The sequence below is a fragment of the Eubalaena glacialis genome, chromosome 9, assembly GCF_028564815.1.
Source record: "Eubalaena glacialis isolate mEubGla1 chromosome 9, mEubGla1.1.hap2.+ XY, whole genome shotgun sequence".
Lineage (NCBI taxonomy): Eukaryota > Metazoa > Chordata > Mammalia > Artiodactyla > Balaenidae > Eubalaena > Eubalaena glacialis.
The window spans coordinates 66,085,553-66,220,707 of record NC_083724.1 but is presented as its reverse complement, the minus strand read 5'-3'; the positions used below and the strand labels follow the sequence as shown (position 1 = coordinate 66,220,707).

Sequence of the window (135,155 nt, the reverse complement as noted above, 5' to 3'; positions counted from 1 at the left end):
ACAAAGCTCTGTGTGCGGTCTTGGGGTAGCGGATGTGGGGAGTAAGATGTCAGGCTGGAGAAGTAAGCAGAACCCAGATCACAGAGGGCCGTCTAGGTCATACGTAGTTTACCAAGCAACAGAGCTAAATGAAGGATGTTGAGCAGAAAAGTTTTAATAATTAAACAATTAATCAGACTGTTATCAAATACTTCGAGGTTTTCTGTGTTTTTCTAGTAGTTACAAGGTAAATTCTTTGTTGTCTTGTTTGCCTAACATGCTACTACTTAGGAAAGCTGTACAGAAAGATGCTGTCTAGCCCACTTTTGGCCTCGAGTCACAATTCTCATCTCATTCTTTCTCTTGAGATACTATTCGATCCATCACCCCCACTCTTCCAAAACAGCTTTCACAGTCAATAATGACCTCATTACCAAATCCCAGGCTCCTTGAGTTCGCTGACACTTTGATCACCCTCAGATTTCTCTCCAGCATAGGTGAGACTCAGGGTTTAGGCAGCTCTCTGACCTTTTTGCTGCTGCTCAGGAAACCATTATCACCTTGCCCCTTAAGGGTATACTTTCTCAGTTTTGCCCTCAACCTTCACCATTTACCATAGTAGCTTTCTTGGTGATGTCATCCATTCCTGCAAGTGTGAACTCTGGGTCCACAACTTTCAATTCTTTATGTCTACCTCACATACCATAATATCATAAGCTGAGCTCTGATCTTGAATTTTTAACTCTCATTTGAACAGTGTCATTTTAATGTCTGTCAGTATTGAGTTCAATATATCTAAAACTTAATGATCTTTCTCAGCTTCTCACTGGAGCCCCACAAACTGCTCTACCTATTTATAAAACTTATAATCTCAGACAACCAAACAAAAAAAACTTAGAGAATCTTTTTTCTCTCTCAGGCTCTCAATTCCTTCATCTGAGAATTACTAAATCCTACTTACTTTGTCTCCTGTGGTCTTTCTATGCCTCCCACTAATCATCTTCATTTATTTGTTTCCTTATTGTTTCATATCCAGACACCTGTAATCAGGACCTTTGCTGTGGCTGACGCAAGTCACCCACCTCCTCCTTCTGTGCAAATTCTCAACATTTTTACAAGTTGACAACTAACATCTAGGGCATTTTTAAACGGGGAAATATGAGAGGAGAAGATCAAAAAATAGAAAAAAATCAAAAGCAGGCCTAAGGGCACATGTGCACCTTTCTGACACTAAGGGAGTGTTATGAGCTGATTGTGTACATGTGAGCCGCAGGGTTTTTTAACACCAGATGAGCCACATCCTTTTGACCCTAGTAACCTCTCCCAGAAGGTTCAAACACCAGGTGCTTGATTATTACGCTGCTTTGGTATCAGTTGTTAGAACTGCGAGCCCTGCCATAATTGTTGTTCTTGGTGGCTCTGGTTCTTTGCTCCTTCAATCCCCATACTATGTGCTATAACGGAAATGATCCTTCTGAAGCGTAACTCTGATTACGTTACCCTTCATTAATTCTTTTAATGGCTCCTCAGTCCTTACTGGATAAAACCCGTACTTTTCCTCCATCCATCAAGGGCCTTTATTCTTGTCCCTACCTGCCTTTCCAGCCTTACCTTCTCTTATCACACAATAAATCTTCCCTCTCATTCACATCAGCAACAGAAAACACAAATAAATGTAATAAGAGGTAGATATGGACTTATATTAAAAGTTTTAAGATATATAGGCTAATATAAAAGATAACATTATTTATTAAACATATGTGCCAAGCACTATGCTAAGTGGTTTCACATGTATTCTAATTTTTTTCAAAAAAGCATACGTCTTTATCCTTTGTTCCGATAATAAATACATGGTCAATTAAGTCAGGGCAATTTTAAAAGTAAAATTCTCCCCCAAGTCCTACCTTCCCAGTCTAGATTTAAAAACTGTTAGGAATGTATTATATTTCTAATATAACATTTTGATGCATAAATAAATACGTTTTAAAGAAGAAACATTTATTCATTTGTTTCTATATTTACGCAAGTGTGCATACACATAATAGTAGCAGACACTGCTTTTCCATTTCCTACACCATCCTTGCTGAAAACCTTAATTTGTTTGCAGCAGTAATAGGTAGAACTTCAGGAGATGAATGGTCTGATCTATCCTATTTCCTCCTGCTCGCTACTGGCTCTCCAAAGCTCCCTGGTAGCTAGGGTTGGCTGTGTTACCAGTTCTGAACAATGAAATGTAAGGGCACGCCTACGGAGGTGAGAATAAAAAGAGCCTTGATCCTCCATGACACTCCGTAGTTTCTGATCCATTCCTGGACTTCCTTCTGACCAAAACAATTAATGGTCTTAGAATTCAAGTCTGTGCTAGTCATGTTTTCTGTTACTTGAAGCCAGTGGTGTGCTGATTTCCTTGATGTATACTAAATACTGCCACTGTGGCTAATTTCAAGCAACCAACATGCAGTCTCTTGACTGCAGAGTTCCGAAGAAATATGTACATTTGGCTCTCAAGAGTCCTGTGGGAGCCAGCTCCAGCACATCACTGCTATTGATAGGTAGGTAGGTAGATAGATTTTTTTTTTTTTAACTTAACATTACAGCTTTAATACATTTCTATGTTAATATGAAAAAATATACCTTTTTATGGCTGTATTGTAATCCATTTTATGAATGCCCATAATTTATCCCATCATTTAGGTTGTTTCTGCTTTGTTTCTTTACTAAAAAAATAAAAATAAAGCACTGTCTCCAAAGGTATACTTTGCATATTTGTCTTTTTTTTTTTTTGGCCGCGCCGTGCGGCATGTGGGATCTTAGTTCCCCAACCAGGGATCAAACCCACGCCCCCTGCAGTGGAAGCGTGGAGTCTTAACCACTGGACCGCCAGGGAAGTCCCATATATTTGTCTTTTTAAAGTCATAATATAAATACCTAGAATAGGAATTTATGGATAAAAGGATAAGCGTTGAAAACCAAAACCGATATAATTACCTTTCCCTATGTTAAATACAGTAAGTCCCCTACATACGAACCTTTGAACCTTCAAGTTTCAAACTTTCAAAGATGCAAACGTGCATCTGGTTCCAACAAGGAACCAGAACCTGTGCCATCAATGTCAGGTGTGAGAGAAATTGCAGCTTGCGCTCCATCTCCTATTGCTGATGATCCTTCAGCTCTGCCATCTCCCACCTCCCGTCCCTCCTCCAGTCAGTAACTCTTCTTGCCTGTTCACTCGATGCCAGCCCCTGTATGCCAGCTGTTGTACTGTACTACTGTACTTTTCAAGGTACTGTACTGTATGATTAAAAATGTTTTCTTTATTTTTTGTGTTTTTTTATGTATTATTTGTGTGAAAAGTATTATAAACCTATTACAGTACAGTACTATATAGCCGATTGTGTTAGTTGGGTACCTAGGCTAACTTTGTTGAACTTACAAACAAATTGGGCTTACGAATGCGCTCTTGGAATGGAACTCATTCATGTGTAGGGGACTTACTATAATAGTGGGACTAGACATACTTTCCTGTACTTTTGTTAGACAATTCTGGGACCAAAAAAAATAACCTTGTTGCTTGCTCCAGTTGACACTTTTTCCTGGAAGATAAGGCTGTGAACTTACTAAACAGATTGCTTATGAAGGCTAATAGTTTATTTACCAAGAAATTATTCAAAACCATTGCCTTGCTGTGCCCACCAATCTAAGGCTGTTGTATCATAAACTCTGCCTGATCCCAAACATTTCCCTGACTTGCTTCTCTCCCTAAAAATATTCAGCCCAAGCCCTAAAACCCTAAAAATAACTGGCCCTAATTTTTCATTTTGAGTCACTACTAAGGCTCAGTCAAGGTAGTGTTCTTCCTTACTACAGTAAATCTAATAAACTTAACAGTTTTTATGATGAGCTTTTAAGGAGTCAACATTTGATAGCTGTACTTTAATTTTTTATACATAGTACCAGGTTACTTTTCAGAAAGAGTATCAATTTAAAGAAATATCAACATTGTATGAGAGTATCTACTTCTTTCTGCCCTTGCCAGCAGTAGATATTTTTGCGGTATTGAAACGTTTCCAATCTGATAAGCAAAAAGTGATATGCCATTGTTCTAATGTTCTTTTAATTTGCATTTATCTGATTACTGATGAAGTTTAGTAACATCCAGAAATGCCACTTTTATCTTATGTAACTAGATGCATTAAATCACTAATACACCACTACTGCCATCAGAATTTAGAAAGTTTGTACCAAGTCTAAGAATTTAATTCATAACCTTATAATGAATAATTATAAAGCTGCAGCCAAGTCATTGCAGATAAGGTAGCATCCTTTAAAGAAATATAAATTTAAATTAAATATTTAATTTAAACATTGAGCCTATTTATTATTATTCCTGGCCAATCTAAAAAGCACAATTTGAAAGTAGAAATGTTAAGGAGTGGGAGTGAGGGCAATAATGAAAGAAAGGAACCAAAATCAGTTTGTATAACAATGTGAAGTAATTATTCCAATATGACTAGTGGTGTTCTTGCAAATTATGGGCAATAGGAATGTGTTTTTCTTCTGCTTGTAAATTTAAACTAGCATTCTCCAATATTTATCCTTAAGTGATATGAATGATATCTATTTCTAGTCCCATATTTACTCACTCAATAGACTTCCAAAAAAAATAAAGAAGCTATGTGCATTTCTCTCTAGTGGGAAGGTCTGAAAGAGGTCCAGATTTCTTAACCTGCGTGGGACTGCTAGACGGGATTTAATCTCCCAAAGTTCACCCTAGATTTGCCTGTTGAAGCTGTGAGTTTTTGTTCTAGGTGAAATAACTCAAATCTAGAGAACTATACTTGTGGGGAGGAAAATGTCTCCTACAGCGAGACTATCCTCTTTGGTTAGAAGTTAGGATTTCCCAAAAGGAAAAAGGAAGCACTCTGGCCTCAATCTGAAGACTGAGGAGAGAAGAACTGAGGGAGTACATAGTGGACCTCTAAGTTTATAACTTAGTGGGCATCTTTGTCTCCAGCTTTGTAAAAAGGCACATTTAACGTATAGTCTTAAATGTTATAACTCTCACTAGAGAACAGCTTTATAGTTGGAGTTGTAGATGGAAGGAAGGTCCAATTCATGAAGGGAAGCTAGGCCTACCCCCATATTACCCTCTTCTTGCCTTCTGTAGAAGCCCTTGTAGAGATGTCTGCATTGATGAAGGAGGAAAGTGCAGTTAATGAGTTCCAGGTTGTGAGCAACTCAAAGGAACACAGAAGCATTGAGGGGCTCACTGGCAGAGAAGCAGTGGCCAACTCAGAAGCAACTGTGAGACAAACCCCTCCCCTTTTAAAAAAATATACTTGAGAAGGATGACTCTTTAAGAGGACTGAAAGTTTGGGAGATATCTATCTATACATATACTTATAGATAGATATGCTTATAGATATACAGATATGTAAACACATATATCTATATGTCTGCATTTTCTATTCTGATCAATGTGTCTATCTGTCTATGTCCCAATATCACCATGTTTTAATTATTATACCTTTGTAGTACATTTTTAACTTCTAGGCCATCTCATTTTTCAAAATTTTCTATGCATTTAATTAAGATTTGTTAACAAATATTTACTGAACGCTTACTATTTGCTAGATGTTGCAGGTTATGAAAATATAAAAGCAAACAATACACACAAAAATCTCTGCTCTCATGGAGCTTACATTTTAGTGAGGGGACACAGGGAAACCAACATAATCCCTATCAATGAGTTACACCCTCATGAGACCAAGCATGCTTTCTTGTCCCTATGTTAAATAATACTGACACCAAGCAAAAATAATCTATTTGCTCCAGAAAATACCTATTCCTGGAAGATAATGCTGTGTACTAAAAAGTTTATTTATCAAGACCAAAAGCTTTCTCATTAAGACTTGCCTCAAGACCTTCCTCCACACTCTGCCCAACAATTCAACCATCCCAAGGCGTTCCTTGCTAGCAAAACCCTTTAAAACCTCCCTAAAGAAGAGCCTGCCCTAATTTCCTCATTGTGAGTTACTTTGGAGGTGAGTTTAGGTAAGATAAGAAGGAAAGCTAGACACTCAGAGCTTTCAGCATGAGTTCAAAAGTCTTTTTTTAAAATGTTTTATATGTAAATATACAAGTTTACTTATAATTTTTAAAAGTCCATGTAATATTACTGATAAATAGATGATTCTTTGGATATATTAGTCGTAACACCTTTAACTTAAAACAACTTTGTCTTCTCTCTGACTTTCTCACAATAAAAATGTTAGCTAAATATATATGTATTGCATATTTTTTTAATACATGCCTTGGGTTTAGTTTCTCATGATTTAAACCTTTTAAATTTCTACATTAATTCTATGGGTCCAGTAAGTTATTATTTCCATGGATGGTTTAAGATTACAAACATAAGGGAATTCCCTGGGGGCCCAGTGGTTAGGACTCTTTGCTTTCACTACTGTGGGCCCGGGGGTAGGTCCCTGGTCTGGGAACTAGGATCCTGCAGGCCGCGCCATGCAGCCAAAAAAGAAAAAAGATTACAAACATAAAACTGTATTTGGCTAAATGAAATTGCAGTAATGGATATTTTTTTCTTTTTCTTTTTCTTTTTTTGTTTTGGCTGTGCTGGGTCTTTGTTGCTGCGCACAGGCTTTCTCTAGTTGCAGTGAGTGGGGGCTACTCTTCGTTGTGGTGCACGGGCTTCTCATTGCGGTGGCTTCTCTTGTTGTAGAGCATGGGCTGTAGGCACACAGGCTTCAGTAGTTGCAGCATGTGGGCTCAGTAGTTGCAGCATGCGGGCCCCAGAGCACGCAGGCTTCCGTAGTTGCAGTGCGTGGGCTCATTAGTTGCAACACGTGGGCTCTAGCATGCATAGGCTTCAGTAGTTGTGGTGCACGGGCTCAGTAGTTGTGGCTCGGGGGCTCTCAAGCGCAGGCTCAGTAGTTGCGGCACACAGGCTTAGCTACTCTGTGGCATGTGGGATCTTCCCAGACCAGGAATCGAACCTGTGTCCCCTGCATTGGCAGGAAGATTCCCAACCATTGCGCCACCAGGGAAATTCCAGCAATGGATATTTTTAAAGGATATAATCTTATGGTTTCTTACAATACTGTGCGTGATAAGGATTCAATGAGTTAACACAAATTGTAATTTCCAGATTTTTTAGTCAATCTTAAGACCTTAAATTTATATTAAAATAAGTTTGTTAACAAACATACTGTGGTTACTCAAATAATTTTTATGTAAAAAAAGACCACTAAAGATAATTTTAAACTACTCTTGATCCTACTTTTTATATATGGAATGGCTATAGAATAGCAATAGAAAGATGTGCAAATGTTTTTAAATTATTATATACACACATATATAATTCTGCCTACTTAAAATGTATTAAAGTAGTATAATCTATATATCTATACCTATATCCATGCTCAGTGGAAAAAATTAGCAAGATAGTTCTTGGTTTCCTACCTTCTAATTTCTCTTATGTTTTAAAAATCCAAAATTTGTAATAATGAGAATCATTAAATAGAAAGAGGAATATGCAATCAAAACCGTAAATATGGCATGCCTGTTTGTTGTTTAAGGGTATTGTTGCAGTATATAAAGATGTTATATTCAACAACATATATACATTGCTCTGTTAATGCTAAATATATTTTAAAGTTATATTTTAAAGCTAGTTAAAACCATTAATTTAATCATCTATTAGTGTACAGTAAGTCCCCTACATATGAACCTTCAAGTTGTGAACTTTCAAAGATGCGAACACGCATTCCATCAACATCAGGCGTGAGTGAAATTGCAGCTTGCGCTCCATCTCCTATTGCTGATGATCCTTCAGCTCTACCATCTCCCACCTCCCGTCCCTCCTCCATTCAGTAACTCTTCTTGCCTGTTCACTTGATGCCAGCCCGCGTATGCCAGCTGTTGTACTGTACTACTGTACTTTTCAAGGTACTGTACTGTATTAAAAATGTTTTCTTTATTTCTTGTGTTTGCTTGTTTTCTATGTATTATTTGTGTGAAAAGTATTATAAACATATTACAATACAGTACTATATAGCCGACTGTGTTTTTGGGTACCTAGGCTAACTTTGTTGGGACTTAGGGACAAATGGGACTTACGAACGCACTCTCGGAGCAGAACTCGTTCGTGAGTAGGAAACTTACTGTATTTATATATTTGTATGTCTAAGTGCATGCATAAAAAGGCATACAAAGATAAATTCAAAACGTTTATTTAAAATAAGAAAAATAATAAAAGACAAAGTTGAGAGCCTATGTATTCTTTAGTGTTAATTATAATATGGATGGAAAACAAAAAGTAATTAGAATCTGATTTTTTTTTCCCTGTAAAGTAACCTGATTATTTTGGCTCAGATAAATAAAAGTTCTTTTTTATTCCCAAAATAGTCTAATTCTCTAGACTTTTGGCATATTTCTGAATCACTATGACAAGAAGTTAAAAAAGAAGTTAAGTTCAGGAATTCCCTGGCAGTCCAGTGGTTAGGGCTCCACACTTTCACTGCCAAGGGCACGGGTTCAATCCCTGCGGGGAACTAAGATCCCACAAGTTGCGCGGTGTGGCCAAAAAGAAAAGTTAAGTTTCTACTAACATTATTACATATTGTTGTGTATTTCCTATTTATTACCTGTAACTATTTCTTGACTTTGAATAAGATAACTCATGTTTGTATCTTATCTCTTCTGACAACTCTTCTTGATTTTTTCTGTCCCAAATTCAGAATAGTCAGACTGTTAAGCTTTCTTGTAAATCAAAACTTTCTTCAAGTTTACTGGAATAGCAACCAGCACAGCCAAAGACTTATAAAAGAAAAATAGTAAAAATAATTAGGCTTGTTTGACATTCTCCAAATTTTAATCAACTTAAAACAGTTGTGAGAACTCTTTATCAAATTTAGGATAAAAACAAAATTATAAAAAATTTTCAGTAACCAAGAACTTCTTATGCACCCGTCATCAATTTGATATCATTGCTCTGCTCCAAATCTACACTTTTTTGCCCTGATTCATGATACCAGTGCTGGTCCCCACAATCATATCTCTGTGGCCAGCAAATGAAATGTTATGGTTGTTCAGTGGAGTGACACTGCATGGCCACAGCTGCAGGAAGACATTTCTCCTTTAGGCTGTAGATCTCCATTATCATTCTCCAACAGAGGAGCTCCAGCTTTATTCTCAGGCTATTCTTTCTCTTCTTGACGCTACTTTAAATCAGGTCCAGCCAACTTACATCCTCTGGCGGCAGCTGGCCACTTCTACTGACTGATCCAGGCTGCCCATACTCTCCAGCAATGGTGAACCAATTCTACAGACCACTCTAGTGAGTTTCTTCACTCCTGGCAGCCTGAGTGGCTGTGTATGTGGTAGGTATGTCCTCTTTGAAGAGGTCTGAATCTCAGCCTTGGGGGAGTGTTTGGTGAGAGGAGGATCTTCGCCTAGTCTCCAGTTCTTTTATTGCTTATTCCTCCTCAACCTAGAGGTAGGAGCTGCTTTTTTGCACCTGCTATTGTAGATCCCTTAGAGTCTTCTTTTATCTCTATCTCCTATTAGTTAATAATTATTTTTATTAAATTTTCCCTGTTCAAAAAACGGATGTAGTTTCTGTCTCTTGTCTGGTCCCTGACTGACATATCTTAGAAATATACTTTTGATCATGTCCAAAGACTGGTACAATAAACATCTCCAAAAAGTTTTTATTGCTAGGCTATTAAGTTCCAATGTCTCTGTCAATCAGGGACCATGATAATACACTTTGTGATACAAATCAAAAAGCCTTGGAGTCTCCTTTCTTTTCATAATATGCTTCAGTCACTGTAAAAAACAGACACTACAGCAAAACTCTAGAATGTTGATCCTTAGAACCACTTCTTTTAAGCAGAGAGATTTAAGTCATTTAAATTACTGGAAAACTGTACTGACCAAAAATGACAAGATCAGGAGGAGACAGCTTCCACCTAGGACTCTCAGATCAAGAAGATGACTGCACGAAGTAGATAGTTTCCAACCAAGACTTGTGAAATAAGCTCTAAAGTCACATGGAGTTGTAGACTGCCATGTGTCAATAAGCATGATTTTGCACTTTATTTGCCAAGCTATTTTCTTTCCTCTTGGTTGCCTTAAGGTTTTGGATTATTAACTATGATATTTACAAGATCTTTAACCTTAACAATGGTTTTTGCATCCCTAGTCACTCCTTGGTAAAAGTCTAATGCTTGGCTACAATTTTGTTGTGATTTGGCTAAACACAAAATCAAGTAAACTCTTGAGTTTATATTCTCTTTCCTTGGGGTGACATTCATTTTCCTTTTATATTAGTTCCCTATAATAAATTAGTTGATTTCCTGGGTAACTGGATTCAACCACTAAGTGACTTTTTTTCAGAGTAACACAGCAGGTCAGACAGCCAGAAATGCCCTATCATGTTCCCCCTCTAAAGAAAAAACACTTGGGGACTGTGTAATAAATCATTTGACTGGCCTTTGTCCCTAGTTTTTAGGAGATAATCTCTAAACCCTTAAAACTTACTGGGTGATAGGGGAGTCTTTGTTATTCGTGGTGGACTCCTCAGACCAAACCAGACAGTTTATGCTAATGAGGTGACTCAGCTGGGGGCCAGACCAGAAAGACAAACCATGTGATTAGAGGGTTGGGACTGTGAGCCATGTGATATCAGCGTGACCTCTGGGGAAGAAAGAGAGCCTGAAGTTTAAGTTCAACCAGATGCGTAATGATTAAATCAATCGTGCCTAAGTAATGAAACTTCAATAAAAACTCTGGACACTAAAGCTCAGGTGAGCTTCCCTGGTTGGCAATACTCATTGAGTATTTTCACACTTTGAAGCTGGAAAGGTAACACACCCCTCAGGATGATAGGAACTTCATGTTTGAAACTCTCCCTGACTTCATCCTATGTATCTCTTCTTTTGGCTGGTTCTAATTTGTAGCCTTTTGCTATAACAAAACTGTAACCATAAGTGTAGCACTTTTACTAAATTCTGTGAGTCTTTTTAGTGAGTTATCAAACCTGAGGGTGGTCATGGGAAACCCTGAATTTGTAGGCAACTGGTCAAAAGTGAGGGTCACCCTGGGGACCCCCACAATTATGGCTAGTATCTGAAGTGAGAGCAGTTTTATGGAGGACTCTATTCTCAGAATTTTCAGCTTGACAAACTTATTATAGGAAACTTTTGTAGGAGCTAGCCTTTGTAACCAATAGAAATAGAGCTTGGAAAGGGTTTAAAAACAGATGGAGCATATTCAAAGACTATATCACTTTTATTGATCTTATAAGAAAAGAACACTAGTGCACTTAACCCCAAGCTCTTTCCCTTGAACCAACTAATGATCTCTTTATTACAAATATAATTTCCTGACACCTACAATACTTATATAATGTTGAAAAACATTACCATACCATTTGACAACTCCATAGAGATATTATCACAAAAAATATACCATTGGTTGTCCTCTTGCTACTGGTATTAAATTTGTGGCACAAAAACTGACTGCTACTAGCAGATTGAATAGAGATAAGTTATCTTGGTTAATTGATGCCTGCTTTCAAGATAGATTCCAGTATCACCCAGGTTTCATTTTAGCACACAAAATTCCCTTCACAGAAAAAAAAATCTTTAAACAATTTATTCAACAAAGGAAAACTTGGATTTGATTTGAGTTCAAAAAGTTTAAAAACTGAAGATTTGGGGGACTGCCTTCTATACCCAAGGCTTTTCATTTTATGCTTTCCAAGAGGCCTGAAAAGTAGGAGTAATCCTACATGCTTATGGTTCAGAAAATAGTAAAACTAGATAAGATGTCTAAGACTATGGAACTCCTCACCTAAAATTTCATGAGGTTGGACAAACAATGGTTCAAAACAGTCATTAGATGTTATATTGACTTCTTGAAGGAGAGCATGTGCTAAGGGAAATAATGTTGTACTTAGATTTCTGCAGATTTCTCTGGGATCTTTAATATTACTAAAAAGACCTGGAAAAAACAACTATCATGAGACTAAATAATCTGGCTAATACCCAAATCTCTGGTTCTGAGAGCTCTTCATATTTGAAATGGAAACTATTCTATTAACTTAATCTTTATCCAAATTAGGTTAGCATTTGTTTGGGTCACCCTGCTCAAATGCAAAACTCAAGAATCTTAAAGCAGTTGAGCAGTCAGTCTGCCTACTGATGATCTTCTACCAAAAACAAACAAACAAACAAAACAAAACAAGAAAAGTTGACACTTGTAGAAGTTGGAACAACTAATCAGAAATTATACTCAACCACCGCGTATCAAACATGGTGTAGATCCGGTTTATGTCCCCAAATGATAATACTCCTCCACATTAGCCTAGAGAATGATAAAAGAGGGGACTGGGAATTTAAACCAACATAATTCTCAAGTCCCTGTGTTAAATAATAACAAAGCAAAAATATTGGCTTCTGGTTGGGGAATATAACGTGAACTAACTAGTTTATCAAAACTGCTAGCTCATCAAGACTTGCTTCAAAATTCTTGCTTCACTGAGTCCACTGATTCAAAGCTATTATATCATAAACTCTGCTCATCCTCAACCAGTTCCCCAGCTTGCAAGACCTGCCTTTAAATCACCCAGCCCAGGTCCTAAATCTCTATAAATGCCTCTCCCTAATTTCCTCATTTTGAGGCACCGCTTTGACCTTGTCATGGTGATGCTTTCCCTTAAGCAAAAGTAAAATAAATTTAGCTTTTTTGATCAATGTGTTTTCTGTGTACATGTGTGTGTTTTCTGTTAGAAGGGGTCAACAGTTGATATAAGCAATAAACAAGTAAGTAAAAAATATATAGCATGCCAGATGAGGATAAGTGCTGTGAAAAAATTAGCAAAGAAGGTGGGAAGGAAATGCATGTGGGTGGTGGCGGGTAGGTCGGGTGTTCCAATTTTAGATCAGGTAATCAGGGAAGGCCTCCCTAAGTGGATAACATTTGAGCAAAGACCTGTAGGCGTTGAGGGAGTAAGCATGCAGCTATTTAGAGAAAGAGCATTCCAGAAAGAGGGACTAGCAATTGCAAAGGGTGTGAGGCAGGAACTTGCCTGGCATGTTGAAGAAGTAACAAGGAGGCCAGTATGGCTAGAGAAGAGAGAACAAATGGCAGAGAGATTGGATATGGGGAATAAAAGCTAATGGGAGGGAAATAGTTTGTATAGGGCTTTTTCTTTAAATGACATGGGCAACCATTCAGGTGAACTTTACCATCAGTTTATCAAGGAATTACTAGAAATGTTTAGATTATTGACATTTTTATGGTATTGAATCCTCCCATCCAAGAATATATCTCTCCATTTATTCTAGATTTTCTTTTATATCCTTTGGTAAACCATATACAGTTTTGCCCCATGAATCTTATAAATTTGTGTTAAATTTATTACTAGGCTTTTTAAAAATATATTTTTTTATTTTTTTATTTAGGCTGTGCCGGGTCCTAGTTGCCGCACGCTGGATCTTGTTGTGGCATGCGGGATGTTTAGTTGCAGGATGCAGGATCCTTTTTTTAGTTGCGGCATGCAGACTCTTAGTTGAGGCATGTGGGATCTAGTTCCCCAACCAGGGATCGAACCCAGGCCCCCTGCATTGGGAGCACGGAGTCTTACCCACTGGACCACCAGGGAAATCCCTATTACTAGGTTTTAAAGGTTTGTTTTTGTTTGTTTGCTTGTTTTTTATTGGAGTATAATTGGTTTACAATGTTGTGTTAATCTCTGCTGTACAATGAAGTGAATCAGCTATATGTATACCTATATCCCCTACCTGTTGGACCTCCCTCCCACCCCCCCATCCCACCCATCTAGGTCGTCACAGAACACCAAGCTGAGCTTCTTGCACTTTACAGCATGTTCCCGCTAGCTATCTGTTTTACACATGGTAGTGTTTATATGTCAATCCTAATCTCCCAATTTGTCCCACCCTCTCCTTCCCCCTCCGTATCCACAAGTCCATTCTCTGCATCTGTGTCTCTATTCCTGCCCTGGAAATAGGTTCATCTGTACCATTTTTCTAGATTCCACATGTATGCATTAGTATACAATAATTGTTTTTCTCTTTCTGGCTTACTTCACTCTGTATGACAGACTCTAGGTCCATCCACATCTCTACAAATGACCCAATTTCCTTCCTTTTTATGGCTGAGTAATATTCCATTGTATATATGTACCACACCTTCTTTAACCATTCATCTGTTATTGGACATTTAGGTTGTTTCCATGTCCTGGCATTGTAAATAGTGCTGCAATGAACACTGGGGTACATGTGTCCTTTTGAGTTATTGTTTTCTCAGGGTATATGCCCAATAGTGGGATTGCTGGGTCATATGGTAGTTCTATTTTTAGTTTTTTAAGGAACCTCCATACTGTTCTCCACAGTGGCTGTATCAATTTACATTCCCACCAACAGTGCAGGAGGGTTCCCTTTTCTCCACACCCTCTCCAGCATTTATTGTTTGTAGAGTTTTTGATCATGGCCATTCTGACCTGTGTGAGGTGATACCTCATTGTAGTTTTGATTTGCATTTCTCTAATAATTAGTGATGTTGAGCATCCTTTCATGTGCCCCTTGGCCATCTGTATGTGAAAGGTTTGTTTTTGTTTGGATTAGTTTTTTGCTTTGGGGGTTTTCCCTCCAGTACATTCTCTAACTGGACCACATCTCAGTTACTACTGTTACTCCAAACTCAACTACTATTCTGACCTCTATCAAGACAGGTTAGTTTTGCCTATTTTCACCTTTATATAATTATTAGGATATTTTTAAAAACTACTAATTTTTAATATATTCCTCTTAAAGACAGTTAAGACAGTTCAGAATTAATTCTAACATCCATTTAGTACATTTTCTTGGAATATTTTGGTAATAGTTATAGTGTCTCCAAATAGTGACAATTTTTTCTCTTCAGTCTTGGTAGTTATAACTTACATCTGTTACCTAGCTTACTGCAGTGGATAGAATTCTCAGGACAATTTGAATAAATCAGGCCATTAATGTGAAATAATTCTTACATTTAATCCCTTTAAATATAATTCTGACTGATTAGATTAGAAAATGTTTTTATATTAAGAAAGTATCTTTCTCTCACTAATTTCCTTTTTTTTAACCAAAAGCCTATTTTTGCATCTGTAGTGACCACTATAAGTGGTATATTGAACAAGAAAACCAGTGGGATGTAATCAAAATGCACCTATATGTTGTTTCCCATGGTCCCTTTAACATATATTCAAGGGGCAAGGTTTATTGCTCCCCCTTGGATGAAACTCAAGTTTGACTATTTTTTTTTTTTGGCTGCAGCGCAGCTTGCAGGATCTTAGTTCCCTGACCAGGGATTGAACCCGGGCCCTCAGCAGTGAAAGTGCACAATGACTGCCAGAGAATTCCCAAGTTTGACTATCCTGATTACTCTTAGGTGATTGGAAGTCCAGACATCATTGTAGGAGGCAAAATGTATTTTTAATTCACTAATTAGAATGTCTTGTCCAATATATGAATCGAAATATATTAACGCTTCAATCTGCATTCAAAGGTAAGATTTCTCCACCCACACACTTTTAGGTGGGCCTGGTTTCAGGTGGGATGCCTGTTTTTATGGAAGGAAATATAGTCAATCTCTTCTCTCTTTTCCACTCACTGCCTTGGAGGAGGAAGTGAAAGGGAAACAGACAACTTATACTTAACTTCTACTAGTGTAAGGTGACCTCATACTCTCTGAGCCTAGAAAATTTGCTTGTGAGTAAATTTTAAAATAAAATATCACAAACATATAGAGAGGAGCATACATTACACAGCTCAATGAAATTTTGCAAAATGAGATAATCCATGTAACTAGGACCCAAATCAAGAAACAGACTATTGCCGGACTCCAGAATTCTCCCTTGTACCACCTTTTAGCCACCATGCTTACTCTAAATTCAACCACTATGCTGACCTCTATTAATATGGGTTAGTTTTGCCTATTTTTTTGACTTCTCTGTAAATGGAATTATAGAGAATGTAATATTTTGTATCTCGTTTCTTTCACTCAACATCTGTGAGATTCATTCATATCATTGAATGATTCAGTAAGTCATTCTTTCACTTACTACTGGATAATATTCCATTGTCTGAATATACCACATTTAGTTGTCCATTCTACACTTGGGAAGCCTTCAGTCTGGGCTAATACAAATAATTCTGCTATAAACGTCTTGTACGTGTCTTTGATATACATATGTCTATAATTTTGTTAGGCACATACCTATGATTGGAATTGCTGGATCAAAGGGACCATCAAATGTTTAAAGCTATCTTTTTCTGCATTGAGACTTTTGTGAACACTTCTGAGGCTCCTTGCTGGTATCCTCCATCTACAACTCCCATGACATGGGCAACAGAATGGTCTGCCACTCTCCACTCAGCTCCTGGGTTTCCAACAGTATTCCACATGGTTTCTCTTTTGGAGTCTCGTTGCTCTTTGCATGAGTCTTCTTGGTCAGGAGTTAACAAGGCTCCAGTCTGCCCCACCTTCTCTGTTCCCCCACCAGAAGGAGGTATGTTCGTTCTCTAAGAGATCTTATTAAAGCCCCTGACTTGGGAATCGGGAGGAACCTTCTACCTCTGCTGCTTGGGGCGTTTGAGACACAAAATATACCATAAATTTTCTCTAAAAAAATCTCTTCAGAATTGTTCTTGAATCCCCCCCACCCCACATATCTGGTCCTTTTTAATGTTCTTAGAGTGGGAATGGGATCCAAGATGAGTTATCATTCGTTTGAAAATCTGAAGATTGGTCTGTCTCATGACTCACTTTGAAATTAATCCATCATTGCTCAGTATCTCAGTCAAAACTTCAAGTATAATATCCTACCACATAATCATTTTTTCCACTTTTCCCTATTAATATAAGTTATTTAAATATTGTCTAGGGACTTCCTTGGTGGCGCAGTGGTTAATAATCTGCCTGCCAATGCAGGGGACATGGGCTCGATCCCTCCTCCGGGAAGATCCCACATGCTGCGGAGTAACTACGCCCGTGCACCACAACTACTGAGCCGGCGCTCTAGAGCCCACGAGCCACAGCTACTGAGCCCACGTGCCACAACTACTGAAGCCTGCGTGCCTAGAGCCCATGCTCTGCAACAATAGAAGCCACTGCAATGAGAAGTCTGCTCACCACAACGAAGAGTATCTCCCGCTCACCACAACTACAGAAAGCCCACATGCAGCAACAAAGACCCAACACAGCCAAAAATAAATAAATAAATAAATAAATAAATAAATAAATAAATTTATTTTAAAAAATATATTGTCTAACACTGAGTCATCTTTGCAGTCCTGAAACTACTTGATCATCACGTTCAAGTTTGTATTTATTGTATTTGTAGTAACTGTTGGATTTGAGTTGCCATTTTTTCTTAAATTGAAGTGTAGTTGATTTACAATGCTGTGTTAGTTTCTGGTGTACAGCAAAGTGATTCAGTTATTCTTTTCCATATTCTTTTCCATTATGGTTTATTACAGGATATTGAATATAGTTCTTGTGCTATACAATAGGACCTTGTTGTTTATCTAGTCTATATATAATAGTTTGCATCTGCTAGTCCCAAACTCCCAGTCTATCCCTCCCCCACTCCTCCTCCTCCTTGGCAACCACAAGTCTGTTCTCTATGTCTGTGAGTCTGTTTCTGTTTTGTAGAGAAGTTCATTTGTGTCATATTTTAGATCCCACATATAAGTGATGTCATATGGTATTTGTCTTTCTTGTTCTGACTTACTTCACTTAGTGTGGTAATCTCTAGGTCCATCCATGTAGCTGCAAATGGCATTATTTCATTCTTTTTTGTGGCTGAGTAATATTCCATTGTATATATGTACACATCTTCTTTATCCATTCATCTGTGGATGGACATTTAGGTTATTTCCATGTCTTGGCTATTGTGAATAGTACTGTTATGAACATAGAGGTGTATGTATCTTTTTGAATTATAGTTTTGCCTGGATATATGCCGAGGAGTGGGATTGCTGGATGATATGGCAACTCTATTTTGAGCTGCCATTTTTTAAAGTTTGTAATTATATTCATAAATGAGATTGGAGTATAAGTTTTTTTTTAATGCTATCTTTTATATGTTTTAGTGTTAGCATTATACTGGATTTGTAAAATGAATTAGGGATCTTTTCATACTCATCTTTAAATACTATAAGAATAACCTTTCTTTGAAAGGTTGATAAAACTCAACTTTAACCTTCTATGCTTGATGTCTTTTAGGGAGGAAGAATTTGACTTGAAAAAACCACAAGGGCCCCTAAAAATAATTGTGGAAGAATTGGGGGGGACCATATTGGAATTTGAATAATCACATGAAGGGGTAAGAAGAAGAGAAATAAACTTGCTACTGTTATTGGGATCTTTTTTTTTCTTTAATCATAGAGAAAATATTTGCATTGAGAATTGTGTAAGGCAGAGTTCTTTGTTACAGTCAACAGAATCTTACTCTGGATATTCCAAGAAGAAAGGTATTTGTTATATTTAATGCAAGAGTTTACTGAATAATCTGAAAGACTGGAGGAGAAGGCTTTAGGTTGAGTGTAGTAAATAGTTAACATTGGTGGCCTGTAATGAACCATGCCTCTTGGTTGTCAAACCCTTGTGGAGACCCCGTCCCTTGAAACTGGAATGGCCTTGTATCTTATTGTGACTTCTTTTAACCAAAAGAATGCAATGAGGTGACACTGTGCCAGTTCTGGGCCTAAGCTTTGGGAAGGCCTAGCAGCATTTGCTCTTATGCTCTGTCTATAAGAAGCCCAGCTACCCTGTGGGAGAAACAAGATGCAGAAACCACATGGAGAGTTGAGGGCACAAGACTAGATAATGAAGACCTGAGGAACCCAACCAAATGTGAGAAACAAGGCCCCCTGTTTCCTATGACCTATGTTGAGCTCTTCCAGCCAGCCTCTAGCAATCTGAGTTACCCTACATGAGGCACCAGACGTGTAAGTTTCACTTACATCTTGGATGGCCCAGCCTCCTGCAGGCACCACATGGAATAGATATGAACTTTCCCTCTGTGCCCTGTTCAAATTCCTGACCCAGAGAATTATGAGAAATAATAACACAGTTGTTGTTTGAAGCTCCTAAGTTTTGAAGTAGTTTGTCACACAGCAATAAATAAACAGAAAACGCTCCCAAACCCCAAGGGAAAAAACCTTCCAAAACCAAATTGACCTGGTAAGAAAGTTTCCACCACCACCCATCTTGGAAACATTCTGCCTCCTGTCCTCTGCCAGACAAACAACTGCTTTCCACCCTACCTGTGTCCTCACCTCTGAAACAAAGGTTCATGCAAATGCTTGTGCCTGGTGCAACTTAGGTCACAAGTCCAGGAACAGAGAGGCTGGGAAACATAAGTTTGGGGATTCTAATTTGAGAAAGGAGATTCTTACTCCAAAAAGTAACAAACTTTGAAGGAGCTGTTCAAAAGATTTTAAGCAGGCAAAAAATGTTTAACTGTAAAGAATTGTCTTACAAAGCTAAAGTTTGATGGTCATATCCAAAGCCATTATTTCTATTTCTGTTGTAGTTTATTTTATTATTATTATTATTATTTTTTATAATAGGAGAGTTTTCTTTTTTATTTTTTTAATGCTATTCTTGTCTGCTTACATTCTTTTTTTATGTATGTATGTATGTATGTATGGCTGTGTTGGGTCTTCGTTTCTGTGCGAGGTCTTTCTCTAGTTGTGGCAAGCGGGGGCCACTCTTCATCGCGGTGCGGGGGCCACTCTTCATCGCGGTGCGCGGGCCTCTCACTATCGCGGCCTCTCTTGTTGCGGAGCACAGGCTCCAGACGCGCAGGCTCAGTAATTGTGGCTCACGGGCCGAGTTGCTCCGCGGCATGTGGGATCTTCCCAGACCAGGGCTCGAACCCGTGTTCCCTGCATTGGCAGGCAGATTCTCAACCACTGCGCCACCAGGGAAGCCCTATTTTATTATTTTTATCTCATAATTCATAGTGTGTTTTTCTTATATTTTGCCCATACCACTACTACCTCTCATTTCAACTCCTAATAGATTAAGAGCAACTTGAAGAGGCAGACGTAGGTTGTTCTGCAAAAGGGTACAAGTTTGGGTAAAGTTTTAAGGTCCTTTACAGGTTCCAGAACAACTTAAGTTTTCTTTTACCTTCTGTGGGTGGTTTATTTTGTCTCTAGTTTTAGAAATCATCCCATGTTTGTACTCACTTCCATTTTTTCAGATTTATCGAGGTCTATTTTACATGCCAGAAAATTTACCCATTGTATGCGTACAATTACATTTGTTTGGTTTTTATAAATTTATAGATCTGGGCAACCATCATCATAATCCAGTTTTACAGCATTTTCATCACCAGAAGTTTCCCTCATGCCTGTTTCCAGTCCCTTCCCACTCCCACCCAAACTCCAGGAAACCACTGATGTTCTTTCTGTTTCTGTAGATTTGCCATTGATTGACATTTCATACAAATGAAAATATATAATATCACATCCATTTTTAAAAGAAAAAAGATTTATGTTTTTTACATAAGTAATATATGTTTGTTCTAAAAACTTCAGATATACAGGTTAAAAAAAGAAGAAAAATATAAAAACCAGTTGTAACCCCACTACCAGGAACTAACAGCAGTTAATATATCGGTATACATAAAAAAGAAAGAGTAAAGCCCAAAGTCTTTATTGTGGTCTACAAGCCCTGCATGATCTAGACTCTTTCAATGTCATCTAATGCCTTATTCCCACACCCTTGTTCACACTCCAGCCAAATAGGTTTTATTTCAGTTTTAGGAATATTCCAAGCTCTTTGCATATGCAATTCATCTTGCCTGCAACTCTTCCTTCATCCTTTGAATGATTAGCTCTTTCTCTTCCTTCAAGGGACTGTTTAAAACTCATCTCCAAGGACAGGTCATCCCTCACCACCCTGCCTAAAGCAGTCCCAGACTCACCCTCTTCTTCATATGTTTCCTTCGTAACACTTGATTCAATCTGAAATTATTTTATTCAGTTGCCTGTTTGCCTTTTTGTTTGTCTCCTCCAATTGACTGTAAATTCCATGAGGGCAGAACGGCCATATCAATTATGTTTAGTGTTGTATCCCTAGTACCTCTCCTCAAACAGGTAAGTATTAGTGGAATGAATGAGTTGAATACAGTTACTTATCCTCTCCATGCCTTAGTTTTTTCATTAAAAATGGGGGGACAAATTGCACCTTCCTCATAGGATTTTTTTATAAGCATATAGTAAATTATTATTATTATTATATCATTATCATTATTTTAGAATCTTTGGGGAGGACTTTTCTGATTTCTTCATTCCCTTTGGACTTTTCAGTTTTCTTTCGGCTTTGCGATTTCCTTCCCTTGAAATGTCCTATTACTTTGGGTTGTTTGATCCTATTCCCTTCAATGTAGCTGGTATAGTAAAAAGGCCTAGAGTCTTATCCTCCCACCATCTATCCTGTCTAGAAGACCAAGGAGAATTCAGAGTGGGGCCCAAGAGTAACAAGGCAGTGAGTGTGTAAATAGATGTCTGAGACCAATTGCTCTGTGCCTTTAAGAGAACGCCTTCCTTTTCCTTATCACTCTTTTTCTTGGCTTCATCTTCATGAGCCTCTTCTTAACTGTAGAGAAAAGTTTTCATGGCCCCAAGGAATGGCCAAGTTTGAGATTTGAGGCTATAGGGATTAAAAAAACACTGTAAGATCACCTGAGATTCAACCCATTGCAACAGATCCAAGGGTTACACCTATGGGATCAAAGACATGATGCCATAGCAAAGAAAAGTGTGCATTATCTGAGCTGTTCTCTACACATATCTCTTCAGGATGTCTGGTGGCAGACTGTTAACCATGGTCAAGATCCTCCTGTTCACACTCTCTTTCTATCAGGGACATGACTAACACATAGAATATACTATTTTTTTTCTAATTTCCTCTCTACCCCAGTAACCCTACTCTCCTACTAGTAAGTTAGGACAAGAAGTGTTCATTTTAGGATGAGGAAAGAGTTTTGGAGATGCAGAGTGGTGATGGTTGCACAACAATGTAAATTTACTTAATGCCACTGAACTGTACACTTTAAAATGGTTAAAGTGGTAAATTTTATGTTACATGTTAACACACAAAAAAAGAAGTGTTTTTTTTTTTGTTTTGTTTTGGGGTTTTTTTTGGCTGTGGGGCTTGCAGGATTTTCCCCAACCAGGGATTGAACCCGTGCCCCCTGCCATGGAAGTGCAGCGTCCTAACCACTGGACAGCCAGGGATTTCCCAAGAAGTGTTATTCTAAATGTAGCTATGCTGGCTTTTGTTAGGTAACCCAAAACAGGAAGAAAACTCCCGTGAAAGATTTATGGCACTATATTGGTAGTAAGTTAGAACAGGAGATAAGGATAAAAATTCAGTACATCTCTTTCCCTTTTTTTGTTCTACTCTAACCAGGAGGCAAGAAGTAGGAGCAGTAAAAAGATACTGAATTGAACTTGAGAGGCCTGACCAATCTAAGCTGGACTGAAGAGACTAGACTGAATGAGAAGCTGAGTTTTGCCTCCTTCACAACTAATTCTACGTCTTAATTTTCCCTTTACCTAAAATGTCAGTGAAGAAAACACATGACAGCTTCTCAGCATCACTCCTGTGTGACATTTTTGACCATTTCCTCAGCCTTGCAGCTGTTTGGAAAACTGTACCTTAGGTATGTATAAATACACACTTGAACTTTATAATGAGCATGGTCATACTTCCTTTCTCGGTCATATATACTAATATGAAATTATAACTATAGTCTAAGTAGCTTATGGTATTTAATTTTTATACAAAGAGGAAATGTATAACTGCATTTAAAAGATGAAATTTTATATATCTGCATAGTCCTCAAAAAATTATTCTGGCATTCAACAGTGATGATGTTGCATATGGTTAAAATGCTCTAAAACCTCTACCAGTGCATTGCTTACTCATGCTGTTAAACTACAAATGTTATGATGAGAAAAGTAAGCTCAAGTAAATGCATGCAAAACTAAATAATTCTGAATCCCAGACGTCCATGTCACTGAAACATTGCAAAAAGGAAAATAATTTCTGAATAGAGTTAGTAGAAATAACATTATAGCCTAGCTTTCTAAGTTCTGCATTTATATTTTCACAACCAGTTTCTTCTATCTTTATGTAGTTTAAAATTATTATCTTCCTTTACGAATATGTTTATATAGCTTTTTCCAACACTGTTTATTTAACATTGCTTAAATCCTGTGTACTAAAACAACTAATTTTACTGTTCCTAGCTATACAGATGGTCACCAACTTACGATGGTTCCACTTACAATTTTTGACTTTATGGTGGTGTGAAAGTGATCCAAATTCAATAGAAATGGTACTTCAGATTTTGAATTTTTTTTTTTTTAATAAATTTATTTTATTTATTTATTTATTTTTGGCTGTGTTGGGTCTTTGTTTCTGTGCGAGGGCTTTCTCTAGTTGCGGCGAGCGGGGGCCACTCTTCATCGCGGTGCGCGGGCCTCTCACTGTCGCGGCCTCTCTTGTTGCGGAGCACAGGCTCCAGACGCGCAGGCTCAGTAGTTGTGGCTCACGGGCCCAGTTGCTCCGCGGCATGTGGGATCTTCCCAGACCAGGGCTCGAACCCGTGTCCCCTGAATTGGCAGGCAGATTCTCAACCACTGCGCCACCAGGGAAGCCCAGATTTTGAATTTTGATTTTTTTTCCTGGGCTAGTAATATGTGCTTTGGATTTTCTCATGATGCTGGGCAGCAGTAGTGAGCTTCTGATCACCAGGGTAAACAACCATTCTGTGACTATATAATGAGTCTATTTTTCATTTTCATTACGGTATTCAGTAGATTACATGAGACTTTCAACACTTTATTATAAAATAGGCTGTGTGTTAGATGACTTTGCGCAACTGTAGGCTGATGTAAGTGTTCTGAGCATGCTTGAGGTAGACTAGGCTAAGCTACAATGTTCAGTAGGTTATGTGTATTAAATGCATCTCTGACAGGATATTTTCAACTTACAATGGGTTTATCGGGATGTTACCCCATCGTAAGTCAGACAGATCTGTAATATAAACACTAGGGCAATATTATGAAGGTTTGGAAATCTTATACAAAGCTTCTTGATTGGAAAAGGTAAATAAAGAGCCCATGGGGAGGCAGAACCCAATTCTCTTCTCTGAACTCTGAGAGTTGTTTATTTGTTGCTCTATGGTGGTATTTTTTACTTCCTCTCTTGTTTTATAGATATTTTTGTACTTTGAGCTCCTATGGAGGCTAGGATGATATCTTAGATGTTCAATAAATATCTGCAGTTGAATATATATTAGTTAGTTAAAATAAAAATGGGCGAACTACATTACCCAAAGATAAATTACTAGCTAGAAGTAATGGTTCATAAACATGCTAAGGCAGGAGAGGAGCTGGATATACTAGAGAAAGTTCAAGAATTATACCCAGAATAGAGAAATAGAAGAGGAATGCCAACAGAAATGTAAGAACAAAGAGAAAGAAAAAAAAAAAAAGACTAGTAGAAGTTAAGAGACAAGATTGCCTGGGCAGCCTGTTACAGCCTAATTCCAAAGAAGGGACTCCTTTTTCCCTTGAGGAGATAGGTACCAGGGCAGAAGAAAACTATCTTTTGCACAGCGAGATCAATGGAACAACATATAATTTAAGAATCAAATTATTGGCTAGGACAAAAGGGACAGAATAAATGAATTTAGATACAGTCCCAGCCCTCCAGGCAACACAATTTTTAAAATTTTATTTATTTATTTTTGGCTGCGTTGGGTCTTCATTGCTGCATGCAGGCTTTCTCTAGTTGTGGCGAGCAGGGGCTACTCTTCGTTGCGGTGCGCGGGCTTCTCATTGTGGTGGCCTCTCTTGTTGCCGAGCACGGGCTCTAGGCACGCAGGCTTCAGTAGTTGTGGCACACGGGCTTAGTTGCTCTGTGGCGTGTGGTATCTTCCTGGACCTGGGCTCAAACCCGTGTCCCCTGCATTGCAGGCAGATTCTTAACCACTGTGCCACCAGGGAAGTTCCAATACAATTATTTTAATGCACTAGAGATTAAAGATTCAACTTCCATTTATGAAATTAACTTAGTCGTGGTGATTTGATTAAGCTAGATTACATTTCCCCAAATCTCCTTCCCTGGAGGGTTCCAAATTAGAGTTGGCCAAAAGAAGAATTTGAGATAGATTTGGAAGGTGGAAGTGAAGCAGCAGCCATTACTCTGAAGTTCATTGTGGTTAGATGCAGGAAGAGACAGATAGAGAGGACCAGAAGGGTCTAGCTTGTCCTCATTTTCCTTCAGTCCACACCTGGATCTTCTTCCCAACTCCTGACCCCATTGACCAACACTGGTCTCAGGCTCAACACCAGATGCTTGAGAGATGATCCACAGAGGTGGTAGGTGAATAGAGGCACAACTTCCCATACATCTCCCCATAAGCCTTCCATATACAAGTCTATTTTGGCAGCTGGACTTGCTTGGTTTTTCAGATTGACTTGCTGGTCACTGTCTCTCTAATCTTCCAGTATACCTCTTGGACCTTCACTTCTCCAGTTCTTCCCACAAGAATTTCTACTTGCTATAAAAAAAGAAAAAGAAAAAAGAAACTCTTGTCCTATATCTTGTAGTAGTTCTACTTCCCTGACTGAAGAAGCTATTAATTTCAGAAGAAACTGAGCTCACTGAAAAATTCTGAAATAATTATGTTTGGTTTAAAACCCCCATTTAAAACCCTATTTGTTGTTTGTAGCAGAAATATATGAAATTAGGAGGACCCTTACAGTCATCTGGTATGAAGTACAAAATGACTAACTCTGATTAGATCTCTGATCTTAAATACCTTACAAACTAATTAGGGAGACATAAGATTTACCCAGATGGATTACATAGATACTTACGCATATGTACGTCAGACATCATAGTTTTGTTAATTGAATTCCTATTCACGACCCCTTTCTCACTTGTACTTTCCAGCCAGGAGTAGATATGTAACAGAATTCTGTCCAATGAGACAAAATAGGTCTGCTGGGTGTGACTTTTGGGAGAGCTTCTGTTTTCTAACTAAAAAGAGATGGATCTGGTTAGCCTATCCCTTCATCCTATGCCCTTTCTTCCTATCTAAAATTCAGATGTGGTTCCCAGAGAGCAATCATCTGCTTATAAGTAGACCAGCCAATATAAGGAAAAGGTCAAGTGAATTGAAGACACATTGGTCCTAAAGTCATCCAGCTGCAATGTCAGCGTCTATCTCTTAACTTCTTTTGTATAAGCTACTGTAACAGAGTTTCTGTCAACTAAGTCTGAAAGCATTTTAAACTAAGACAATATGTTAATTTAAAAGTGAGTACTACAGAAAGTAGTAAATATGGGACTTTAGAATAGATGATGAGGCTAAAAATGAGACCTAAGAGGTATAACAAGGTTTGGACTTTCAAGAGAAGAAAAATGGTGAATAAGCAGAGAGTTATTGAAGGACATTTCTTAGGGAGACAATGGTGTGGAGAAAGGCACGGGGACAATCATATAATAAATGGTGGACAGCAAAGGAACTTTCTATACTTCACTCAAACTGGTAATATGTCAACAGAAGTAGTCTGTGATAAATTATTTACATATAATGTAATAACTAGAACAAAAACTAAAAAATTTATACAAAGAAATATACTCAAAAACACTATAGGTAAATCAAAATGGAATTGTAACAAAAGTTAAAAGAGGGACTTTCCTGGTGGTGCAGTGGTTAAGAATCCGCCTGCCAATGAAGGGGACACGGGTTCGATCCCTGGTCCTGGAAGATCCCACATGCCACGGAGCAACTAAGCCCATGTGCCACAACTACTGAGCCTGTGCACCTAGAGCCCATGAGCCACAACTACTGAGCCCATGTGCCACAACTACTGAAGCCTGCGCACCTAGAGCGGGTGCTCCAAAACAATAGAAGCCGCCACAATGAGACGCCCGTGCACCGCAAGGAAGAGTAGCCCCAGCTCACCGCAACTAGAGAAAGCCCACGCGCAGCAACGAAGACCCGACACAGCCAAAAATAAATAAATAAATATATATTAAAAAAAAAAAGTTAAAAGAAACTACAGGAAGGTATAGAAAAGGAAACAAACAAAGAGGACAAAAAACATGCAAAATGCCAGAATTAAGCCCTAACATATCAATAGTTACATTAAATGTACGTGATCTAAATACTGTAATTAAAAGAGAGATTGGCAGCATGGATTAAAAAACATGACCCAACTATCTGCTGTCTATAAGAAACACACTTCAAATATAAAAACATGTTAGCAAAAGGCTGGAAAATTCATACCATGAAAACATTTATTAAAAGAAAGCAGGAATAGCTATATTAATATCAGATAAAGTAGACTTCTAAGCAAAAATAATAATAATAATAATACCAGAGACAGGAAGAATCATTAAACAATAATAAAAGGGTCTGGGACTTCCCTGGTGGCACAGTGTTTAAGACTCCATGCTCCCAATGCAGGGGGCCTGGGTTTGATCCCTGGTCAGGGAACTAGATCCCACATGCATGCTGCAACTAAGGAGCCCGCCGGCCGCAACTAGGACCCAGCACATCCAAATAAATTAATTAATTAATTAAATTAATATTTTAAAAAGTAATAATAAAAGGGTCCATCAATCAGGAAAACATAGCAATGCTAAATGTATAGTCACCAAACAACAGAGCTATAAAATATATGAAGCAGAAACTGATAGAACTGAAAAAGAAAGAAAGAAAGCCACAACTATCATTGGAGACTTCATTTCTCTCTCAACAATTGTTAGGACAACTAGACGGAAAATAATGAAGTATATACAAGAACTCAACAATACCATCAACCAGCAGGATATAATGGACATTTATTGAATATTCTACCTAACAAAAGCAGAATATACAGTCTTTTCAAGCACCCTTGGAACTTATACAAGTTAGACCATATCCTGTACCATAAAACAATCCTCAAAAAATGTAAAAGAACTGAAATCATATGAAGTGTATTCTTTGTCCCTATTTACAGGTAACGTAATTGTTTATGTAGAAAATCCATCAAAATCTATCACAATTTTTTTTTCCTAAAACTAATAAGTGAGTTCAGGAAGGTCTCAAAATATAGGATAAACATACAGAAATCAATTCTATATACTGGCAATGAACACATGAACAATGAAATTAAAATTACAATAGCTCCAAAAAGTTAAATACTTAACTGTAAATCTAACAAACCATATATGGGGTTTGTAGGCTGAAAATGAAAAATGGTAATGAAAAAATTAAAGATGATCTAAATTAGTGGAGAGACATACTGTGTTCATGGATTAGAAGACTCAACTTACTGAAGATATCAAATCTCCCCAAATTGATGTATAAATTTAACATAATTCCTATCAAATACCAGGAAGATTTTTAAATAGATATAGACAAGCTTATTCTAAAATTCTTATGGAAAAGTAAGAAACCAGAATCGCCAGAAAAAAAAAACTTAAGAAACAAGAATAAAGTAGAAGGAATCATTCTACCTGATTGTAAGATTTATTATAGAGCATCAGTAATCAAGACAGTGTGTTAGTATTTCAGTAATCAAGATTGTGGCTCAGACAGAAAGACACGATGATCAGTTAAACAAAATAGAGAAATAAGCCCACACCAGTATGGCAAAGTGATTTTCAACAGAGGTAAAAAGGCAATTCAATGAAACAAGGATAGTTTCAGCAAAGGTGCTGGAAGATTTGGATATCCATAGACAAAAAAAAAAAAGAAAAGAAAAGCCTCAAACCTTACCCAAAAATTAACTCAAATGAATCATAGATTTAAATATAAGATGTTAAATTATAAAACTTTTACAAGAAAACACAGGAGAAAAATCTTGGGAACCTAAGGCTTGGTAAAGACATGACAACAAAAGCATCATCCACAAAAGAAAAAAAATTGATAAATCAAAATTAACAACTTTTAGTTGGTGAAAGATCTGGTAAAGTTGAAAAGACAAGCTATTGACTGGAAGAAAATATTTGCAAATCACATCTGACAAAGGATTCTTATCTGGAATATATAAAGAATGCTCAAAATTCAACAGTGAAAAAACAATCCACTTAGAAAATGGGCAAAGGACATGAAGAGACATTTCCCCAAAGAGATAACACAGATGGTAAATAAGCACATGAAAAGATGCTTAATATCACTAATTATTAGAGAAGTGGAAATTAAGACCATTGACCTATTAGAACAGTGAAAAGAAAAAATAGTGACAATTCCAAATGGTGGTAAAGGTGTGAAAAAACTAGATCTCTTATACATTCATTATTGGTGGGAATATAAAATGATATAGCCACCCTGGAAAACAGTTTCTTAAAAAACTAAGTATAGAGACTTCCCTGGTGGTCCAGTGGTTAAGACTCTGTGCTCCCAATGCAAGGGGTCCCCGTTCTATCCCTGGTCAGGGAACTAGATCCTGCATGCCGCAACTAAAGATCCCACGTGCTGCAACTAAGACCAGGTGCAGCCAAATAAATAATATAAATAAATAAATAAATATTTTTAAAAACCCAAAAAACTAAGTATGCAACTACTTATGACCCAGTAATTGCACTCCTGGGCATGTATCCCAGAGGAATTAAAACTTTCACCTACGTAAAAACTACACACGCATGTTCATAACAGTTTTATTTGTAATGGCAACTATCTAGAAACAACCAAAATATCTTTTAATAGGTGAATGTCTAAAAAAAACTGTGTACATCTGTACCATGGAATCTACTCAGATATAAAAAGCAATGCACCACTGATACATGGAACAATGCTTTGGATGGATTTCAAAAACATTAAGATGAGTGGAAAAAGCCCATCTGAAAAGGTTATGTACTGTATGATTCCATGTATATAACGGAATGAAATGACAAAATTCTTTCCAGCTTTTCTAGTGACCGTCCAGACTCATTGACGCTTCTCTTATCCCTTGTGTCTGAGAATGACTCTCCTCATTGATAAATCTAGTCGCTACCTCACAAACTAGTACATCTTAGTTTTGCCCCTCTTAAGGACCAAAGTTCCAAGTACTTTTGACTTCCAGAGAAAGCTAGGCTTAGACCAGATTTATGACATCTCTAACTGAACTAGCTCTTTGATTAATGTTCTTTATCTTCACCATATTCTTGCTAACTTCCCCACCACAAGGCTTAAAGTATCACATGTAAGGAAACAGTTCATACCATATGACCCAGCAATCCCACTACTGGGCATATACCCTGAGAAAACCATAATTCAAAAAGAGTCATGTACCACAATGTCCATTGCAGCACTATTTACAATAGCCAGGACATGGAAGCAACCTAAGTGTCCATCGACAGATGAATGGATAAAGAAGATGTGGCACATATATACAATGGAATATTACTTAGCCATAAAAAGAAACAAAATTGAGTTATTTGTAGTGAGGTGGATGGACCTAGAGTCTGTCATACAGGGTGAAGTAAGTCAGAAAGAGAAAAACAAATACCGTATGCTAACACATATACATGGAATCTAAAAAAAAGAAAAGAAAAAATGGCTCTGACGAACCTAGGGGCAGGACAGGAATACAGACGCAGATGTAGAGGATGAACTTGAGGATACGGGCAGGGGGAAGTGTAAGCTGGGACGAAGTGAGAGAGTAGCATTGACATATATACACTACCAAATGTAAAATAGATAGCTAGTGGGAAGCAGCTGCATCACACGGGGTGATCAGCTCAGTGCTTTGTGACCACCTAGAGGAGTGGGATAGGGAGGGTGGGAGGGAGACGCAAGAGGGAGGGGATATGGGGATATATGTATACATATAGCTGATTCACTTTGTTATACAGCAGAAACTAACACAACATTGTAAAGCAATTATACTCCAATAAAGATGTTAAAAAAACCCCCAACAGTTCAGTAATTGCTGCTCATACCAATAAGTTTAAGTTGTGTTACTAATACTGTGTATTAGTGTGGGGAATTATGCACATTATATGTAAAAGATGTGAAGGAAGGGATTATCATTGCTAAATTTGGGGGATAAGTATCAAGTCTTACTTAGAATGATTTCCATTAAAATGGTTAGAATGAATGTATTTGTAGTCAATGAGAAATGTCAGTGCTTTTAAAGGGTTAGCCTTTAAGCACACGAAAAATTCACAAAGTCAAAACAAATTAAGTACCCTCAAGTGTCTTCGTATCTGCTTTCTCAGCTTAAAGGATAAGGGAGACCCTGTCAGAGTTTTTCACCTGCCCCTTCCTCTCATTTAACAAATATTTATTGAGACAAATTTTATCGAGTGCCTGCGAATGCCAGGCACTGATCACTAAGATAGTGCCTTCTTCTAAGTAGTTTAAAGACTAGTGAGAAAGATTGTAATTAAGAAATTATGTCACAGTGAGATGAGGTCAGAAGTCTTTCGAGAGGAGATTTTTGGGTTGAGTCCTCTAGGACTAGAAGGAGTTAAACAGAATGGTCTGGTGGTAGGGACAAGCTGAGAATGGGGTGGGGCAGAGGGAGGCTGTCAGGAAATTTGAAGCTGGGAATACTTTCAAGTGCAAAGACAGAAGGTGGAAGAGTGCTGGGCTGCTTTTACTTCCAGCATCTTTTTCTAATTACACAGTGCTGCTGGCCCCCTGCTCCACCTAGAGGCGGTGTGGGATCACACAAAGGCGGGGACTTGAGAACAGACTGGGGGGACCGTTGCCTTGGCCACTTGAGTAGATGTTATGATTTGGGGCAAGTTGCTCAAATTCTGTGAGCCTGTTTTCTCATTTGTAAAATGGGGATAGTAACACCTGGATTAAATGAGAGACTGTAAGTCAAGCTCCTCCCTCAATTCACTTAGACCTCCTTTCCCCCTCCCCCTTGCTTCCGTTGTTTTGGAAATTGTATTTTCTCCTTACAACTCCCTTCATTGCTCCTCTAATCTCTATCTTGCTATACTTTTCCTGGCATCCCCACTAAGAAGGCTGACTGTGGGGGAGGGGTGCATGGAGCTTGGCTGGAGAAGAGCACAAGCTCACAGTAGTTCTGAAAAGCTCTCCAAGGGGCTCTGATGAGCCCAACACTCGCGCCTCCCGCTCCCCTCCCCTCCCCCTCCGCTCTGGAACTGCTGCTCCCAGGGATCCTGGGCTTTTGTTCTCTAGAGGCTTAAACTACCACCTGTTTTGCTTTGACTTATTGTTTAAAGGGTATCGCCCATTGTCTACAGACTATCAAAAATAGAAACTGCCAAAACTTAAAGATAGCAAGAGCTAAGTTTGTACTTTCTTTCTTTCTTTTAAAATACTAACGCTAAAACATCAATGCTTTTTCATTTTCCCTCTATTTCCATTCCTTTTCTGAGGACCTCCCCACTCCCAATAATTTTACTTGTTGGTACCATCATTAAGCACTAATAAAAAGTTATCTTTTAATATTAATTATAATTTATCTATTAATATATATCTGTCTTCCCTACTTGATTTTGAGTTCCTATGGTCTGTAGTATCTTGTACAGCAGTAGTTTCTCAAACTTGAATATGCATAAGAATCATCTGGGGATCTTGTTAAAATGCAGATTCTGATTTAGCAGGTCTGGGAAGGGGCTGCGTTTCTTCTAACAAGCTCCCAGGTGAAGCCCCTGGACCACACTTGGAGTCGCAAAGCCTTACTGGGTTTAGAACAAAGGAGGTACACAAGAAATGGTTGCTGGATGATGCCTTAGTCTCTCCTACTCAGTGCTTGGAATTTTCTTCAATACATCTTTCTCCACTTTTTCCTGTGCACTATTTATGACTAACTGACAATTATTCCTTTGTGTACTTAGCTGTGCCCTTCCTTCCCCTTTTCATAGTCAACAGTCTCATCCAGAAACCAGTCACTTAAGGAGTACAACAGTAATCTCCAGCCTCTTTCTACTGTCATCTACTTTGTAGCAAGCAAGAATAACTTTTTAAAGAATCATCTTTACCTTTGTTGCTCAGCAACCTATAGTAGCTCTCTAGTATACATTGTATCAAACTCAAATTCACGATGAAAAGCTTCAAGACATTTCTCCAACCCTTCCCTCTCGCTTGCTAGTCAATTTCTCTTTTTGCAGCACTTGGAACCCTCTGCATATTGCTGAGGTATGAGTCAGTCTCCTTGCAAGACATTTTGCATTGGGAATGTCTTCTTTTATTCTTTTTAAAGGCCTATGTGTATCTCTTTCAAAAAATTCTCAATTTTTACCTACTTAATGTTAAGCTTTGCTTGATTTATTTGTGAGTCCTTCGTTTAAAGGAGTATGAGCTTCGTACTATTATTTATTTTTATATTTTTTTGCTTTTTTCATATTTTTGTTCAGTTTTAAATGGGAAGTGTCTGTGCTTGCTGTTCATGGTTGTATCCCTAGCACCTAAGAGTGCTTGACACACAGTAGGTACTTTGGGAGGGGACTCAGTGAAGGATGAAACACAATTTAAGATCAGCTTTTATTACTTTTCAAAATGCTTTCTTTGCTACATTTATTGGGAACCTGGGTGAACGTTAATGGTTAAATAAGACAATTCTGGTGATGTAATTCTGGTACAGTAAAAATATTAAAGTATCAATTCACATCAGAAGGCTAGTAATAACTACCAACACATTAAAAAATGTACTGGCTACAGGATAAAAAAATAATTTTAGAAATCCCTTGAAGAGTATTTTGAGAGATAAACATTTGAGGTTTAGCAGCACTTTACACTGTACTACCTACCAGCTACCATTCTACTAGGGAAATAAAATTTAGATGCATTTAAAATACAGTATGGGCCCAAACCCACATCCTATCGAAAAGGCTTATGCTTTCCTATCATTGTTTTCTATACTGCACGTTTTGCATTCGTTAGGACTGCATATTTCTTAATAGTTCTTGGTGCTTTAAATTTAAAAGAAAATAAATGGGGCTTTCTCATATTACAGTTTCAAGGAAAAGGAGACTGCAGGGCCCCTTCAGCAAGGTTTAAGAGGCCTACAAGCTGCACACCCGTGCAACCGCCTCATGCTCCGATTTCATCTGTGGGGTTTTGTACAGTTCTTTTTTGGATGGTGCAAACCGCGCAAGTGCAGCATTAAAAACCTCTCCACCCCGGGAAACGATGCAAGAACATGCAGCTTAGGCTGCCAGGTTCTCTCCAACACACAGCCAAGGGCTGGAGGCCCGTATACCCGCCCCCAAACCCCGTCCACAACAATCGTTCCCTCCCTCCCCGCCTTTTACATACAGTACACATACAAATACACACACGCAGAGCAGCCAGCAGGGGCGGGCCGGGCCCGACCACTCCGCAAACCGCAGGGGGGAGCCACAACGGGCCGAGCTGTTTGCGCCCCCTCCTTTTTCCTTCTCACTCTTCTCTCTCTCCATCAGGCTGCACCTGTTAGGAAAAAGCGAACTTGGGGATCTAGGGTCTCCTGAAGTCCCGTTTAGAGGCCACATACCTTCGGCGGGTGTTGCGTTATCCCCCCTCCGTCGGCTAGCAGTTGGTCCCGCCCCAGTGCTAGCGGGCGCCGAGCGGGAGCCGCGCGGGAGCAGCGCAGCGACGGCGGCGGCAGCGGCGGCGGCGGTTGCTATTCCGAGCCGTTGAGACGCCTCTGCGGCAGCTGGTGGCGCAGGTGGCTTGCGTGGACGCGGGCAGAGGCGGCCGGCCCGCCACCGCAGCCTCAGCGCCCGCGGCCCCGGCAGGTGAGCGGGCGGCGGGGACTCGCCCCGCCCCCCCTCGGTGGCCTCACTCCTGGCTGTAGCGGGGAAGTGGCCGCGGCCCGCCCGGGAGCAGAGGTTCGGCCCGGGGCTGCGACCGTAGGGAAGAAGGCTGGGGGAGAGGCCGTGTGTGGATGGGAGGGGAACGTTCCCCTGCCTTTTGCCATCTTTTTCTCCCCCCCGACCCCCCACCCTCTTGGGGCTTAAGCTTGGGGGAAAAAAGCCAGAGGAAAGATGGGGCGGGAGAAAGGGGAATTCGGGGCTGAGAAGCATCTCTGCCTCAGGTGGTGGCGTCTTTTCGGTCGTCGAGCGGTAGACCTGGCGAAGCCTGGAGGGCTAGCTCTCGGGCTGCGGAGGCCGCGCACTCGCGCGGGAGGAGCGGGAGGCGGCTCTCCCCTCACTCTCCCACCCCCTCCCCCTCCCCACCTCCTCCCCCTCCCCACCTCCTCCCCCTCCCCACCCCTCCCCCTCCCCTCCCCCTCCCCCTCCCCTTCCCCCGTCCCTCCCTTACGGCCCCTCCCTTCGGGTTTCTGAGCTTTAACCGCCCTCCATGCTCTCCCTCGCAGGCGCGTCGGGACACCCCGAGGCATCCTCCCCCTCCCGCCGCCGCGGGAGCCTCGGCTGCCGTCCGCCCTCCCGCATCCCCTCGCAGTCCGCACCGCCACACCTCCTCCCTGTGCTCGGACCCCCGGCCTCGCCCCCGAAACATGACTCGCGATTTCAAACCTGGGGACCTCATCTTCGCCAAGATGAAAGGTTATCCTCATTGGCCAGCTCGAGTAAGTGATTTTTAGCCTTCGCGTTTAGCGGTGCTACCTTCCTCAGAGGCCTACTTCCTATACCCTTTTCTCTTAATTTTTTTTTCTCGTGTCCTTTCTCTCCCTCGCTTTCACTTAGTCTCATTTGTAACCTGACCTTTAGTTTTCTGCCCACTAATCTTCCATGTAATTTAAAAATTCAGGTGTTTCTGCATACTTAGGTATTTTCCTATGGTTTGTTTTTGACAGACTTTGGCAGGTTTTCTTAATATGAAATATTTCAAGGTGATGCCATTAGTGTTCCATTGTAGGTGAAAATAATCAAGTATGGATTTTGTGTTTAAAAATTAAGGAAACATAGACATTTTCTTAACTTTGAGTAAAATGCAAAATACCAGTGAAATCTATGCAGACTGTTGGGTGTCAAAGAGTTCTACGTGATTAAATTAACATAGGTATTCTTTCCTGTTTTATGGTTGATGAGACCTTTCTGGATTGACTTGTTTAATAAGACATAGGACTGGATATTCTTGAAAATTTTACAATAAGGTAGCATCACGGAACGTCTAGAAAGTTTATTTTCATGTTTTTATTGGTGAAGTTTGCCATATGACCTTGAAGAAGTTGTTTTACCTCTTTGATTGTTTCCCACAGGCAAAAGGAGTAGACCCAGATTCCTGGGTTCACATGTAGTGCAGAGAGGTGATTAAGGACTGAGGGTTTTTTTGTAACATTTAGGAATTGAGACTGTCTAAAATATCTAAGTACCATTTTCAGAAAAAGATCTTTTAGGTTATGGTAGGACTCAGGTTCTAAGGTAGTGATAGAACCTAGCAAATGTTGAGCTCAATTAGATTAGTAAGCTCAAGGTCCTTTTTAAATATAAACATGAGATATTCTAAAGTTGTCATTTCCACTATTTTACTCTTCTTTGAGGACTGTATTTCTTAAAGATAATTAAATCCTGTAGTTTTAATTATGTCAGTTGGGAGGAAAAATAACCATTGGTTACAGAGAATCATGGAGTGAGTTGCTGAGTGCTATCCAAGTATAAAATATTCACTGTTTCTTAATTTTTCCCATCCAGCTCTTTACAGACTCAGGTTTACTGGTTTCCTTCCCCAGCCTGGAAAGATTTTTTTTCTCCTGGTCTATTAAGTCTGCCTTTTCAGTGGTGTCTTATTGAAAAAATCCTTAATCATAATTCGTCTGTATATTTGACACTTTGTTTCCTTTGTGATAACCTTTTAACTCTTATGTGCATTCTTTGACCTCCAGGTAGTTTGTAAGCTTTTCCAGAGCAGTAGATACAAACTGAATTTCCTTATTACACACTCCCCGAATTCTTAGTACATAAATCATACGCTAAAAAACACTATTTCATGTTTAAGTAGAGAGCATAGGGAAACTGAGCAGGTTTAAGGCCCCTGCAAAATACTTTTTTGTGGTTTTAGCATCATTTATTTTGAGGTGTTATAAAATCCGAGCATATGGGGTACATCTTTATTCAGATTTCTATGTGACAGTGCAGTTAAAAACCAAATGAAAATGTTTTAAAAATTATCTGCTCTTCTTCTAAATCATCTTCTCCACATGCTTCAGTCTGTTGGGTGACTAAGAATGCTAATAAAAGCAAAGTAGAGTAGCCTTAGGAGGGCCAGAGTATTTTCTTTCTTTCTTTAATAAATTCTATATTTAACAATTTAATTTGGATTAAAATGGGAAATTTTAGTCTCTTTCCTTTTCCCCTTTTTTTCTTAGAAGCAGTTGAATTTAGTTTTGATATTGTCTGTGTCTAAGAATTATGTTCCTTTTTCTGTTTTCCCTCCAATCTTATGAATTCTAAGTCTTTGCTTTAGAGAGTTTAAATATGTATTTAAGGTCTCAGCTGTGAAGGTGACAATCATTGTTCCAGTTTTGATTTTAACGTTTTCTGTGCATCCCAGGCTTCATTACTTTTTAAGTCTTGCACATTCTTGTAATCCTGTACCAGTAGTAATCGTTTTTAAAGTCAACTTAAAAAAATTGCCTAGCATTTATTAAACTCTTTAGGTGCTAGACATTTGCATAAACTTTTAAAGCTGTTTGCTGGCAGAAAGCATATGAGCTGAGGTGACAAATATATCCCTTATCTTAAGGCCTCTAAGGATTGTCACAATTTAACAACTTGTCACAAAGCTGAAAAGACCGTATAATCTTCATATAGGTGGGGAAGTTAAGTTCCCAAGGGTGTTGGGTGCTAACGATTCTTACTGATGTCTGAAACCTTCAGATTGCCAACATCACCCTCATGGTCTTTTCTTAAACATGATAATGCATGTGGAGCATCATAGGTCTGCTGGTGGTCTGTACCCTTCTTAATAGTCAGCTGATTTTTTAAATTAAAGTGTCTTTGAAATTATGAAAGTTTTGAAATAGAAATGTTATTATGAAGTTTAAATAAATAAATAATGAAGTAGAAATGTTAAATTCTGGCTAAATACTACTGCCTGATGGCCTTAACTCTGGTAAGCGAAAGTATCAAGTATTACAGATGTGTTAGACATAACAGTACCTGATACTTTCTTCCTTATTTAATTAGAAGTATTAAAGTATTAAAAGAGAAATGAAAAAGGAACAGGTAACCTCATGTGATTCAGCCGTGTAGGTCTAAGATCTTTTCAGAATATGTGTTTCAGACTTGGAGAAATACTGTTTTAAACTTGTTAATGTCTCCTATATTTGGATAGCCTCCCTGCGGAAATAGCATTTAAAATTTTTGAATAGGTTCAGACTCCCTTATCTGGACTTCTTAGGGCCAGATGTGTTTAAAAATTCAGAACTTCAGGATTTTAGAAAGTTAATGATGGTACATATGCCATATATCTTGCTCCTAGTAGGGTCTGGGATGGCACATGGTAATCTAACACGATATTTCTGTGGAGAAGCATCAGTAGAAATGCTAGGTGGATAAAAGAAATGATGGAATAGCTTCAGTGTCAATCCAGGTTTTGCTACCAAATGAGTTTTGAGAGAAATATTGGTTTTCAGAGCTTCTTGGGTTTCAGAACTGGAGGTAAGGGATTGTGGACCTGTAGAACTGGTCCATTTTATAGCAGATCCCTTTTGGATGTCTTGTTTTCAGTTTATTCTGATGTGTTTAGGTGTGTATGATTTAAAAGATTTTAATTTTTCTGATCTTTTTTTAGGTAGATGAAGTTCCTGATGGAGCTGTAAAACCACCCACAAACAAACTACCCATTTTCTTTTTTGGAACTCATGAGACGTAAGTCCTTTTAGCTCTAAAAGCAAATCAGAGTTAATTTAGCGGGTTCATTGGGCATATAATGAAAAACAAGTAGAGATTAATTCAGAGAGAAAATAATAAAGTAACAGGAGACGTTAAAATCATCTTTGAACTTGGAAAAAAGTCTTCAAGTTTCCTTTTAAATTTTATTTTTATGGTAGAAAAATTAGACACTGTAGGTTTAACTTTTATTGAAATGGATGTCCTTAATCATAAAAGAAAGATGTACATTGATCCTCTCATCAATCAGAAGAATAACTGATGGATGAAAATATGTAAGGGAAGTTTTAACAAGGCATTCAGTATTCATATTTAGTATAATTAGTGCTAACCTGGCACCCTATTTTAGGCTTTGATTTTAGCCACACAAACGGTATATTGTGGGAAAGGTGAGAAGAAATCTGGATAGTTCCTTCTGTGTGTATTTATATGGTCCTGAGAGCCACTGTTACTGCTCTGCTGCCCCTGGTGGATTTGTGGGCAGAGAACTGATTCGGTGAAGCAAATTAATTTTTCAAAAATTGCAAAAAAAAAAAAAAAAAAAAAATTTGCAATAGAATATTGAACTGTTATTTCTGGGTGCAGAGGATTACTCCAGGGGCTATCATTAGTTTTGAAAAATAATATACTTTGTGCCTATATTTTAATAGCCTTACAAGTTGTATATAACCTACTGATTTTGAACTTTAAGTTTAGAATTTGCAATAATTTTGGTAAAGTAGACTTGTTTACCTGGGATCAGGTGAAACAAAACTGGTGATACTCTAATTAGAATTATGTATTCCTTAGAGTGTGTACAGTGGCAACATTTGGTTTAATGTTGCTTAGCTACTGTATGAACTTTCACATAATTTTAAGAAATAGTTTTATTAATATGTAATTTACATCATAAAGTTCACTTGTTAAATTGTATAATTCAGTGGATTTTAGTATATTTATTTCCATAACCATTAGCAGTCACTCTTCATTCCCTCCCCCTCCAGCCCAGGATACCTACTAGTTTACTGTCTGTCTATTTTTGCCAATTCTGGACATTTCATATTAATGATATCATACAATGCCACGTAATTATGTGCTTTAAGGTACAGTTTTGAGTCCAGAATTGTATTGGCCTTCACCGTAATTACTTTGAGTTGGATCCAGGTATATCCTCTGAATATAAAAATTTAATTTGTAAAAAAATGATGAGTTTCTGATTCTCTGGGATAATCTACTGTTTAAAACTCTTCCATAAATTTAATAGGGAAAGGTATCTTTTAATGAAAAACTGTGTACTCTCTATTTGAGTAGGGGTTTTCGAAGTGTGGTACCAGGTCAAGCTGCAGCCCCCATGGGAACAGCACATGGGAACTTCAGATAGTAGGCATGCAAATTCTTGGACCTCACTTGAACCAGAAGCTGAGGTGTGGGGTCCAGCAGTCTGTTCTAACTAGCCTTCCAGATACTTCTGGTGCCTGTGAAGTTTGGGAACACTTTATCAGAGTAAAGTGAGTAGATATTCCCTAGAATTTTTATGTATGCTTATAGTACCGTAGAACACATAGTTAATTTTTATGCTAAATTTAGAAGAATGATCATCCCTTCCCCAATATTTAAAAATGACGATTTTTATGTTGTAAATATCTGTGAATTATAAGTCAGAACAGACTACACCAAATAATTAAATTTTCATAAGCATTGTTTGGTTAATAACAAAACAGTGGTATTAAGTGGTTAATGAAAACAGTGAATTACTAATATTCAAGAATTAGAATATATTCAGGAAATTAAAGTATAACTTTAAAATTAAGCTAATGGGGCTTCCCTGGTGGCACAGTGGTTAAGAATCCGCCTGCCAATGCAGGGGACACGGGTTTGAGCCCTGGTCTGGGAAGATCCCACATGCCACGGAACAACTAAGTCTGTGTGCCACAACTACTGAGCCTGCGCTCTAGAGCCGGCGCTCCGCAACAAGGGAGGCCACTGCAATGAGAAGCCAGTGCACCGCAGCAAAGAGTAGCCCCCGCTCGCCTCAACTAGAGAAAAGCCCGGGTGCAGCAACAGAGACCCAGTGCAGCCAAAAATAAAAAATAAATAAATTTTAAAAAAAAATTAAGCTAATGATAATAAATTTTCACTTCAAAATGCACTTGTAATTTTTGTGCCTTAGTGATCTCATAAGTATACCATTACCTTTGGAAAGGCAGTGCTGTTGTATCTATTGGTCTGGTGACTTAACTTTTTGGTATTTAAGGTTGAGTTTTAGAAACTAGATCTCACTGATTATTTGCCTTTCCCCCCCCTCAAAAGTTGGGGGGGCAGTTATGTGAACCTTTCAATTTGGAATTTGTATAAATGGGAGTTTATTCTAATAGCCTGTAGTTAGGGAGATGGGAAAGGAAGAACATAGAAGAAGAAATGGCAATTTAGAAAACTGTACTGGGCTTCCCTGGTGGCGCAGTGGTTGAGAATCTGCCTGCCAATGCAGGGGACACAGGTTCGAGCCCTGGTCTGGGAAGATCCCACATGCCGCGGAGCAGCTAGGCCCGTGAGCCACAATTACTGAGCCTGCGCGTCTGGAGCCTGTGCTCCGCAACAAGAGAAGCCGCGATAATGAGAGGCCCGCGCACTGCGATGAAGAGTGGCCCCCACTTGCCGCAACTAGAGAAAGCCCTTGCACAGAAACGAAGACCCAACACAGCCATAAATAAATAAATAAACCCAAAAGTTAAAAAAAAAAAAAAGAAAATACATACATAGAAAACTGTACTTATTCATAACTTATTTATAGATTAAGATTTTTTTATTGTGAATTTGGAGCAGAATCCTTTTGTAATTGCATTCTTTTCCTGACTTGCAACCATCTGACTTTTCATAGTGTTTTATACCTTTCACAGTGAATTCATCCAGCCACGTTTTGAATATTAGATAACAATGAGCCCTTATGTATACCAAACATGATGGTCCACTAGGTATCTTAAAACTAATATATTCAAAACAAATTCTTAGTAAATGAGACTGGCAAGGATGCAGTGCTTTGCTGGAGGCAAAAATTGTGGTGTTATCCTTGATTTCCTATTACAGTCTTTTCCGTTCCTCCCCACGTCTAGTCAGTCAGCAAGTCTTGTTCTTTTCCTTTAATGTGCATTCTGATCTACTTTTTTCCATCTCCTCTACTACCACTTAAGTTCATGCTGCAGTTAGTTTTAGAAATAGTGTCCTACTCCTATCTTTTTTTTAAAATAAATTTATTTATTTATTTTTGGCTGCGTTGCTGCGCGTGGGCTTTCTCTAGTTGCGGCGAGTGGGGGCTACTCTTCATTGTGGTGTGTGGGCTTCTCTCGTTGCGGAGCACGGGCTCTAGGCGTGCAGGCTTCAGTAGTTGTGACGTGCGGGCTTCAGTAGTTGTGGCTCGTGGGCTCTAGAGCACAGGCTCAGTATTTGTGGTGCACGGGCTTAGTTGCTCCGTGGCATGTGGGATCTTCCCGGACCAGGGCTTGAACCCGTGTCCCCTGCGTTGGCAGGCGGATTCTTAACCACTGCGCCACCAGGGAAGCCCCCTATTCCTATCTTGGTCTCAGTTTTCACTCTTCATTTATAGTCAAAGTGAACTTGATATTCCAGTCAGACCATGTCATTTCTCTGTCCAAAACCCTTCAATGGCTGCCTTATTACAAACAAAACTCCCAAGTTTTGTCGACAAATGCTACTTATGAGACCCTATATGAACTAGTCTGTGTTTACCTTTCCAACCTCATCACATGTTTTCACTGTTACACAAATATATTTCATCTTGTCTCAAGTCCTTCTTGACTGTTTTCTCTTTGTTGGGAAAGGTATGTCTTCAGATTTTCAGTCATTTAGATCTTAGCTCAAATCCTCCTTTTTATGCTTTTTCTCCATTGCACTGATGACTGAAATTTCTTTCTTTTCCTTCACCCACAAGTGAAAAGTTTGGAGAGCAGGGACCTTGTCTATCTTGTTTATCATCATTTGCTTAAGTGCCTGGCACATAGTAGCTGTTAAATAAATGTTTGGTGAGAGATTGACAGCTCTATATCCTAGATAAAATCATTTATGGATTATGAATTTGCTGTCCATTAGCTAGTATTTTTATAGTTTTTAAGACAACTGATCGTAAGGCTGTCTTTGAATCCTGCCATTTATCTGCTATATGACCTTGGGCAGGTTACCTAGCCTTGTGTCCTTCTCTTCCTTACTTGTAAAATGGGAATAATAAAATACTCGACCTCAGAATTTGAGGTGCAAACAAGATACTACATGAAAGATGCTTAGAACAGTGCTTGGCATGTATTAAACACTAAGTATATGTCAGCTATGAATAGTTAAAGGTAATGTTGCATATTATTTTTTCACGACTAATACTTGTGTTTATTAAATTGTTTGCAGTGCAGTTTGAGTTTTGCTGACTAATTACCATTGCTAATTGAGGGAATACTCTCATCTAAGGTCTATTTATTTCTCTAAAGTCAGAAAATTTTAAATGAAGATGGTGTTTTTGCCGCTTTTATCTCCTTACTGCTCTTGTCTTAATTCAAAGATGTTAGATGCACAGTTCTAGGAACCTTAAAAATATCCATCACAGGCTGTTTCAAAACCTGCCTAATGTACAGTTTTAGGAATGAAGGTGAATGGGGAGGTACTGCTTGTTGGTCGGTTTTTTGTATAACCTGTCCACAAGAAAGGAATAAAGAAATGAATCATAAGGATAGGATTTTATTTTCTTCTACACTAGTTTTTCTATACAGTTTCTGTACTACAGACATAGCTGTATGTGTTGGGTGAGGGGCTTGTACGGTTTCTCATGAGCCTTATGTAATGAGAGGAACTGTTTTTTCATCTCTATACTGTCAGGTTCATGGCACATAGTAGATGTATCAATTGTCTGTTGCATCATCTTCTATTATAAAATAGTGTGTGCTGTTATAAAATCTAGTTTAAAACAGTATGTTTCCTATTTTGTGATTTAATAATAATAGGGAAATGAAGCAGCAAGTTAGAATCAATGTTTTAAAAGGTAGACGTTTCTGTATTATAATATGACTTGGCAACAGTTAAATGAGTTTTGAGCTTCACGTCTTCAGCTCTGATAAGCATTCGCATCCCATTTTTTATATGCAACTCTGGTTTGCTTTAAAGGAAAGGTTCTAGGTGTGTGATAACTGAATTTTTGTGAGACATATATGTGTATGTTCTCGTGGGTATGTACATTGTTTCCAAAAAGTGACTTTAAAGAGAGAACTGCTTTTCTGTTTACTTACATTCTGTGAAAATTGGGATACACAGGAACACACTTAACGGTCTTCAGGCATATGCCACGTAAGAAACACACTTGCAGGCTTTAAGTTGCTTCAGAATTATAACATTAGTACTCTAGTTAATGATTTGCTATTTTCTTAGGACATTTTACATGAGCTTTGATCCTTGTGGGCTTTGACATTGGTATTTGAAATGAGTTCATACGTATAGAGATATAACATCAATATTTTATCAGTAGATATTTCAAAGACTATATTACAGTGGTTAAAGGAAACCCTGAAACCTTTTTAAGGGAACATTGTACAGAGTGGAGGCTATGCTGTTTAATAGCTAGATAACCTTGCCTGCGTCAGTTAATCTTTCTGGCCTTCAGTTTTCTAATCTTTAAAAGGAGGATCTTGGTGATCCCTAAGTGTTCCTTTCAGCTCTGGAATTTGGTGGGTAATGTACTTTGAATTAATGTATATCTTTTCCTTGTAAAAATTTTAAAAACGTTAAAAGAGTTCTCTACAAAGGAAACAGTCATTTTTACTACTATTTTTTAGAAACAACCCCTAAACCTGTTACTGTTTTAGTATATTTTCTTTGAGATTTATATGTCATTTAAAAATGGAATGCTTTGAAGAGTCAATCAGAGCCACAGCCGCATAAGGTTGTGCCCTTGGGGACTAGCACTGGCTGTTTAACAACTAATCTGAGCCCTGTGCTCCAAACCTGTGGGATTGCATCCCTGGGGAGGACTCTTTGTATGTGTTTTCTTTTTCTTCTTTTAAATTGAAATGTAGTTGATACATAGTGTATAAGTTTAAGGTGTGTTGATTTTGATACATTTATATGTTGCAATATTACCACCATGATTTGATACATTTATATATTGCAATATGATTACCTGCCACCATAGCATTAGCTAACATCTCCATCAGGTCCCTTCATTAGTCATTTCTTTTTTGGGGGAGACAACATGGGAGGATTCTTTTTTCATCCATCATAGTTTTTTGAGTCTCATTAAGGAGCTCTGTAGTCTTGAGCAAATCATTTGAGCCAACAGTTCTACTTAGACTTTATTAGGAAGATATGTGAAAAGATTGAGCAATACATTATTTACTATAGCTGCATTTTATAATAGAAAATTTGATATAGAAAATGGTCCAACAATAGATTAATTTTGGGATAGCTATTCAGTGAAATAGTATTTAGCTGTTAAGTAATTGTTGACATGAAAAGATGTTCATTATAATTTGAGAAAGTATTTATGGATGAGTATGTATCATATCCATTAAAATTACATGTTTATATCTGTATATATGCAACAAACAAGTGGGTGAAAACAGTGGCTATCTGTAGTTGGTAAAATTCTGGATCATTTTTGTCTTCTTTGATGGGATGTGGTATTCACTGAAAAATATTTTAACAGCTTTATTGAGATGTAATTCATATCCCGAACAATTAATCCAGTTAAAACGTACAATTCAGTAGATCTTAGTATATCCAGAGAGTAGTGTAGACATTAGCACAGTTTTAGAACATCTTCATCACCCCAAAAACAGACCCTGTACGCATTAGCAGATACTTTGCATTTCTCCTTTCTCCCTCCTGTCTTGCCACAGGGAACCTCTAATCACTTTGCCTGTTCTGAGCATTTCATATAAATTGAAGTATACAATATGAGGTCTCTAATGACTTTTTTTTTTTAACTTAGCATAATGTTTTCAAGGTTCATCTATATTTTGTAGCATGTACTTTGTCTTTACAGTATTGCCAAATATTCCATTGTATTGGTCTATATTTATCCGTTCATCAGTTGATATTTGGGTTGTTGTTTCTACTTTGGACAGTTATAAATAATGCTGCTATGAACATTTGTGAGCAAGTTTTTGTGTGGACATGTCTTTTCTGTAGGAGTGGAATTCCTGGGTCACATGGTAACTTTGTGTTGAATCTTTTGAGGAATTGCCAGGCTTTTTTTTTGTTGTTGTTGTTGGCTGTGCTAGCTCTTAGTTGCGGCACGTGGGATCTTTAGTTGTGGCATGTGGGATCTAGTTCCCTGACCAAGGATCAAACCCAGGCCCCCTGCATTGGGAGTGTGGAGTCTTAGCCACTGGACCACGAGGGAAGTCCCTGCAAGACTTTTCAAATCAGCTATGCACCATTTTATATTTCTGTCAGCTATGTGTGAGGATTCTAATTTCTCTGTATCTTTTCCAAGACTTGTTATTGTCTTTTTTATTACAACTATCCTATTGGGTGTGAAGGTAGTATATCTTATTCTGGTTTTGATTTACATTTCACTGATAGCTAATGACACTCAGCATCTTTTCATGTGTGAATATTTTTTTAACCATCTATATATAACATGAATTATTTAGATTTGCAAAGGTCTTCTCTCAGTTGGAAAGGCATAGTTATTTAATTTTTGGTATATTGATAAACATGTAAATTTAAGTATGACTTATAATATGAACATAATAGTAAAATAATAGAAAGTAGTGCTTGAAAACCTGACTGGAGGAGGAGCAGGAAGAGAAGTTTTTTAAAACCTATTCTGCAAAATTAAGAATAAAGGTTAACCAGGTGTAATAAAAATGTATATGTAAAACAAGGTGGTATGAATAAGACCAAATATAAGTGACTACACTATGTGAATAGAATTCTCTATTAAGACCTTTTGATTGGATTAATCCTATTAGACTACCTGTGTCTTATTTTCTGAGACAAGGCTCAAACAAGTCACTGCCAAGTAACAATATAATGTCACAAAGAAAGCAAGAATGGGACCATTGCTGTCTGATAAAAGTAGAATTTAAAGTCAAAGCATGAAGAGAAGAGAAGGATACAGGCATTCCTTAGCTTTGCATAGTTCTAGTATGTTTAAATTTTGGTTACCATGGTTTAGGTAAATAGCGCCAGTCCCCGCAACAATGTTTCAAATTTCACTTACTCTGGAATATTAACTGTAATTGTGTAGACTACAAAATTTGTTGCTAGTTCTTCAGTCCACAAATCAAGATGTAAATAACAGATGCATAGCATGTCACTTTTTTTGAAGTTTCTTGGTGATTGGTCAGTGTGCATCTGTTTCTCAATTCAAGCATAGATAGCACAAAATGTAGTAGTGTTGTTGCCTCTGTCTTTCAATGATACACCCACCCAGGTTACATTTAAAGAAAAAACAAGATGGGGAATCGGCCAGCAAAGAAACTGATAATGCCAGAAGTGAAATTTGAATTGAATGTAAATGCAGTTATAGAATAAATAGCCTTGTGAATAATAACCTTGTGAATGTAGATGTGCTGTATATGGGGAGACTAGGTACACAGCCAGAGCAGCTTAGGGAAGGCAAGCTTATCAACATAAATGAGGAAAGTGGTTGTAATAAACAGGATGAAGATGTCTCAGAGGAAGTGACGCCAACAAAAAGCATTAAAGATATGCCATAACATTGAAAGTACAAAAGACAAAATGTTAGAAACTGATCAGATTTAGAAAGGAGTATGACACATTGCCTTAGGCATAGAAAATATGCTTACTCCATGTCATAAGTTATGTGATCAGAAGGGGCAGGCACTGTTTAAACTATTCTTAAGTTTTTTACAAAGACATGAAACACTTTAATCTCAATGTTTCTAATGTTTTAAATTACAGTGTACTAAACAATTAGTATTAGTTTTACTATATTTAAATTTTCCTTACACACAGTCAGTAATAGTGCATTTAGTGTTTTGACAATTTTTGAAGGTTTTGGAACAATTGTAATTTTTCCCATTGTTCAATAAGATTGCCTTGCACAGTCATTTTTGTGTTCTCTCATTGTCATACAAAGTGAGGACTGCCTATTTTGGGGAAAGAAAAATAATCTATATAAATTGAACTGTCAAACCTTTATATGCTAAATAACATCATGGTAGAATCAGTTTTTTGAATAGCTTTTTGGTTTAGAATCATATCTAAAAATGCCCCATGTTTGAGGTTTTAAGACATTTTTCTGCAATGTTGTTAAATATTTAAGGTCCCTTCCACTTCTTCAAGTTCCTGATGCCACCAGTTTTGAACCCTTTGGGGATTTTGAACTCTAAATTAGGGTACCGTCTCACTTTCTTCTATATTGCTGTTTAGTATCCAACTTTCTTAGTCTTCCCAGCTTTCAAACCTGTTGATAATGTCCCTTGTCATCTTTAGCCTTATGAGTTACGGGGTTTTAGGAGAGAGAATTGCTTTGTTCTAACTAGAAGTATGTTTTATTTTTGATGGTGTTTTAACTCGAGTCATCTACTTGGAATTTGAAGCTGATTATGCAGGAGGAATTGCTTTACTGTTTTAACTAAATGTGTTAAATTTTCTAATTTTAGATTATGGGTAGGAATGAATGATGCCTAGTAAAAGTCTGAATTTCTAGATCAAATGAGATAGTGATGATTTAAGTGTGCCTTAACTGATGTGCAGTTAAAATACATGGATACTTTGAGTATTTATAAATTGCAGAATTTAAATAATAAAGCTGACTTTTATATGCATTTGATTATATTTAAGTAGAGCCCTAAGTCTCTTTTTTATTGAAATTTTATCTTAAAGCCTTTTAAAATATTCTAAACTGGAATGTGAGCTATAGTCATTAGGTCCCTAATTCTTAAAGAATTTCAGCAGATACGGAATTTGTGATAGATAATTAGTAATTAATAATCTTAAATTGAAGCATATTTTAGAGGAAATGAGTAGTAATTTGATTTTCCTCTTGCTTTGGAGAATACATATATATCAACCATTATAGCAAAAAACTGATACATTCTCTGCATCTAAATTTATAGGATTGACAGACTTCTACAGAACCGACTGACATAGGGCAGATATATAATGGGGCTGTTCTGGGGATTATATCTAAATATATATGTGTATATATACACACAAAAATAGTTGTCATCATTCACAGGTTCCATATTTATTAATTTGCCTGCTCACTAAAATGTATTTATAATCCCAAATCAATACCTGTGGCGCCTTCACGGTCATGTCTGTGTGAAATGGCAAAAAATTTGAGTAACTTGATGCACACATTCCTAGCTGAAGCCGAACCAAGGCCATGCTTTACCTTGTTTCAGCTCTCATATTGTAAACAAGTGTCCTTTTTGCAGTCTGTGTAGTGCCACGGCTTTTGTATTTTTGTGCTTTTTCTTGGTCATTTTGCCGTTTATAATAGCACCCAAATGTAGTGCTGAAGTGCCATTTAGTGTTCCTAAGTGTAAGAAGCCTGTGCTGTGCCTTATGGAGAAAATATGTGTTACGTAAGCTGTTGGCTGTGAGTTCAGTGTTAATGAATTACCAGTGTATATTAAATAGGTGTCTTTAAACAGAAACACACATAAAACAATGTTATGTACTGATTGGTTGACAAAACTGTTGTGACCAGAGGAACCTACCCTGTATTTACCCTGGAGCAGTGGTACAGTATTCCTTAATTCAGTGTTCATGGTGACATTATAGAATATAATTACCATGAATACAAGAATTGACTGTAATATATATGTGTGTATGTATGTGTGTGTGTATATATATATGAATGAACAAACCAGTTATAACATCTGATTCCCTCACTGAATAAAGTAGAAGTCTTAACGTACTTATTTTATTCTAAAAATCTACATGTATGTATATACAAATATTAAAACATACATATAATATACCTTATTGACAATGTTTTATGAGTTGTATAATATTCCAAACTACTTTGTAGTAAAACAGTATTTAGAATGAATTTAAATGTATAGATTAATGCAGTCTTGTGACATTTCTTTTTTTCATTTTTATGCATTTTTATAGTAAAATCTGTAAAATTATTATAGCAAAATTTACCATTTTAACCATTTTCAAGTGTGCAGTTTAGTGGCATTCAGTACATTGACATTGTTGTGCAATTTGTGTGTTTTTTTTAAATTAGGATTATGGATCTAGGAGTTTGTGACTGAATTTAATAAAAGCATTTGGAATTAGATATTATTTGTGGCTACCTTTAATTTATGTATGATTTTTAATGTGTTTTAGATTAAGAATTTTTGATAATTGCGTTCATAGAGTAGTGCTATTTAATCACTTATATTTGAGATTGCTTTACACTCACATTTCCCCCCCCCCTCCTTTTTTAGTGCTTTTTTAGGCCCAAAGGACATATTTCCTTACTCAGAAAATAAGGAAAAGTACGGCAAACCAAATAAACGAAAAGGCTTTAATGAAGGTTTATGGGAGATAGATAACAATCCGAAAGTGAAATTTTCAAGTCAACAGGTGCGTCATATTACATAAAATTTAGTTTAGTATTATTTACTCAGTTTTGGAGAATAATCACATGATTATGGTGGTGTGATGTACTCTGTGTTCCCAGCCCAGACATCCCCAGTGGCACATTCCTGTGGTTTGGTGCAAGCGTTGATGCCCAAGCCTATACAAAAGAAACAACAACAAAAAATTGGCCATCATAATTTCTAAATATTTCTATCGTGCTATAAGTAATTTTGGGCACATTTTTTATATACCTTTATAATTTGTGGGTTATCAGCATTGCCTTTTTTTACAGAAAAGGAAATGGGTTTACAGTTTAAAGACTTGCCAAAGGAAATAGCTAGAAAGGTGCACAGTTTGGATTACAGTCCCTTCATCTTGTAGATTGGGAGCTTTACCCTCACCTCCCAATGTATACTGTGTTGCCTCTGGTATTCATCGTTTTGGTTGGTTTTATGAAAATCTAGGGACCCTAGGTTACATGCTTAAGTATCTCTCATATGGGGGTACTTTTAAAATTTAATGATTACTGGACTCTCCCACTCAGTGTCTGTTAAATCAGAATCACTTAAGTTTAGGTCTCAGGAATCTGCATTTTAAATAAACTAAGTTTGAGATATAGATCAATAAGAGTCCTTAAAGTTGTGATATAGATCCTTTGTTAAGGCTGTTCGTCTTAGAGTACATAGATTAGCTTCTTTATCTAAGAATATTTCAATAGTTGAATACGGTGTAGGTCTGTGCTCCTCTAAATCACCTTACGTTGTATCTTGTTGGGCATTTGCTGGTTAGAACATCAGAATGGTATTCTTTGTAATTGTACTTTTAATTTCTGCCTCACCATTTTATCTGCTGAGATTGTATGCATCAATTGCAGGAATATAGTTCCATGTAAGACTTTCCTAAATAAAATAGTAGCATTTAAAACTTTTCAAAATTGTGTGTATTAAAAGTATCCTGTGCAACAGAAATGAGGGTACTTTTCTAGCTTTGTTACATACAAACAGGCTTTGATTTTTTCATGGGTACAAAATTTTAAAGTTGGCGTAAAATATTATTTTGTGAAACTAATAGACTTGATTGTTCATAGGCATCAACTAAACAATCAAATGCGTCATCTGATGTTGAAGTTGAAGAAAAAGAAACTAGTGTTTCAAAGGAAGATACTGACCATGAAGAAAAAGCCAGCAATGAGGTGTGTTTAATTTCTCTTGCATTCTAAACCCATTTTGTTGAAAGGAAGAATTGTAAAATGAGTTGATTGTGGCACAGTAGAAAGTAATCTTTAAAGTAGTTGAGTAATGAATGGGAAAATATTAAAGGCTTATTTCCTTGTGTAAATATTAAATATGGTATTGTAAAATAATTTTTGCATCTTTAAGATGCATGGATATTTTTATTTGAAGTTAGTTTGCTGTGCAAAATATGACGTACAACTAGGAGAGTCGCTTACTGTTTGTTAGAAATATTTTTAAAGTGAGGTATTATTGGATGGATGTACGGGAAAGGATATTGAACCGAATTTTTTAAAACCTAGATTTATTTCCAGCTCTGTATTTGATTATCTGAGTGGGGATACTCATTTAGCCTTTCTAGGCTTCATGAAGTTGTTACTTGATCTCCAGAGTCCCGACCACCTCTTAACATTCACAATCCTAAAACTGAGGATTTTACTATAGAAAGAGTGTTTTGTAAATTTAAATAGACAAACCTCCCAGTGTACGAGCAAGTGTGACTTTTATATTTGATCAGACAGAGGAAAGCATTTTTTTTTTTAGGTGAAGATACTGGTGATTACTTCCACTTTATAATGAATTAATGTTAAGACTTTTAATGTTTATAATTTCAAAGGTCAGAGAAGCAAAACAAGTTTCCGTAGTACTTTTAGTGAAATGTGCTTGTGATTTTTAATTTAAGAAATTTTCTTTCAGTCATGGCATAATTATCAATTTCATCTGTTGTGTATTTTTTTTTTTTTTTAAGGATGTGACTAAAGCAGTTGACATAACCACTCCAAAAGCTGCCAGAAGAGGGAGAAAGAGAAAGGTAATTCTATTGCTTAACCACAGAGATCTTAAAAGAATTTTTATTTTAGTTGGATTGAGGGAGTGTAGATAATGAAATGGTACTATTTAATTTAGACTTAGCCCTTCACTCTAAGTCCTTTAATTTTTTTAAAGGATAAGTTATGTTGTTCACTTATCAAAACTATCTGTTTCTTTTCTTAGTGATACAGCACCCTTAAGTTGAATGGTATACAAAATAAAATGCACCAATTTTCATTCCTTTTATGATGCTGTCTCAAGTTTTCTCTATAAAATGGATAATATATATACTCATAAGACTGTTGAGAGAATTAAATGAGTTAATACATGTAAAATCTTTATAATAAATCCTGGTACATAGTGCTTTGTAAATGTTGTCCATTATTATGTTATTACTTTACAGCATTGTTGCATGAAATGAGAGTATGTGACAGTTTAGGACAAAGTACCTCTTATGCTTTTAATTCGTGTTTCTTCTTCCCTATGTGAAGTTTTGTTCATCACACCTTTTTCTGACCTATTTATGTCTCAGACTGTTATTATATGACAAAGCTACAAAGAAAATTTAAGAGTTCAGTCTTTAAAAAAAATTTTTTTTGTAGTATTCTGAGTTCAGTGTCTTATAAGGAAGTAAGATGAAAACAAATAATTACAGTGGCTTTTTATTCCCTGTGGGGTGTGTGTGAAGGGGCTATGATAACTTTAACAAGATTTTAAAAGGTAGGCAGAATTTTAGTCAGGCAGATGAAGGAGGAGGGGAGGAGCATGTGAGGCAATTACAGAGGCACAGAGAAAATTTTGCTTCAAGCATTTCAAGTATTGCATTTCAGTACTATCAGACCATAAAGTTTGAGGGAAACAAGTACAAAAAACCCCACTGTGTTACCCTGAAGAACTTGAACTTAGAGAAGTGGTGGGAAGCCATTGAATCATTTTAAATTTCAGGTACTTCTCTTTTTAAAGCAGTGTGAATGATGGGGATTGGACTGGAGCAGTGAGACCAGTTCACTGATTAATTCATTCAGAATTTTGGTACTCACTTCACTGGCCCAGACAGAAAACCAGCAGTGAATAAGGAAGATAAGGTCTCTGTTCTTATTAAACTTATATTTTTGTTGAGACAGACAATAAATACATTAAACAAGAGAATTAAAATGGGGAGTCATGATTGGGACTTGGTAACTAAATTATGAAAGGCCTTTCTAAAGAGTTAGCATGACATTTTTAGTGGTGTAGATGAGAGATAGGATTTTAAGAGCACCTTAGGAGGTAAAGTTAATAGTTGATTGGAAGTGGGTGTGAAGTGAGGGGGAGGAATCTAGGATGACTCAGGGTGTTGGCTTGGATGACTAGATTATACACTGAGAATGCAGGAGATGTTTTGGGAGCAGAGGCAGGAGGAGGAGGATGTGAAACACCTTTGAGAATTAGACTGAAGATACATATTTCTCTGACACTAAAGGGGGAAAAGGTAGAAGTTACAGCTGCAGTCTCTGACATAATGATAGGATTTAGATAGGTAGTCAAGGGAGAAAGTTTACTGAGAAGAACGCAGAAAACCAGAATCCTGAGGAATTATAATGGTGATGAAAGGCTGGCTTGTAAAATTATGGCTGAGAATGAACTGTCAGGAGAAAAATCTAAGAGAGGATATCAAGCTAAACAAGGGAGGAGAGAATTTTAAGAATGAGGGAGTGGTTAGTAGTGTCCTGATGCAGAAGCGGTCCAATAATATTTGACAATTAGGATCCCCCAGGATACCTTAAGGTCAAACGGTAAGAACAGATGAAGTAGGTTAAAGAATAAAATGTTTAATGTTAAAATTACACTGTGCTTTTGAAGTCTTTGAAGGGGAGGAGAGTATGCAGCAACAAGGATTTTCATGGTTAAGGGAGGGTGTTAAAAGTGACAAAATATAATAGAGGCTTTAACACTTTTTCTTTGCGAAACCAGGAAAGATCAAAGATGTGGAAAGAGTATAAAATTACTGTAAGTTAAGAATAATGCTGGGTGAGAGAAAAGGGAGGACACATTTGAGGGAATTGACTTGATGGGAAAGAGACGGACATTTCATCTTTCTTCACATTGAAGGGAAGGGTGGGCAAGACTATTACAAACTTCTAGGGAGACTTGGAAATTATGGGAATCCCTTCCTGCTAGCCTCAGTCTCTCCCCTCTCCCTCACCAAATTCAAAGCAAGACTGCATGTGTGGTGTAAGGCAGAAAGAAAGGATTGAAAGTTTATGCTAGAGGGAGAAGGAAAGGGCATGACAAAAGACAGGGTAAAGGATTAATGGATGGCTTTGAGATCACAAATGAAGTTGCATAAAATGAATGCATGTTTGTATAATTTTTTTTCAGCAGGGCTCAGCAGCAGGGAAAAATAGAGCAGGGAAGGTAGAGTTTTATAGTAACTCTCTGTTGGAGATTTGCGGGACAGGTGCAGCAAAACAAGAATGCAGATGAATAGTAGTTCCATGAGGATTTTGAGGGATGGGGGGGCCTTTATGTAAAGTCACGAAGGGAGTAGAGCTAGAAAGTGGGGTACCAAATGGGGAGAAAACTTGTCAAAGGCTTAGAGGTCTCAGTGAGATAAAATATGGAAGAAATTAATCTAGAGTCAATATTTGCATTTGAGATATTTAAATATATATATATTTGAAATAACTTAATAGTCCTTTCTCTAGATAAAATATTTCTTATTCCTTGAGTTAATATTTTCATGAGGAATGGTTTTGACTTGCATGATTTTGCTGTAATAGTCAATATATGTCTATGGAAGGGCTGTATTTTTGCTTCGTATAGTTGTTAGTTTATTTATGGCATTAGTTATCGATGACCTTGTTACCTCTTATTGGTATCTCCTCAAAGAGATTCATACCTGTAATTCTTATGCGATGTCATGATTTATTTCCAAAAGTTGAAAGTGTAATTGAAGAGGGGATTTTTTTGCACTGAAGAGTTAATCAGTTTGAACTGAATTTTGGAGAACTTTTGCCCTCTTAACTGCTCACCCTCCTAACCCAATAGAAGAGCTCTCATACAGTCTTGGGTTCTCAACCTTTGGTATAAAAACAGATGCCTGGCTCCCTACTCCAGAGCTATCATCAAATCAGGATTGGGGTGGGGGGTGGTCTGTAAGTTCCTAAAATTAGAAATACAACTTGAGCTAATGTTTTTGAAGCAATTTTTGTAATGTTCCTTGAGAACAATTCAAGGGTTACCTTAGATGAGTTTCTTGACTTTTAATAATGCTTTGAATATACATTTTTTAAAAATTTATTTATTTATTTATTTATTTATGGCTGTGTTGGGTCTTCGTTTCTGTGCGAGGGCTTTCTCTAGTTGCGGCAAGCGGGGGCCACTCTTCATCACAGTGCGCAGGCCTCTCACTATCGCGGCCTCTCTTGTTGCGGAGCATAGGCTCCAGACGTGCAGGCTCAGTAATTGTGGCTCACGGGCCCAGTTGCTCCGCGGCATGTGGGATCTTCCCAGACCAGGGCTTGAACCCGTGTCCCCTGCATTGGCAGGCAGATTCTCAACCACTGCGCCACCAGGGAAGCCCCTACATTATTATATTGCAATTACAAAGGCAAAAATAATGTTTAAAAACTAAGAACAAAGAAATGGATAAATTCTTAGAAGTGGGATTGCTGAGTCAGATTTGCATATTCTGTATTGCTGATATTCATAATGATCAGAAATGTATTACCAGTTTATTGATTTGATCACCATTAATCAATATATGAATAATTCTCCACATTCTTACCAAAATTGGGCATTACCTCTTAAGTGTTTGCAAATCAGATTGTTGATTAAAAGATTAAAAAAATTTTTTTATCAGTAAGGTTGGATTATGCAAGTTTTGGCATGATGCTTTATTGCCTTTATTTTTATTGAGCTAGTTCAGGCTGAATTCTAAATAATTGGGGGTGGGGGGGCAGCTCATAGTAGTCCTCCCATTCTTCTCTTTGTTCTCTTTGCTATTTATTTTCTCTCTTTTCGATTATGATGTTATGTTTGCATTTCCTTTCTAATTGGTTATTAACCTTTGTTCTACTCTAATGCTTGAATTGATTAAACTGATTCTCATTTGGGGCTATTGTCTCATTACCTGGGGCATTATAGTTTGCAAAGGGTCATTGGGATTTCTTTACAGTAGTAAATCCTTTATAGAAAATAAGAATAACTCCTAGGGAGGAACAGCAGATGTCTCAGTTCAAAAATAAAACATGTACATATTAACAAAGTTAAAGAATGGAAATATCAGCAACTTAATTTCTTGCCTTTTCTAACATTAATTTAGGTTGTACATCATAAGTACGCAATATAAAGTGTTAGCATTTTGAGATACTCAATGAAAGTACATTTATAAGCAATGTGTGGGATATTACAGTGTAATTACATTATACTTTAACATTTTGCATCAAGAATATTCATTTTATTTTTATAAATGACTTTTTTAGGTTGAGAATATCTAAAAAGTGAGTTTTTGTTTCCTAGAATTACTCACTAGAATTATAAGCTTAATTTAAGGATATCACTCTGATGAGTCAACTGTTAAAAAATAATGAAGATCAATATATGTTACGCTTGTATTTGAACTTGTTATCCTATAATGGCACGTTTTTGCCATTGAACTAAATTTGGAATGCCTACTATGTGCTAAATAAGTTAATTTAAATCTTTGTGATTCAGGCAGAAAAACAAATAGAAACCGAGGAGGCAGGAGTAGTGACTACAGCAACAGCATCTGTTAATCTAAAAGTGAGTCCTAAAAGAGGACGACCTGCAGGTAGGATTATTAATGTTTAAATAGCTGGCTTGTGATTATTATTCTAATCCATTAAAGTGTTGTACCTCAGCTACTTTGGAATAGGTGAATAGGTACTTGGTTATGTGTAATATATAAATTTCAAAGGAGGTAAAACATTAAGGTTTCTGCTCTTTGTAATAAAGTATTTAAATTTGAAATAATTGCTTGAGACTTTTTCATTTTCTGTTTTATCCCCATTACATTTTCCTCTAATAGCAGCAAATGAGGCTGTGGTGAGATTTAAAATCCATGAATGATGGGTTTATTTTACCTCTTACTTTAGAAATATTAAGCTTTCCAAATGGAATCATAATGAAAACAAGAGAAAAACAGCATTTGAATAATCAAAGCTATTAAATTATTGCATTCTTTCTTTATTAGGGCCTGTACAATATGCAGATGTCTTCAGCACTGCCTATTTAAAGTATTTTCCTAATTTGGCAAATAGGAAATAGTTTGGAAGGATGTGCTCTAATACAAAGTAAAACAAAAAAATTAGCCAAAATAGAGCCAATTTTTTTTTCTACTTCATAACATAGCATTCTGTTTTCTTTTTTTTTTTGGCTGCGTCTGGTCTTAGTTCGACATGCGGGCTCTTCATTGCAGCACATTGGCTTCTCTCTAGTTGTGGCGTGCGGGTTTTCTCTCTCTAGCTGTGGCATGCAGGCTCCAGGGCTCCTGGGCTCTGTAGTTTGCAGCACGCGGGCTCTCTCATTGAGGTGTGCTAGCTCAGTAGTTGAGGCACGCAGGTTTAGTTGCCCCATGGCATGTGGGACCTTAGTTCCCCGACCAGGGATCGAACCTGCATCCCCTGCATTGGCAGGCAGATTCTTTACCACTGGACCACCAGGGAAGTGAAGTCCCATAACAGAGGATTCTTAATGAAACAGGATAAAATGAGTAATACCCCCCAAAAAAAAAACAATTTACCTAATTTTTACTTTGGAATTTAATAGTGTAATGGATCATATTAATGGTGTTGTTAGAAAATTCAATGAATTCTGATAACAAATTTTCAAATACGTGAGCATACATATACAAATAATACTGTAATATGTATATGAATGTTGAATATAAGTGCTGCTATCTACTATAAAGTTGAATTTTGTGACATTCCTATTAAAACAATGAGGGATGTTCTTTTAAGCCCTCAGCCATACTAAGGACAGATTGAAAATACTCTTGATTCACCTCTGTAAATTTTCTGCTGTTAACTCATTTGAACCACTGGAGGATATGATTTTTAAAACCTAAAGTAATTGTTATCTGTAATAAACTAATATTCTTAGTATATATCATTTGTAACTTTTATATGTGAGATCTACATCTTAATGGGAAAGCTGGTAGTTACAAAATTTTTTTTCCTGTGAATGTTAGCTACAGAAGTCAAGATTCCAAAACCAAGAGGCAGACCCAAAATGGTAAAACAGCCCTGTCCTTCGGAGAGTGACATGTGAGTATAATTAGTTATGCAGTAAATGAGACATTTCACTTTCAATATGTATAAATTTCTTTGCATTTTTACCAGTTTTATTTACAGAGTGTTTGTTGCTATTACTATTTTGTATTTCTAAGAATTATGAGCAAAACAGTTGAAAAATAGTTTTCATTATATAAAAAGTTAAAATTGATAGGGAATCAAGAAAAATCTGATACGATTATCATTTCATTAATCTAAGACATTTTCTTGTATATTAGGATATAAGATACTTGGATAATGCAGGGTAAAATTTATAATAGTTCCCTTTGTTTAAGGGAATTTTTAGACAAAGTATTTTTGAAGCAATTTCCACAAATCTTGCTCCTCCAGAATAATCTTTATTTAAAAAATAATAACACTTAACATTATTTTTGTAAATTTAAAGTATTTTGGAATGATAACTAGTTATTAACAAAATCAGTTTTTTTTTTTTCTTGCCATCTTTCTTTTCCATTATGGATCTTGTTTGTGTTGGCTTTTCTGGGTAGAAACTTGACCAGCAGGAATGTATATTTAGACAAAGAGGGCAAAACTTTGTAGCTATTGTGTTTAAAGATTTTATAGAAAAGGCTTAAGTGAGTATGTCATTTAAGAATGGATTTACAGTGTTTTGAATGAAAATTTTTTATTGGAAATTTCAGTTATAGAAGTGTTGGTACTTTTCAGCCAATATATGTTTAAAGAGTTTTATTTTACTGCCAAGCTGTTTAAATATTCTCGAAAATAGTGGCCAAAAATTACAACATGGTTTTAACTACTATAGTGAAATTAAGAAATTAGGTACATGCAGGTGAGTTTATGTTTTTAAACATACCAAGTAAATCTCACTCATCTCCTCCCTAAGATGTCTTTTCTAATAAGGGCATCAAGCATCAAGTCTAGGATTTTACGATCAACATGAGGCCTTGATCTAGAGACTTAGGAACTGAAACACAGGTTATCTGCTCCCCTCTCCCTTTTATATATGCACATTGATCTGGGAGGGATAGGGAACCATAATAAATACTCCCAAGGAGAAGATTAAGAGGCACACAGCAGTCATTGTTCCCCAGGAAATACGAAATTCTGTTGGGAAAATATTGTGATATCCCCCTGTTTTAGATACAAGGAATATTTCCTTGATTAGGTCCGTCCCAATTTTCCCTGAGAGTATCTTCCTAGTCCATTTCTCTCCATGGCTTTCGGCTGATTCTTGGACTGGAAAGTATTAACCCTCCTTATTAGCTGAGCAGCTTTCTTATTCTGCTTTCATACTTTAGGGAGTTGGGCCCAAGATTCCTTTTTAAATCTCCATTAGTTTCTCTTAATGCAGGCTAGCGTCCCTTTTGGTAGTAATAATACTTTATTGTTACCGTGTGTCTGTTTAATTCTAGTCAGCTTCATGTGCCGTGGTCTCACTCACAAGACTTCCCCACACATGCTTATCTCTTTATACTTAACTAAAAGCACTTTTGAGTTTATAGGTTTTCCTGAAGACCTACTCCCTGGTTTCTTTTTCATAGAACCATTTGTTCATCAGAAGGATCAAGGTATCCCAATTTGAATTCTTAAGGAAAGGCTGGCAACTTACAACCTTGATTGGATCTTTGACTCCAGTCTTTGTCTGAATTTGAAAATCTTTTACAGGATGGAAGTGACTTTCAACACTGAAATGCATGGAATTTTTTTCTCCTTCCTTTGTCGTCCTATTATTTTTTGAACTTACCTCTTTCTTGAAGTACCCTATCAAATTTATGTTGGTAACAATCAACTCAAAATGCTAATATTCTATCTTGAAACCTCTTCACCCAGAGCCACAAGTTCACTGAACAAGTTTTCTCTCCAGTTATCACAGATGACAGTTTTACCCATTGTATAATATGTTAGGGTTTCAAATGCAAAGCAAGTGTCAAACGTTTTAGGTTTTGATGGACAACCCCAAAATACCAGCAGCTTACAATATTTATTTTTCACTTGTGCTATATGTAGGCTGGGCACTGGCTGTTATAGCTACTCTCAGCTTTGTATCTGGGCAAAAACTCAGTGGAGTGTAGAGCAAAACTATGTAAGCTCTTCTGAAACTTAAGCTCTCCACCATGAGAACAGCGTGTATCTGCTAGTGACAGCTTCTTTGCAGTGGGTCCTGAAATGACAAGACAGTGGATAGAGTCCAGAAGATCTGAAACCATCTCATAATCCTCATGTAAAGTAAAAATATTTGTTATAAGCCACTGAGATATTTTGGGTTGTGTTTGCATTAATTTTTGCTATTAACATGTATTTATAATTTTCTTTAGTCTTTTAATATGTTTCCTATTGTACCTTGACCTATTAAAAAGGGAATTATCACCATGAGGTCTGTTTTTCATGGAAGATGGTAAGGAGGGAGGACCATTGGGAAAAGACTTAATTGCAGCAAGCAGTGATAGTTAGTTTATGGGAGTTCTCTGCTTTGACACTGTTTTAAAAACTTTGAAATAATAATCCCATTTCTTAAAAACTTCACGATACACTTTTAAATCTACCTTTAAAAAAGAAAAACAGCTGCATGGTATTCCACTGTGTATGTATCATAATTCTTAAAAGTTTATTTCTTGTATGGATACATTTTTTTAGACATTGTCATCTGTCGTTTTGTACATGTGCAAATATATTGGTTAGAATACATTGCTAGAAGCAGATTTGCTGGGTTAAAAGGATATTTTTATTTTTAATACCTGCCTCTTTGCATAGGGGGTAACATTTTGGGGGAGACAGTTCGTCAATATCTATTAAGAGCCATGGGAATCCCTTTTATATTTGATTCTCTATTCCCATCTCCACAAAATGATCATTATTAAAATATTTACCCCCTTGTGGAAATATTGAACAAAGTTAAGTGATTTTACTTGCCTGCTTTTTCTTCCATCGATTAAAAGTAAAGGATGAAACCTATATAACATTTAAAAATAAACATAGCCAATGACAGTTATGTGACAAAAAATTTCTAAAGAAAGAAAGTGATTTTTTTTTTCTTTTCCAATTTAATAATCTTAAGGGTTCAAGGAAGCAGTTGTCTGGTAGGTCAGTGGATTTGGAATTGAGATATTGGGCTATTTGACCTTTTGCACCATCATTTTCTCATTTGTTAAATAGAATGGGTTGGACTAAATGATCTGGGGTCCCTTCCAGCTTTCAAATCCATTGATGTAATTATATAATATGTGTAAATCTCAATGAAATTCCTTGAACACTGTAATATTAAGGTTAATTGGCCATATATTTTACCATTATATGCATCAGTTGGGAGCTTTTTACATTGCAAGGCATATTTCTTTAAATTTTAAAATGACTGTATTTCACCATTATGCAGTTCGATTCTGCAATTGTATTTTTCCCAGCGTGGCTACTTTTTAAAACATTATTTACTTTTATAAATATGTAGAATATGAGCTCCATAAAATCTAGGCATCTCACACATCTTATACACTGATGTTCCCCAAAGTCAAGAACAGTACCATGGCATATGAGATAGTACTCAATATTATTTTTAAGTGTATGAGTCACATTACAAAAAACATGGAAAACAAAGGGAAAAAAATCACTTTTCTACTACCCTAATGCCACTGTAATTTTTCTATCTTCTAACTTATATTAAAAGGATGTTCTTTTCCTTTTATGATTGGTTGATAATGACACTCCATTATATTTTACTTAAAGATATTTAAAATTTGTTTTTAAATAAAAAACAAACTACATGTAGCTTATTGTTATCCAGAGTACTTATTCAATTAACTCAGAGAGGTGGTTGAATGACAAGTACTAATGATACATAAAAGATTATTTTTCATTGTTGTGCCTGTGAAATAGGGTAACTGAAGAAGACAAAAGTAAGAAAAAGGGGCAAGAGGAAAAACAACCTAAAAAGCAGCTTAAAAAGGATGAAGAGGGCCAGAAGGAAGAAGATAAGCCAAGAAAAGAGCCAGATAAAAAAGAGGGGAAAAAAGAAGTTGAATCAAAAAGGAAAAATTTAGCTAAAACAGGGCTTACATCAACCTCTGATTCTGAAGAGGAAGGAGATGATCAAGAAGGTGAAAAGGTAGAACGTTTGCATATCAAATAAAATATTTGTTCTATTTTTAGCTTCCTATGTAGTTCTTAATCTTTAGGAAAGTTTCAGTATCTTTATGAAAGTCTATAAATGTGATTAAAAGTTAAAATGAATTTCTTTACCTTTCTGAATAAACTTGAATTACCTGTGTTAAGAAGCATATTTGAAACTTTATTGTACATCCCAAGTTTATCTTACCTTTTCACAATTACATGGAAATTAAATGTCACATGATAAACTTCCAGTAACCCCACCTACCTATTGACAGAAAAGGTAGGAAAGTAGAGAATTAAGCCAGATAGGTTGTGACCAGTGAAGACAGATGTAAAAAGGTACATTTATACATAGATTTTTATTATTTACCTCAATGAAATTCTTAACACTTCAGGCCTATTTAGGGTACATTTTTTTGGTGGTACTTTATTTGAATACAGCAGTTGTTTGGGAATTTCATTAAAGCTATACGTTCTTTTCTGTATAAAAACACAGGTTTTGTGTATAGCCTTGGAAATCTACAGACCCAGGTTGTATAGGTCTTTCATTTATGTTTATCTAATTTATTAGTACTTCAGGAGCCCAAAACTAAATTCGGTAGGTTGAGCAGGTACTTGTCAGTAAACAGGTACTGAAGTCAAAGTCATAGTGCAGAGGCAAATAGCCTGAGGTACTTCATTTTAACCCATCTTAACCAAAGCATATCATTCCTATAGCAGTGCAGTAAATGGATTATAAATCCCAAAATCATCAAGGGGAAAGTTAAATTTAGATAGCAACAACGTGTAATTCTGAGGGTTTTTTTTAAATTAGTAATTTCTTCATCCCTTAAGAAAACTAGTTGCTTCTTTTCTCCCAAGATTGTAATCACAGAAGCATTAGTCACTGACTTGATAGTTAACTAAAACCATCCTAATTCTCAAATAAAACAGAAGAGAAAAGGTGGAAGAAACTTTCAGACTGCTCATAGAAGGAATATGCTGAAAGGCCAACATGAGAAAGAAGCAGCAGATAGAAAACGCAAGCAAGAGGAACAAATGGAAACTGAGCAGTAAGTATTTTCTTTTTCTAAATTTCAATTTCTTTTTTTAAGCTAGCATGAAATGTTTAAACAATAGAATCTCATTTTCCAGACTTTCTGAAGCCTTTTAAAGAAGTGACTTTTCCACTGTCTTAGAAAAATGTCCTCAGTATATGATAATCATGTTTCAGGCTTCATTCTTTTCTGAGTAAAGAGGATGAAATTTACTGAGATAATCACCCTGTGAATTATTTTTAATTTAAACTGAAAGTGCAGATAGGGCTTAACTGTTAAGTGGCTTTGTAGAAAATGTCCTTAGCCTCTATTTTCTTGTATAATATTAAATAGAGAAAGATAATAAATTGGTGGAGAAAGAATGAAAGAAATACCCATATTTGTCATACCACCAGCAGCCCTCCCCCAAAAGACCAGCAAAAATAACAAAAGCACAGTTGGAAACCCAAGAAGCCAGTAAAAGAAAATTTAAAGGCTGATAGGGTTTGCATTAGATGTGTGCAATATAAATCAAGTTCAAGCTAAGAAGTTTTGATACCTGGAGACAATATACTTACCATGGGGAATTTCTTTCCCCTTTAAGTTTATTCTATAAAATAATTTTATAACAGGGAAAATAGCAGTGCCAATGATGATTAGTCTTCATATGTTTATTACATTTGTTTTCCTAGTTATCTTTAGACTGTCACTTCTGAGTTCTTTCTCTGAAAAGCGTTTCTTTCTTTGTGAAGCGTCTTGCATTATTCTGACTAAACTTTGTTTTTTTGTTGTTTTAGTGAGGAGGTGATTTTAAAAACATGCTCTAGGTCACTAAGACAAACTTAATAATAAACAGTGAAATTCTTAAAACTATTCTTCAGTAATTTTGTACTTTTTTTATATATAATCTGTAAGCCGAAAGTCTCTCTTGATAAGTATAGCGTTTGACCATCTGCTTTCTTAGTTTTTTTGGAGGATATATAAACAGTTTTAGCTACTTGAGGGAGTAATTTAAAAATTGATCTAAAGCTCAGAAATGTTACTCCCTTTAATGTTAGACTTTGACCATTTATGTAAATACTAGAGTTATTTTTTGTTACCTATCCTTTCCTGTCCTTTCACTGAAAAGTTGTTGGACTGTTTGTTGCTTTTAACTTTATTGTGCTCCCCAAATTAAGATATAAAATTAGTTGTTGCTTAGTAAATCTAGCCCAACCCTTCTTCAGTATCTCAGAGTTAATCTTTATGTGTTTCAATTTCTTTTTGAATGTCCTCCGAATGTAACTTTCTCAAATTCTAATATTTGTGTTTTCTTTCCTTCTCCTGTTATTACAAAACTTTGTACTTGGACAGTTTTGCTCTGTAAAGCATTTCAGATGCAGCTTGTATGAAATGCATTATGCAAAATAAAGTTTATTGTATTGTATTCCCAGCCAAACAACATGTAATCTACAGTAATAAAAAATATATCTCATTTTGGGCTCAAAGCATTAATCCAGTTACTGAAAAGAGAATACAAGTGGAGCAAACAAGAGATGAAGATCTTGAGACAGACTCATTGGACTGAATTTCCCCCTCCCCCCCCTTGATGGAAGAATGTTCCAGATTCTAAATTGAGGACTTCATTAATGGCATTATTACTGTGTTATGATTGTTAAAAAACATTTCCTGTAAGATACACACTACATATTAAGGTCGGCCATCATTCCTGTTAAAAGATTTTTACCAAGCTTAAAATGAAGCTTTGTGTTTGAAAGTTATAATAAGCTCAGATGAAGATGGTGGTTGTACATTATTTCATTTAGAAAATATAAAAATTCATTTTGTTTTGAAGCTAGGTGTTAAACTGGAGTAGCTACTATACCCCCAGAGAATGGGGCAGTTGTGCCCTTCCCTTGACATTCCTTTGTTGTTCAGTTCTTTAGAAGATTAATAATTGTTTTTTAATCCTGAGAGATTAAACAGTAGACTTGTTAAGAAAACAAAAATGAAACTGTAACCAAAATTTTAAAATAAAGTTTTTAAAAAAAAATACCTGATTTTTAGATATTTTTTTGTTCTTGTCTATTTCAATTGGTTTATTATAATAAGGCCCGAACTCCAAGTCAAGGTACTAGAAATTATTAAGAATTCATTTTTAAGTGGTTATTTTTGTGATTTACAGTAAAATGGTACCTTTTCATTTGTGAAATGGTATGTAAATGTTAGTGAATGTCATTTAAGTTTGATATATTGGCACAAAAAAAATCCCACTCCATTTTAATCTAGTAGTATTATAAAGTCTATTTAACCTTGAAACTAACTTTGAACCCCTCAAATTATCTACCCTTGAGAGATGTGGGAACAATTAAATCAGTCTATTTTGACGTGCTATTTTAAAAAATTGTGATGTAGAATTCATGAAACATTTACAGGCATTCTCTTCCCACTATGGCCTGTTTATCCACTGACCCTAAAGTCAGTCTTTTAACACAGTATTGTTGGAACAAAATTTCACCGAGGCAGCCATTAAAATTTCTTTGTAATGCCACTGAAAAATTAGATTGTTAGATTACTTTAGCATGTTAATTTTTACGTTTTGAGTTTTGCTTATATTTATACTAATTAATACTAATGTGGCATTACCGAGTTCTAAAAATTATAGTCAATTCCTTGTGATCTAGGCCACTGACTATTTTAAAGAAAAAAAATTTTAACTTTTACATAAGGGATTGTGGGCATTTGGTAACCAGTCACAAAGTTCCAATGTTTTTGAAATATTTGTGTTAACATTTGATAGGCAGAATAAAGATGAAGGAAAGAAGCCAGAAGTTAAGAAAGTGGAGAAGAAGCGAGGTTAGTTATTTCACTTTCTAAGATGTATAAAATTGTATTCTACACAGAAAGGAAGTTTTACAGACACCTAACTGTATAGGTTTTGAAATTGGTCATTTTATGTTCTTATCCTACAAGTATACATTTCAAATCCCTAATGGATTCTATATACCTTGCACTTTTTTAAGTGTTATCAGGTGAACTTGCTAAGGAGTCTTATTATTTTACTGCTCAATATATGATGAAGTCAAATTTTTATAACATTGCCTAAAGCTAGATGTTTTACCATTTCTGACAAATCTGGTTTCAGATGGATTTTTTAGTTTCGGTTAAATGTGTAAGGGTGAAGCAGTGCCTTAAGGATTGCAGAAGAGGAGTTGTTGGATGCAGACTGCTTTTTTTAGCAACATGCAGCTAGATGGTGATTCTTTGCTTATATGATGAATGTTTGTTTCCTAAATACTAAAAATAGCAGATAACTTCTTAATGATGTAGACAGATTACAAAGAACATTTTAAAAAATTTACCAAACCTTTCCATTATAGTTTGCTTAGATTATACAAAAATACTGGTTTTGGAAAATCTATTTACTGTGTTTCACATTTTAATTTATAGAAACATCAATGGATTCTCGACTTCAAAGGATACATGCTGAAATTAAAAATTCACTCAAAATTGATAATCTTGTAAGTGTTTAATACCTCATTTAAAAATACAGTGCTGCTTTTATAGCTTCATATTTTATTTTCTCACATGATTTTATAAGTGTAATTTGAGATAACAGACTATACTGGTTATTTTGTACTGCCTTGTTATTTGAGATTTTAAAAGTAATCTCTAGAAATAGATTATATGGGTTGTGGTAATTAACAGTTATGAAATTACTATTTTGTCATGAAGGATGTGAACAGATGTATTGAGGCCTTGGATGAACTTGCTTCACTTCAGGTCACAATGCAGCAAGCTCAAAAACACACAGAGATGATTACAACACTGAAAAAAGTAAGTGATCTTGAGTCATGTAGATTTTTAAAATTTCCTCATTATCACCACTTCATTAAGTAACATTTAAAAAATTAAGAAAATTATGAGTATGTTTTGTTTTCTCAGATACGGCGATTCAAAGTTAGTCAGGTTATCATGGAAAAGTCTACAATGTTGTATAACAAGTTTAAGAACATGTTTTTGGTTGGTGAAGGAGATTCTGTGATCACACAAGTGCTGAATAAATCTCTTGCCGAACAAAGACAGCATGAGGAAGCAAATAAAACCAAAGATCAAGGGAAGAAAGGGCCAAACAAAAAGCTAGAAAAGGAACAAACAGGTATGTGGTAATTGTTCGCTGGAACTACTTTTAAAAAATGGCTTCAATATTTAATCCTATTAATACCTTATCTATATTAAATGATGAGAAAGTCTCATAAAGCCCTAGGCAGAACATGATCAGCCTTAGCTTCTGGGTTTCTTTTTTATCCCTAAGTTTTCATCAAGTTTAAATTAGTAGTAGTAGTGGTTGCTATTCTCTTTCCATTTAAATTAGGAAACATTTCTAACCTATACAGAAGTCGAGGGGAATGAACTTCCCATGTCCCTATCACTCAGCTTCTGCAATTATCAATACATGAGCATTGCTTTTTTATATCCCCATCAAGTTTCTCTGTGACACCCCTGAAGATTATTTTGAAGCAAATTCCAGATACACTATTTCAATCATAAATATTTTAGGATGTATATATGACCGACGCTTAAAACAGAATCCATAGTTACAGGCATACCCCACAGGTTTGGTTCCAGACTACTGTAATAAAGTGAGTCACATGAGTTTTTTGGTTTCCCAGGGTGTATAAAAGTTTTTTACCCTATACTGTAATCTATTAAGTGTGCAGTAGAATTATGTCTAAAAAAAACAGTGTACATACGTTAATAAAAAAAAAATACTTCGTTGCTAAGAAAATGTTAACAAATCATCTGAGCCTTCATTGAGTCATAGTAATAACATCAAATATCACTTGACCACAGATCACTATAACAAATATAACAAAAGTCAAAAAGTTTGAAATACTGTGAGAATTACCAAAATGTGACACAGAGAAGTGGAGTGATCAAATGCTGTTGGGAAAATGGTGCTGATAAACATGCTTAATGCAGGATTGCCACAAACGTTGAATTTGTAAAAAAAAAATGCAGTATCTATGAAGCACAGCAAAGTCAAGCGCAATAAATCGAGGTCTGCCTGTACCATTAGCCACTTCCCCCAAAATTAGCAGCTTCCCCAATTCCACGGTACTAAAACATCTCAGCAGCAACTGCTTAATGTAGAAAAAAATGTTCCAAAGGAGTTGAATTTTGTTACTCACTTATTAGGGAATGATATAGGTCTCCTTAGAGATTTGTTAATGAAATAGTATTTACAGGGAAGCCCTCATCATTTTGTCATAAGAGACGAAATCATGTTAATTAACTACTTTGCCACGTTTTGTTGTTAAATACAAAATTTTACTGTGATTCACATTGCTTTTTCTAAGAACTAGAATAAATCATAATACTCCAAAGAGTTGTACCACCCTTTCATGTTCCTGATAACAATAACAAATGGAATAATCAGATTAGTAACCTACTTCTTATATGGACAGATATACGTAGTAACCCTGTTTCTTATTGTGCCTTGTCTACCCAAAGGATTACAATGTAATTTCAAATAAAATACAGTATTAGAAACTTTGGGACTATGTTTTATTTTTGATTTTGGGTCTTTCAAGACATCTTAAAATATGAGAAGCTCTAACAGTTTTTCCATTGACATCTTTATAAAGGTTCAAAGACTCTAAATGGAGGATCGGATGCTCAAGACAGTAATCAACCACAACATAATGGAGACAGCAATGAAGAAAGCAAAGACCACCACGAGGCCAGCAGTAAGAAAAAGTGAGGACATGTTTTAGTGGGTTGTGATGTATGTTTTAATTTTTAAATCACATTGCTGTTCCAAGGTTATTTGTGTAAGGGATTATATTTTCATCACTCACTTCCTGAAATCAGGATTCAAGATGCAAATTAAAATGGCCAAGCCATAAAGAAACTTCACTTAAAACTAATATGCCACTGTATTCAAGGGAATAGAGCAAGGCAGGAATCCTGTTTAAAAAAATAACTATTCCTTGGACTTCTTCCACTGATAGCACCTTTAATAATGACCCATGTCCATACTTCTTGAATTTTGACAGGATACAGAAATTAGATCTAGAATCATAGGCTGTGTTGTATTATCATACCCACTCTAAAATAACTAGATATGTAACCGTAGTTATCCAAATCTTGGTTTGTCCACTGTACACTTGAAGGACTTGGAATCAAGCATCCTTTCTAATTCTGAAATTCAGGGAAATCTTGTCTGTGTGTATATTACCCTCTCTTCTTTATAATATGTTGGTATCACAGATATAACATTTTCATGTTCTTTAAAGACAATTCATTTTAAAGCTGGAAGTGGTGGGAAAGGGCCTGGGCCATACTTGCCTGAGTTATTTTGCTTGATGTGCATATTACTTTGGGAAGAAGATACAACATGGTAAAATAAAATTTTGAACAAAAGATAACAATTAACAGTAAGTCACAGAAAAAATTCTTTTGGTGATTTTAAAAACAAATGCACAGATTTAATATCTTTTTTCCTCCTGAGGAAAAAAAAATCCTAATCCCAGTTGTCAAACCTTTCTTTCCCCCTTTTCTTTAGGCCATCCAGTGAAGAGAGAGAGACTGAAATATCTCTGAAGGATTCTACACTAGATAACTAGGTTGACATACCTGGAATATAAAGAACATTTGAGAAGTTTGTAATGGTTTTCATTCGAAATATTTAGACTGCTGAAAGTTTTAAATTTTTATAAGCATAGGTTTTGATGTTTAAAACTTGTTTTGAGGGAGAAATCTCCTTACCTTTGTTTAAAAGTGACTAAACATTGCTAATTGTACTTGTGCAGTATTAACAGCTACATTATACAGTAAATGTGAGGGAAAGTCCATTTTAGGAAATGTTAAACTGCTTTTCCAGACATTGGTTGTAGTATATTTTCAATTAGTGTGTGTATGTTAATGTGTAATTGATAGTAGAAAAAGGTTACATTTTTAAAACTGCTACTTGTATAAACCTTTCCTCTTTTCCCAAATACTGTGGGTTTTGTGCATAGTTTTTACAAATCTTGGATTTACCAGACTGTCTTTTCATTGTTTGTGGGTTTTGTAGAAGTTAATCATTTTTACAGTAGATAAAATGTTACTTCTATACAAGTATTCACTCCCTCCCTTCTTTTATCAAAAGTTAATTTTAATCTCAGTCTACATTGTGCTACATTATCCTGCCGCTTTGTAACAATGTGTGGTCTGTATGCCTTTTTGTATGACAACTAGATATCCAACTGACATTGAACTGTTCTACGGGGTACAAAACTCATGTTAACTTTTGAAGGTAATTTAGTTTTGTGGCTGGGAATTCAGTGAAGTCACATGAGTTTCCTGCAGTGAGCAGGAGTGTATATATAGGAATGAATCTGGCTTTAGGGTTCAACCATTTAAGATCCTTTACAGGCACTAGTAGCTGAAACTGAAAACTAAATGATAAAAGTTTATTTTTGAGAAATGTCTCGAGTTTCTGAATTTTTTTAAAAGTCACACATTAAAGAAGTCACTAAGTATTTTTTTAATTGGAAAAAATGCAATCCATAATGCTTTTGCAGTAAATAAAAGTAAATACTATATAAGGAAACTAACCTATTTGAAAACATGGCTATACCAGAAGGGAATTTTTATTTCTATGTCATACATGTGACAGGATTGCAAAAAGTGGAAACACAGTAGACAAAAGTAAAGGAGTTGTCTGTATATTCATGGATATGGACTAAATCAGGGTGAACCAAGGTTAACACAAAATTTAAGGGTAACTTAACAGATAGCATTTCTAAGATATTTTGAATACTAGGTCAGTTGGTGGTTTGCAGTAGCTTAAAAGACACTTCTCATGTTTAGAAACTGAATATGGGAAAAAGGCTTAATTACCAGTGTTTGCATGTGACATGCATCGTATGCTTTGACCTCTCGGGTAATTGTTTTCATCTATAGATGAAAAGTTTGAAACATTTCAGTAACTGGAGTTTTGCTTTTGAGAGGTCTTACAATGGAACTAGGACCCACTGTTTTGAGGGAACTCTTGCTATTATATCTGTTTGGTCCTTAATACAATTTAAATTTGGACAGATTTATTCTAGTTAAGCCATAAGTGTCAACATGTAAACTTGTTTTGATTAAAGAATTTTTCTATCAAAGTCTACTAGTAAATTACTTCTTTGCCACTTATAAAACTGTGCTGGAATTCTGGATTTGCTTCCAAGAGAGTATACTTGGTCATAGAAACTGTATTATTTGGGGACACAGGGTTACTAAAACGTAAGCTCAAAATGATAAAAATAAAGGAAATGTTATCTTTTGGTTTACCCTTCCTTTTTTTTCGGTGACCCAACGGATCTATATAGTTCTACCAAGAAACCACAGACTATTCAAATGCTAGAGAGAAATATAGTAGCATTCTGATTATTTATGTCTACTTTTATGGGCTGACCTTGCTCTAGCCAGTTGATTCATGTAGCGTTAAAACACTGTTGCCTTCTCTTTACCCTCATTTCAAGAAAAAATTTTTTTGTCATAGGTTGATTCACAGATAACTACTAGTCTCAGAACTCTTAAGAAAAACTCATATAAACTGGTATCAATTTTTGGGAGCACTGGCTCAATTTAAATTTGTATTTGACCAAAACTACATAGCTGAACAAGTCAGTAAGAGATACTTTAAATGAGATAGCTAGCCCCAACCCAAACATATTTTTTTTAATATATAAGCAACATCTCTTCTGTGCTTTTTTTTTTTAACCATCAGATAACGTTTAAAAGAGTAAGTTACACATGACTCAGCAGAATCAGTTGTTGCATGTTTTCTCAGCTGTTCTAGAGAAATTTCATATGTATCATCTAAAATGGAGAACCTGAAACAGCTTGATTGGAATGATTTCAAATAGTAGGATGACAGATTTTATCCAGTTTTTGCTGATACATTGATTGATTGTAGTGTACCCATACACACTTACCTGGTTAAAGACGTCAGGTCAAGATCAGGTCTGCCATCTAATCCTGTACAAGAGCAAAGGCTTTTACAGGGCTCTGTGAGGGCTTCACTAATACAACTTATCCAGAGAAAGGATCTATTGGAAATAGCAAACCCATAATTACATATTAAGAAATGGAGAAGCTGCTATATAGTCCAAAATGTGTTTACATATTTATGCTGTGTAAATTTCCAACCTTAGAGATGATAGACACACTGCAATTTGATTGGGAGAAAGGTCAAATTATCCTTAAAGGATACTGAAGCCTAAAATAGGTATTGCTTTTCTAGGTAATCATTTTGTGCCTGTCCATCCACTAGTATATCAAAATTTCATTCATTTCTAACTACGGAGGATGTTGATTAATAAGTTCATAACATTTTCATATTTGCCTTCTTCAGATAAAATGTTGACTGTAGTTTGTCATGTGTTTAAAACTGAATTTTACAGCTACAAAATCCCTGATTCAAAACATCTTAAATATGCCTACTTCAAAGTTAGGGGTTTCTTTTGAGTTGAACGTAGTGGGAGACCTGTATAACTGATATGCAATACATTGGCAAGTTCTGAGAGTAATATGGTAGGCCTTTAGACTGCACCAGGAAATGATAATAGAAGGGTATCTGAGCCTTTGTAACTTCGGTGAAGAAGTTAACCTTAAGAACCAGCAGAATAATAATCTCAAAGAAGAACAAAATAAGAATTTCAATAGCAGTAATGTTTTAACTGACAGCCTTCTTTGCCAGTAAAATAAATTGATTGGTACCACGCATGGATTAATGCTGCTTTATGACAATCCACTTTCTGGAATTTGCTGTTTTGAGATATGAAATGATGAAAATAAAAGTAAACAGACCCTTGCATACTAATGGAAGACCTATAAGGAATGCAGTTTAAAAATAAAGGAAGCAAAAATTCATTTTTACCTGTGGAACTTTAAAGAATTAGATAAATCTTTGGTTTTCCAGCAGGATTTTCAATCTGTTCTAATTCAGCATCATTGGAAACATGAAAGTAAACATGTAGGCAATAACAGCCAGCCAGCCATGGAGGGACCTCTTATTTCCTTATGCTGATTTTCTGGTGTATTGACTGAATCAGTGAATATGACCACCGCTAGAAACAGGTCCTTGTCTTCTACATACCAATCGACTTAATTGACTTATGTGGCATTTAAGTCCATAAAACATTTCACTGTCAACCTTTTAAACACACAGTCTTTTAGGCTTCATCAGTTTTTGATTTATATGGTAAATGTTCTTAGCCATCCAGGGAAAGTGGAATTCAGCCGAATTTAAACACAACCTAGAAGAGAGAACGTGAAATTTAAGTACAACACATTTAAAATGTTTAATTCTGTTTAATGTTTTTCCAGCATTCCTAAAAGTATTAAACAGAATTAAATTTTCCACCAAAAAAGATTTCCAGAAAACATTTCAATATAGGTAGCTACAATTTTCTCTCACGGATCTAGACCTCAGAATTTATCAAAGTTGCCCTTTGGCCCAGAATGAGAATAGGATAACTAGACTATCATAACCAGAAGAATGAAGAGCTGGGATAGAAAAACAGTTGTGTTTTTGTATACAGGATGCTGTGTATTATTGCCTAAGAATCGTGATCCACAGTTAGCAATCCATAGGATCTTGATTTCCCATGTTCATTCATTGGTCATATTAGATAAAATCTATTTCTTTAAATCATAAAAATATTAAATTGACATACATTTTAAACTAATAGCATTTGTGATTCCAAAAACTTCTGGTCAAGAAATGAAGCTTCAGTTTAAGTTACTTCTGTGAAGGTATGAGTATATACTCAAGATCTTCATACATTCGTTATTCGTGTAGTGAGTCTTTCTGAAGTGTTAAGTGTGCCTAGTTTCTACCAAAACAAAACCTAACATTACAAAAGCGCTCAGTGTAAGATTAAATTACACAATAGCTACTCTTAATATTGTATTTATTAAATAGTCTGCTTTTATTCTTAACTTCTCCCTCATTTTTATTACAGATATTTGAAGGATCTTTACCTTGGAAGCCTCATGGTACAAGGTGTAGCGCTCACATTCTTCAAAGAATTTTCAAAACACTTCCATCACTTGATGTATAATGACAGATGAGCAAAAAGCCCTCTGGACAAAGAGTGAATAGGCATACTACAGACTGGGAGAAAACCAGAATACTTGTATCTGACAAACGATCTGTACTCAGGATACATAAAGCACTCCTACAAATCAATGAGACAACTCAAAAATGGGCAAAAAAGCACTGAATAAAAACTATACTTTGGAATATTAAAATAATTTAATATATTTCAAAACATTTAAATACATTTAAGTTGCTTAATAAGAAGACCTGTGATTTGAACTTTCTTTGCTGGGGTGGTAACTTCAGCTGATTGTTTCAGGTGGATCCTGCTCCTCACTGGCATTTCTTGGAAGTAAAGGGTACACATTTTGATATTAACTAAAGGTTCCAGGATCAACATAAGGATAAGCGAGGAATTCCCCCAGTTTGTTGCCTTCTGAATCATAGTGGAGCATTCGGAAGCAAACATCACAAAAGAAACATGGGTCCTCTGGTGCAAAACTGTCATTGTTCGTCACCCATCTGTAGTTAAAAAAGATGTATATTATTATAATCGACTTTTTCATGCTTTAATATGCTGCAGTAGTTATGACCTGTAATAATATGTATACGTAACATTCCCACTATTGCCTTATTTTAGCTTATTTATATAGTCCTTTATATAATTTTGTATACACATGTATACATACAGACATATCACTACCAATACTCCACAAGGCAAAAGGACAACTGTGCTCTGAAAGACTTCTCCTTAAAGGTAAGTAGAAAAGAATGTAAATCCATACTTGAAAGCATCACATACTTGCCATGACATACCTATCCTTCAAATAACTGTTAACATAAACACAAATGTTTTCTTCTAATAGGCCATCTTGAAAATGCATAATATTAGATACTACAGACTTGATAAACTTTTTGCTTAATCTTTCTAACTGGTAAATTAGTACTGGTTAACTTGAAAACTCCAGCTTTTTTTTCTTTTTTAACATCTTTATTGGAGTATAATTGCTTTACAATGGTGTGTTAGTTTCTACTGAATAACAAAGTAAATCCGCTATACATATACATATATCCCCATATCCCCTCCCTCTTGGGTCTCCCTCCCACCCCTCCAGGTGGTCACAAAGCACCCAGCTGATCTCCCTGTGCTATGCAGCTGCTTCCCACTAGCTAGCTATTTTACATTTGGTACAAGTCAATGCCACTCTCTCACTTGGTCCCAGCTTACCCTTCCCCCTCCCCGTGTCCTCAAGTCCATTCTCTACGTCTGCATCTTTATTCCTGTCCTGCCCCTAGGTTTGTCAGAACCATTTTTTTTTTAAGATTCCATATATATGTTAGCATACAGTATTTGTTTTTCTCTTTCTGACTTAGTTTACTCTGTATGACAGACTCTAGGTCCATCCACCTCACTACAAATAAATTTTGTTTCTTTTTATGGCTGAGTAATACTCCATTGTATATATGTGCCACATCTTCTTTATCCATTCATTGTCGATGGACACTTAGGTTGCTTCCATGTCCTGGCTATTGTAAATAGTGCTGCAATGAACATTGTGGTACATGTCTCTTTCTGAATTATGGTTTTCTCAGGGTATATGCCCAGTAGGAGGATTGCTGGGTCGTATGGTAGTTCTGTTTTTAGTTAAGGAACCTCCATACTGTTCTCCATAGTGGCTGTATCAATTTACATTCCCACCAACAGTGCAAGAGGATTCCCTTTTCTCCACACCATCTCCAGCATTTATGTCTGTAGATTTTTTGATGATGGCCATTCTGACCGGTGTGAGGTGATACCTCACTGTAAAAACTCCAGGTTTTTAACCTAGAATTTAGGATTAAAATGTTACAGAGTGTATACAAATGGGAATATGGGCAACATTATTCAAATGAGATTTTGGTTTTTGACCTGAAATGGCACATTAAGTGAAAATGATATTTTTCAGTCTATCTGAATTCTGCATCCCATGGATTGTTTTGACATCCCCTGATTTCCATTTTGATCTGATAACTGATTTATCATGTTTTCCTATTGATCATTTAGAAAAGCATATTGTGAATATACGCAAATCAATCAATGTGATACACGATATTAAGAAATTGAAGGATGAAAACCATATGATCATCTCAATAGATGCAGAAAAAGCTTTCAACAAAATTCAACACCTATTTATGATAAAAACCCTCCAGAAAGTAGGCACAGAGGGAACTTACCTCAACATAATAAAGGCCATATATTACAAACCCACAGCCAACATCATTCTCAATGGGGAAAAACTGAAACCATTTCCACTAAGATCAGGAACAAGACAAGGATGCCCACTCTCACCACTATTATTCAACATAGTTTTGTAAGTTTTAGCCACAGCAATCAGAGAAGAAAAAGAAATAAAAGGAATCCAAATCGGAAAAGCAGAAGTAAAGCTGTCACTGTTTGCAGATGACATGATACTATACATAGAGAATCCTAAAGATGCTACCAGAAAACTATTAGAGCTAATCAATGAATTTGGTAAAGTTGCAGGATACAAAATTAATGCACACAAATCTCTTGCATTCCTATACACTAATGATGAAAAATCTGAAAGAGAAATTAAGGAAACACTCCCATTTACCACTGCAACAAAAAGAATAAAATACCTAGGAATAAACCTACCTAAGGAGACAAAAGACCTGTATGCAGAAAACTATAAGACACTGAGGAAAGAAATTAAAGATGAAAGAAACAGATGGAGAGATATACCACGTTCTTGGATTGGAAGAATCAACATTGTGAAAATGACTATACTACCCAAAGCAATCTACAGATTCAATGCAATCCGTACCAAACTACCAATGGCATTTTTCACAGAACTAGAACAAAATATTTAACAATTTGTATGAAAACACAAAAGACCCCGAATAGCCAAAGCAATCTTGAGAAAAAAACGGAGCTGGAGGAATCAGGCTCCCGGACTTCAGACTATACTACAAAGCTACAGTAATCAAGACAGTATGGTACTGGCACAAAAACAGAAATATAGATCAATGGAACAGGATAGAAAGCCCAGAGATAAACCCATGCACATATGGTCACCTTATTTTTGATAAAGGAGGCAAGAACATACAATGGAGAAAAGACAGCCTCTTCAGTAACTGGTGCTGGGAACACTGGACAGCTACATGTAAAAGAATGAAATTAGAACACTCCCTAACACTGTAGACAAAAATAAACTCAAAATGGATTAAAGACCTAAATGTAAGGCCAGACACTATCAAACTCTTAGAGGAAAACATAGGCAGAACACTCTATGACATAAATCACAGCAAGATTCTTTTTGACCCACCTCCTAGAGAAATGGAAATAAAAACAAAAATAAACAAATGGGACCTAATGAAACTTCAAAGCTTTTGCACAGCAAAGGAAACCATAAACAAGACCAAAAGACAACCCTCAGAATGGGAGAAAATATTTGCAAATGAAGCAACTGACAAAGGATTAATCTCCAAAATTTACAAGCAGCTCATGCAGCTCAATATCAAAAAAACAAACAACCCAATCCAAAAGTGGGCAGAAGACCTAAATAGACATTTCTCCAAAGAAGGTATACAGATAGCCAACAAACACATGAAAGGATGCTCAACATCACTAATCACTAGAGAACTGCAAACCAAAACTACAATGAGGTATCACCTCACACCGGTCAGAATGGCCATCATCAAAAAATCTACAAACAAAAAATGCTGGAGAGGGTGTGGAGTAAAGGGAACCCTCTTGCACTGTTGGTGGGAATGTAAATTGATACAGCCATTATGGAGAACAGTATGGAGGTTCCTTAAAAAACTAAAAACAGAACTACCATACGACCCAGCAATCCCACTACTGGGCACAGACCCTGAGAAAACCGTAATTCAAAAAGCATCATGTACCACAATGTTCATTGCAGCTCTATTTACAATAGCCAGGACATGGAAGCAACCTAAGTGTCCATCAACAGATGAACGGATAAAGAAGATGTGGCACATATATACATGGAATATTACCCAGCCATAAAAAGAAACGAAACTGAGTTATTTGTAGTGAGGTGGATGGACCCAGAGTCTGTCATACAGAGTGAACTAAGTCAGAAAGAGAAAAATAAATACAGTACGGCTAACACATATATATGGAATCTTAAAAAAAAAAAAAAGGTTCTGAAGAACCTAGGGGCAGGACAGGAATAAAGACACAGATGTAGAGAATGGACTTGAGGACACGGGGAGGGGGAAGGGTAAGCTGGGATGAAGTAAGAGAGTGGCATGGACATATATATACACTACCAAATGTAAAATAGACAGCTAGTGGGAAGCAGCTACATAGCACAGGGAGATCAGCTCAGTGCTTTGTTACCACCTAGAGGGGTGGGATAGGGAGGGTGGGAGTGAGATGCAAGAGGGAGGAGATATGGGGATATATGTGTATGTATAGCTGATTCACTTTGTTATACAGCAGAAACTAACATACCATTGTAAAGCAATTATACTCTAATAAAGATGTTTAAAAAAAAAAAAAGGGCTTCCCTGGTGGCGCAGTGGTTGGGAATCTGCCTGCCGGCGCAGGGGACACGGGTTTGGGCCCTGGTCTGGGGGGATCCCGCGTGCCGCGGAGCAGCTAGGCCCGTGAGCCACAATTGCTGAGCCTGCGCTCCGCAACAAGAGAGGCCGCGATGGTGAGAGGCCCGCGCACCGTGATGAGGAGTGGCCCCCACCTGCCACAACTGGAGAAAGCCCTCGCACAGAAACGAAGACCCAACACACCCATGGATAGATCAATAAATAAATAAAAATTAAACTTAAAAAAAGAAAAAAAAAGTAAAGACAAGCCAGGGAGAGTTACTTTAAAAAAAAAAAAAAAAAAAAAACCATTGTGGTGGGGAACCCAAAACAAACTGATGACACTAAATTCTTCCCTTTTCGTCTAAATGGCTTTTTGACTCTGAGCCACAGTTAAACAAAATCTAAACATGCAAAACCACAAAATTTTATGAAACCATATTTTGACCTCATTAAAAATGAGATGCAGTGTTATTTTTATCATCGAGAAGCTGTGGATGAAGCCAATTTTGTAAACTGCTAACAAAAGGCAGAAAGAATATGGCTCCCTGATGACATACATCATCCAGCATAAATTATCAACCAAACTAAAGTTTGACCTAATCCCTGGACTTCCATTATACATAATGCCTTATTGTCTAAAACATGGCTCTAACCTACTAAACTGATTTGTACTACTGTTTGTACTGCTTTCCTACTAGATAAAACCCTTTATATTATTTATATTCCAGAGTGTAAATCCTCAATTCAAAACAGAAAAAAACTGAAATACCAAAAATCTAAAGTACTTGACTGTTAAAAACCAATACTTTTCAAGGAAAAAAACAGAATCACTTACCTAGCTGTGTACATTTTACAAACAAAACATTTTCTGGTCCAGAGCCAATGCTTCTTGATAAGAAGGGGATAGAGTGTCCTATCCAGGCAGTCATTATGATGCACAAGCCTTTTGTACATGAAAAAATAAATGATGATATTGTAGTGCAAATTTTTTGTGATCCGTAATGAAATATATCCTTACCTCAAAATTAAGAACACAGTAGGTATATTTTTCAATTTATTGTATTCCACAAAACACTTTCTCCAAAAGAGCATTTGGGATTAAACAATGTTTTCTTTCCTGGGAAACTTCCCAAATCCCTTTATGGCCATGTGCACTATGACTCTTAAGAGGGAAATACTGTAGGCAGCATTTCTTGAATGTACTCCTTCAGAGAATCCCTGCTTTGCTCAACACGTAGTACACAGTCTGAGCAAGTGTACTCAGTGCTATTTTACCTAGATTAAGTGGTTTTGTGTTACAAACATGGGTCTTCTTTTATTAAAAGAGCTCTCATTAAAATCCAAATCTGGCTTCCGTTATAATGTGAATTGGTAGGACTTTAGTTTTAGGTGTCACAATTCAGAAATTTTAAGTGGGAGTCAGTTCTCACTATGCCACTAATCAGCTTAGTGGGTTTGGATAAATCCATTAACCATGCTGGACCCCAGATTCTTCATCTGAAAAATGAATGGAATGCACAACAGTATTTTAAAGGCCCCTGATAATTATAAAATTTGATTTTTCTTAGTAAGAAAGGGTAGCAATATATTAACTTCACCATCAGAAAATGATTAATCAACTTTTAATAGTTTACCAACTATTAAACTATGGAATGGCACTGAATGATTAAATCCTCCTGTAAGATAAAAATTACTTGTAGTCAATTACATTAAAAAACTCCTTAGGAAAGTCCTACAGTGCAAATGCTTAACAAGTGTAAATTGTTCTTCCAAGTTGCCTTGAATTTAAGGAATGACACTGTACAGCAATATGCCTACACTGTAAGAAATGTAAGGAGACTCAGAGCACCAGAAAAAAGTCGACTGTCTTCCATCTTATGCTTATCCTGAGGCACACTCCCTCTCATTTGAGTGAAGAGCAAGCAGAACATTTTATAAAAACTTAAAGAACACTTTATCAAAGAAGTAAACCTACATAATTTTAAGTCATATAAATCTATGAGGTTTATGAGCTCTCCTGGCTCTTGCTTCATCAATTCTTCCCTAGAGGCAACTGTTTTCCATTCTTTTAACTGCCTCTTTTTAATTTAGCTCCTCAACATCCCTCTGCAGAACTACTAAACTTTGGTTAAATAGATATTTAATGTTTAAATTATGACAAATGAATTAAACATCCCCCTAAACCACAGAATTGACTATAGGTTCATTTTACTGTGTAACACTTTTGTTTTCTAGCTACTAATTCTCTCATGTTTGCATTTGCTTAGGTTTCGGTGTACCTGTCACTAATTCAGTTCCCTATTTGCTGACAGAATGGTAAACATGCTTTCCAAATGGGCTACACACCAACGGGAGGTCTAGCAGTCTCAGGACATGCTTCCTTCATCCCCTGTCCTGCTCCAATCTCTGGACTAAGCTGTTCTCTAGGTCTGTTCTACAGCCATCATTCTGGGACTTCCCTTTCCCATCATTCTGAGAGTTCCTTTTATGTCTTATCTATTCTGCTTTGCATTCCATGTTTTCCTTTTTCAAGGTTTACTCTTTGTGTAAAGTACTTCTGGTAGCTTCCTGAGAATGAGGGCATGGGAGGTAAATTTTTAGAGACCAGTCACTAAAACCCCAAAAAAGTGGAAGCAGGGACTTTCTAAAACCATCAGAATGAGTATATCATTGCTCCATAAAAAAATCTGAATCGTCTCTCAGAAGAAAATCAAGCCAAGGATAGAGCAGGGCTTATTCCTCTATAGTGGTCCTTCATAAATTGAGATTTCCTAAATAAGGAAATGAATAGCCTTATTCATTAGAGGTACCAGCTATACAAAATTTATAACTAATCCCTAAATCTCATTTTAGACTATTTCATTCCTGACCACTCTAAATCTTTATCAAAGCATTAAGCCTTCATATTTGTCAAATATTAGAATTACTCTTCTCTTCCCCCAGTTCCCTTTTACCTCCTTCAAATTTTGGCAAAAAGAGAAGAAACCTAGAAATATAGCTGCAGATTTGCAAAGCAAAGGGCCTATCTGATATACAAAGTGGATGACTATTACCTGAATAATAGCTGTCCAATATACAAAGATACTTACTTTTATTTACAGATTTTTAACCCCTTAATAAACAGTAAAGTATTTCTTTTTTTATAATAAAAATCCAGCCTGTATTGTTTGTCTTTATACCAGCACTGTCATAAAATATAATTTTTAATATTTTTTAATGGAGGAAAGGGCCCATGGAGACTCACAGAAGTCAAACACTGTCCTCAGGCAAAGGAGAAGCTTCAGTTATTTTTCTTGGTTTTTGGCATATTCTACCATTTCAAGTGGCTCACACTGGTTAATCACTAAAGTAATTATTACAGATTTTCCAAAAGACAAACAATAGAAGATGCAAATGGATGCAGAGTTGGTCACTGCATAGCAAGCAGTTATTTTTGCTGCTCCTGAACGAAACTGCAGTGATGATTACTTTTATTCCTCTTATTTCAAACAAACAAAACTACCTGTGCTTTTATACTGTGAAATAAAGAAAAGGAAAACAGGACAAATAACAAAATGTTCTGCGTTCTACCACTTACCTTATGTCAGTAATGACAACAACGTGTTCACAGTCTCCCTGGTGACAGTATAAGTATGGAAAACCCAGTTTAATACACAAGTCATTGAAGGTGAAATCTTCCATCTTAGCAGTCTGAAACTTTCCATAGCCTCTATCATGGGACTCTGACCACTCAATGATGGTTCTGAGGAGGAAAACGGCAAGGATGTATCACTGCTCCAAGCGGTTTGCAACTGCATATTTCACAAAAGCCGGCTCACCAAATTAACTGGACAGCTACCAACTTGAAATGAAAACCAGAGTGGCTGACACATGTTGCAAGTAGGAAGGAACTCTGAATTTTTCTGTATCCATTAGAGCAGCAGTTCTCAAAGTAAGGTCCTGAGACTCCCACAGAGGTTTGTGAGGTCAAAATTACCTTTACGGTAATCTTAAAACTCTTTTCAATTCTTATTCTCTCATAAACACCAGTTTTCTGGAGGCTATGTGATGTGTGTTATCACTTCAGGCTGAATGGAAAATGTATAACAACGTCACTCTTCTCACTATTTTATTTTGTTCTGGAAGTTATTTTTCACAAAATTGTTATTAATGGTAACTGTAACTTGACTATTTAAATTAGTTAATATTTTAAAATATTTCTTAGTTTCAATTTCTAATACAGTGAATATTTACAGCTATAACCCACATAAACAAAAGCTCTTTGGAGTCAATTATTTACAGTATAAAGGAGTGCGGAGGCCAAGTCTGAGAACTGCTGCATTAGAATATAGACACAAATGGCTATAATGAAAGAGTTTACATAAACACTCAGAAAAAATATACATATATACTCTATTTGCCAGGATACCAATAATAACAGTATGGTAATACTTTTATGTAGATAACATGATGTCAGACATAGATTTTTCATGTTATATACATAAGCAACCTTACATACACATATCCACTCCAAACAGTATACATTGGACAAGCAGAAAAAAATAGTGAAAGATTAATTTACTATCACCTAAACATGAAGAACAGAGATTAATAAAGTGTTTAAGTGGGATTTAATCTTTTTTTCAGATGTATCTAAGGCTCAACACAAGATTTACTATAATTTCTGAAACAGCAGATAATACATTTAAAAAATAATTCTAGATAGCTGGCAAAGATCTTGAAATGGTCTATGTATGTCTTTGGTAAGAAAATTTTCTTCTTGGGGTGAAAATCTGATTAACTTACTATAACCTAGGCCAACCAGATAACTTTGAAAATATTTTAAAAATTGAGAGATACTTTTTAACCCCAAAACAAAAAACAATCTAACAAAATAATTCCTTGGCAAAGATTCTTAAGAGACCAATAATAGAATTTGTGGTGATAACCCTATTTTGACAACGAGAAACAGGAAAGACTTTAGGATTTTTGGAAAGTTATACCTGCTCAAATCTCTGCATTCAGGGTATCTTTTATCATTGTAAAATGTTCCTTCAAAATAAAAGAAGGCTGATTTATATAGGTCCTGAAAGAAAACAGATGGTATTGAGATAAAGTACAGTATTAACAATTATAAAATTGCTCTAAGTATTAATTCCACATTTGTGTGTCATAAAATCACGTTAATATGTTTTACAATAACCTCATGCAACTTCACAGAATCTGTTCAGTTCATTAATTTATTATTTAACAGGAACCTCCTATGTGGGAAGTATTATATTAGTTACCAGGGATAAAGATATAAAGACACAATCCTTGCTGCTATTTTCAATTTTATCCTTTTGTAGTTTTAATCACTAGGTTTGATTTAAATTTGTATATTGTCCTGAGATTCATGAAAGGAACCCAATTAGAAATGAAATAAACTTTAATATTATTTTATTATATGCATACACGGCAGTGACAGTTATTTTGGATACCAGAACTAAAAACTAAACAAAGCCACATCTTTGATGTTTCCCCAGTGTTAATGACAATGATCATGGAGCTATGTTGTTCTGTTTTTTTCTGTATTTTCAATGGGCTTTTATAAAAATTCCCCCTTTATATTTTCAATAACTCTTAGGCAGGCAGAATGTGAATATCTATTCTTATTCAAGCAATCTTGCCCAAAGTACCATAGAACCCTCAGGTTTCAACTTTCAGACTACCAGACTTTCCATCAGAGGGGTGGTCTCTTAATCCTGACCTTATAACAGAATCATAAAAATACCAAAGACCAAGTCTCACCTCAGATCCATTAAGTGAGAATCTCTGATGATGTGGCTCAGGCACCAATATCTTCCCAACCCCCTCAGAAGATTCAGATGTGCAACCAGCACTGAGAACCACTCTGTTAGACTCGTCCTTGACCATTTGCTTAGAATTAGACCCCTGGGTGAGGGTCAGGAGACCTATGTCTTTTTCCTACACTTACTCCTCAGACCTCAGTTTCCTCACCTGTACAATATCTGCCATGCTATCTTATAGGATTGTGGTGAGAATCAAAAGCAGTTTATGAACTATAAAAGATATATAAGTTTCAGGCATTAAAATAATATCACCCTAAGATAGCCTAATTTCTCTCCTTCTTCGAAGCTTCGATTTTTCTTTCTTATTTTTCTTCATTCCCCCATTTACAGATCACCTGGCACTGGCGTCAGACACCCTTCTAAGACTGGCTATGCTATTTCTTCTCAGACTACTCAACTGAATCTCCTGACCCTCTGTTTCCCCGTGTAAAATCTGAGTAAAGCCAATACGTTCTCCCCATGTGGTTGCAGAGACGAGAGGATATAACGTACTATAATGCCATGCCTGGCTGCTGTAACACAAAATACACCACTTACTATACTTCTAAACCTTCAAAGAGGTAAGCTAGGGTCCAAAATAAAGATTCTGAAAGAATCACTACTGCCTTATTTTGGAAACAAAACAAAGAAAGTTTAGTGTATATAAAAATATGTTCATATAGAACTTCATCTTAAGTGATTCAGGCAGTTTAAAACCTTTGGTGTAATTATTAATTAGAAGGGGACTCTAAAAGAACAAAAATCTTTTCATTATATCATTATATAAATGGCTAGAAAAGAAGATGTGAGTAATCTCACTATCAGTTAATTTTCATTTTCAATGGTAACCAGAGATCCTCAACTAACTAGTTTCCCTATTTGTCAGCTGGTTTAGCTGACCAAGTTGCAAGGGAGGGAAATAACCAACTGACGTGGAAAAACTATAAGAAGTATAAGAAGTTACTTCTGTTATTAATCTAATGTAACCTAAAGGTCTACCTATTACTATTTCAAATTTATAAACAAAGTAACTATGGATAACTAGTATGATCATTTGAACAAAGTCATTATCTATATGTCATTTTAAGCATCTAATAATCATGTACTCTCTTGCTATCATTCAAGTCAGCTGCGTTAGAAGCTCAGCAACATTCCTAAGATTTGCTGTGAGGAAAATAGTAATGGGGGAAAAGAAGTGTCAGAGAAGGCTGGGTAAGAAAATTTTTACAACTTAAATTTATGTTACCATTTTTCCTATATCCAGGCTTTACTTATGATAAGTAACAATAATATGTGTGTAAAGTATTTTCTCAGAGTTCCTCTAAGTAAGACCCTTAAGAGACTACCGACAAAAAGAGATTGACTAATCTGAGCTATGTTAAAAAGACTGATAAATCAGACATTAAAACCTGAAGGACCATTAAAAACAAACAAAAACAAACCTGAGCAGAAAATACTGACACTGATTTTATACATATATTTTAAAAATGTACTTCATTCTTGAACTACTATAGTCTAAAACAAACATTAGCAAAACATTACATTTTAGACATGGCTTTTAAAAGAGATTTAAGTACACTGGCCCAATTCTCCTAGTCCTCTCACACACCAAATTCATCAAAGAAAGTATTTTGTTCAAATCTTGTTGGCTGGAAATAAGATTCTCATTTCCTCAGCTGCAAGAGCTGCAAGTCACTAATTTGTTCCATGATTACCAGTGAAATACATGCCAAATATCTCCCTGTCAAACAAACCATTATAACTTAAGGACCTATTCTCAGTTTGTTAGGTGTAACAATGGCATGGGGCAAACAGATGAAATAATTCTGGCAAAATGCTGAGAACTGTAATGGGTACATAAGGGCTCCTTATACTATTCTCTTTTTCATGTGTATGTTTACAATCTTCCAAGGCAAAACTTTTTTTTTTTTTTAAAAAAACACTGTAAAATACAAATGCCAATCATTGAAATAAAAATCTTTCCACAGGCCAAACAACTATGAGTTCACCTTTCTAAAACATAGCTTAGAACAAGGAGGCAAATGAAACAGGTCCCTGAACAGGCAAAGATTCCACAAAGCCCATGTACTAGAATCTTGCCGTTAATCACAGTACAGCTCAAGTTTTCACTCAGTGCTTGTTCACCAAATAAATAAAAGGGTAGGGAAAGATGTCTAAAGCCAGGCATAGTACCAACATGGCAAAGAAAGAACGTGGGGCTCTGAAGGCAAGCTGGCAATGGTCTGAATCCAGCCTCTACCACTGCTTACTGAACACGGGTAACTCATGACGATGCTTTGACCCATCTTTTTCTTACCTGTAAAATGGTGATAATTCTTTCCAAAGATACTGTACTACCAACTAGTGTACTATACAACTGGCACACGATAAGTGCTAAATAATCAGAGGATATTATTTTAATACATGGAAGAGGCAGAAACAATGAAACAGCAGATGTATAAATAGGACTATGGGTCATTTAGTCCCCTGCTTCGAAAGCTGCTGAAGGCATGAGCACTGATGTACAAACACAATAGACTAAACAAGTCTGGTTAAAAACACTCTCCAGGATTCCTGGAGCTAAGACTGATTTCCAGATCTGACTCACCGCTGTGAGCAGTCATGACATGGTCAGAATAAGGAGGGTGAATTCAGATTTTTCTTCTTAAATTGATCTTATAAACTTATAGCTACACCTTGTTATTCTTTTTTCCCCCACAGGGTGGAGAAACTTTGCAGAAGACTGCTTCTCTTTTAAAAGAAAAGATAAATCTTCTATTTCCTGGTGTGCATACAGCCTTGAGATTCCACTTGTTTCTCTTTAATGTTTACCTTCAAAAGCACCAAGCTGGCAAACCTGAAGAACCCAAATATCTTAAAACCACTTTCAATATAACTCAAAAACTATGCTGGTCTCCATGCCAGTCACCCAAAAGACTGGAATACAGCCAGCCTTGTGGGGCAGACAAACATATCAAATAGTATCAGCTTATTATTATAAAGCACTATAATGGACAAATGAAATGGGGCCAGAGTGGCAAACAGAGGACAGTCAAGAAGAATCTCATATAATAAGTGAGGGAAAGGGCTTCCCACCCATGTTCAAACACTCAGAGGCATAAAAAAGTATGGTACGCTTGTGCCAGATAAATTGTGGCTGAAAGATAAGGTGTAAAAACGGGGTGAACAATATAGAAAGTTAACTTGAGAATCACCATTACAAAAGGCCTTATATGTCAGCCTAAGGAACTTGGACCACAGGCAACAGAGAACCACTGAGACTTTTAGATTGGAGAATGACAGGATCAATTTTTTAAAAAAATGTTTTCAAAAAGAACGGATTTATTCTTTTAGAGCAGTTTTACGTTTATCATAAAATAGGGAGGTACAGAGGCCTCCCACACACCCCTCCCCCACCACACGCACAGCCTCCCCATTATCAACACCACTCACCACAGTGGTACATTTGCTACCAAGGGGGAACCTAAACTGACACATCATAATCACCCAAAGGCCACAGCTTACTTTACAGTTCAGTCCTGGTGTTCGATTTGTCTTTGAAAGACATCTTGAGTGGCAGGTATGGGACAGTCTAAAGGTGGGGAAACCAGTTAAGAAGTCTCTATAATAGTTCCAGGAGAAGATGCTGAGGGCCCAAACTAAAGCATACGGCAGTGGAAAAAAAGAGTCTGGAGCTATTATGGCAGGATAAACAGCAACGGAAAGGGAGAGTTTCATCTGAAGAAAAAGGGAGATGGTAGAATAATGAGTTTAAGACTAACTGAGCTTGAGGTATCTGGGTTCATTTATTCAGCAAAGACTTGGGCATTTCCTCTGTGTCACACATCATCTCAGGAATACATCACTGAACAAAACACAGTCCCTGCCCTCATGATTCAAGGGAAGGAAGACAGACAAATATATAACATGATGTTAGGTAGTGATGAGTGTTATTAGCATGTCAGGGAAGAGAATACTAATACAGGGAAAGACCTCTCTGTCGAGGCAACATCTAAAAGAAGAAGAAATGAGGGAGTGAGCCATCTGAATACCTGGTGAAGAACACTCTAGGGTGAAGGAACGTAAGATACAAAGGCTCTGAGCAGGACCCTGCTTAGCATACATGAGAAAGAGCAAGAATGGCAGGTTGTTTGAAGGCAACAAGTGACAAAGAGGGTGTTAGGATATGAAGTTGGGAGGCAGACAGGACCAGATAATGGACCACAGTAAGGACTTTGTATTTTATTCTAGATATAAGAGAAAGCCACTATAGACTTTCAAGCTGAAAAGCAACAGGATCTGACTGATACTTTACAGTATCATCTGGCTGGTATAAAGGAGAAACAGAAGTGTGGAAAGGGGCAGGAGGAACAGTCACTAGGCTACTGCAAAAGTCCAGGCAAGAGATGATGGTGATTTAACCAGCCTGGTACCTGTGAAGGAGCAGAGACATGGGCAGATCCTAAATATAATTTGAAAGTAGAGCCAAAGCACTTGCTGATGCCTTCAATGTGGGATGAAAAGGAAGCAAAGATGATTCCAAGGTTTTTAGCTTAAGTAACCAGGTGTAGAATGAGTGTATTTACTGAGATGGGAACACTGGGGAAAGTACAGATTTGAGGAAGAAGAGAGAACTAGAGTCTGTTTTTGAACAAATTAAGTTTGAAATGGCTATTAGACATTCAGTAATTGTCAAGGAGGCAGTTGGAAAAAATAAGTCTGGAGTTCAGAGAAGATGTTGGGATTGGAGATGAAAATCTGGGCTAGGAATCTGGATGAGATCGCCTAGGGAGTATACACAGAGGAGAGGTCTGAGGATTGATTCAAAGGGCTTCATAACATTTACAAGTCAGGAGGATGAGAAGCATCCAGCAGAGGAATTAAAGTCACACAGGAAGAAAATTAGGTGGGTGTAACATCTTTTTTTTTTTTAAATAAATAAATTTATTTATTTTTGGCTGCACTGGGTCTTCCTTGCTGCGCATGGGCTTTCTCTAGTTGTGGCGAGCCAGGGCTACCCTTCGTTGCGGTGTGCAGCCTTCTCATTGCGGTGGCTTCTCTTGTCGCGGAGCATGGGCTCTAGGTCCGTGGGCTTCAGTAGTTGTGGCACATGGGCTCAGTAGTTGTGGCTCACAGGCCCTAGAGCGAAGGCTTCAGTAGTTGTGGCACACGGGTTTAGCTGCTCCGCAGCATGTGGGATCTTCCCGGACCAGGGATCGAACCCGTGTCCCCTGCATTGGCAGGTAGATTCTTAATCACTGCGCCACCAGGGAAGTCCCAGTGGGTGTAACATCTTAAAAGCCAAGTAAAGAAAGTGTTTCAAGTAAGAAGGAATATTCAATTGTGTCACATGCTGATGAGAGGTCAAATAAGATGAGAACTAAGTCTCTGGTGGCATTAGTAAAGTGATTTTGGTGGAGTGGTGGTGAATAAAAGTGAGTGTAAGACAAAGTGGGGGGAGAAAAAGAGAAACAATGAATTGAGGTACTATTATTAATTCTTCTTATTATTAACTCATTAACTCTTGAGTCAGTTTACTGAGAAGAAAGCAGAAAGATGAGATGGTAGCTAGAGGAAGATACAGGGTCAAGAAGAGGTTTAGAATGGGAGATGGGAGATATTACAGCCCACTTGTGTACTGATGGGACAGCCAACAGAATGGAAAAAACTGATGATGCAGGGAAGAGGGGATAAATACAAGAACAAAGTCCTTGGTTATGCAATGGGGGATGGAATCCAGTAGACACCTACATTGGCTTTTGATAGCAGCAGGTTTAGCCCATCCATTGTAACAGGTGTGAAGGCAGAATTGCATGGGCAAATGGGTAAATGTAGGTAAAAGACAATGGAAAATTCTTTTCTGATAACTTATTTTCTCAGTGAAATTAACAGCAAGGTTTTCAGCTGAAGGTAAGCCACAAGGAAAGGATGCTGGCAGTTTCAGAAGGAATAAAACAGTTACCTTGAAAAGTGGCAGAGTGTATCGACTATAGACAGGTGGTAAAAATGCCGGGCAGCACTGAGGCTAAGTGAGAATGCCCAGTGACGCTTACAAATAATGGGTTTGGAAACCAAGGGAGAAAGAGATTTACAAAGATTGGAGTACACTTAAAACCATGAAAACTGGGGGGAAAGCCCAGAAGAACAATTTAGAATAAGAATTAAGATGAAACCTAAGTTATAATAACATCTGTATGGCTGGTGATAAAGGAATGAGCAAAAAGAAGAGATTGTGATGGTTCTTGTCCAAACTCCTATCTCCATTCTAGTTGTTCCAAACATCATCTTAGTGATCTACAGGAGATGCTGCCCTTCTTAAGTATGCCAGTAAATCTGAGGTCCTCTGCCAGAGTTGTACCAGGTAACAGAATTAGGTCAAGCTTGCTCTATGATGAAATTCAGAAGGATCAAGGCCCTACTGTTATTGAGTAAGCAATCCCTTCTGGAAACTGTGGGTGGCCAGTCTGCCACTTGGGTCCTTTCTATACTGATCCAATAAGTATGCAGGGTTTCTCTGTCCTTTTGAGAGCAGCACCCTGGGAAACACCAGCAAGGACCATCACCAGATATTACGTCCCTGTTTGCTTTGATCCTTGAACTAACAGGTTCTTCTATGGGCACTGATGCTCTTGGGTGGACTTCAACGCTTTGCTGGGGGCAGTTATGACAGACAAACTCATAAAGAGTTTGAAAGAGAAGAGAGTGAACAGCAAATTCCAATGCTACAGTGAGGTCAAAGTGTATGAACGTGGAACAGAGACCTATTGGTTAGAAAATTAGGTGGTCCTATGACCTTAGAAAGAAGAGTGTACAGAAAATGGTTGAGAAATAAATGGGAGATGAAGAAATCAAAACTGAATATAGCCTCATCTTTAAAAAGGTCTTGATGACAAAAAGAAGGGAAGAGGGACTTCCCTGGTGACGCAGTGGTTAAGAATCCACCTGCCAATGCAGGGGACACAGGTTCGAGCCCTGGTCCAGGAAGATCCCACATGCCGCAGAGCAAATAAGCCCATGCGGCACAACTACTAAGCCTGCACTCTAGAGCCCACGAGCCACAACTACTGAGCCCACGTGCCACAACTACTGAAGTCCGTGCGCCTAGAGCCCGTGCGAAGCAACAAAAGAGAAGCCACTGCAATGAGAAGCCCGCACACTGCAATGAAGAGTGGCGCCCGCTCGCCATAACTGGAGAAAGCCTGCGCGCAGCAACGAAGACCCAACATGGCCAAAAATCAATCAATCAATAAATTCATTTTAAAAAAAAATAGAAGGGAAGAGATGAGCTTGATGGAATGGCATAGAAGAAGAAAGCATTCACCAGAATGTTTATGAGCCTGTTCACCTAAAATCACTATTTCCTTAGCTTATTATTATTATTTCCTCTTGTTTTATGAGTGTTAGAAAAAAAAAATCACCTTACTTTGCTGATGTGCTCAGGGGCTTGGTCAGGAGTGTTGCTGAATTCCCCACCAATCTGGAGGTCACTGACACAGCAAATTGAATCCCTCAGTTCCGTGAGCTTTTGACTGCCCAATACCAGCATCGTCTGGTATGGTTTGTGTTCTTTGTGCTACGAGTCAGACAGTAAATAAATCAGTGTTCACTTAGAGACAAAGCAATTAAACTATAAATCCTGTCATGACCAGATCTAAATTAAGTTACTAGTTTTCTTACTTTAAGTTATTCCCATAATATGGTGTCCTGTGTTTTCTTAGATTCTGCATTTGTCTACTCAGCATCGATTAATTATAGCTCCAAACTAATCGCCAAAGTTGTTTACATCTCCCCTGTGATCCAGAGCCCATACTCTAAAACCATCTCTTTTATCTAACTCTCATATACCAAGCCGATATTTCCCCTGTCCTAAGTCAATCCAGAGCCAGGTACCAGAAACTAGGGACAGCCTGATAGCCCAGAGCCCACTGGAATTATTCAAGATAGCCAATCCTAAACTGTTTACTCTGCCCTGCCATGCCTTTCCCATGGAAACCCAATAAAGGCTGTGGCCTATGCTTTTCCCTTGCCTCCTGACTGATACTGGTGCTTCCCCCTGTGGCCCTGCATGATGTGGCATACCCTTTCCCCTCAGGAAATGTAAACATAAAAATCTTTCAATGGCACTGGCCTCTAGTGCTGTCACTCAGTCACCTCCATAAATTAAAATCCTATGAGTACAATTGAGACACTTGGTGCTGTGGTCTGACTGCTCATGTTTGTCCAAAATTCACACATTGGAATCCTAAGACCCAATGTGATGGTGTTAGGAGGTGGGGCCTTTGAAGGTGATTAGGTCATGAGGGTGGAACCCTCATGAATGGGATTAGTGCCCTTATAAAAAAGAAGTATGTAACCCAGAAGAGGACCCTCACCAGATGCTGGCATGCTGATCTCAGACTTCCAGCCTCTAGAACTGTGAGAAACAAGTTTCTGTTGCTTATAAGGTACCCAGTCTGTGCTAGTTTGTTATAGCAGCCAGAATGGACTAATACACTTGGCAATAAAACTTTTTTAGTTTAAGCTAAATTTTATAATCAAGATGCTACTACAGTGACATTAACATGAAGCAGCTTTGGAATATAACTTCACTGTCTTTTAAATTTTCCTGGAAGTTACCTCATTGAAGTCAAGCAATCTATACACTACCCGCATGTTATAAATGCAGAGGTTTGGTTTTATTGGTTTTGTTTTGCTTTGTTTTGATTGATAATTTGAGATCTTAATCAAACAAGGTAATTAGTACTATTTCCCAGATGATTCATAAAAGTCTATTTATTCACAAGTGCAATTTATGTAGAGTAATATTTCAATGAAACCTTATAAAAGTTTATGATACATGTATTTGGAGAATCAAGAATATATACACTCTGGGCTGGGATAGAGTTCTCTTTATTAGAGATTCTTAAGAAATTCCTGGATACCCCTGACCTGTTAACTTTCTTCATTTTCATCTAAGAAGAGCTGTCTTTAGCTAGTTCAATAACTTCCCAAGAATTTTGAATTGGTGAAAAAAAACTCCACCCCCTTCCTTCACCAGTTTTTCTGCAAAAAAAAAAACAATCCTCAAGAATACGTATTTTCAGAATCACTGTGGATTTACATACACTTCCAGTTGCTACTAATACAGAAATCAGGTATACATTCCAACGCTGTAACTGTAATCCTATTACTCAAGAGATAATTTGAAATCTGACCTTATTTACCATATTCCTTATATAAAAAAGAACCCAAGAATATAGACAGAATGTCATATGAGACAGCATATGCTTGCATTTATTTTGGTTCAAATAAGGTTCAAATAATTAAATTTCAAATAATTAAATTCTTTGACAAAAGTCACTCATATTATCTGTGAATCCAAAAGGTTTTACTACTGACCTTATGAAATATAACAGGGTACAAGATATTCACAGATAGGATAAGCTCTCCTTCTTCAATCATGTCTGCTGGATTTTCAGGCTTTTTTCCTATGGCATGTGACTCCTGAAGAAGGAAAACAAGTTAATAAAGACATTAAAATCAGACACTGTGATCCAGATCAGAGGCAGTGTAGAATAAGGGCTATAAGCAAGGGCTTGAGTCAGCCCTGGGTTTGACTCCTAATTCCATTTCAAGAAAATTGTTAAAAACCTCTCTAAGCTTTAGTTTCATCATCTATAAAAAACAGAAAATACTTATTTTACAGAATGGTTGCTGGAAATGTATAATAAAGCATCTAATAAGACATTTGGCACTAAGTGCTTAGCAATTGATGATAAAACAGGAGTATCACCTAATGTTGGTATAATACTGGCAGTTACTAACACTTTTACATACCTCTTCTCATATTATCATGAAAGCTATTTGACAGATGAAGCTTAGGTTCACCAATTTACCCAAGGCAAATCAGAGTTAGAATGCAAATACAAATCTGTTTGACTCTAAAACCTGTTTTTTTACTACACTGTCACATCTTTAATCCATCAATACATCACACTCTCTTTTATATGTGCTTAATAACTATAAAATAGAGGCCACCAGGGAGGACTGGTTAAGAAGTAAAGGTGCAAAAGATGTTTTAAAAACAGGTGGTAGTGACATTGTGCAAAATGGCACAGCAGGAAGCTCTAGGGGATCAGTCCCTCCAGCAAAACAACCATTAAGATGGAAAGAGACTGGAATCAACTGTTTTGGCACTCTGGAACCTGATCAGACACTTGTATCAACCAGGTCAGTGCCTGCTGAAGGAGCAAGCTGCTGATCTTTCCTAGGTTAGCAGAGGGTATAAACTAACTACCATGGGCTAAGAACTACCATCATTTAGCCCTGTTGCAGATGTGGAGACGGCAGCCTGTGGTCTTGGAAAAGGTGGCCGACACCAGGACGAGCAGTGGGATCTTGTTCTCCAAAAACTGGGGGTGTGATTTGGTTGGCCTGGCAATGCCCTGAGGGCCTGGTGCAGATACTTGCCTTCAGTTTTACCAGCAGTGGCTTCCCCCAGCAGTATCCACTGGAAAATTTAAAGACACAGGACCCTTTGTGGAGTCAGACATTTAAGGAAATTTTGGTCAGGTCACTGGCTGACCAAAGTGATAATTAATCAGAAACATCAGTGACCATACGGGCATACCTTGGAGATATCACAGGTTCACCTCCAGACCACCGCAGTAACAAATACTGCAATGAAGTGAATCATATGAATTTTCTGGTTTCCCAATGCACATAAGTTATATTTACACTATACTGTAGTCTATTAAGTGTGCAATAATAGCATTATGCCCCCAAAAACAATGTACAGACCATAATTTAAAACACTTTATTGCTAAAAAATGCTACCTTCTGACCCTCAACAAGTTGTAGTAATAATGTCAATGTTCACTGATCATAGATCACCAAAATAAATATAATGAAAAAGTTTGAAATATTGTGGGAATTACCAAAATGTGACAGAGACATCAAGTGAGCAAATGCTGTTGGAAAAATGGTGCCAATAGACTTGCTCAATGGAGGGTTACCACAAACCTTCATTTTGTAAAAAAAAACGTAATATCTGTGAAGCATAATCAAGTAAAGTGCAATAAAATATGGTATGCCTGTACACAACAAGGACTACACGTTGGAAAAATAGTTTGGAAATGTCACAAACAGCTCCAGCTCTCAACAAGTAAAAAACACACTCAGAATGTCTAGTTCTCAACAAAAACTTATAAAATACACAAAGAAACAGGAAAATATTGCCCATTCAAAAGAAAAAAAAGAATTTGACAGAAACTACCATTGAGGAAGCCCAAACATTGAAATTACTAGTCTAAGATGTTAAATCAGCTGTCTTAAACGCACTCAATTAGCTAAAGGAAACCATAAACAAAGAACTAAAGGAAATCAGGTTCCTCAATAAGATTAAAAGATGATTTCTCGGGACTTCCCTGGTGGTGCAGTGGGTAAGACTCCATGCTCCCAAGGCAGAGGGCCCGGGTTCGATTCCTGGTAAGGGAACTAGATCCCGCAGGGATGCCGCAACTAAAAAGTCCACATGCCACAACTAAGAAGTCCACATGCCGCAACTAAGAGTCCGCATGTCGCAACTAAGACCCGGCACAGCCAAAAATAATAAATAAATAAACAAACAAACATTTTTTTTAAAAAGATGGTTTCTCACCAGTAACCATGGAGACAAGAAGGCAGTGCAATGATATATTTAAAGTCATGAAAAAAAACAAAACAGTCAACCAAGAATTCTACACCCTGCAAAACTAGTCTTAATATATTAAAAAAATTAAAATCATTAAAAGTATCATTTCTGGGACTTCCCTGGTGGCGCAGTGGTTAAGAATCCACCTGCCAATGCAGGGGACACGGGTTCGAGCCCTGGTCCAGGAAGATCCCACATGCCGTGGAGCAACGAAGCCCATGCGCCACAACTACTGAGCCTGAGCTCTAGAGCCCGTGAGCCACAACTACTGAGCCCGTGTGCCGCAACTACTGAAGCCCGAGGGCCTAGAGCCTGTGCTCCGCAACAAGAGAAGCCACCGCAATGAAAAGCCCATGTACCGCAACAAAGAGTAGCCCCTGCTTGCCGCAACTAGAGAAAGCCCGCATGCAGCAACGAAGACCCAACACAGCCAAAAATAAATAAATAAAATAAATAAATTTTTTTTAAAAGTATAATTTCTGATCACAATGGAATGAAACTAGAAATCAGTAACAGGAGGAAAACTGAAAAATTTCATGTAGAAATTAAACAGCATGCTTTTAAACAACAATGGGTCAAAAAAGAAATCACAAGGGAAATTACAAAATACCTTGAAACAAATGAAAACAAAAACACAACATAAGAAACTTCTGGGATGCAGCAAAAGCAGTACAAAGAGGGAAACTGACAGCTCTAAACATCTACATTAGAAAAGAACAATCTCAAACCAATAACCTAAGGAACCAGAAAAAGAAAACTAAACCCAAAGCCAGCAGAAGGAAGGAAATAATCAAAACTAATTCAAGAAGAAACAGAAAATATGAATAGACCTGTAACAAGTAAGAAAATTAAATCAGAAATTAAAAACCTCCTAACAAAGAAAAGCCCAGGACCAGATGGCTTCACTGGTGAATTTATCAATCCTTCCTGAAGTCCTCCAAAAAATCTGAAGAGGAGGGAATACTTCCCAACTCATTCTATGAGATCAGCGTACTCTGATACCAAAGTCAGACAAAGACACTATGAGAAAACTACAGGCCAACAACCCTTATAAATAAATATAAATATAAAAATTCTCAACAAAATACTAGCAAAACAAGTTCAGCAGCATATAAAAGGGATCACATATCACAACCAAGGGGGATTCATCCTCAGGATGCAAGGGTAGTTCAACAAATGCAAATCAATGTAATATACGACACTAATAGAATGATGGAAAACAACACATCATCTCAATTGATGCAGAAAAAACATTTGACAAAATCCAATACCCTTTCTTGAAAAAAAACATTAAATAAAATAGGAATCAAAGGGAACTTACTCAATATGATAAAAGTCATATATGAAAAGCCCACAGCTAAACTAATACTCAATAGTTAAAGATTGATAAGGTTGTACACTTCTGCCACTTCTATTCAACAAAGTACTAGAGAAATTCTAGCCAGAGAAATTAGGGGGAAAAGGAAGGAAGGAAGGAAGGAAGGGAGGGAGGGAGGGAGGGAGGGAGGGAGGGAGGGAGGGAGGGAGGAAGGAGGACAGGTCAAGTGAGCAACCAAATTGGAAAAGAATAAAGTTATCTCTGCAGATGACATGCATGATCTTCTACGTAAAAAATCCTAAAGAACTCACACACACAAAAAATCCTGTTAGAGCTAATAAATTTAGCAAAGTTGTAGGATATAAAACCAACACAAAAATCAGTTGTATTTCTATACAATAGCAATGAACAATTTGAAAAGAATATTAAGAAAACAATTCCATTTAAAATAGCAAGGAAAGAAATAAAATACTTAGTAAACAATTTAACAAAGGAGATGAAAGACTTGTACACACAAAAAAACTACAAAATGTTGCTGAACAAAATTAAAGACAACCTAAACAAACTGAAAGACATCTTTTGTTCATGGATTGGAAGACAATATCGTTAAGGTGACAATGCTACCCAAAACAATATACAGATTTTATGCAATCCCTATCAAAACCTCAATGCTTTTTCTGTTCTTATTACAGAAATAGAAAAACTCATCCTAAAATTCGTATGGAATTTCAAGGGACCATGAATAATGAAAACAATTTTGAAAAAGAACAAAATTGGCAGACTAACATTTCCAAATTTCAAAAATGACCACAAAGCCACAGTAATCAAAACAATGTGGTACCAGGATATGGACAGACATACAGACCAATGAAATAGAATAGAGAACTCAGAAATAAACCTTATTTGGTCAACTGACTTTTAATAAAGGTACCAAAACCACTCAATAGGGAAAGGGCAGTCTTTTGTGCTGGGAAAACTGAATATCCACATGCAAAAGAATGAAGTTGAACCTTTCCCTTATACCATACATAAAAATTAACTAGAAATGGATCAACAACTTAAGAGCTAAAACTATAAAACTCTTATAAGAAAACAGGGTAAAATAAAATCTTCATGACATTGGATTTGGCGATTGTTTCTTAAGTATGACACCAAAAGCACAAATAACGAAAGAAAACAGATAAATTGTATTTTATCAAATTTTAAAACTTTTGTACATCAAAGGACACTATCAAGAGAGTAAAAAGACAATCCACAGAATGGAAGAAAATATTTTAAAGTTATACATATGGTAAGCGTCTAGTATCCAGAACACACCAAGAACTCACAACTCAAAAACAAAGAGACAAACAAGCCAATTTAAATACTGGCAAAGGACTCAAAGGACTTGAATAGACCTTTCTCCAAAGAAAGTATATGAATGGCCAAAAAGCACATGAAAAGATGCCCAACATCAATAATCATTAGGGAAATGCAAATCAAAACCATAATGAATACCACTTCACACCCATTAAGATGGCTATTATCAAAGCCTAGAAAATAACAAATGTTGACAAGAATGTGGAGAAACTGAAACACTCCTGCATTGCTGGTGGGAATATAAAATAATTCAACCCCTGTGGAAAACAGTTTGGTAGTTCCTCAAAATGTTAAACCTAGAATTACCATATGACCAAGCAATTCCACTCCTTGGTATATACTGAAAAGAGCTGAAAATGGACTCAAACAGATACTTGTACACTAATGTTCATTATAGCATTATTTACGATAGCCAAAAGGAAGCAATTACCCAAATGTCCACAACAACAGATGAATGAATAAACAAAATGTGGCATATCCATACAATGGAATATTATTCAGCCATAAAAAGGAATGAAGTTCTCATGCATGCTACCGCATGGAGGAACCATTAAAACATTATAGTAAGTACAACAGGCCAGATACAAAAGGACAAATACTGCATGATTCTACTTATATGAAATATTTATAATCGGCAAATCCACAGAAATGGAAAGTAGAACAGAGGTTACCAGGGGCTGGGGGAAGGGAGAATGGGGAGTTGGTGTTAATGGGTATAGAATTTGTTTGGGATGATGAAAAAGTTCAGAAAATAGTGGTGATGCTTACACAGCATTGTGAATGTACTTAATGCCACTTAAATGAACATTTAAAATGGTTAAAATGTTAAATTTTATGTTATGTAAATTTTACCAATTATAAAAATGAGTGAGAGAGAAAACAGATGCCCTTCTGCACTATTAAGTGCCTAAAACAGCATTTGGCTCGTAATAAGTTGTCAAGAACATGTACTGAATGAACCTATCATGTCTACTAACACTTAATTCCTCATTATTCATCATCTTAAATTATTCTGAGGGTTTTAGCTAAGAAATAATGGATTAGAAAAGAATATAGTTAAACCAAAATCAGGAGCAGAACAAAAATATCAGAAAGAGGGTGGTGAAAGGCATGAAATTAGCCTAATACAGAGGGCAAGACCAAAGTAAAAGCAAAAATAAAGGCAGAGATCTGAGAGGAAAATGTGCCATCACTTGAATTTTTTTTCTTTTTGGCTGCACTGCACGGCTTGCGGGATCTTAGTTCCCCGACCAGGGATCGAATCTGTGCCCTCGGCAGTGAAAGTGGAGTACTAACCATTGGACTGCCAGGGAACTCCCCATCACTTGAATTTTATCGGTCTTTTTCTCCTACTAGTTCCCAGTCCCAGTGAAGTTTCTCTAATTTGTTTCCAACTAAGCACATCCGATATAAAGCCACCATACAGTCATCACTAACATCAATGAGAGTTTGTTTCATGGGAAAAGGTAGAAAAGATAAGACTTTTACCATCTCATAAGCAAATGTTTCTTGTCTGCAGACCCGGTCTATCGTTATGGTTTCTTCCCGGTGTTCCAGAAGTCTCTTTCTAACCCTGTTACAAGAAAAATCAAACTTCAACATTCTTTACTGGGGCTTCAAAAATATCTTTAATATTTAGCTTTTTATTCTGAACTAATTTTAGACTTAAAGAAAGGCTGCAAAAATAGTACAAAGAATTCCCTTATATCTCTTACCTGGCTTTCCCTGTTAACATCTTACATGTTCATAGAATAATTATCAAGACCAGGAAATTAACATTAATACAGTATTATTAACTAAAGAACTTTTTTGAATTTCACAAATTTTTAACTTTAGTGCCTCTTTTTTTTGTCCCAGGATCCTATTCAGACACCACATTGCATTTATTTCTCCTTTCCCCTCCAGTCTTTTACAGTTCCTCAGTCTGTCTTTTATGACCTTGACACTTTCAAAGAGCCCTAATCAGTGTTTTTATAGAAAGTCCTTCAATTTGGGTTTAATTGCTGTTGCCTCATAATTGGAGTAAGCTTATAAACTTTTGACAAGAATACCACAAGAATGATGTTTTCCTTCTCACTGTATCCTCCTGAAGTTCATAATGTTAATATTAGTATGTCTTATTCCTGTAGATATTTACCTTGGTTAAGCTCCTGTCTGCCAGGTTCTTACACTAGAAAGATATTTTCTTTTCCTTTGTCCCTGATAAGTGTTTGGGGGGAGATACTTTGAGACTATGCAAATCTTGTTTCTCCTCAAACTTTCATCCAGGAATTTTAGCATTCACCAGTAGATTTTGTCTACAACACTTATTACTGTGGTTTATACCTAACAGTGATTCTCTATTTTCCTCCTTTAACATTTATTCATTGGTATTATGAGGAAGACCTGCCTCTTTCTTCCCATTTATTTATTTCTTTGGTTATTTATATTATTAGTATGAACTCATAAATATTTACTTTATTCTACAGGTTAAAATCTAATACTATTGTTATTCTGTTGCTCAAATTATTCTAGTTTTGGCCACTAGGAGCTCCTTCAAGTTGGCTCTGTTCTTTCAACAAGTCATCATTTTTTTTTTTCTTGTTAAACATTTCCTTACTTTCTGGCACCACAGAAGATGCTCAAGGCTCACCCTGTATTTTCGTGTCTCAGCCCTGGAATCCAACCACTTCTCCTAGGAGCCCTAGTTCCTTCACTGGAGAGAGGTTTAGACACCTGTACCGGAGCACGAGGTATTCCCATTGTTACTGCAGTCACTGCTTCCAGGACTCTCAGCAGAGAGAGGTACGAAACATACATATATATATTAAACCACACATGTACAAATATCTGTGTTTCTGTATTTTTCTGTTTACATATTTTTTAACTTCAATAATGTAGTTTATTTAACCCAATACTCTGTTATATATTTTTAAAGCCATTGAGTTTATACTAATACTTCTAATCCCAAACTAAAATCAGGATTCATTTTAGCCTTCAACCTTTCCTTGTTTATAACTTTTCTCCACAAGTGAGAAACCCAGCTCCCTTTATCTCTAATCTATTCACTTACACATTCGGTTCTTTAAAAAAACATGGTTTCAGAATTGCTAACCTACACCCCTGTGAAAAACACTAATAATTAGTAGTTCTTTTTGTCTTCAGCCTTACAACACCGAATCCAAGTACACTTTTATACAGAATCAGATTAGATCTTTCTTCCTAATTCTCTTCAGTGTTGTTATGCTATTGATTTGTAACACAATTAGACGCATTTGTTAGTTTTCACATTCTATTTTGGGTCTCCCCCTATATCTTGGCTGGTTTTAATTGTCTGATTACTTTTGGGTTGTGTAAAAGATATGTGAAACACTACTATGATTCTAAGAGAGTTATAAAAAGTATACATATTCAGAGAAGTATCATTCCCTCTTTGTCCCGACCACTAACCTGTACCTATTTCCTCCTTTCTTTCCACCCCTTTCCTACCCACCCACCGCAGGCCACCAATCTCTACAGTTCTGGTTTACCCTCTCCACTTCTTTTGTTCAAATACACAGATACCTATGTATTTTCTTATATTCCTTTTTGTGTCAGTCTGAGTTCAATTAGGAGAAAAAAACTAAACAGTAATTTGAACAGAGAAAGCTTAATCTGAAGAATTATTAACTTTTAACAGAGGACTGGAGTAATGAGGGACTGGCAAGTAAGAAGTAGAGAACGCTAGAGAATACAGGAATAGCAGATACAAGGAACCCTACCCCTTGCGCTAAGAAAGAATACCCAAGGAAGGCTCCCTTTTCTTCCCCCAGGACTGAGAGCCAGACCTTGTTGGAGAGGGAATGGCTGTGACTTGCTGAATGGCAGAGAAGTTGCTAGGGTGCCATCAGTGGAACCTGCTGGAAATCTGCCCTCAAGGGTGCCAGGAAAAGCTTTTCCAGGGAGGTTTCAAGGGGAGTGGAGTGGCAGGGAAAGCTCTGTGTTACTGACTGCCGGGTACTGCGGGAGCTGGATGCTGGGGAAGCTGTGTGCGCTGCAGGACCCTGCTGAGCCAGCACATGGCACCAAGAAGCAGAACTCCTTCCTCATGCAAAGTCTCTCCTGTGCCCTTTACTGACAAAGCTTAATACTGTGCCAGTTGGGAAAGGAAAAATATTTAAAGAGCTGAGACTCATTTTTACAGAGCAGGCAAAAAGGGTACACTTTTAGATGAGAGCCAATAAATTGATACCCAGTGAAACTTCTTTTTTACATGAAGGGTAACGTATGCTTCTGGGCTTTGCTTTTGTCACGTAACAGTATTTCCTAGAAATCTCTCTATTGGTTCATCCTTCCTTATCCTTTAGCACAGCTACACAATACTGCACTCTGTGGATGTCCTATAATTTCTTCAACACTCTCCTATGTATGTATATTTAGGATATTTCAAATATTTGCTATTACAAACAATGCTGCAACAAATAACCTTATGCATAATAAACTTTCATATTGTTGGAGGTATATCTTCAGTAGAGATTGCTAGAAGTGGGACTGCTAAGTGCCTATGTAATTTTGTGTTGGGCATTACCAAATTTCCCTAGAGGAGGGCTGTTATCAATTTACGTTTCCATCAGGAATGTCTGAAAATGCCTGCTTCCCTCAGCCTCATCAAAAGAATGTATATTTTAAAATTTGTGCCAGTCTGATAGGAGAAAAAAGGTATCTGTCATTTTAACTTGCATTTCTCTAATAATGAATCTGCATGAACATTTTTTCATGTTTGTGAGTCATTTTTATATCTTTTTTGTGTGTGAGTTACTGGTTCATATCTTTTCCCCATTTTCCCTTTGGGTTTTTGGTCTTTGTCCCTCAACTTTTAAGGTATTATATATTTGGGTTACCAGCTCTTTGTGTATATGTTATATTTTCTCCAAGTCTGGCAGCTGTCTTTTGACTTTGTTTATGGTGTTTTTTGTCATGCAAAATTTTAAATTTTTATATGTAGTCAATTTTATCAATCTTTTCCTTTTATTACCTCTGGATTTAAATAATAGTTAGAAAGCCTTTCACTACACCAAGGTAGGTATGTTTCATTTTCTACATTTTGATCCCAATCCCTTTGGAGTTTATTCTTGTGTATAGCGTCATACTAAATTTCCATATGCATTTGAATCTAACTGGACTTTCTCTTCTATTCCACTGGTCTATTTGTCTATTCATGAGCTAGTACCCACTGTTTTAATTATAAAGACTTTGTAGTATATTTTAATATATGGTAAAATAACCAGGCACTCACAATTTTCTCCTCCTCACCCAGTTTTTTCCTAGTTATTCTTGAATATATTCCATATGAACTTTATTATCAACTGTCTAACTCCATAAAATAACCAATACTTTTAGTATTTTTATTGGGATTGCACTTAATCTGTAAATTAACTTAGAAAGAACTAACAACATTATAATGCTTAGTATTCCTATTCAAGAACAGAGGATATCTTTCAACGTTTTCAAGATTTTTTTCTGAGTCTTTCAGGAGGGTTTAAAATTTTCCCTTACCTCAGTTTTACACATTTCTTATTAAATTTATTCTTAAGTATTTAACCTTTTTAACTATTGTAAATGGGGTTTTCCTCCACCATTATGTCCTCTAATTGTTTACTGTTTGTAACTACGAAGGTTATTTTTTTTATTTATCAATTTTGTATCCTGCTCTTACACAATTCTTTTTTGTTTTTTGTCTGTTTTAGCATTGATTTCTTTTCCAGGTAATACCATTAAATCATTCACAAATAGAGCTAGTTTTTCTTCTTTATCTACTCTTATGCTTCTAATTGATTCCTCTTGTCAAACTGCATGGCTAATCCTATAATTCAATGCTGCAAAGCAGTGAGATACTAGGCATGCTTGCTGATTCCAGATCTTAGCAGGAATACATGTACTGCTTCTCTACTAAATAAGATACTAGCTTTACAACTAAAGTATATATATTTTACCATGTTGTAACAATAGCCCTGTTAGAACAGTTCCATGTTAGAATGGCCTGATTTTTGTTTTTGTTAGTAAATTCTAGTTTTATTATGTTGTGATCAGAAAGTGCTGTTGGTTTTATTTCTACTCAATGGATGTTATGATGTTTCCTCTGTGACCTAATGTATAACCAATTTTTGTGAATGTGCCACGCAGTCTCTAATACTGGGTTATAAATTTTATGTATATATATGTATCTCCATAAGACATATCCTACTGATTATGTTGTTTAGAGCTCTTACCGCCTCACTTATTTTTAGCCAGTTGATCTGTCTTGTGCTGAGATTGGTGTGTTAAAGTGCCCTATTGTTAGTGTGTTTCTAGCTATGTTTCCTTGTATCCCCTATAGTTTTGTTTTATAAAGTTGGTTGCTGTATTCTTTGGGGTATGTATATTTATAAGTATTCTATCTTAACTGTGGTTTGTGGCTTTTAGCACTAAAATGTGTCCTTTGTCATATTTAATGTTTGGGGACTTGAATTTTATTAGTCTGTTATCGGGACCATTACATCTGCTCAATTTTTCTTTCCATTTATCTGGTATACTTTTGTCCCACCATTTATTTTTAGCCTCTCTGAATTACTTTATTTTAGATGTGTCTGTTGTCTCTGTAAGGTTTTTGTTTTGTGACCCTACTCTAAACCCTTTTATGAGACTGCAGAAAAACTGATGCCTTTGGCCTCAATTCTATTACATTTTCTAATTGTATGTATTTTGTTATATTAGCTGTTTTTTTCATTATGAGACGTGTCTTTCTGCTTGTCTATTTTTTAGAAATTGCAGAGGGAGGTTTGGTATTTGCATTTTTGTTCCAGTGGTTACCTTTGTATTTATATATTTTTTAATGCCCCTTGTTACCCATTTTCTCTCTGAAACGTAACTGTTTTACCAGGATACATCTCAGAGTTGATAATTCCGAGTTAATTTTCCCAGGTAACCAGTGAGCCCTTTTAATTTGTAGATTTGGGTTTTCTTCCCCATTCTGGAAATTTTTCTTAGATTATATTCTTAAATATTCTATTTACAAGCTATTGTATTAAAAACAATGTTGCTTAACCTTTGGAGAAAACAAGAAGTGCCAGAAATGTATTTTATGCCACAATAAAGGGGTCATGTACTTAGGTTTTGTTTTTACTTCATGTTTTTAAGTTATTGGTAGAGAAAAGAAAGGAAGGTTTAGTGAAAGAGAAAGCATAAAGATACAGATTTTTGGCTTTTGGCACAAGCCTAATTCACTTCTGCTACTGTTAAGATTAAGATTAGTCTTATTTTAAATATAATAGTTTTAAAGTACATCAAAATGATCCCAGCTAAGGAATGCTGCACTAACTCCTTTTACATTAGATTATACATATAATTCTACTCACATTTCCTATGGAAGGGACTAGAAGACAACCAAGGAGATCCAGTTGATCTAGTAACAGAAAATAGCCAGGGGAAGCACTGTGTAAAGCAGTCTGAAAATTACTATTTCACATAGCTCAATAACATCATTATAAGCCAATTAGCATGTAATTAACTATAGAAAAAAGAAGTCTGTTTATAAATATCATCAACTTTCTTCTTTTAGCCAATCTCTAAAAAATCGCTTCCTTAGGTTTATGCAAGTTTCATTTATTCCACTCATTCTACAAATATCTACTGACTCCCTATTATTCTATGCCAAAATTCTAGGAATGAGGGACATGGCAGTGGGTGTGACAGACACAGCTTATGGAACTTTTAAGTTTAGCTAAAAGACAGAAAATTAAATAAGTACAGTATAAGTGTGAAGAGTATTTCAATAGAGAAGTATCGGCGGCTACATGAGCATAAAAGGGGAGCTAGATGGAGTCCTTAGTCCTTCAGCTAAAACTTGAAAGATGAGTAGAAGTTAGCCAGACTGGGGGATAAGGAAGTGTGAGTGTTCTAGGCAAAGGCCTAGGATGAGAGAGCACATTCTAGGAACTGAAAAACAGTGTAACATGGCTGGAGCACTGCAGGGATGTAGGGCCGAAAAGATCAGCAAGATCCATTCTATAGAGGACCTTGTGATCCATTTAAGAACTCAGGACTTTGCCTAAGAACCATTGAAAGATTTTATGTAAGAGAGTGAGACAATCAGATGTGCATTTTAGAAAAAAATCCAAATAATCAATCAACAATAGTTAAAGGGTACCAAATGGAGTAAAGCAGTCTGACAGGCTTAAGGGCAATTCACAGATGAAGGAGCTTGGACTCTCAATGAGCCTTCAAGGACTTTAGAAATATTAGAAGAATTCTAGACATTACAAGTGTATCTATTTCCAAAGGGAGATAGATGGGTTGTAGAGATGTGGAAATAATGTTAGGGACTCAAAGACTGGTTAGGGTTCAGTTGGGAGAGGGGCCATGTGCATCCTGAGGCACTGAAAGAGAAAATGACTGAAAACAAGTCAAGAAAGGCAGATCTGGGCTATGTGGAAGGTTTCAAATGTCTAAGTAAAAAAATCTGAAATTTGCCCATAGAGGAGAGGTTGAGCCATTGACAATTTCTCAGCAAATGAGCATGCTTAGGTGATAGCATGATGGATAAGTCAGGAGAAAACACAGGACCTAGGAAAGACAGGAACCTTTTATAGTGCTCCAAGTGTTGCTAATGTAAGTGTTAGCCAACAGGGATAAGAGAAACAGATTTGACAATTACAAAAAAAAACCCAACAACAAGGTAGGGTCGAAACGCCTGCCTGAATTTTTGAAGGGGACAATAGAAAGGGTAGGATAAAGGATGACAACATAGCTGAGATGGTGCAAAGTAAGCGGGCTACAAACTGGAAATTACAAATTTCACTATTACATGCAGTTTCTCTATAATAGTATTACCATAGAGCAGCCTTTCTCAAAATGTGGTTGGCAGACCGGAATTGATCTATGAGCTATTTGTTATCCAATCAGTACAGACAATGAGAGAAAGCATTTAGAAATGTTCACACCTATATGACAGTAATATTACTGTTGAATTTAATGATAAAAAACTTGGGAGTTTTATTATGTTTGCCTTTTAATTTCATTTTTCTAGTAATTCATTTTATCCTATTTTACAAAAGTATCGATCTGACAGAAAATTTTAAAAAACGAGTCCTTTACCACACTATCAGAGTATTTAGCTTGCCACCCCCAAAGTCTAAGTGGATTAACTGTACCTTTGTAAACACTTAAAAATAAACACAAATTTGAATATGGACTGGATATTAGAGATAATGCTGTTACTGTTAATTTTCTTAGGTATAATAATACCACTCTGATTAAGTAGTAGCATCATACTTTTAGAAGCTATATGCTGATGTACTTAGCGGTAAATTATCATGATGTCTGCAACTTACTGAATGGTTCAGCAATAGAAAAAGACACACACCAGGTATCTCAAACACATACAGCTAAAGCCAATACGGCCACATGTCAACAATGGTTGAATTTAGGAGGTGGGGTGATAGCAATACCACACTGTCAACTTTCGAATAATATAATGTTGAAAAAATATTTAAATAAGTAGCAAGTAACAAAAGCAAAGTCCTCCATACCCCAAAGTCACTAGGTCAGTATTTTCTGGGATGACTTCTGGATCCTCCCCTTCCTCAAGGCACTTCAGTTTATCAAGACTAAAACAAAAAGAAACAAACAAAGCAATCACCGCATCCTGTCCTTAGCAAGCAGGGCTTGTGTCCTAAATACATCACTGAATAATTAAGCAATCAGATAACCAGAATTAAAGGCGAATTCTGTGCCGATATTCTATAAAGAAAGGGATATACGGCTGGTTGAAGGCGGCCAATACTGTTAAATGGAGAAAGAGATCGTTATTTTTATATTTTCATTTAAAATAAGGCACTTTGAAGAATATCAATAATAGCATACCCAGGAGGTCCCCAAAAGAGACCAGAGATAATCAAGGTTTTGACACTGTTGTGGTTAAATCTCCTTCCAGCCTCATCATAAACTAAGGTTCCTCCGTCGTCAAAGTGTCTTGTCAAAGACAGATACACGTCGCTGTTACTCTGATTGCTTTCCTACATTAATAAGCACTTTAAAAACTAGTGAATAGAAAAATTAATCTTTCATGCAGCTCTCTCGTGCCTTCAATCCCACTAGCAGAAACTGTGCATTCCCATCACGGGACTTGTCCCGTTGTTCCGGGAAAGCTTTGATAGGGCGGCCCTTCCACCCCGGGGAGTAAACCACAGGCCCGCCCCCATGATGAGGCCCAGGGGCGCACAGGAGCAAGGCTGCACCCGGGTTGACTTCAAGCCGCAAGAGCCCCTCGGCCCCGCACTCACCCGCACACCGCCCTCAGCTCGGCTGCCGCTTCCAGGCTGCAGCCCAGATCCCGGGCCACGGCCTCATCCTCCCGGCTGGAGTCGGCAGCCCCTCGGCCCCCGGGCAGCGCCGGTGCCGGCGGCTCCTTCAGCGACAAGTCCCCTTCCCCGCGCAGCCGGCCAAGCCACAACTCCCCGAAAGCGGCCACATGGAAAACGCGCGTATTCAGCTCAGGAAGCTCGTACTCTGGGAAGTTGCAGCCGCCACTGCTGGGGACCGGGTTCTGCCTGCCACCCACCCCGCCGCCGCACGTTGAGCCGCCCCTGCTGCCTTCAGCCATGTTCGCCCCTCTCCCTTCCCGGCGAAAAGCGGCTGATCAAGGCCTCGCGGGGCTTGCTGGGACTTGTAGTTGCGCGTAGCCCGGGCCGGCGAGCAACTGGGCTGCACTGGCGCAGCTTTAGACACTACGTTTCCCGTCAGGCCCCGAGTTGGGCCCGCCCCCGGGCGCGGCACCCCGAGCCTCCGCGTGCAGAGCTTGAACTCATTGTTCTGTGGTCTCGGCTCACAGGAGAGCGGCTGCGGTTTTCTTTTCACCGCAGCTTGTCTGGGTGGGTTCTCAGCCTGCTCGGTTACGCAGCATCGCTCTATGCGGGATAGGGCGGTTTTGGCACGCCCTTTGGTCCCCCTCGTTGTTTTCCTCTCGGCCCTGAGGTGCGGAACTTTTCCTTGACTCCAGGGTTCGAGAGCTGCGCTGCTGCCTCACTGCCCCAAAGCCTGAGAGACTTCAGGGTCGAAGGCTGAGACCCGGGGCACGACTGGCCCTCCAGGTCCGGTTCGTTTAGAACCTCCTCAACGGCCCCATGTTAGTGTGTATATACGTATCATTGCTGTACACGCGCAGAATAATGTTTATTGAGCGCCTACTGTGTATCAGACTCTGTACAATATTATCCCTAACGTATATTTTTAAAAATCACAACAGCTTTTCCAGGCAGGTATTATCATCCCAATTGTGCTGTTGAGGAAGGAGTTAACTGCTAGGAAATAGAAGCAAGGTCGGAACTCTGGGATTTTATCTATAAGAAACTCTCCCTCCATTCTGAGGACCTGAGGATGTGGCCTTAGACATAGCTTGTGTCAGACAGTGGAAGGGTTAGAAGGAAAAAAGCCAAGAGTTTAAATAAACAAAGGCAGAAAATAGAGAAGTCACGGTGACTTGGAATAGTGGGGTTGAGGCCATCTTCTCCCCTAGACTTGCCATTATGTAAGCCAGTAATTTCTTTAATCTTTAGCTAGTTTGAGTTGAATTCTCACAACCTGAGGACAATTAGTCTTCCCAGTACCTGTAAACCTTGCTCTAAATCCCTTAACAGGGAAGCTCTCACTCCAGAGAATGAAGTCACGTTTCAGATGTAAAAACTCTAACATATATCTGGAGATTGAGTAACATTGTCTTCAGGAGTGGAGACCACAATGGTTCCTGAGAAGCAGTGGGAAGGGGCAGGACCAGAAAGAACACAGCAGGGGAAGGTGGTTCACTATGAGGTGTGGCATTTCAGAACAGCATCTTGAGATGTGTGGATCGCAGGTATGGGGGGAAAGAAGGGTTAGTGGTCGGCACCAGCAGACTCCTTTGAGTCTTAGCGCCAGCGGCCACTCCTTGGAATAAGTCTAAAGAGGTCCAGAATAACCACTGCAGCATAAAAATTATTGTGAGCTGAAGGCATTTGAGAATTGGCTTTTTTTCCTGAACTCCATTATCTTCCTAAATGTGGAGCCTCCCCAAAGAACTCAATTGTCATAAATCCCCTCCCACAACTAGAGAAGATTGACTAGAAGTGGGCATCACACTTACACATTGTCACAAAGCTGTATCTCCCATCTATTCTAAGGACCTATTTATCTTTCCTGAAAGTCATTTGTTTTCCAATAAGTGCCCTTTCTCCCCCTCCTCTATTAAGAAGTCATTTGTTTTCCTGTAAGTGCTGCGCTCCCCTTCCCCTTATCTCATTAAGATAGTACATAAGCCCAAATTCTAACCGCCTCCTTGAGTCAACTTTTTCTGTGAACTCTCATTAATCTGTCTTTTGTCAGTTTAATTCACGGTTCCCAAATGACAATATAAGAGTGTAGAGGAAGTTTTTCCTCTTCAGCCATGGCAAAAGAAGCTTCTGGCCCTGTTGCAAGTTTGGCAGAAAATGGGAGCATTCTTAGACCTGGCACTAGGACCAGACAACAACAGAAAGGAGATAGAGTCTAAGATCCCAGGATAGATACAGTCCTTGTAATTCTGGGTGAGTTTTGTATGATTCCTGAGGGAGGAAAAAAAAACAAAAACAAAGGTTTCCCAATTGTGGATGTTGGAACCAACCACTGGGTTGAGGTCGTGGCATTAATTTAGAGACAGGATTCTGAGTAGTGGCACAAACCAAGATTATGACTCTTGATTGGAGAGTAGGAATAGGGAGACATGAGCTCTCAAAGTTTGCCTCTGAGCATTAGTTTCCTCACTTGAGATGCTTACATGAGCTCATCAGGTGATGAAAACTGGCTTGCTGGGGGGAGCCGTGGCAAACTGGGGAGTACCAGCCTCTCTCTACAAAGCTACCATGGCTGCCATGTAGGAATGCAGGATTTCTCCACCAGAGCTTCCAACATTTCTAAAGAAGTCAGATATTTAGCTTTTTAACAACAACAACAAAAGTGAAATCTCCTGATCTTCAAATGTGGGCAATTAATTTTGTTAAATTACTTAAACAAGGAGGCCATTAGATTGAGGTGGCTCTAATGCAATGGCAGCCTGCCTCAGAAAACCAAAGTCTAAGTCTGTAAATGCCTCAAGGTTACAAAATCAAAATGCTAAGGACAACCAATCGCAAACAGCCAACTAGACTTCAAGCTATAACCATTCAATAATTGCTTTGCTTCTGCCTTTTCTCTATAAGATTCTCTCCCCAGGCTCCAGTCAATGGAGTTCTCCTAAGCACTTCCTGTTTGGCGCTGCCCTATTTGAATTGATTTTTGCTCAAATAGAGTCAAAAATTTTAACATGCCTCAGTTTACCCTTTAACAGTTCATATAACATTTAAAAACAACCAAACACAACACACATAGGCATCTGGCCAGTGGCCTATCTGTTTGTGATCTCTGATTTATTGTATCTCTAAAATTCACCCAGCTCCCAATTTATGTAATTCCAAAAGTGAACTTCTTTCATCTTGGTTTCCAAAGTAATTCTACCACTGCCCCAAGGCCTCCTTTCTCAGAATTAGACTATAGGTAACTGGGAGTCTCACTTGGGGTTGAAACCGCATGTTTCCCACATTTCAGTAGTAACTGTCCAAGTTGTATTTCCATCTAGTTCTCTCTGATGTCTAAATCTTTCCTATAGCTAAGTCATTTATTTTATTCTTCTCCTCTGTCTTTGGCTTTTTTCCCCGAGTGGACAATTGGTCTGGATTTTTAAAAATAATTTTTGAATAAGCACATAATTTAAAAGGTAGAAATATCAACTGTATTATTATTGACTATATTTCAATATAGTCAATAATAATGTAATATCTTTGTATGGTAAGAGATGGTAACTGCACTTATGGTGATCATTTTGTAATGTATAGAAATATCATATCACTATGTTGTGCACCAGGAACTAACATAGTGTTGTAGGTCAATGATACTTCAAAAAACAAACTCGTAGAAAAAGAGATCAGACTGTGGTTACAAGGGGCAAGGGGTGGGGAGAGGGAGATTGGATGAAAGTGGTCAAAAAGTAGAAACTTACAGTTATAAGATAAATGAGTACAAGGGATGTAATGTGCAACATGATTAACATAATTATTACTGCTATATATTATATATGAAAGTTGAGAGTAAATCCTAAGAGTTCTCATCACAAGGAAAAAAATAGTTTTTTTCTTTTTCTTTTACTTTGTATCTATATAAGATGATGGATATTCTCTAAACTTATTGTGATAATCGCTTCATTGATGTATATAATCATTATGCTGTACACCTTAAACTTATACAGTGCTGTATGTCAATTATATCTCAATAAAAGTGGAAGAACAAAAAGATACAAATATCATACAGTGAAAGTCTCCCTTTCTATCTTTCCCTGAGTCATGCAGAGCCCCTTCCTAGATTTCTGGAGGCAACCATAACCTCCAGTTAGCAATTTCTTGTGTATCTTTCCAGAGAAATCATATATTCTATATAAATATATATGTATGTATACATATTGCACACACACATACGTATGCATGTACACACATATTTTGCATACAATACATGCTGTTCTATATTCTATACCTCATGTTTTTCATGTGAGGTTATATCTTAGACATCCTTTTATATAAATATAAAAAGCATCCTATTTCTTCCACTGTATCTGTCAAATTTCTTTAACTAGTTCTCCCTTGAAGTACATTTAGGCTGTTTGTAGTCTTCTGCTTGTACAATTAATGCAGCAATGAATAATCTTACAGGCAGTCATTTTGCTGATTACTATCTGTCCTCAGGCCCCAATTAAAAACTCTATTTAAAAATTATTCTTTTGCACTCTCTTGGATCACTCACCCTGGGGGAAGCTGGCTGCATGTCATGAGGACACTCAGATGTCACTATGGAGAGGCTGATATGATGAGGAACTGAGAAGACGCCTCTTGCCGATGATCAGCACTAACCTGTCAGGTAGTTGAGGGAACCACCTTGGAAGCAGACCCTCCAGCCCAGTCAAGCCTAAGAGAATTGCATTCCTGCCAACACTAGCTCATCTGTTCCCAGATTCCTGACCCACAGAAATTGTGTGAGATAATAAATATTTTAGCTGCCACATTTTGGGGTAAGCTGTTACACAGCAACAGATAACTAATAGAGGGAGTGAGGTGAACACAGCCATGCATTAAGAGGGTAAATCTATACAGGGGACCTTGCCAGAGGGGCAAGAAGTAGGGAAATAATTAAGGAAACATTTGCAATAATCCAGTTAAGAGGCAATGGAGGGTCTATGAATAGAGACAAGGATGAGCTCATCCAGCCCTGGAGAGACAACCTTGAGATTGTACATTAATGATGATATTCTATAATAGCAATTTTAGTACATTAACGATGTTATAGACAACAGCAATTTTAGTCATCTGACTCTGGTTGATTAGCATTCAGTTGGCACAGGATTGAGGTCAGAGGGGACAAGAAAGGGAATAAAGTTTTGGATAGAGAGATTAATCATAAACTCAGTAAGGGAACTTGGTTTTAGGGGGACTTGGTTTCGATAATAAAAATGCATGAAGATTCATCTACTTGAACAGCAATATTTCTAAAAATGACTGATTCTGAGAGTATTAAATGCTATTGCACCCACTGAAATCACCTTTCAACTCTGACCTTGGTCAGAATGGGCTCTTCGTATTGAATGGTGACTTCCTTCTCCTAGTCATCTTCTTTTGACTCTCTGTTGATCCTATCTTGTTGAATAGCATTTCCAATTGTGGGACACCATTTGGGGAACATTCTTGCCTTGAGGTGCTGACATCTTGTTTGGGAAAAATCTGGATAATCAAGATTATGTCCTTTTTTGTCTGTTCTTTCCTTTGCTTTTACCATTGTGAAATACACACACACAGACACATACACATATAAAGGATTCTTTTGGTTAAGCGTTGTTTGTGTTTCAAAGCACTGATGAGTTTTATCTAAAAATAGAAATGATGTCTCTAAATTTACAAATACTCTTTTGCAATCCAACCGTCATCTTGACTAAGCATAAATCTCTATTGATGAATTACCAAAGCTACACTGCTGTGGCCATATTCTAAACCAATTGATTTTTCAGTCATTTACATTTGACCCACGATTAGCAGGGAGCATACCTAAAATTAAGTGGCAATTACAGCGTGCTGGATCTTTCTTAGTTTTGGGTTCTGTGGGACAGGCATTCCCAACAGGTTCAAAGAAAGGCCCTGCAAGAGCAACTGAGAGAGGGGTAGGGCCAAATGCCCAATTCTCATTCACCCCTTAGGCATCGCGAGGCTTTAGGAAAATAAGAACTAGCCAGCTCTCTCCACAACAGGGTTGAGGACACCTTAAAGATACCAAAAGGAGAAAATCTTTTGCTTGGTGCTGTTCCTGGATTCTCTGCTTCAACAGATTACATGTTCATGTGGAGGATTGCTTTCCTGAAGCCAGGGGACCATGTGGGAGTTTCTCTCTGCCAAAGAAAGGAGTAGCAGAAGGATGGAAAGGGAATGTGTGACGGGAAAGACAGCTGAAGTACTCTTAGTCATAAAGGCAGTTGGTAGAATAATAATAACAATTGAGTGACAAGTAAGATTTATAACCTTTCAGAGGCCTGATATGAATTATAAGGAATTTTAACAACCGAGGTGGAAAACCTGAATTGAGTGTCCTCTTCAATTCTAAGCAATGATCCTTTTCAAAGCTGAATAACTGTTAATAGATACATATTTGCATAATGATTTTTTTTAAATAATCTGTTTTTTTTTTTTTTTTGGCTGCGTTGGGTCTTCGGTGCTGTGCGCGGGCTTTCTCTAGTTGCGGTGAGCAGGGGCTACTCTTCGTTGCGGTGTGAGGGCTTCTCATTGCAGTGGCTTCTCTTGTTGTGGAGCACGGGCTCTAGGCGCGTGGGCTTCAGTAGTTGTGGCACGAGGGCTCAGTAGTTGTGGCTCACAGGCTCTTGAGCGCAGACTCAGTAGTTGTGGCGCACGGGCTTAGTTGCTCCGAGGCATGTGGGATCTTCCTGAACCAGGGCTCGAACCCATGTCTCCTGCATTGGCAGGCGGATTCTTAACCACTGCGCCACTAGGGAAGCCCTGCATAATGATTTTTTTTCTAATTCTCTAAATTGTCTCCAACTAATTGTTTTAGGATACCTCCATTGTTTGCTGTTCTCCCACCATCCCCACCTCTGTTCCACTGACAAGTACAAATTAGGCAATTAGCTTTTTCCAAGAACAATGCCAAATTTATTGGAAGGTATTTAAAATCTTGGATTAGCAAAGAGAGTGAGAGAGTCTACTGGTAGAAAATAATAGAATCAGAGAAAAGAAATATCAGAAAACATTTTAGTCCCTTTTGATTATAGGGACTGTGGACATGGAGAGATTTGGAAGAAGCTGTCATTTTTTGGCGGGAGGCTTGAACCAGGACATTGTCTGACCCCCTTGATGTGAGGCTGGTATCATCCTAAGATTCTGCAACCAAGCATACTTTTAAAAAATCTGTTGAAGTTCACCTACTACCTCTGTGAGACACATTCACTGATGTAAGAGGAAAAGATCTTGGAAATGGTATAAAATGATTGAAGGTTAGAAGCTGTGGGACCAGGTAATGAAATACTCTCTGATATTAGATTTTGCCCTTACCTCAGAAGGAAAGCATCTTTCCACTGTAAAGTTTCTTTCTTTTTTTCCATACTCCTTGGAAGCAAGTCACTAAGCACAGTTCATAATCATGGGGGTGTGGAGTGGGGAAGGAGTGGGAATTAAGTTTCATCTCCTGGAGCAGGGAGTAGTTACATATTGATAAGTTATTTGAAATCCTATAAGGGAGATTTGTCTCTTCTCCTTCACTTATTTAATTATTCAATCTTTTATTTATATCAGTATGGACTCATGGATATTTATTTTATGTTTTGGATGATCATCCATCATTATGTATTAATCACGTGCTTCAGATGCTTTGACATCGGGGTCTTGCTGAGCCTGGAGAGACTGCCCGTCCCAGGGATAGCCAATTTCTAGGGAAAGTAAAGGATTCTCCTTTGAGTGTGTCTTTCAAATGCAAACCAACCTACCCAGAATGGGCACCCCTCCTACTTCCTCTATCAGGTTCTCACTCTCAGGGCTACTATTCCTCTGCCCTAATTAGCCAGGTCCAGGTACCAGCCAACTACAGGCAGCCCCTATGCCCCAGAACCACTGAAATTATTTAAATCAGCCAATCCTAAACCTGCTTCCCTTGCCTCACCTGTTTCTTCCTGCAGAAACTACAATAAGGGCTTTTGCCCACATTTCCCTCTCGCTCCCTCTGCCTCCTGATCAATCCTGGTGCCTCCTCCTGTGGCCCCCTGCTGTGTGGCATGCCCCCTCTTAGGAACCGTGAGTAACAAGCCATCTTTACACTGGCAGTCATCTCTTGATCTGCTAGCCTTCACCATAGATGAATAATAATAAAACCTACATTTTAAAGCTACTTATTTATTCTATTGCTTACATTGTTCCAGCTTTGGTTTTGAGAGCTATTTCAGATCGGCTCCTGTGTCCCTTTCACATCCTCCCTGTCCTCTTGTTTTTTGAGCACTTCCTTACTTTCTGGTGCCACAAGATGCTTCTGACTCATATACTCCCTGCCCAATGCCTAGAATCAGCCATTTCTCCAAGAAACCCTGGTTCTTTTTATTGGAGAATGGTATCACCATTGATTTTTGTAAATAAAGTTTTATTTACATGAACACAGTCATGTTTATTCAATTTCTTATTGTTTATGACTGGTTTTGCATTACAACAGCAGAGTTTAGTAATTACAAGAGACTGAATGGCCTGAAAATCCTGAAATATTTGCTATCTGGACCTTTACAGATGTTAACTAGACTGACTGTGTGATCATTTCACAATATATACAAATATTGAATTATGTTGTACATCTGAAACTAACAATGTTATATGTCAATTATACCTCAATAAAAAAAAATATGTAATTATAGTAAAAAAAGTTTGCTGACTCCTTTTCTAGATGAAGGTGACGTGCTTCTTTTTTTCTTTTTAAAATTTATTTTACTGAAGTATAGTTGTTTTACAAGGTTGTGTTAATTTCTGCTGTACAGCAAAGTGATTCAGTTATACATATGTATATTCTTTTTTCGTATTCTTTTCTATTATGGTTTATCACAGGATATTGAATATAGTTCTCTGTGATATACAGTAGGGCCTTGTTGTTTATCCAATCTATATATAATAGTTTGCATCTGCTAATCCCAAACTCCCAATCCATCCCTCCCCTACCCCCTTGGCAACCACAAGTCTGTTCTCTATGTTGCTTATTTCTATAAGAATAGAGAGAGGTCTTATGGAAGTCCAAAACATGAACTGAAGTGTTCATGAGATCTGACACCAGGAATCAACAGTACATTTTCTTCTACGGCTTTTTGGCTTCCATTGTGCACTTCCCCTCCATTCCTTTCCTCTCTATCAGGTAGTTCTCACTGGCCCCTTATGTAGGCTGCTAAGTTGCGGTGTGGGGAAACTCCCCTTCTAGCTAGGTTAGAAGGGAGGAGCTGGTAAAGAAGAATTTAATTAGAGTTGGCCCCACCTTCTAGGATAGTAAAGAGAGCCACGTACACCTCTGGTCATGTAAGCTAGGCCCAGGGAGAAAAAGAAAAAAAGCAATTCCTTCCAACACAATTATGCTTTTGCAACTTGTCGAATTAATGCCACTTTCACATACATTTTCCTTGTATATGATTAGACACTGTAGTTGAGAAAAAAACGACTCACCTTGGAGAGTGTGCCCTGCTTTTTAGGAACATTTCGGAAGATGTCAAGCACATCAAACACTAGGGATTATCCTCACGCTTCCAGAGTCAGCAGTGACTAAGCAAAGCAGAGCCTCTCGGGTGCTCGAGTTTGCAACTCCCTGCAAAAGACAGAGAGGAGGACTGTCCTCTTCCTACAAGGAGGGCAGGGGTTTACTGAGGGAGTGGGCAGGCATGGGGGCACCTTGCTGGGGGCTTCAAAGAGAGGCTACATAGGTGGAGAGGGGTTGAAGAGAGGGAACATTTATATTAGACTCCCTGCTTTTGAAGACCTAGTCTGGAAGGCATTTGCTGGTGTCTAGCAGAATAAATAAAGTCCAACACCATTACAGCCTAATCCTGGGTGATGAACATCTGTAGCTCATTCATAATACAGTGTGTATCTGGTCAGGGGAGACTGAGCAGCAAAGCTTCTCGGGAAGGAGCAGTAAGTGCTCTCTGATGGCTTAGTCGTGCTCCAGCAATGAGAGGCCAGGAGACACGCCTGCAGCATCGGGGCAGAGTCTCGCAGCACCACAGACAGCCAGACTGCCTTTTCCCTTAAGGCAGAAAAGAAGAGATCTATACTGCTTTGCCCCACATGCTTCATATTCGCGTGCTGCATAAGGACACCTGATAAGGTTGCCAGATTTAGCAAATGAAAAGTGTGGGACCTCCACTTACATCTGAATTTCAGACATAAATAATGAATGAATAACTTTTTAGTATAAGTATATCCCATGCACTATCTGGGATATACTTGTACGAAAAAACTTTTTGTTGTTTTTGTTGATCTGAAATTCAAATTCAGCTACTCTTGATTTTATCTGGCAACCCTATGCCTGGGTCTACTTCATAACCTTTCAGATCAGCTCATGGAGCTGCCAGAAACTTCCCCCTAGATCTTTTGAGGGAGAGAGCAAAAGCTAGAGGCAGAAAGAGGACAGGACTGGCCCAGTTTTTCCTGTTTTGGAAAAGCCCTGCATACCAGGCCGTGCTAGGCCATTGGTCAGCATTCAAATGGCCCTGTCCTGTGTCCACTTCCGGTCTAACCAGTGTGGCCATGGTCATGGCTGTTGGGAAGTGTGGCGGTCCATATAGAGTTTGTTTACATAGGTAGAAGGCAGTTAGGCATGTCATTATGTCCAGGGCACTTATGTCTGCCAGCAGGCTCCTTCACTCCAGCCCTCCTCCTCCCCCACTTCTCTACCTCACGCCAGAAGAGGCTCCTTTTCTAGAACCCCTAACCTCAACTCAGTGCTGGCCCCTCTCCTCCCTTAGTCTGAAGACTCTCAGATATGACTCTGATGTTTTTTGACCTGCTTAACTGCCTCCTGACACTCACTCACTCTTGCCCCCATCAGGTTGACCTTTTAGCCTTCTTCTTTTCCTGCACTATTTTCCTCTGTTCATCCAGATCATTTAAGGCTCAACTAAATTCACTCAGTTCTGTGAAGGCTTTCCCACTCCAATCTGTACTGTTCTGTCCAAACTTTATACATTGTCTGGGATCACCTCAGAAGTTTAATTGGCCTATGTTTGTTTCCTTTTTTTTAAACTGAAAATCAAAATCATAGAACTAAAAACGTTGTAAGCACTCATAATGCCAACAATCCCAACCTAAAATGACTTTTTAAAAATTTTGTAATCTGCATATATCATTTATATGGCTGCCTGCTGTCCCATATTTATATCTTTCAGCTTTTGTGATCTGAGAGGTAAGACTCCCTGTCACCCAGCTCCAAATAGCAACAACCCAAGAGGATGATTAATCCAGCTTAGAGCACATGCCCACCACATAGTGTCCCATTCCTTTCAACCAGTGGCTGCGGCTAGAGGAATAAGCTGTTATGTTTGGCTAGATCTAGATCACCCTGTGGCCACGGGATTAGGTACTATGATTGATAACTCTGCCAGAATGAAAAGCAGAGTTGGCAAGTAGATGGGAGAAGAACAGTACTCCAAAGGAAGGAACGTAATCATGGGCAGACAGAAATAATAGCTGTCTACAAAAACCAAGGTTCTTCTAAGTTTTGGTAGAATGACCCAATCCCCTCAAATCTGGTCATCCTTTGGTGAATTGAAAACAAAATTTTTGCAACTATTACATTGAGGACTGAACTCTCAGGCAATGGTATATGTCAGAGGACACTCTAATTTGTGAGACACTGATTTCACTTAATTATACCTTCTTTCCTTTGAGTGTCTGAATAAATTTTATAATAACCAGATGGCATGGAATGTCTAAGGAGGATTATTGTTCTCCTTCTTTTCCAGTCTTGGAAGAATGGAAAAAATTTTAAAAGCCTGTCTAACGACATACACTGGCCCATCGCCTGAGGTAAGTCAGAACTTTTCAGCCTTGTACCTTATACCCTCCATGAGGGAGGCGCTCCTAAAGTTAAAAATATCAGTGGATTTTTTTAAAACTGGAAGATGACTTTAGGGTATGCAGTTTTATTTGTTTCCTCCCCCCTCCACCCCAAAAGTGTTTTAAATGAAAATCCTTCATCTCCTTTCAGGAATAAGGCAGAAGGAATGTTGTTTAAATTGAACAATTACACCCACATCATAAAAGTTCTGTTTCCAAATCTATCTGGTAGGTTTTCCTGTTGACAACATTTTGGTTTCACACAAGCCATAAATTTCCTCTAATGTCCGTGTTTTTAAAGGTGCCTATTCTCACATTATGTAATTGCTGTGAACAGTTAGCTATTAGAGTATTACTACCCACATAAGAGGGAGGTGAAGCAAAACATTTTTCCCTTATTTTCTTTTGCCAGCCAGTTGCTGACTCATCGAGCAGTTTTAAAAAACTGTGTTGTCTTCTGAGCCCTGTGTCTAACTTTGGCATTTGCTTGCAATGTATTTTTTGAAAATTTGTTTACATTGTTGAATAGATAACATTTTCACTTTGTTCAAAAATAAAAAATGCTCAGTGAAAAGTCTCACTCTCACCTCTTTCACTGCCTTTTCAGTTCTTACTGCCCCATACCCAATGGTAACCAATTTTATCAGATGTATATAACTTGTATAGCTTTTTAATATAAATGTGAACAAGTATGAATATATATATATATACATTCTCATTTTACCCCACTTAAAACAAAGGGCAGTATTGTTCTAAACATTGCTTTTTTACTTAGCATTGTATCTTTTTTTTCTTTTAACATCTTTATTGGAATATAATTGCTTTACAATGTTGTGTTAGTTTCTGCTGTATAACAAAGTGAATCAGCTATACGTATACATATATCCCCATATCGCCTCCCTCTTGCAACTCCCTCCCACCCTTCCTGTCCCACCCCTCTAGGCGGTCACAAAGCACGGAGCTGATCTCCCTGTGCTATGCGGCTGCTTCCCACTAGCTATCTATTTTACATTTGGTAGCATATATAAGTCCATGCCAATCTCTCACTTCATCCCAGCTTACCCTTCCCCCTCCCCGGGTCCTCAAGTCCATTCTCTACATCTGCATCTTTATTCCTGTTCTGCCCCTAGGTTCTTCAGAATTAGCACTGTATCTTAAAGATCTTTCATATTGGTAAATAGAGAACTTTCTCACTCTTTTTTACAGTTCCATAGTCTTCCATCAAATGGATACACCATATTTATTTAATCAGTGCTCATTAATTTACACGTGGTTTTTTTTCAGTCTCTTACAAAAAATGCTGCAATGATTAATCTTATACATAAATCATTTGTTACATGTACAAATACATCTGTAGGACAAATCTCAGAAATAAGATTGCAAGGTTGAATAGTTAACAAATTGTCATTCTTGCAGTTTTCCTAAAGCAGTCCTACCATTCTTCCCTTCATGAATTCATCTTTATTCTCCAAAACTCATTTTAAACTTTAGCTACTCTGCAAAGACTTTCTGATCCCCTTTCTAAAGATTGTCATTTGCCTCCACATCAGCGCTCTCACTGCCTCATATTTGTACCCTCATTATAGCTCTTAGATTTTGTACTGATATTATTTACTGGTATGGCAGGTGGTTTCACTGGTCTATGATGTTCAATAGCAGGGATGCTGCCTGTACATTTTTGTAACTCTAGGACCATGGACAGTGCCTAGTGTGCAGTAGATGCTCAATACAGATGGATGGATGCATATATTGATGAATAAATAAATATGACCAAAGAAATTATTATTACTGGAAAAAGTTCCAAAAATTATCCTATAGAGAACCTAGGACAAATATCAATGTTAAATACAAGTGTGCATGATTATGCATTAAGATTTGGCTTGGCTAGGTGAGTTGACTGAAAGAGAGGTTCTGAACTAGGAGCAGGATACACTGAGCTCAGATAAGTAGTCAACAATTGAGATCTGTACTGGATAAGGTTCATATGGATGCAAGAACCAGAAACAGATCTTCTATCACTTAAGCAAAAATCAGATTTATTGTGGAAGTTTACAATAGAAGGCAGAGCTATTGTAAACAGCCAAGCCTCAGGAAGGGTTGGTAACAGGGTCAGTCCTTTAGAAACAAGAAGAGCTTGTGGGTTTCTCTCCTGAACATTGCCAGAGATGACTCAGCTCTTACCACTTTCTGTCTCTGTTTAAGTTCTCAAAGTTCCCAGGAAAGTACCAGATGGGTCAGGAGTCTCTTCCCTTGGATCATTCAGGCATAACTAAAGGACAGAATGGGTAACATAGGCATAGCCTTTTGGGAAACCATTATGTGCCAGGCCGCCATTGTAATTTTTGACTACAGAGGAATCAAGGTGACGAGGTAGTGGGTTTCTTATCAGGTGTGTATGTCAGAATGACAAGGAAGCCAGGGAAACCTAGAAACCAGGTCAGTGGGGTAAGGAATAGGATAGGAGAGCAAGCAGAAGCCTAGACATCAAGACTTGGGCAATAGGTCAGAAGTGGACTGACAGGCAGCCAAATGTGGAGTTGGAGTCATCTGAGCACATCTGGCCCCAGGTCAAGATTGGCTCTGGGAACTAGAAGAGGCCAAGCCTGCCCTTGGGAAATGAGGTGGGGAGCCAGTAGGAAGGATGTGCAGGCTGGGCCTGGCATGGACCATTCCTTGACGCAGAATTTGGAGCAGAGCTCTTCATTCGTACGCATTTCCCTTCACTCATTGGCCAGCTGGCAGTGTGCAGGACTGGCCGAGCATGCCTCAATCCGAACAAAGTGTACCAACAACAATGCTCATGTATGTCATTGTCTCTCAGTTATTGGTGTTTATTGCTTTTTTCTAGTTGTTGTTATTTGGCCTTGAATCCAACTTATATGCTGGTGTGACTGAGAAAAGGGAGGATATTAGTGTTCATTTTGTGTCTACTATGTTCTAGACATAGTGATAGAGATCTCATATGCATTATTACATTTTAAAAATATCCTCAAAATAGCTCTTTGAGGGAAGGATTAGGCCCCTTTTTATAGATAAATTAACTGAGGCAAGGAATGTGTCTTTGTCTGTTCAGGCTGCTATAATGAAACACCACAGACTGGGCAGCTTATAAACCACACATATTTATTCTTTACAGTTCTAGAGGCTTGGAAATCCAAAATCATGGCACTGGCAACTTTGGTGTCTGGTAAGGGCCCACTTTGTAGACGGCTATTTTTTGTTGTAATTTCACATGGCAGAAGGGCTAAGGAGCTTTCTCTCTGAGGCTTCTCTTAAAAGAGCACTAATCCCACTCCTAAGGGCTCTGTTTTCATGACCTAGTCACCTCCCAGAAGTCCTGTCACCTCATACAATCACCTGGGAGGTTAGGTTTCAACATATGAATACTGGGGGAACACAAACATTCAGACCAGAGCAGAAGGTCTAATAACTTGAACAAAGTTCTCTCAGACGCCAATGCTCATATTTCCTTCTTCACAGCACTCTCTAGACTCTTTTGGGCCTCATCACATGCACACTGGGACCTGTTTTCTTGATAGTGACTGTATGACAGCCATACTGTCACAGGCAATGGAACGTACTTGGAATCAGGAAACCTCAACTCCGGGCTCAGCTGTGTTATCAATTAGGTGGTGGCTTAGTTTTCTCATCTGTAAAGTGAGTGGGTTGAACTAGCCGACATCAAGGCTCTTTTACTGCTCTAAAAATGCCATGCCTCTGGTTTCATAGCCTTTGAGGCAATTAAAGATCACTTCTGCTTTAGAGAACTTTAATTTGGTCTGTAGCTATACGCCATGCTGGTGCCACATTTTGTTAGCCGCTGCAAAGATATGCTGTATTCTTGACATTTTTCTTTATTCCTTTGCTATTTTTTTCCATGTGATATCATATATGATTCAGTGAAGCAGACCTGTACACCACAGCAGTGTGCTCTGGCATTCCCAAGGAGTCTTTGAACTTACCTATATAGTTTCTCAGGGATAAGGTACATTGCCATTTTCACTTTCAGGATTGGCCCATAAAAGTTATTTTAAAACTTTCTCCCCCATTTTCAGTGGTGAAAATTGTTTTTCAAATATAATTCTTATTTAGAACTCCAAACTGTAAAGCAAATGTAACTGGATGTGAAAAAAAAAAAGTTATTACATCAACAGCTGAGAAAAAAATTCCTGCTGGGGGAAAAGTGGTTTTTGGATTGGAAAAGACTTCTATGTAAAGAAAGTGAGACAAACTTTTGAGCACTAGAAGTGAACGGAAATTTGGAGGTGGAAGGATTGCACAAAAGAGTAGAGAAAGGGCCCGGCCGTACAGTGGTAGGCTGGAACTCAAGGCCCCTGAAACTGATGGAAGGATCTTTTCTAGGAGTGGGGTGTGTCTAATATTCAATTTTTAATTCTTAGGTTTCTGTGATGGAAATCTGAGTGTAAGTGCCTGACATTAAGCTTTTGATTGCCGAGGCATCCATTTCGAAGATATCCATCTTGAGTAAACATACTGCCAGCGGTATGCCACAGCTACTAGCAAAACAACTAGATAAGGAACCAGGCCTCCCCCACCAATGGAGTTCCCTATATGAAAAGCCCTGGAAACCTAGACAACTGACAGCTTGAGTGATCCTGCTTTTCCCTTCCCACACCCTAATTTCTGCTCTTGTGTTTTAAATCTGCCAAAGAAGAATAAACCTGTAAAATCCTAGGCACCCCACCTTTGACCCGAATAAAGGCAGAGCCCCAGGTCCGTGCCCCCTCCTTTGCTCTCTCTACCTTGCTGTGTGGCTCTTGCGTGGGCCATGAACCCTCCAGGAATAGTGGATAACAAATCTTGTCCTGGAAAGTTCCCTGATGATTTTTATTTTTGCTTAGGTGCATCTTGCAATCATAATAAAAGCCACAAGGGCTGGTCCAGCCACAACATTGGCTCTGGTGGGGAAATGTCTGAGGGGGCTGCCACAAATAGTATAGGCCCAGGTGAGGACCTCAGGCATTCCTAGCCAACAGTATCACTGTCAATAGGCTGAGGCCAACAGAACAAAATCCTATCCATCTCTACAACATTGCAACACACATAAACACCCTTATGTGAGTGGGGCTCTTTATTTGTGTGTGTAGGGTATGTGGGTGAGGGTAAAAAATAAGGAAAAGGACTGAGTGCCACATAAACTAAATTAATTCATTGAAAGCAGAAACTATCACGTGTCAAGTGCTTTTAGGTGTTGGGAAACATACTTGGTACATTTAATCTTCTAAACACCCTAGGAACTAGGTACTATTATTAATCTCTATTTTAGAGATGATGAAACTAAAGCCTAGAGAAAATTCATAACTTGTACAAAGTTACCCAGGGAGCAAGTGGTGAGGGTGGGGCTTGAATTCAGATTTGCCTGATTCCACAACCCATTTCTTACTCTGTCACTACGCTATATGGCTGCTCACGTTGGACAGGGGTCTAGTCATTGGAACTACAAAAACATGGAACTAGTAGCAAGCTATGCTTTCTACTCTGCTTTGCCTTCTTCCTCCTGAGTTTGTTTCGCTTTTGCAAAGATTTTGTATTTCATAAGCAAAAGGAATTTACTAAATATAACATTGCATCAAGTTCTGTTAGTAATAATACATCGCATTTAAGTGTTATTACATAACTTACAATCTGCTTGGCATTGTGCTTTATAAGGTTGATAGATAGTCAAATCTTAGAAAGTAGTAGAACACAGCAGTTAAGAGCACAGGTCTGATTTCTTAGTGTAGACACATCCTGGCTATATGAAACCAGGCTAATTACTTACCTGTATTTTCATTGTCTCCCCTATAAAACGGAGTTTACAGGCTAGTGTTATTGCTTTATATAGCTGCACTTTCATTTTTGACCTAAATTGAATCACCCCGCTTTGTCATTGATTTTTTTTTCCTCCAGACTTGGATCTTAATGATTTTCAGCTTATCCCAAATACATGAAAATCTTCATAAAATAAAAGGGATAATTACAGGTAAAACAACAACTAATAAACAAACTTCTGAAAGCAAGTCTATTGTAGAAATTTTAAACTACATCTAGTAATAGTATCTAATTGAGCATAGAGTTTCCCATGAAGGTAATTTTTAGTGGGATGGTATAACTTTATCATTATCTCAAGTACTATAAAACAGAAGAAATCACACACACCTTCCACTTGTGGGCATCTGGATCTGCACAGGTGAGACCCCAGTGTGACACCCACAGAAAGATGACCAAAGATGAGTCCCCTGGTAATTAGCATGGACACAGTAGGAATAGGCCACAAAAGATTAGGGTTGACCAAGTTCAGAGATGTGGTTCTTATTTTCCCTAATAACTAAATCCTTACAGATACCCAACGTTCCCAGAGGCTGGGTGTCTTTTTCCTTTTGTCACCCACCCCTACCCACCCTGTCTACTATCTATTTAGCTCTACCTGTGATGTTTCTTACTTCTTCTGGAATTTGCCAATAGGCTGCCTCTTCCCAGCTTAGATGCCCTGGACCATCTTCCTATTTGGATATTAGCCAGCAGCATTCAAGTCCTGTCTCTTGTTTCTATAATAACCGATTGCCAGATTCAGGTTTCCCTAAATTAACTGACCCCTAGCTTTCTTCCTAAGTTCATACCCAGACTTCATTGGTTTGGCTCAGTCAGATACCATCCATGAACCAGTTAAAACACAAAGAACCTATATTCTAGAGCCTGCAGGTAGAGCAAATTAAACAAAACGTGAATAGAAGGAAAGAACTAATAAAAGAGAAGTGAGAAAGATAAGTCACAGAAGTAGTATATTAAATTATTAAAACAAAGAGTTGATTATTTGAAAATATTAATGGAATTGAGGAGGAATGATAAAGAAAAAAACAGGAGAGGCAAAATTATAAATATCAAGAACAAAAAAGAGTCTCTTTAGAAAGTAGTGTTGGGAAAGTTGGACAGCTGCATGTAAATCAATGAAGCTAGAACACACTCTCACAGCATACACAAAAATAAACTCCAAATGGCTTAAAGACTTAAATGTAAGACATGACACCATAAAACTCCTAGAACAGAACATTGGCAAAACATTCTCTGACATAAATCATACCAGTGTTTTCTTAGTGACCTAAGAAAACCATCTACCAAGGCAATAGAAACAAAAGCAAAAATAAACAAATGGGACCTAATCAAACTTATAAGCTTTTACACAGCAAAGGAAACAATCAACAAAATGAAAAGACAACCTACACCCTGGGAGAAAATATTTGCAAATGATGGGACCGACAAGGGCTTAATTTCCAAAATGTACAACAGCTCATACAACTCAATAACAAAAAAACAAACAACCCAATCAAAAAATGGGCAGAAGACCTAAATAGACATTTCTCCAAAGAAGACATACAGATGGCCACTGGGCCCATGAAAAGATGTTCAACGTCACTAATTATTATAGAAATGCAAATCAAAACTACAATGCGGTACACCTCACACTGGTCAGAATGGCCATCATTAAAAGTCTACAATTTGTAAAGGCTGGAGAGGGTGTGGAGAAAAGGGAACCCTTCTACACTATTGGTGGGAATGTAAATTGGTGCAGCCACTATGGAGAACAGTATGGAGATTCCTGAAAAAACTAAAAATAGAGTTGCCATATGATCCAGAAATTCCATTCCTGGGCATATATCTGGACAAAACTGTAATTAAAAAAGACAGAGTCAAGATGGTGGTGTGGGAAGACACGGAGTTAGCTTGGGGTGCCTGCCGGCTGCTGGTGGAGAACTCTGACCCCCTAGGAGACGGAAGGAACCCCAGAGTGAACTGGTAGGATGTAGGGGGACTGAGGGGGAAGGAGAAGTGGAGGCCAGACAAGATTGGAGTCCCTGAGGCTGGGGAGATCAGGAGAGGCAGGCAGGAGGGACTCTCCGGGAAGAGCAGGAGAGGAGCGGAGGGCAATCACCTGGCCCACTCGGCTGGGGAGCTTGCTGAGCTCCCAAGCCGATCCCCCACACTCCAAGGCCCCTCCAGGCTGCGTGGGTCCTTAGGGGCATAGGAGGGAGGCCAGGGGGATCAGGAGAGGCAGGCGGGAGGGGCCCTCGGGGAGGAGTGGGAGAGGAACAGAGGGCAATTGCCCCGCCCACTCGGGCACGGGGAGCCTGTTGAGCTCCCAGGCCACTCCCCTGCCCTCCAAGGCCTCCCCTTCTGCCCTCGCCTGCCCGCATTGGGGGCATAGGAGGGAAGCCCGGAAGACCAGGCAGGAGAGGCAGGAGGGAGCGGCCCTCCCAGACCCCAGACTGGAGGAGCAGGAGAAGAGGGCATTTGCCCCGCCCACTCAAACCCAGGAAGCCTGCTGGGCGCCCAGGTGAGGTCCCCTGCCCTCTGAGACCAGGGGTGGAGGGCACACCTCGGCCCCCTTCTGTTCCTTGAGCCTAAGGGTCACCCCCCACAGCTCCCAGGGCCTTTTCCAGCCCTGTGGGTCCTGAGCATAGGCCCCGCCCACCACCCAAACCTCACCCTTGCTTAGGCCCTGCTCTCCACAGCCAAGGCCTCCCCCATTCCCCCCATCCCACCCCTTTTTTTTCTTTTCCCTCCTCCTCTTTTTTACTATTGTGATACTGATGTACCTTCTCGTTGTTGATTCATCTATATTATTATTTTTACATTCTTTCTAACATATCTGTTAGTTTCCTAGTCTAATTTTATTTTTTACTTTGTTATTGTTCTTTTTTTTTTTTTTTGCTGCCCCACACGGCTTGTGGGATCTTGATTGGCGAGCCCAGGGTCGGGCAGAAGCTCCTGCAGTGGGAGCTCCGAGTCCAAAACACTGGACTAACAGAGAACCTCAGACCCTGGGGAATATTCATCGAGTGATGTCTCACAGAGTTCCTCATCTCAGCACTAAGACCCAGCTCTACGCAATAGCCTACAGACTCCAGTGTTGGAAGCCTCAGGCCAAACAACCAGTAAAACAGGAACACAATCCCCCTAATAAAAATTAAAAAAATGAGACAGCAAAAAAATATGTCACTGATGAATGAGCAAGGTAAAAACCTACAAGACCAAATAAATGAAGAGGAAATAGGCAATCTACCTGAAAAAGAATTCAGAGTAATGATGGTAAAGATGATCCAGAATCTCGGAAATAGAATGGAAGCACGGATTGAGAAAATACAAGAAATGTTTAACAAAGATCTAGAAGAACTAAAGAACAAACAAACAGAGATGAACAACACAATAACTGAAATGAAAAACACACTAGAAGGAATCAATAACAGAATAACAGAGGCAGAAGAACGAATAAGTGAGATGGAAGACAAAATGGTGGAAATAACTGTTGAGGAGCAGAATAAACAAAAAAGAATGAAAAAAATTGAAGACAATCTCAGAGACCTCTGGGACAACACTAAACACACCAACATTCAAACTATAGGGGTCCAAGAAGAAGAAGAGAAAAAGAAAGGGTCTGAGAAAATATTTAAAGAGATTATTGTGGAAAACTTCCCTAACATGGGAAAGGAAATAGTCACCCAACTCCAGGAAGCACAGAGACTCCCATACAGGATAAACCCTAGGAAAAACACACCAAAACACATATTAATCAAATTAACAAAAATTAAATTCAAAGAAAAAATATTAAAAGCAGCAAGGGAAAAACAAAAAATAACATACAAAGGAATCCCCATAAGGTTTTATCAGCTGATTTTTCAGTGGAAACTCTGCAGGCCAGAAGGGAGTGGCAGGATATACTTAAAGTGATGAAAGAAGAACAACCTACAACCAAGATTACTCTACCCAGCAAGGATCTCATTCAGTTACGATGGAGAAGTCAAAAGCTTTTCAGACAAACAAAAGCTAAGAGAATTCAGCACCACCAAACCAGCTTTACAACAAATGCTAAAGAAACTTCTCTAGGCAGGAAACACAAGAGAAGAAAAAGACTCACAAAAACAAACCCAAAACAATTAAGAAAATGGTAATAGGAACATACATATCAATAATAACCTTGAATGTAAATGGATTAAATGCCCCAACCAAAAGACACAGACTGGCTGAATGGATGCAAAAACAAGACCCATATATATGCTGTCTACAAGACAACCACTTCAGACCTAGGGACACATACAGGCTGAGAGTGAGGGAATGGAAAAGATATTCCATACAAATGGAAATCAAAAGAAAGCTGGAGTAGCAAGTCTCATATCAGACAAAATACACTTTAAAATAAAGACTGTTACAAGAGATAAGGAGGCACACTACATAATGATCAAAGGACCAATCCAAGAAGAAGATATAACAATTATAAATGTTTATGCACCCAACATAGCAGCACCTCAATACATAAGGCACATGCTAGCAACCATGAAAAGAGAAATCGACAGTAACACAATAATAGTAGGGGACTTTAACACCCCACTTACACCAATGGACAGACCATCCAAACAGAAAATAAATAAGGAAACACAAGCTTTAAATGACACAATAGGCCAGGTAGATCTAACTGATATTTATAGAATATTCCACCCAAAAATGGCAGAGTACACTTTCTACTCAAGTGCACATGGAACATTCTCCAGGACAGATCACATCGTGGGTCACAAATCAAGCCTTGGAAAATTTAAGAAAATTGAAATTGTATCAAGCATCTTTTCTGACCACAACGCTATGAGATTGGAAATCAATTACAGGAAAAAAACTATAAAAAACACAAATACATGGAGGCTAAACAGTGCACTACTAAATAACCAAGAGATCACTGAAGAAATCAAAGAAGAAATTAAAAAATACATAGAAACAAATGACAACAAAAACAGGACGACCCAAAACCTATGGGACGCAGCAAAAGCAGTTCTAACAGGGAAGTTTATAGCGATTCAATTTCACCTCAAGAAACAAGAAAAATCTCAAATAAACAATATAACCCTACACTTAAAACAACTAGAGAAAGAAAAACAAAGAAAACCCAAAGTCAGTAGAAGGAAAGAAATCATAAAGATCAGAGCAGAAATAAATGAAATAGAAACGAAGAAAACAATAGCAAAGATCAATAAAACTAAAAGCTGGTTCTTTGAGAAGATAAACAAAATTGATAAACCCTTAGCCAGACTCATCAGGAAAAAAAGGGAGAGGACACAAATCAATAAAATTAGAAATGAAAAGGAGAAATCACAACTGACACTGCAGAAATATAAAGGATTATAAGAGACTACTACAAACAACTATATGCCAATAAAATGGACAACCATGAAGAAATGGACAGTTCTTTGAAAGGTACAATTTTCCAAGACTGAACCAGGAAGAATTAGAAAATATAAACAGACCTATCACAAGTAATGAAATTGAAACTGTAATTAAAAATCTTCCAACAAACAAAAGTTCAGGACCAGATGGCGCCACAGGAGAATTCTATCAAACACTTAGAGAAGAACTAACACTGATCCTTCTCAAACTCTTCCAAAAAATTGCAGAGGGAGAAACACTCTCAAATTCATTCTATGAAGCCACCATCACCCTGACACCAAAACCAGAAAAAGATATCACAAAAAAAGAAAATCATAGGCCATTATCACTGATGAACGTAGATGCAAAAATCCTGAACAAAATACTAGCAAACAGGATCCAACAGCACATTAGAAGGATCATACACCATGATCAAGTAGGGTTTATCCCAGGAATGCAAGGATTCTTCAATATATGCAAATCAATCAATCTGATACACCACATTAAAAAATTAAAGGAATAAAAACCATATGATAAACTCAGTAGAAGCAGAAAAAGCTTTTGACAAAATTCAACACTCATTTATGATAAAAACTCTCCAGAAAATGGGCATAGAGGGAACCTCCCTCAACCTAATAAAGGCCATATATGACAAACCCACAGCAAGCATCATATTCAATGGTGAAAAACTGAAAGCATTTCCACTAAGATCAGGAACAAGACAAGGATGTCCACTCTCGCCACTCTTATTCAACATAGTTTTGGAAGTCCTAGCCACAGTAATCAGAGAAGAAAAAGAAAAGGAATACACATTGGAAAAGAAGAAGTAAAACTGTCACTGTTTGCAGATGACATGATACTATACATAGAAAATCCTAAAGATGCCACCAGAAAACTACTAGAACTAATCAATGAATTTGGTAAGGTTGCAGGATACAAAATTAATGCACAGAAATCTCTGGCATTCCTGTACACCAACAATGAAAAATCAGAAAGAGAAATTAAGGAAACACTCCCATTTACCATTGCAACAAAAAGAATAAAATACCTAGGAATAAACTTGCCTAAGGAGGCGAAAGACTTGTACTCAGAAAACTATAAAACACTGATGAAAGAAATCAAAGATGACATAAACAGATGGAGAAATATACCCTGTTCTTGGATATGAAGAATCAATACTGTGAAAATGACTCTACTACCCAAAGCAATCTACAGATTCAATGCAATCCCTATCAAACTACCAATGGCATTCTTCACAGAATTAGAACAAAAAATCTTACAATTCGTATGGAAACACAAAATACCCCAAATATCAAAGCAATCCTGAGAAAGAGAAACGGAGTTGGAGGAATCAGGCTCCCCGACTTCAAACTATACCACAAAGCTACAGTAATCAGGACAGTATAGTACTGGCACAAAAACAGAAATACAGGTCAATGGTACAGGACAGAATGCCCAGAGATAAACCCACGCACGTATGGGCACCTAATTTATGACAAAGGAGGCAAGAACATACAATGGAGAAAAGACAGCCTCTTCAATAAGAAGTGCTGGGAAAACTGGACAGCTACATGTAAAAGAATGAAATTAGAACACTACCTAACACCATACACAAGAATGAACTCCAAATGGATTAAAGACTTAAATGTAAGACCAGACACTATAAAGCTTTTAGAGGAAAACACAGGAAAAACACTCTTTGACATAAACTACAGCAAGATCTTTTTTGACCCACCTCCTAGAGTAGCAGAAATAAAAACAAAAAGAAACAAATGGGACCTAATGAAACTTAAAAGCTTTTGCCCAGCAAAGGAAACCACAAACAAGACAAAAAGATAACTCTCAGAATGGGAGAAAATATTTGCAAATGAAACAACAGACAAAGGATTAATCTCCAAAATATACAAACAGCTCATGGAGCTCAATATCAAAAAAACAAACACTAGTTAAAAAATGGGCAGAAGACCTAAATAGACATTTCACCAAGGAAGACATACAGATGGCCAAGAGGCACATGAAAAGATGCTCAACATCACTAATTATTAGAGAAATGCAAATCAAAACTACAATGAGGTATCACCTCACACTAGTCAGAATGGCCATTATCAAAAAAGCTAGAAACAATAAATGCTGTAAAGGGTGTAGTGAAAAGGGAACCCTCCTACACTGTTGGTGGGAATGTAAATTGATACAACCACTATGGAAAACAGTAGGAAGGTTCCTCAAAATACTAAAAATAGAACTACCATAT

At 37.5% G+C, this 135,155-nt stretch overlaps 2 protein-coding genes and 1 long non-coding RNA gene across 6 annotated transcripts; 1 reads left to right on the top strand and 2 right to left on the bottom strand.

Annotated features, from left to right (window-relative positions):
• The first annotated feature begins 34,620 nt into the window (after positions 1-34,620).
• PSIP1 (PC4 and SRSF1 interacting protein 1) lies at positions 34,621-72,069 on the top strand. 4 transcript variants are annotated; one of them, XM_061200455.1, is made up of 16 exons: positions 34,621-34,770; positions 35,352-35,564; positions 38,732-38,808; positions 50,223-50,361; positions 51,446-51,550; positions 52,339-52,401; positions 57,099-57,195; positions 58,594-58,669; positions 62,525-62,753; positions 63,692-63,810; positions 66,554-66,609; positions 67,204-67,274; positions 67,489-67,590; positions 67,699-67,912; positions 69,402-69,513; positions 70,322-72,069. In XM_061200455.1, the coding sequence occupies exons 2-16, from the start codon at positions 35,493-35,495 to the stop codon at positions 70,380-70,382; spliced, it is 1,593 nt and encodes a 530-aa protein (XP_061056438.1). In that variant the 5' UTR covers positions 34,621-34,770; positions 35,352-35,492; the 3' UTR covers positions 70,383-72,069. The 4 variants fall into 4 exon arrangements, with proteins under 4 accessions (XP_061056438.1, XP_061056440.1, XP_061056441.1 ...); XM_061200456.1 differs by lacking the exon at positions 34,621-34,770 and adding an exon at positions 34,789-34,863; XM_061200457.1 differs by lacking the exons at positions 66,554-66,609; positions 67,204-67,274; positions 67,489-67,590; ... (1 more) ...; positions 69,402-69,513; positions 70,322-72,069 and adding an exon at positions 65,263-65,789.
• On the bottom strand, positions 50,307-73,920 carry LOC133097940 (uncharacterized). The gene is made up of 3 exons (XR_009702089.1): positions 73,667-73,920; positions 72,723-72,836; positions 50,307-50,515 (listed from the first exon to the last, which is right to left on the bottom strand). It is a non-coding gene; the product is annotated as an uncharacterized LOC133097940 (long non-coding RNA).
• A 1,104-nt stretch (positions 73,921-75,024) lies between these two features.
• SNAPC3 (small nuclear RNA activating complex polypeptide 3) lies at positions 75,025-110,173 on the bottom strand. The gene is made up of 9 exons (XM_061200459.1): positions 109,841-110,173; positions 109,088-109,165; positions 101,052-101,136; positions 94,594-94,698; positions 92,639-92,788; positions 84,388-84,470; positions 82,983-83,147; positions 80,241-80,348; positions 75,025-75,352 (listed from the first exon to the last, which is right to left on the bottom strand). The coding sequence occupies exons 1-9, from the start codon at positions 110,158-110,160 to the stop codon at positions 75,205-75,207; spliced, it is 1,242 nt and encodes a 413-aa protein (XP_061056442.1). The 5' UTR covers positions 110,161-110,173; the 3' UTR covers positions 75,025-75,204.
• Positions 110,174-135,155: the final 24,982 nt, after the last annotated feature.

Coding starts and splice junctions, on each gene's coding strand:
- PSIP1 (XM_061200455.1), top strand. CDS start 35,493: ATGACTCGCGATTTCAAACCTGGGGACCTCATCTTCGCCAAGATGAAA. Junction 57,196..58,593: donor TAAAAGAGGACGACCTGCAG/GTAGGATTATTA, acceptor TGTGAATGTTAG/CTACAGAAGTCAAGATTCCA. Junction 58,670..62,524: donor TGTCCTTCGGAGAGTGACAT/GTGAGTATAATT, acceptor CCTGTGAAATAG/GGTAACTGAAGAAGACAAAA.
- SNAPC3 (XM_061200459.1), bottom strand. CDS start 110,160: ATGGCTGAAGGCAGCAGGGGCGGCTCAACGTGCGGCGGCGGGGTGGGT. Junction 101,137..109,087: donor ACTGACCTAGTGACTTTGGG/GTATGGAGGACT, acceptor TTCTTGTAACAG/GGTTAGAAAGAGACTTCTGG. Junction 80,349..82,982: donor GTTGTCATTACTGACATAAG/GTAAGTGGTAGA, acceptor CATGTACAAAAG/GCTTGTGCATCATAATGACT.